Source organism: Chiloscyllium plagiosum, unplaced genomic scaffold, assembly GCF_037043375.1.
Source record: "Chiloscyllium plagiosum isolate Xiang-an unplaced genomic scaffold, Cpla_swu_hap1 HiC_scaffold_39, whole genome shotgun sequence".
NCBI classification, from domain to species: Eukaryota; Metazoa; Chordata; class Chondrichthyes; order Orectolobiformes; family Hemiscylliidae; genus Chiloscyllium; species Chiloscyllium plagiosum.
In genome coordinates this window covers 21,233,150-21,377,328 of record NW_028270177.1, presented here as the reverse complement: position 1 = coordinate 21,377,328, position 144,179 = coordinate 21,233,150, and the positions used below count along the sequence as shown (strand labels likewise).

Sequence of the window (144,179 nt, the reverse complement as noted above, 5' to 3'; positions counted from 1 at the left end):
GGAATGAATGAATGTCGCTGGCGGGGAGACGCGGGGTAACATGACGAAAGGACAAATCGGAGAATGTAACCTGGTAGGTTGGTCTCCTTACTTCCTCCTCTCGGTCGAAATGTATCACACAGCATCTTGGAGCCAGTAAAGTCTCAATCAGTAAACCGACAGCTCAATGCCCCCTCCCCCTTTCAGATATAAAACACCCAGTGTTTACAATTCACTGCATCGCCTACACCCACACCGCGCCCCATTCCCTAACTGAGGGAGTTTGGGATCTAACAGTGACCAGAAATGCCCCGAATGTGTCTTGTTGCTGCCTTCTAACTCTTGCCTCCTCTTCCCCCCGCCTCAGGTCATTCAGGATTTGAACATTCAGGTCGCTCTCTTCAGGGAACTGGTCATCTCCATCGGCAATGGTTCCTGTGATAGCCCGGCCGTCCGCAAGGAGATCCGGGATGTCAGGGCCACGTGCAAAGCTCTGGCCAAGCAATCCCATCAGGTCTGCTCCCCCCTGTACAGGTAAGCCCAACCCAACACAAATCCTACATCCCACCCAGGGGCGTTAGTGGAGCCAGGGGCTGTTTCTGTTCTGTAATCAGGTCAGCCAGGAGGACCTCATGGAATGAGTCCCCTGATTGGGACAGTTAATCAGAGAGCCCTGGCTGACACATAAGAACAGGAGTTTTGAGCCAAAATAGCTCAGTGTCAATAAAGGGTGACTTGGTGATGGGATACCAGCCTCTGTGGAGTTATTTCAGTGGCTATGAGAGGAAGGCATGCTCCTGAAGAACTTCGCTCACAACCATTGTCTGAGATGGGGTAAGCAATTCTGGCACCATGCTGTTATTTGGGAAGTTTGGCTCATTTGGTCCTGACTTTGAAGACTGGGCCCAGTATGTGGAAAGAATGTGTTCGTTTTGCTGGGCAGATGAAAAGCAAAGAGTAATTCCCCTGAGAGCTTGTGGATCCGCAGCTTTTTTTTCAGTTCTAAGGAGCCTAACTTTCTCTCCCTGAGGCACAAAATAATAAAACCTTTCGTGAGTTGATGGATTTAGTTAAGGAATATTTTGACCCCAAGCCTCTCCTGATTCTGAGATGCTATTGGTTTCACTTGGCAGTTCAAGAATCATGGGTATCTGTATTGGGATTTTTGACTAGGCTATGATAACATGTGACTTTGGTTTAACCCTTAATGAGATACTGAGAGAATCATTTAGTATGTGGGATTAATTATGTGACCTACTAGCAGAAGTCCAACCTGACTTCAAACAGGCACTACAACTGGCTTTATCATTGGAAAATGTAGCAAGTGGAGCATAAGAGTTGCAAAATATTCCAGTAGAAGTGAACACCCTCGCTAGCCTGATTGAGCTTGGGGAACAGCACTTGACTAAAGTGAATTGCATAGTCTCACTCAGGACATATCCTGAACAGAAGGACTCTAGGTCAGCCCACAGCAAAACCCCAAAACAAAGCCAAGCCTTGGTCAAACAGTTAACATTTTCTTCAGGATCCAGGCCAGCAAACCATTGCCATTACTGCCAGTATGTGAACTCAAGACAGCAAAAGAGTTCCACTAGATCCAAATTGAGTAAGAGAACTCATAGGCTGGTATCCAGGATAGTGCACACCCTGGAAAGTCCACTTACAGCTGGCTTGGAACAGTTAAATTGCTTAGCAACATCCAAATCAGAACAAAATCAAAAGAGATATCCGGTTAAATGGTCACCCAGTTCTAAAGGAGATCAGTACTGGCGCAGAACCAGTCTTTAACAAAATTCGCTCTGGATTTCAACCCTTCGGTTTGCACAAGACCTTGGCTAGACTGAGAACCTGTACTGAGGAATCTTTACAGATTAAGGGAGCAACTTCAGTTCCAATCTCTTTTGAAAAGCAGCTGGTTCAGTTACTACTGATTGTGCCCATGCTTGATGGGGAAAAATTGGTTGAGAAGGATTCCCTGAGATTGGCTTGACATTTTTTGGTTAGAAAATGATTTCCTGAGTGAAATCCTAATTAGATACCCAGAAGCACTTCAGGAAAGTCTTGGTGCTATCAAAGGAGCCAAGGCCACCTTACATGTTGACCAGGAAGCAATTCCATGACTCTGCAATTCCTTGATTCAACAATTGCATGATTCTGAAAGGCCTGCCCAGTGCCATTTGCCTTTCAGGCAAAAGTAGAGACAGAAATCAGGAGGCTGGAAAGTGAAGGAATCATCAAACCAGTCCCATTTGCGAAATGGGCAGCACTGATTGTATTGATTGTGAAGCCCGATGAGTCAGTTTGTCTTTGTGGGGATCTTAAACAAACAGTAAAATACTTTTGCAGCTGGATAAATAACCAATCTCTTGCCTAGAGGATTTATATGCAAAGCTGGCAGGGGGGCTGACATGAGCTATGCATGTCTGCAATTGCAGTTCGATGAGAATTCCCAGAAGTATATTACAATTAATACCCATAAGGATTTGTATGAATATGTGAGTCTGCCATTTGGAGTATCATCAGCCTGTGCAATTTTTCAACGGACGATGGAGAACATATTACAAGCTCTACGCCAGATCGGCATTTATCTAGATGATATGCTAATAACAGGGAAGACCAATAAGAAGCACTTAGAGAACCTGGACATAGTCCTTAGACATTTCTCCCTGGCAGGCGGATGCTTTAGAAGTGAAAATGTGCGTTCTAGGCACCTCAGGTGACCTACTTGGGCTTGACAAGAGTTGACAAGACTGGGTTACATAAGTTGGAAGATAAGGAGAGGGCAATCAAAGGTGCCTTGGCTCCCATGTCTGTATCAGAGCTTAGGTCTTTCCTTTGGCTGGTGAACTGTTATGGAAAGTTCAAACACAACCCGGCCTTCATCCTGGCAGCTCTCCATCAATGTTTTGAAAAGATTTGGAAATATTTGCGTAGCCAAGTCATAGATTTCAGGGAAGTGATGAAACAGCTATCATCCACTAAAATGTTGGCACACTATGATCCCAAGCGAGTTCTGGTGATGCCTCCCCATACGATATCAGGGCAGTTTTAGCTCATAGGTGGCCCAAAGGAGAGGAACATCCAATAGTGTATGCATTCAAGACTTTGGTTAATGACAACACAAAATGCCCAGATAGAGAAGAAATATTTGGCGGTCATATTTGGAGAAGGTGAGGATTGCAGATGCTGGAGATCAGAGTGAAAAAGTGTGGTGCTGGAAAAGCACAGCTGGTCAGGCAGCATCAGAGGAGCAGGGGAATTGACATTCCACCAATACCTTTACGGATGTAAATCTGTAATAATAATAGGTCACAAATCCTGCCAGGTCAACGTGAAGAGTTAAACATTACACAACACCAGGTTATAGTCCAACAGGTTTATTTGGAAGTACAACTTTTTGAAATACTGCTCCTCGAAAGTGAGTGCTTCCAATTAAACCTGTTGGACTATAACCTGGTGTTGTGTGATTTTTAACTTTGTCCACCCCAGTCCAATACCTCCCCATCATAACTTAAAGAGGACAAGGCAGTGCTTCAGGTCAAATTCAGGGATGGGCTCTGATTCTAAGTGCGTATAGAAGCTGGAACACCGTCCGGGAGGCCATGTAGCAAATGCGGATGCATTGAGCTGCCTTCCACTGGCAGATACACCACCGTTGGTTCTGTCATGGGGGAGTCCATAATGTTTTTAAATTTTGTGGACACACTTCCCGTCACAGCTGACAATATCAGACCTGGTTTAAGCAAAATTGAAACAGTTGATGGTGATAGGGGAAGCCAAAGGCCCATTACAACCAGAATTGAAATCTTTTTAAACCTGGAGAGACTAGATCACGGTAGAGCACGGCTTATTATTATGGAGAGCAAGAGTGATTGTCCTTAGCAAAGGTCACCACCAGATACTTGCTGAACTCCTCCAGGCATTTCCAACATGAAGATATTGATGAGAATTATACAAGTGGTTTGAGATGTGGCTCTTATTTGAGAGGTGTAATAGTTGTCAACAATGGAAAAATAAACTGTTTAATATTTTTAAAAAATAATGTATGTTCAGGTGAACTTTTCTTTGGTCATCTGAAGTTTTACTCAGTGCAAGTAGGACTTTTGTTTGGTAATTTTGGTGATCCAGTTTAAATGGTCATGATTTCCAAAGCACAGTCTAAGCAGTTTCCTTCAAAAGCTGTGTTTTACCTGCAGGTAAGGAAAAGTTACACAAATCAGATGGAAAAGGCCTCTGGGTTTTCAGTGTTTAACTGTTACATTCATGACATACCTCACTTTAGATCATAGAATCAAAATGTTATAGAGTCACATAGCACAGAAACAAGCCCTTTGGTCCAACCAGTCCATGCTGAACATAATCCCAAACTAAGCAAGTCTCATCTGCCTACTCCTGGCCATATCCTTCCAAACCTTTCCTATTCACATACGTATCTAAATATATTTTAAACCTTGTAATTGTATCCACGTCCACCACTTCTCCAGGAAGTTCATTCTAAACATGAACTTTGACATATGTAAAAAAATTGCCCCTCATGTCTTTTTAAAATCTTTCTCCTCTCACCTTAAAAATGTGGCCCCAGACTTGAAATACCCCCTCCTAGGGAAAGGACAACTACCATTAACTCTATCTATATCCCTCATTATTTTATATAAGGTCACCTCTCAACATCCTACACCCCATTGAAAAAGTCCCAACCTATCCAGCCTTTCTTTATAACTCAAACTTTCTATATGTGGCAACATCCTGGTAAATCTCTTCTGAACTCTTAGAGTTTTTGGTTTAAATATGCATTCATAGAATGTGGACAAACATTTCTTGCCCATTGTAGTTAAGAGTCAGTCCCAATGCTATGGATCTGGAGTCACATATAGGCCAGACCAGGTAAGAATGGCAGTTTCCTTCCTGAAAATGATATCAATGAGGCAGATGGAATTTTCCAACAATAGGCAATAGATTTACACACTCCATTATACTCTTAATACCAGATTTTTATTGAATTCACATTTCACCACTGACGTGATGGAATTTTGAACCTGCTCCCCAGAACATTACCTAGGTCTCTAGACTAACAGTTTAGTGATAATTTCATTATGCCATCGCCACCTCAATTTCATTTGATTTTCACAGAATCACAGAATTGTTACAGTACAGAAGGAGCCCATTCAGTCATCATGTCTCCATGGGCTTTTCTAATGAGCATTTCCGCTATGGCATTGTTGTATTTTGATATTTCGATTCTCCCAAATACAGAGATATCTTAATCCCGCCGTAATTTGTCTAAGTACAACAAAATTGTTTTTTTACTACCAAAGGTACATGCCATTGTGCATCTGTGCAGTACTAGGAATTGTTAATAATAATTTTTGACTTGAATTATCTGGCAGCTATCAGTTGTTTTGGGCAACATTTTTACTATGGCTCACCAGAAGCCTTATCTAAAGACCATTCTACTTGGAAGACTTTAAATGTTCTATCACAATCCTGGATTACAGACTTTTAAAAAAAATGTAATTGGGTAACTATAGTACCTCCTGGCAGGATTGTAATAGTGATACAGGTAAGTATTTCTGATAAATGCAAGAAATGAATCAGACCAAGTGCTGGAAAATGGATTTGAACAGATGAATGTTTAATAATGATGTGGACACAATAGGCTGAAGGCTCCTGCTTGTGCTGTAAATACTCTAAACTTACATTGATATAGCACCAATCGTATGTGGGTTATCACAAGTATTTAATTGTCTATGAAGTACCTTAAGTATAGTGACTGTTCTTTGACACTGGTAGTTTTCCAATTACCTCTACTCTTAGCTAAGCAAGGAGGGAAGAGTCTCAAATTTATGTCAGCCAGAGTGAGAACTGAACCTGCAATGTTGGCATTATCCTGGATCACCCATTAGGCAGCAACAAATAAGGTAAGTGACTAGATCATGTATATGATTGGCATTGGATAATTGAAGTGCAGAAATAGCTCAGAATCTTGTTTATTGACAGAGATAAATTAATTTGAAGTGAGTGTCTAGATTTCAGTGAAGTGGACTGTTAAAGTGGATTAATATAGGTATAATTCCTGACAGCAGCTCAATAAACTGCTGGGAGGAAAAATAGAGGAACAACAGAATCAATAGGACAGTGAAAGAAAATTTTGATTCCTGCAATGTTGAGGTTCAGTTATACAATCAATCATTTGTTGGCATTGTCAAATCCAACTAACACAACAGAATCTTTTTACCATTGGATTCTCTGCCACAGTATCTGGTCCTTGACATGCTTAAACAAATTCAGATTAGTTTAAATGCTCCACATAAAAGTTACACAAGAATGAAATATTGTGGATGCTGGAAGCCCAAAATAAAAACACAAGAACATTGTGAAATCATCAGAGGACGAGAGTGTTGAAGCTTCAGGATAATGGCTTTTCTGATTGAAGAAAGAAAGGTCATCAACCCAAAATATTGCCTTTGTTTCTCTCTCCATGGATGCTGCCTAATCATCTGAATAATGATTAGTTTGCAGTGCTTAAAAGGAATATTTGCTGATGTTCTTCCTATCCTGCTAGTAACATTGCTGCAGACATAACAGCAAATTGCTCTTCCCATCACGGAAACTGAGGTGATCTGTCTATACTGCAGATCTCACTGAAACCATCACCCACAATTATGCAATTACTATGTAATGTCTAACACTGGGTTCTGTAGGCAGGATGTAAAACAACTGAAAGGTTGCTTTTCTCCACCTTAACTCTAAGTCAGCAGGCTGGTTAGCTCAGTTGGCTAGTGTATAGTTCAGAATAGCACTGGTTTGATTCCTGTTCCAACTGAGATAGACCTATCACATTTCCAACGCCCCTCCTCCAAGTCCCTCCTCCCTACCTTTTATCTTCTCCTGCTGAACACTCTCTGCTCATTCCTGAAGAAGGGCCTGTGCCCGAAACGTCGAATCTCCTGTTCCCTGGATGCTGCCTGACCTGCTGTGCTGTTCCAGCAATAAAGTTTCAGCTTTGATCTCCAGCATCTGCAGACCTCACTTTCTCCCCGAGATAGACTTGGGACCCTGCCTCCTCAATTTGTTCCTGAGAGTGGAGGCAGTGGCAACCAGCAGTGAAGAAACTAGTTCAGGATGAAGCATCAGCAATGACTTGCTTTTATGTTGCTTGTCAAGTTTATTCTGGAGACAGCATGAGAATGAGTGGATTGGTGCTTTCATTAATAATAATTCCCCTGTTGTGGTATTTACATTAAAAGTCTGAATATTCTGTCTTTTTCTGGGTCCTACATGCAAATGTACCCAAATGATACATTTGAACAGCTTGTTTAAACTGTCAGAACACACATCTGGAGCAGGTTGGACTTAAACCCAAGCCTCTGGCTCAAAGGTAGGGACACTACCACTGGATCACATGAGCCCTCAAATACACACACAGAATGAGGGAGCTGGACCTTACTTTGGAACAGGAGTTAGTTATCCCTATTCTTTCTGAAATCCCAGAATTATTCCTGACATCCTCCCAGCTGGTTCCACCTCTTGCCTTGTGTGTTTCTGTTTAGCTTTAACCATCTTTCCACAGATGTATTTATTCTATTTGCACTAACAACCAGCCAGAGCCTAAAATAGCATGTACTTTCTTGTGCATCACGAGTGGAAACACAGTAATCAACACAGTTAATTTCAAAGTAAAACCTTCAGAAAATGAAGTTTAAAGTAGTGTAAAAAGTGGATAAGTTAACATGATTAAGTCTAAGCTGAAAATGTGTTGCTGGAAAAGCGCAGCAGGTCTGGCAGCATCCAAGGAACAGGAGAATTGACGTTTCAGGCATGAGCCCTTCTTCAGGAATGAAGAAATTGTGCCAAGCAGGCTAAGATAAAAGGTAGGGAGGAGGGACTTGGGGGAGGGGCGTTGGAAATGCGATAGGTGGAAGGAGGTAAAGGTGACGGTGATAGGCCGGAGTGGGGGTGGGGGCGGAGAGGTCAGGAAGAAGATTGCAGGTTAGGAAGGTGGTGCTGAGTTCAAGGGTTGGGACTGAGACAAGGTGGGGGGAGGGGAAATGAGGAAACTGGAGAAATCTGAGTTCATCTCTTGTGGTTGGAGGGTTCCTAGGCAGAAGATGAGGCGCTCTTCCTTCAGCCGTCGTGTTGCTATGGTCTGGCGATGGAGGAGTCCAAGGACCTGCATGTCCTTGGTGGAGTGGGAAGGGGAGTTGAAGTGTTGAGCCACTGGGTGGTTGGGTTGGTTGGTCCGGGTGTCCCAGACGTGTTCTCTGAAACGTTCTGAAAGTAGGCGGCCTGTCTCCCCAATATAGAGGAGCCCACATCGGGTGCAGCGGATGCAATAAATGATGTGTGTGGAGGTGCAGGTGAATTTGTGGCGGATATGGAAGGATCCCTTGGGGCCTTGGAGGGAAGTAAGGGGGGAGGTGTGGGCGCAAGTTTTGCATTTCTTGCGGTTGCAGGGGAAGGTGCCAGGAGTGGAGGTTGTGTTGGTGGGGGGTGTGGACCTGACGAGGGAGTCACGGAGTGAGTGGTCTTTTCGGAACGCTGATAGGGGAGGGGAGGGAAATATATCCCTGGTGGTGGGGTCCGTTTGGAGGTGGCGGAAATGACGACGGATGATACGATGTATATGGAGGTTGGTGGGGTGGTACGTGAGGACCAGTGGAGTTCTGTCCTGGTGGCGATTGGAGGGGCGGGGCTCAAGGGGGAGGAGCGGGAAGTGGAGGAGATGCGGTGGAGGGCATTGTCGATCACGTCTGGGGGGAAATTGCGGTCTTTGAAGAAGGAGGCCCCCTAGGTTGTACGGTATTGGAACTGGCCCTCCTGGGAGCAGATGCAGCGGAGATGAAGGAATTGGAAATATGTCTAAGTTTAAGTCTAAGTTTGGATTGTTTAAAAATTAGGGCAACTTATTTCAACAAAATATCAGATACAAATAAATATTTTGAGTAAATAAAATCAAATAAAATTGTAGCCAATATAGAATCATACAGTGTGGAAACAGGCCATTCAGCCCATCGAGTCCTCACAACCCTCTGAAGAACATCCCACCCACAACCATTCCCTGCCCTGTCCTTGTAACCTGACATTTTCCATGGCTAATCCATCTAACCTACACATCCTGGACACTATGGGCAATTAAGCATAACCAATCCACGTAACCTGCGCATCTTTGAACTGTGGGAGGAAACTGGGGCACATAGAGGAAACCCACAGAGAATGTGCACACTCCAGGCATAGACAGGCACTTGGGAGGTGGAATTGAACCTTGATCCCTGGCACTGAGACAGCAGTGCTATCCACTGAGCCACCATGCCGCCCCATTAATTAATTATTAATTGTGCAACACTATTTTGTTCCAATTATGACTTAAAGTAAGCTTCATATCTATTCATTAATTCTAGAATGTAAACTAGATTTTGCTTCTAATGGGAAGATCTGTTAGATTGTATGGAAATCAGGGCGAGCTAGCAAATCGGATACAAATTTGATACATTCCTGATGAAGCCATTTTGTCCGAAGCGCTGATTTTTCTGCTCCTCAGATGCTGCCTGACCTGCTGTGCTTTTCCCGCACCACTCTAAACTTGACTCTGATCTCCAGCATCTACATTCCTCACTTTCACCTAAATGGATACAAAATTGGCTTGATGGTAGGAAGCAGAGTGTGCTTTGCCTTTTCATATCAGGATGTTTATCAGACTGGAGGCCTGTGACTAGTGGAGAACATCAAGGGTTGGTGCTGGGTCCATTACTATTTGTTATCTGTATCAATGATTTGGATGATTAGTAAGTTTGCTTTTGACACTAAAATAGGCAGGATCATGGACAGTGAGGAAGGTTATCAGAAATTGCAGCAGGACCTTGATCAGCTGGGGAACTGGGCTGAGAAATGACAAATGAAGTTTAATATAGATAAGTGTGAGGTCTTGCGTTTTGGAAAGTCAAATCAAAGTAGGAGTTTCATGGTGAATGGTTGGATGTTAAGGAGTGTTGTAGAACAGAGAGATTTTGGAGTTTAGGTTCACAATGGTCTGAGTCAATGGGAGAGATTGGACAGGTTAGGACTTCTTTCTTTAGCGGATAGGAGCCTGATGGGGGATGTTATAGAACTGTAAAATGTCATGAGAGGCATAGATAGGGTTAATATACTCAGTCTTTTTCCCAGGGTTCGGAAATTGAGGACTAGAGGACATCAGTTTAAGGTTAGAGGGGAACAAATAAAAGGAAACCTGAGGGGCAATGTTTTTACACAGAGGATGGTACACATATGGAATGAGCTGCCAGCAGAAGTGATTGAGGTGGGTACATTAACAACATTTAAAAGGCTTTGGACAAATACATGGATAGGAAACGAGTAGAAGGATATAGGCCAAGTGCAGGGAAATGGGGCAAGTGTGGATGGATATTTTGGTCAACATGGAACAGTTTCCATGATGTAGGACTCTATGACTCATTATGACCTCCATAAACATTATACCTTCAAAATCTGGAAATTACACAAACTACAACCCCACGTCAGTTGGATAGTTGGGTAAGATTTACTGAATAAGAATACTAGAAAGAGAATTTGTTAAAACTAAGGGTTATTGCAAATAAAGACCTGATATAGGAATGTACAGAGGTGTTAACTTGTTAATGAGCTAATATGTTAGAATATGAAAAAGGCAAAGGGGTAATAATGAAAGCAGGCAAACTCAACAATATTAAAACCGTGTTTTCAAAATGAACAAAAGTGGTTTAAAAAATAATACATCTTAACTAAGACCCAAAATACTTCCTTTTGAAATCTTACATACAATTCCAGTTCACACCTAAGAATGTTCCTGAATACAAGGTGGAGAAATGGATATTGAGCAGCACCAATAGAATGGAGGTGGGATGCAGAAGCCTAATGCTTAGCCAATAAGACAGATATTGTGGAGCTGATCAATTCCACAAAAGCATCTTTTTTTAAACTTATGGATAAAGATTAGTTTTTATACTGTCAAATCAAGGCATGATTTTCTCATAATCTATGGTTAATATCATCCAGGAATAAAATAAATGATTGCTGAAGACCTCATTTGTTACTGCTGCTATTGTATTTCTGTTGTCACCAATTAACTTCAACATAATTGTACACTAAAACTCAGCTCTGGTGACATAATGAGGACACTATCCTATCTAGTTTCAATTTAAACTTTTAAAGTAATTGTGGATATTTAAAGACCCTATTCTAATCCATATTTAAATGTCTCTTGTGCTTTCTCACATTTAAGCCACATCGTAAATATCACAAGCGTCCATTTATGCAGTGCATAGAATATAAAATAATAGCATTACCTTTCAGATGATGCAGAAACCAAAATAATACTGAAATAATACATTAAAAAAGATGAATTATTCACCATCTATTTCTTGCCTGAAAAATGGGTAACTGATCAATAAACAAATTGATGCCTATTTCAATCATTAGAATGGCTTTGTGAATGGCCACAAGTTCCACCCAAATAGATAGGAGGCTATTTACATATACATACTGGGGTTATATGATTACATATTAAATGTACATTTGGGCAAAGCATTCATCAGTTCCTCTTGGATTGGCTTACAACATGTAGAAGGCAATTTTCATCTTATTGAAATCAATATTCAGCATTAATTTCCTGTCCAACCCTCCTGATTATGTCATTGGACTGATTCCATGTATGCCAACAATCCCTTTTGGCTCACAAGACAATCTCTTCCCCCTAACACTTGTGTTGTAGATCAAAAGGAAACAATTGTTGCCTGTGATATTTTGTACATTCGAAACCTTGCATGTGTAGAAAATGTAATTTCTGCATCTGTTTTACCAATTATCGATAAAATATATGTGTACATTATTTATTTGAAAAACATTTCAAAGAAAATAGCACGTCAAAGCCATACAAATAATGTATTTTTGATTGAATAGTTGCTCATTTTTGTGTTGCAATTTTTATAGCCTTGAAGATGAAGACTTGCAGCCTGGTATCTGCAGAATTCATATACTGTTTTATGGGTGTCTGGAGATGTTTATAACTGAAATGCTTAAATCGTTATACTTAATGGAATCTTTTCAAATTCGAAAAAAAGGTATTTTTGAATTTACTGATGTCCTTACATGTTAAATTAGAAATTGATATTAAGAAATGAATATAAATAGAAAAATATTCATCTATTTCCTTATATGCCAGGAAAAAAAAATATACCTTTAGCAAAGGTATACTACTAGCTGTAATCATTGCATTTGTGAATAAGCTGAATAAGGACACTATCGGTAATTATTCTGTTTTCTGTATCAGTATGGAGATCAAAGACAGCAAAAGCCTGATTTTGAAAGCAAGTGATTATGGAAAGCATTACTGAAGCTTTGGATTTTCTCAGTTAAATATTCCTATCATGGAACCATCCAAAAGAAGGAATTAGTTTCAATACAGATTGGATTTCATCAGATTGCAGTAGACTTGATCAATGACCAGTGCAGAGTCAGATATTGGATGCTACCATTTCCATTTGTGAAATGCACACAGCATCATAGTATAAACTAGAATATCTTAATAATGCTAGACATCTGGTAGCAAAGAGGGCTATTGCATAAATATCATCAAAGAATTTATTTGCATTCACAAAATCTATTCTGATTTGACTTGACAATTTATTGCAATATATGAAGAAAACTAATTTAAATTATTTTCAGTTAAAATACTAAACCCACATATTAAATAATATTTGATCTTAGAAACATAAGCCTGATACTTTATTTGAGAGTAAATTGAAATACATTTATACCTGGAACTTTGTATTTGCGTGGTCTTTATTTTGAATGTACAAAGCTGCATAATTGGAAAGAGAAAGGTGGACTTTGGGTGGGGGGGGAAGGAGGAGGAGGGTGGTGTGGGATCACTGATTTTGACCTTGGTGGTTGACAGGGGTAAAGGACAACTGAGAAATTTTTCTTAATACATTTGAACAAGCCAGAGAGTTTACAATTTGCTCCAATAACATTGCTTTGTTGTAATATTAAACAATCACTGACAAGCCTACAAGGAACAGTCATTTTCAGTACTGACATGGTATTGGAAAGAACTCCAGAGGCAAGAATAAAGCCTTACATTCTATATCATATGAACCGTTTAAATTTGTACAGAGCTGCGGTGCAGCTGTACTGTTTCTGACGTGACTCTTGTGCTTCTGCTGTTATCATAAGCCAACAGATAACTCTCAATGCAGCCACAACTTGCTAACATTCCATATACTGATATGGGTTGGAAGGCCATTTCTAAAATCCATGGTCTACATAATCTTGGTCTAAATCATGTCCAAAACATGCCAGTTTTTCTTTGCACCTTACTGTATAGAATATTAATCACTGGACAAATATGAACATGCTAATACTGTTTATGTTGACAAATTGAATTGAACCCATTCTACTACCAGCTGTTCCAAATATTTCCACTCTTTGTTAATTTTGGTGTTATTCAGACATGATTCTAATGACAAGGAACTGAATGTTTGTGACTGAAGAGACTTAAGCATAAATCTCAGAGAATAGTTCACATTAAAGAACCTTGTCCAACTTGATCATTATTAACTATTAACAATTAACCAGTGTAATTTGTTTCATCCTCCTCCATTTACCAACAATGATTTAATCACAGCCTACTTTAAAATGGAGTAGCAATCCATCTGCAAAGAATTTTGGTAAAATTCATTGCAGATGAATTACTTCCAATGCCATTCATAAAATCATTGATGAAGAGGAGAAATAGAATGAAGCTAATCAGTGGTCTCTAATGGCCTTCTACATTTTTTTCTTTATTCTTTCATGGAGTGTGGCATTGCTATTTGTTGCCCTTGAACTGAATGACTTGCTAAGCTACTTAGCAAGTAGCTACTAAGCTATGGATCTGGCACAATATGTAAGCCAGACCAAGTAAGGATGGCCGGTTTAACTTCCCCAAAAAATGACATTAGTGAACAAGATAGGCTTATACTTAATCAGTGACAATGCTCATCATCACCCTTAATTGCACTTGTTTTTTATTCCAAATTTGATTTAATTGAATTTAAATTCAATCAATTGCTTTGGTGGGTGAACAGCTGTGATAAAAATCACTCTTTACGATGTGGTCACCAGACCCAAAACATCTATTCACATTGGGAATTATACTCACCCAACTTTAAGTTATTTGAATAGCACCTTGCGTCTTCAGATTGTTGAAATGTAATTCCAGTGAATATTTGTTTAGTTGAGATGTTGCACTTTAAAGCACTGAAATAGATATTTATAGTGTCAACAGAAAGGGGCTTTCCCTCTAACTATTGCTGGGACACAACTTGCAGGCCATAACATTAAACTTAAGTACTACTAGGATTAATGATGTCATTTAGCCAATAACATTCTTTTCCAGATGCTAAGGTGTACATCACTTTTGCACCATTGAATATTATCTGTTGCAGCCATAAAGACAGATAGATGAGTGACAGTTCTCCTGCCATTTGGTCATTGCTTTTGGCCTCTGTTTTATCCATACCCTTTCTCACACCTTGTCCCCAGGTACTCCGATCAGCAGTGAAGATGTGCCACACATCGACTCTGAACCCAGTCAACATGAAATTGCACTTACAGATGTCCTTGTATTGCAGATGTTGATCTTGTGTTTAGAGCAAGCTCACCAAAGAACTTGCCTTGAGAATGTAGCTGTTGTCCATTCAGTTCACATGACCTAGCCAGAGTCACCAACTGGCTCACGAGGCCAAACATGCTGGAGTCCCTCCACCTTGGGTACTTCCATATTCAGCACTTTCTCCTACCGGGAGATGCACACTGTTTGACTGAGACAGCAGGGGTGAAACCTTATCAGCTGTCAGGCTTGTATTACTTATCCATGCTTTGCTGCTTTAAATGAGCTTGGCACCAACAGAGTACTTTCAGTTAGTTTGCTATTGGCCCACACTTAATTTTTCAACTTTGACACAACAGCTGCAATTTTCATGGAATCCCTGCAGTGTGGAAGCAGGCCATTTGGTTCCTTGAGTCCACGCCAGCCCTCCCAAAGAGCATCTCACCCTGTCCTTGTTACCCTGCAATTCCAATGGCTAATCCACCTATCCTGCACATCTTTGGACTATGGAGGAAACCAGACCACTTAGAGGATCCCATGTAATCACGGGGAGAATGTGTCAACTCTACACAGACAGTCGCCCGAGGGGGGAATCAAACCTGGGTCCCTGGCGTTGTGAGGCAGCCATGCTAATCGCTAAGCCCCTGTGCCACCGCTTTGGTGACTTTAGCATCAAAGACAATAAAATCTGCATGAAAACAATCTTTTATTATAGCTAACTATGCTTAATGGAGAAATCCAAACTGAAATGAATTTGGAGATCTTAATTGGAAATGATTTAAACATCAACTATCTTCATAATAATAAAACAAAATACTATTCCTTGACTTTTTTCTAAGCTGCTAACATTTAAAAGTGTCTTCCCCTTCAGAACAAATTATTTGTCCTACTCCTGGAATTCCTTATGAACGCGAAGAGGAACATTCCCAGGCGCCATTCCTAGAAGACATCACCTACTCATCATCTTCACAAGAGCTGGACATGTTGGCATGTCACTTAGACACAGCACTGGAAATGGAATGTACGGAAAGGTAAACTCTTTGGGCTTTAATGTGGCCAAGACATACTTTCACACAAGAACAGATCAGGTCAGTTAAGTAAAAAATGACCTTATCCATACCAACAGGAGACACCTAAGCAAAAAACAAATGGCACAGCAGCTCATTGGTTTGCACTGCTGCCTCACAGCATCAGGGGCCTGGATTTAATTCTAGCCTCGGGCGACTGTGTGGAGTTTGCATATTCTCCCCGTGTCTGGGTGGGTTTCTGCCGGGTGCCCTGGTTTCCTCCCACAATCCAAAATGTGCAGGTTTGGTGGATTGGCCATGCTAAATTGCCCATAGTGTCCAGGCTAGGTGGATTACCAATAGCTAATGTAGCGTTACAGGGTTATGGGGAGGGTCAATGCAGACACGATGGACCAAACAGCTACTATTTGCATTGTAGGGATTCTATGATTCAAACAATGCTGAAAATCTGGAATTAGTATCAGTTTTAACTTTTTTTGGATAAACCCATCATCAAAACTCTTCAGGATAGCATAAGAGTCCTTCTCTGGGTCGAAATGAAGCACAGGTGGGACAGTAGTAGGTTGAAATTAGGGATCAAATATGCTGTTTCACAAAGACTGAGTAAATTCATTCTTTTTTGAAATGCGTGGCCGAGTACTCAGCTCAGACCTATGAATAGGCATTTTTAAAAAATGAGTGAGTCAAATGACTCCCATCTGAAAGAGGGTGGAAAGGGATTGGGAGATTCCCTTAAACAATTCGATTTTGGGCACAATTCAGCTGGTAATGGCAGATAAGTGGGGTGGGGGCTTGAATTGTGGAGATGCAGGGAAGTTGGGAACATGCTGAGGTAGGTGATCCTGAATTCCGCAAATTCAAAACAACTGCAAAACAAAGATGCTTCATCTTCCTCCATCAATTTGTAGCCCTTTAATCTGAATACTGACTTCCAACAACTTCAGACCTTAGTGTCCCCCATAAATTTCCTGTGAGAATCTTCCAATTGAATGGGTAGTATATGTGTAATGCATACCCCTTCAGAAATGAATAGTTTGTCTTAAAAGCTGGTATCTGCCTTTACATTTTTTGTACTTTTATACTTGATTAATTTAGGGCATGAGCTTTATATTTGATTAACCTTACTTTTAACATTCAACTTGGGACACTTAAGCGACTGCTGGACATGCACATGGATAGCAGTGAATTGAGGGGTGCGTAGGTTGTTATTTTATTTTACATTAGGATTAACCCTCAGCACAACTTTGTGGGCCACAGGGCCTGTTCTGTGCTGTACTTTTCTATGTTCTGTGGTCAATATTTGAAGGTTTTTTCCATGCTAATTATTGTTTGAAAAAATTATAATTTGTTCTATGAATGGGACTACCTGAGTGAAAAGTAGGAAATGGTTCAAATAATGACAGTGGTTTCATCATTAGTTTGGTTGTTTGTTATGGATTTAATACAGATCAGAAGGGCATTGAAACACAGTAACAAGTTCATAAATTATCAGCATTGTATCAAAACGATCTTCAATTAAAAAGTATCTAAAAACTGCCTTACGTTTGCCATTTCAGTGATATTCAGGAAATGCGGTACCTTCTGAGAAATCTCAGGGACTCCATACCACACTATCTTAAAATACAGGGTATGTACTTAGTATATTTTCAAGTGTAAACTGTTTAAAAATGTTCCCTTGAGAAAATGTGTTTGATTTATATTTGCATACTATTTATACACACAACACAGAAGGAAAGGGTAATAAACATGTTAAGGTTTTAAGTGTCGTGCTTTTAAATAGTGATCAGACTATATTAGCAGCTTTATAAAGGCACAATATATGAGTTAGGTGGCAATGGGGTATAACACCACCTGCTCTGGGTTCAAATCTAATGATGATAAAGTTATAGTTTAAGATGAAAGATTATTAGGAATCTCAACCTGATTCATAGGCGTGCAAATCCAACCACAAAACATGATTGGTAAACAAAATGGGAAAATCACTTTCATTGATTATAGACTTTCAAACCGGATCCAAAGGATTCATGAAAGAATCTGGAGGCCATCAGAATCCTGCCCTTTTGCTGCATTTGTTAACTTACAAATGTTCTATTCATTGTGGTGCCTTACTAATAAAGCATATTTTTCACGAACAGGAACAAACATCTTCCACTGTTTTAGTAGTGAGAGGAATGTGGCTCTGGAGTGAGCCTAAGAATGGGAAAGAAAGAGAAATGGAGGAGTGAAGAGGGTTACCTCAGATTACAATGGGATAGTGATCAGATGGGCCAATGGGCTGAGGAGTGGCAGATGGAGTTTAATTCAGATAAATGCGAGGTACTGCATTTTGGAAAAGCAAATCTTAGCAGGACTTATACACTTAATGGTAAGGTCCTAGGGAGTATTGCTGAACAAAGAAACCTTGGAGTGCAGGTTCATAGCTCCTTGAAAGTGGAGTCGCAGGTAGATAGGATAGTGAAGGAGGCATTTGGTATGCTTTCCTTTATTGGTCAGAGTATTGAGTACAGGAGTTGGGAGGTCATGTTGTGGCTGTACAGGACATTGGTTAGTCCACTGTTGGAATACTGCGTGCAATTCTGATCTCCTTCCAATTGGAGGGTTGTTGTGAAACTTGAAAGGGTTCAGAAAAGATTTACAAGGATGTTGCCAGGGTTGGAGGATGTTGAATAGACTGGGGCTGTTTTCCCTGGAGTGTCAGAGGCAGAGGGGCGACCATATTGAGGTTTTTAAAATCATGAGGGGCATGGATAGGGTAAATAGACAAGATCTTTTCCCTGGGGTGGGCGATTCCAGAACTTGAGGGCATAAGTTTAGGGTGAGAGGGGAAAGAGACCTAAGGGGCAACTTTTTCACACAGAGGGTGGTACGTGTATGGAATGAGCTGCCAGAGGAAATGGTGGAGGCTGGTAGAATTGCAACATTGAAAAGGCATCTGGATGGGTATATGAAGAGGAAGGGTTTAGAGGGATATGGGCCAGGTGCTGGCTGTTGGGATTGGATTGCGTTGGGATATCTGATTGGCATGGACACATTGGACTGAAGGGTCTGTTTCTGTGCTGCACATCTTTATGACTATGTCTCTAAGTGAAATAAAAGTGGATACAGGGGATGAAAGAGGGAGAAGGAAAGAGAGAAACTGCAGGAAAGGAATTCTAAGTAGTGAATCAACATTTTATCTGGGGAGATAAATGGGGAGATGGTACTGCAGTGATCAGGATGCTGGACATTAATCCAGAGATTCAGGATTATGGCGTGGGTGGGAGCAGTTGCTGGTTTGCTTGTGGATGGAATTTAAATTTAATGATTGTCTAAAACTATCGTGGATTGTTGTAAAAACGCACCCGGTTCATTATATTTTTTTTTAACAATCCAAGTACAAAGTTTTATTGAATTAGTAAATCCAATAGATATTATCGTTTTTCTCCATATAGGGTTTATGCCCAATCATTTCTTACATAAATTAAAGAAAACCCAAAGATTACAAAAATCACACAAATTCTATAATTAACTAAATGTATTCATTTTAGCAATGCAAAAGCATAAATTACAGAAATTTTAATTTATCTCAACAGTCTAAAACAGAGTAAAATCAAGATAGCAAAACAGCAAGGAAAATTCTATCCAGAAATTCCCAAAGTGTAGTCACCGATATTAGACCATTTCTACTCCTTACAGTAGAACGTGTACATTGTGTCTTCCTACTTCTCCAATTACTTTCTCCATTTTCAGAGTATTTACTGACAGGAATTTTTACATTTATTGCAGTGGACAGAACTGCCGGTTCATTATACACTTAAACATAGGTGTCGTTGATTGGCCAGCATTTATTGCCTGTCCCTAATTGTCCTTGAAAAGGTGGTGGTGAGTTGTCTTCTTAAACCACTGCAGACCATGTGCTGTAGATTGACCCACAATTCTCTTAGGGAGGGAATTCCACAATTTTGACCCAGCAACAGTGAAGGAAAGGCAATATATTTCCAAGTCATGATGGTGAGTGGCTTGGAGGGCAACTTATGGTGATGGGGTTCCCATGTATTTGCTACCCATGCCCTTCTGGTTGGAACTATTCCCTGGAACATCGGTTTGGAAGGTACTATCTGACAATCTTTGGTGAATTTCTGCAGTGCATTTTGTAGATAATACACAGCTGCTACCAAGCATTAGTGGTGCAGGGAGTTAGTGTCTATGGATGTGGTGCCAATCAAATGGGTTGCTTTGTCCTGGATGGTGTCAAACTTCTTGAACACCCATCTAGGCAAGTAGGGAGTGTTCCATCACACTCCTGACTTGTGCCTTGTAGATGGTGGATAGAGTTTGGGGTGTCAAGAGCAGTATTTGAAGCCTCTGATCTGCTCTTGTAGCCACTGTATTTATATGGCAAGTCTGCTGATCAATCATAACCCCCACGATGTTGATACAAGGAAATTCAGAGATAGTAACACCATTGAATGTCAAAGGCTCGTGATTAGATTGTCTCTTATTGGAGATGGTCATTGCCTGGAATTTGTGAGGTTACAGGGATAAAGTGAGGGGGTGTGGGACTGGTTGGGATGCTGTTTGGAGGAGTGATACAGACTTGAAGGCCAAATGGTCGCTTTCTGCACTATAGGGTTTCTATGAGTCTATGACACCCATTAGCCCCTTTTGGTTAACAATAAAGTAATGGTAGGCATTGTCAATAATGCTATCAAGTGGCATTTTTACTGGAAATATGTGCATATTGTTGCTACATTTAGATTTTGCTGGGGCCAAACAGCCCCAGAACTCATGACAGCCTTGGTCCAAACATAGACAAAATAATTCCAGGGGTAAGGCAAGAGACACTGTGCGTATCACGCTGGGTCAAACGTTACCTCTGTGTTATCATGGAGACCTCTCAACATTGAAGGCAGTGGGAATCAGAGTAAAACCTCTCAATTCATTGAAGTCATACTTAGCAGAAGAGAAGATAGTTGTGATTTTTGGAGGCCAGTTATCTCAATCCCAGAATATTGTTGCAGAAGTTCTCAAGGCTGCCTAAGATCCATCTTCAGCCACGTCAACAATAACCTTCCCTCCATAAAGTCAGAAATTGAGATATTTTCTGATGATTGCACAACATTTAGTAACATTTACAACTTCTCAGATACTGAAGCAGTCCATATCCATATAGATAAATATTTGAACAATATTCAGGCTTCCACTGATAAATGACAACTGCCATTTGTGCCAGGCATTGACCATCTCCAAAAAGAAAGAACCTAAGCATGTCCATTGCCAAATCCCTCACTATCAATATTACCACTGACCTGAAACTGAACTGAACCAAACATATAAATACTATGGCTACTAGAACAGTTCAGAAGCTGGGAATCCTATGGTAGTTCACCTGCTGACTCCAAAGCCTTTGAAAAATCTACAAGGCACATATCAGCAGTGTTGTGTACTACTCTCCAATTGCCTGGAAGATAGTGGGCAAACAACACTCAAAGTCTGATACCATCCAAGACAAAGCAGTCCGCTTGATCAGCACCCCATCCACTGATGCTCAGTGACAGCAGTGTGAACTATAGAAGATGTACTGTAGCAAACTACCAAGCCTTCCTCAATAGTACCTTCTCAACCTGTGACTTCTACCATCTAAAAGGACAAGGGCAGCAGATGTACGGGAACAGCACCACCTGCCAATTCCTTTCCAAGTCTCTCATCATCTTGACATGGAACAATATCACTGTCATAGAGTCACAGAGCTGTACAGCATGGAAACACACCTTCAGTCCAACTCATTCATGCTGACCAGATATCCTAGATAAATCTAGTCACATTTGCCAGCATTTTGCCCCATCCCAATAGACCCTTCAATGCATATACTCATCCAGATGCATTTTAAATATTGTAATTGTACCAGCCTCCACCACTTCCTCTGGCAGCTCATTCCATACACCCTTTGCTATTTCTGAATCAAAGTTCTGGAACTATTCTGTTAACAGCGTTCAGTGTAACTACACCACATGGAATGCAGTAGCTTATATTGGAGTCTCACCCCTGTATTCTCAGGGACAATTAAAATGGGCAATAAAAACAGACCTTGGCAGCAGGCCCCATATCAAATGAATGAATTAGAAACAACTCTTCACTATTTCTCAGTACACAAAAGCTTCCTCCTCATTTGTAGCAATAGCTTAAAACAAAAATGTCTGATGCAATAACTATGGTTTTTGTTCTTTTTTTTGTACATTTCACTCCCCTCTACATATGTCTGACTTGTTTCACTTTCTTCCAGTTTTTCATGTTTACCACTCACCATCAGAGCTATTCTGTGTTAAAATTGCAGGAAGCTGCCTGGGAATGATAGAATGGGAGAGAGACCCCAAATATCCAATGATAGGATTTTGAAGGATGTGGAGGAATTGTCTGTGAAAACAAAAACTGGCAAGATGGCTTCTGCTAGATGCAATTAGTCTTTACTGACCAACCCAGGAATGTAAATTCATAGTGAAATAGGAGCTATACTCTGTGTCTGGCTGTTTTAATGACCTATTTGGGTGAAATTATTCTATGTTCAGAATACATATCACCTTAGTGAGCATTAACTCTGTCCCCCAACTTAATACAGTTCCACTAAAAGGCAAATTTTACTGCACTTCCATTGACATAGAGTGATCTGACTGAAATAACTCCTCAGAGACTGAGAACCATCACCAAGACACCTTTTTATTTACACATGGGGAGTCTTTAACAATGGTCCAGCCACCTCAGCCAACTCTCAGAGTGAGCAAAACCTCTGACATTCCTGTTTGTATTTTTTTTAAACAAGAAGTGCAGAAAACTTTATTCATATTCCACCACCAGGAAGAGAGGAAGTACCCAAGTGGCCAGTGACAAGCAGTGCCCTTCTCAACAAAGAACAATGCTAAGTGATCAAAAAAGTGAGGGGGAGGGCAGGGAATAAATCAAAATAGAGTTGGACCAGGCAAATAATATACTCCACTCCCTGCAGTGCCCACCTCTCCCTGAACAGCACCCGGTCTCGAACGTAACCATGGAAGAGGGGCATGCAATAACAGCCCCCACCACGGCCCACTGCCTGGACCTGTTAATAGCCAGTTTGGCCAGGCCCAGGAGCAGACCCACAAGGAATTCTGTCACTCTTGTTTATGTTTTTTTGACATTCTTGCTCTTTTTTTTTCCTTTTTTTCTCCCCACACTATCGCCTAACTACCGCATATCCATGTTGTGTGTTTGTGTGCAGGTGTGAGACACAGTGAAAGACACAAGGTGCACAAATCTTTATTCAATTTCCACCACCAGGAAGGAAAGAAACACCTGAGTGGCCAGTGACAAGCAATGCCCTTCACATCAAAGGGCAATGCTGTGTGATCAAACAGTGAAGCGGGGGGGCAGGGACTAAATCGAAATAGAGTTGGAGGGGGAAATAATGCACTCCACTCCCTGCGGTGCCCAGCTCTCCCTGAACAACTCCAGGGTGTTGGTGGACACCGCGTGCTCCTTCTCCAGAGACACCCGGGCCCTAACGTAACTGCGGAAGAGGGGCAGGCAGTTGGCCGTAATGACCCCCTCCACGGCCCGCTGCCTGGACCTGTTTATGGGAGTTTGGCCAGGCCCAGGAGCAGACCCACGAGGAGGTCAGCCACTCTTGTTTATAAACAGGAGTCTCTGACATTCCTGTTTATTTATTTTTTTTAATGACCAGGTGCTTGACATTCCTGTTTTTTTTTCTTTTTTTTCTTTTACCCCCACACTCCCACCTAACTGTGGTAGTGCTTATGTTTTCCCCCAGCACCCATGTTGTGTGTGTGCAGGTGTGAGACACAGTGAGAGACACAAGGTGCATGAATCTTTATTCAATTTCCACCACCAGGAAGAAAGGAAACACCTGAGTGGCCAGTGACAAGCAGTGCCCTTCACATCAAAGGGTAATGCTGTGTGATCAAACCGTGAAGGGGGGGGGCAGGGATTAAATCAAATAGAGTTGGAGGGGGAAATAATGCACTCCACTCCCTGCGGCACCCACCTCTCCCTGAACGACTCCAGGGTGTTGGTGGAGACCGCGTGCTCCTTCTCCAAGGACACCCGGGCTCTAACGTAACCGCGGAAGAGGGGGAGACTAGGAAGATAGGAAAACACCCAGGTGGCCAATGACAAGCAGTGCCCCAATGCTGTGTGATCAAACAGTGAAGGGGAAGACTCCAGTTTATTTTTTTTTCAATTTTCCTGTTTTTTTTTTATTTTATTAAACAAATTACAAAAACAGTTTACAACAAACAGTTACATTTACAGCTGCATACAAGAGACAGCAATTTTACAAGGGAGAGAAGCAAAGCCAGGCCCCAAACCCTACCGTTCAAACAATTTACAGGGACATGAGGACAAACCTCAAATCCCAGTTTCACATATAAAAATATAAAGAGACGACAACAATGACATTTGTACATTAGACAATACTGTTACATACAAAAGTGCAAAGATTCCAGTTTAATTTTTATCTTATTAAACAAATTACAAAACAGTTTACAAATAACATTTACAGCTGTACAAGAGATAGCAATTTTACAAGGGGGAGGAGCAGCAAAGACTCCAGTTTATTTTTTTTTGCGAGCTAGTACTTTAACCAACTAAGCCAGAACATCATGTTGACACTCCTGTTTATTTATTTTTTTGGGGGGGCAGCTAGTCCAGGGACAGTCCCCTTCAAGGAGGAGAGTCCTTGCACGTGTGCACACTCACTCACACTGATCCAACTCTCAATAGGGGAAGAACACCTGAGTGGCCAGTGACAAGCACTGCCCTTCACACACTCCTGTTTATTTATTTTTTCTTTCTTTTTTTTAACCCCTCCCCCCACACTACCGCCTAACCGCGGTAGTGCTTATTTTATCCCCAGCACCCATGGTGTGTGTGTGTGCAGGTGTGAGACACAGTGAAAGACACAAAGTGCACGAATCTTTATTCAATTTCCACCACCAGGAAGATAGGAAAACAAAGGCTCCAGTTTACTTTTTTAAAATTTTTTTTTAAACCTACCGCCTAACTGCGGTAGTGCTTATTTTTTCCCCAGCACTCATGGAGTGTGTGTGCAGGTGTGAGACACAGCGAAAGACACAAAGTGCACGAATCTTTATTCAGTTTCCACCACCAGGAAGATAGGAAAACAAAGACTCCAGTTTATTATTTTTTTTTCTTTTTTGATCCCCTGTTTATTTTTTTTTTTTATTTTTTAAAAAATATATTAACCCCTACACTACCACCTAAGTGCGGTAGTGCTTATTTTTTCCCCAGCACCCATGGTGTGTGTGTGCAGGTGTGAGACACAGCAAAAGACACAAAGTGCACGAATCTTTATTCAGTTTCCACCACCAGGAAGATAGGAAAACAAAGACTCCAGTTTTTTTTTCCCTTTTTTTTCTCTTCCCACACTACCACCTAAGTGCGGTAGTGCTTATTTTTTCCCCAGCACCCATGGTGTGTGTGTGCAGGTGTGAGACACAGTGAAAGACACAAAGTGCACAAATCTTTATTCAGTTTCCACCACCAGGAAGATAGGAAAACAAAGACTCCAGTTTATATCTGCCGCTCCCTGATTCGACCAGATTAACAGCCCCAATCAAAGAATTCCAATCACCTGGCTGACTTTGTTACAATCACTGCCCTCTAGGTCTGGGGACATAGGTCTATTCTTTTTCTTGTAGCCTCTCAGGTCATTTTCCCAGCAGCTCCAATTCTCCTGACTCAGCCTCAGATACAGGCTTTTATATCTTTCCCCTCTCACCCTAAACCTATGCCGTCTAGTTCTGGACTCCCCAAGCCCAGGGAAAAGACTTTGCCTATTTACCCTATCCATGCCCCTCATAATTTTGTAAACCTCTATAAGGTCACCCTTCAGCCTCCGACGCTACAGGGAAAACAGCCCCAGCCTGTTCAGCCTCTCCCTATTGCTCAAATCCTCTAACCCTGGCGACATCCTTGTAAAATTTTTCTGAACCCTTTCACGTTTCACAACATCTTTCCAATAGAAAAGAGACCAGAATTACAGGCAATATTCCAACAGTGGCCTAACCAATGTCCTATACAGCCGCAACATGACTTTCCAACTCCTGTTTTCAATACTCTGACCAATAAAGGAAAACGTACCAAACGCCTTCTTCACTATCCTATCTACCTGCGACTCCACTTTCAAGTAGCTATGAACCTGCACTCCAAGGTCTCTTTGTTCAGCAACACTCCCTAGGACCTTACCATTAAGTGTATAAGTCCTGCTAACATTTGCTATCCCAAAATGCAGCATCTCGCGTTTATCTGAATGAAACTCCATCTTCCAATTCTCAGCCCATTGGCCCATCTGGTCAGATCCTGTTGTAATCTGAGGTAACCCACTTCGCTGTCCACTACACCTCCAATTTTAGTGTCATCTGCAAACTTACTAACTGTACCTCTTATGCTCGCATCCAAATCATTTATGTAAATGACAAAAAGTAGAGGACCCAGCACCGATCCTTGTGGCACTCCACTGATCACAGGCCTCCAGTCTGAAAAAGAGCCCTCCACCACAACCTTTCCCTTTGAGCCAGTTCTGTATCCAATTGGCTAGTTCTCCCTGTATTACATGAGATCTAACCTTGCTAATCAGTCTCCCATGGGGAACCTTGTCGAACGCCTTACTGAAGTCCATATAGATCACATCTACTGCTCTGCCCTCATCAATCCTCTTTGTCACTTCCTCAAAAAACTCAATCAAGTTTGTGAGACATGATTTCCCACGCACAAAGCCATGTTGACTATCCTTATGTTTTGCTCTTGCTCCATTTGAGAGTTTGCAGCTTTCATACATGTTTATTTGGGACCACCCTGCCTACCTGAACTTTGTACATCAGGCCACCTGATCTCGCATCAACCATGCCTGACCCAAGCAGGGCCATTTCCGTGGTTTCAGCACCAAACTTTGTTCCCTGAGGTAAAGAGCCTCTTTTGCTTAGAGGAGTCTTGTGTCTGGCATTGGAGTTCCTGATGCCATTTCACCCTTTTCCCCGGTCCAGGAGAATCAGATTTAACCTGCTGTGGAGTCTTCTCCCCATTAGGAAGTCTGCTGGACCAATCCCTGTAGTTGCATGAGGGATGGTCTGATAATCAAATAGGAATTGGGACAGTTTGGTATCAAGTGAAGCTGTAAGCTGTTTTGTTAAGCGTGCCTTCAAAGTTTGGATTGCTCTTTCCACCAGACCATTGGACAATGGATGGTATGGAGCTATCCTTTATGCACATCCAGTCACTTTGTGGGCATCTACAATGACTAAAAATGTTGAACCCATGAAAGGACTAGAATAGTTGATGTGTAACCAAGTGTTGGGTTTACATGGCCATTTCCATGAAAGCAGGGGAGCTGCTGGAGGTAATGTTTGTCCTTGTTGGCACTGTGGTCACTGCCCCACTGATGTGGCTATGTCTGCATCCAATCTAGGCCACCAGATATAATCTCTTGCCAACATCTTCATCTTGAAAGCCCTGGATGACACTGTGGAGTTCAGCCAGTATCTGATGGTGACCTTTGCTTGGGACAATCACTCTTGGTCCCCGTAATGAAATGCCCGTTCTCTACGGTGATCTGGTCTCGCCGGGTCCAGCAAGGTTTCAGTTCTGGTCGCGATGGGTCTTTCGTGTCCCCCATCAACACCAGCTGATTCAGTTTTGCCACGGCCAGATTGTTCTGCATCCAAAGTCTGATATTGGTAGCAGTGATTGGAAGGGCATCCAGAAAGTTTAAAACCAGAATGGACTCTTCAGGTGGCACCATTGGCAGTAAATCTGCCAGCGGGAGGAAGCTCAAGGCATCCACATTTGCTACTTGGTCTCCTGGATGGTGATCCAACTCACAATTGTATTCACTTAAAATGAAAGCCCAAAGCTGAATTTGACCTAAAGCTATGGGCGGCATGACGCTGTCCTCTGAGTAGCCCGAGCAGGGATTTGTGGTCTGTTGATATTACAAAGTTATTGGTGGAAACTCCTCATACCAAAGGCGACCACTAAACCTTCCTTATCTATCTGCGCATATTTACGTTTTGCATCAGCCAAAGTCCAGGAAGCATATGCTATTGGGCGTCCCTGTCCATTGAACCATCTGTGAGCCAACACTACCCCGGTACTGTACAGGGAGGCATGACATGTCAACACGAGATTTCGCTTGAGATCATAGTATGCCAACCACCTTAGATGACAATAGCTGCTTCTTCACTTCCCTAAAGGTTATGTCTTGGCTACGTAATCATTTCCGAGGCTGACCCATTCTTTATAGCAAATATAATGATGCCAAGATGGAGGCTATATTATAAATGAATCTTCCATAATAATTCACCAATCCGAGGGAAGACCTAACATCCAGTACAAAAGTGGAAGGCGGAGCACCTGTGATCACCCTCCAGTGGGTGTAACCCAGTCTTGTCAACTCTGTAGCCCAGGTAGGTCACTTGGGCTGCCTGGAACACACACTTTTCCCTTCTACAGTGTACTCACACCTTGGATAGATGTCTAAGAACTATGTCCAGGTTCTCTAAGTGCTCTTTATTGGTCTTCCCTGTTATTAGCATGTCATCTAGATAAATGGCAACCTGGGGTAGACCTTGTCAAATGCTCTCCATCGTCTGCTGGAAAAAGGCTGATGATTCTCCAAATGGCAGTCTTCTATATTGGTACAAACCCTTATGGATATAAATTGTTGCATACTTCTGGGAATCCTCAGCTAATTGCAAATGCAGGTACACATGGCTTATATCTAGCTTTGTGAAGGACAGCTTCCCCATCAGCCTTCACAAACTGGAATGACTGGTGTTGCCCAAATTGCAAACTGAACTGGTTGGATGATCCCTTCACTTTTCAGCTTCCTGATTTCTGCTTTTACTTTTGCACATAAGGCAAATGGCACTGAATGTATCTTGCAGAATCGGGGAGTGGCTTCTGATCAACAGGCAAGGTGGACTTGGCTCCTTTGATTGTCCCTAGACCTCCCTGAAAATCTTCCAGGTATTTAACTAGGACCTCACTCAGACATCGAGAGTGTGGTGCTGGAAAAGAATAGCAGGTCAGGCAGCATCCAAGGAGCAGGAGAGTTGACGTTTTGGGCATAAACCCTTCATCAGGTTGCTGTCTGACCTGCTGTGTTTTTTCCAGCACCACACTTTTCGACTCTGACCTCCAGCATCTGCAGTCCTCACCTTCTCTGAATCGAGAAATGACCCAGTCAAGGTGAATCTTTCTCAACCAATTTTGCTGTGTCAGTCTTGAGCCCCAGCTATTTACTACAATTAGTGATAACTGAACAAGCCGCTTTTCATAAGAGACTGGAATTGAAGTTGTCCCCTTAATCTGTAAAGGTTTGCTGGTGTAGGTTCTCAGTCTAGTCAAGGTCTTGCGCAAACCTAAGGGTTAGAATTCAGAGTGAATTTTGTTAAAGGCTGGTTCTGAAATCACTGCTACAGCTGCACCAGTATCAACCTCATTTAGAACCAGGTGATCATTTAACCAGGTGATTGATTGATTGATTCCGATTTGGATGTTGCTAAGCCCTTTAACAGTTCTAAACCAGGTGTGGGTGGACTTTCCAGGCTGTGCACTCTGCTGGATACTGGCCTATCAGTTCTCTTTCTTAATGTAGCCGAGTGGAACTCTTTTGCTGTCTTAAGTCCACATACCAGCAGCAAATAATGGCTTGCCAGCCCAGATCCTGAAGAAACTTTTAACTGTTTGACTGAGGCTTGACTTTGTTTTGGGGTTTTGCTGTGGGCTGACCTAGAGTCCCTCTGTTCAGGATATGTCATGCAATTGCTTTTACTCAAATGGTGTTCCCCAAACTCAGTCAGCCTGGTGTTCACTTCCATCGGCAAACCCTATAACTCATAATCTCCACTTGTCACATTTTCTAATGACAAGTCAGTTGTAGTGCATGTTTGAAGTCCAGTTCTTTGGATAGTAAGCACTTCTGCATGGTTACATCTTTATAATCCCACACAAAAAAACAGTCTCTCAGCATCTCATTAAGGGTTAAACAAAAGTCACATGCCTCTACCAGTTGTCTTAACCTTGTCAAAAATCCTAACATGGATTCCCCTGGTTCTCAAACTGAGTAAAACTGATAACATCTTAGAATTAGAGGTGATTTGAGTCTTAATATTCCTTAACTAAATCTGTCAAAAAGTTTTAGTGTCTGGTGCCTCAGAGAAGATTCGGCTCCTAATAACCAAAAAAGCTGTGAGTTCACAAACTGTCAGGAGAATTATTCATTGCCTTTCATCTGCCCCAATGTCATTTGCCTGGAAAAATATAATGAAAAAGTTTCCACATACTGGGCCCAGTCTTCAGAGGCAGGATCGAATGAGTTAAGGTTCCCAAATAGCAGCATGATGCCAGAATTGCTTCATCCAACTCAAAGACGACTATTGTGAGCGAATTTCTTCCAGAGAGTATTTTTATTGCCTCTTGTCGCCACTGAAATAACTCAACAGAGGCCTGTATCCCGTCACTAAGTCACCCTTTATTTACATGTGGAGAGTCCTTGACACTGATCCTGCTTCTGGGAGAAAGTGAGGACTGCAGATGCTAGAGATCAGAGTCAAAAACAGGGGTGCTGGAAAAGCACAGCCGGTCAGGCAGTATCCGAGGATCAGGAGAGTCGACATTTTGAGCATAAGTTCGTCATCAGAGTTTATGCTCAGCAACTCGGGTGCTGCCTGACCGGCTGTGCTTCTCCAGCACCACATTTTTGACACTGTTCCTGCTTCATCACAGCCAGCTCTCAGATTGAACATCACCTCTGACACTCCTGCCTATATGTCAGCAGGGGTCCCTGACTGGGACTGTTAATCCGGTCCAAACAAGTAACTCATTCTGAGGTCCACCTGGCTGACCTCGTTACAATCACTCCATTGACAAATACATCTGCTTAAAATGATAAGGTTAAGGAGATTTGAATGAGTAAGATAGAAATATATCAGTTCTATTAAATCGGTGTTGACTTTGTAGAAGATAGTTATGTATTTGAATCCTTGGCTCAGCAATACAGATATGCACTTTCATGCTTTAATATTATCTGGGTGATAAAGCAAGGAAGGGGAAAAACTGAACAAAGTAAATATATAAACATCATTCTGGTTGGAGCATAATTTAGTTTCTCAAAATGTTTTCAAAGATCAATTTTACATGTAAACATTATAATATAAGCATAGAAATGCTAATTACTATAATTGGTTAGACAACTTTCTTTTAAATAGAGATGTTAGAGAAGAGCGATGATATCCATTCACTTTCAAGACTGTCCTCTGCAATCTATTCCTGGTGTACAATGCAGGCATAATTACATGCATCCCCAGCACATTAAATTACAAGTACTGTGTGTTATGTGGAGCTGTTCCCTTTCTCACTTGTTACAGCACTATTCCTTTAAAACATCTGGAAACATTTTGTATGTAAATATTTTTTAATTACCCAAATTTAAAAGCTATAATAGGGCAGCAGAGGAGTTTCATCAAGATGATACTGTACCTGGGATGAAAGCCTTCTGTAATGGGGAGACTAAAGAATTGGTGATTTTTTTTTTAAGATTAGATTCCCTACATTGTGGAAACAGGCCCTTCGGCCCAACAAGTCCACATCGACCTTCGAAGAGTAATCTACCCAGACTCATTTCCCTACATTACCCCCTGACTAATGCACCTAACACTATGGGTAAATTAGCATGGCCAATTCACCTAATCTGCACATTTTTTTGGAATGTGGGAGGAAACTGGAGCACCCGGAGGAAACCCACGCAGACCTGGGGAGAATGTGCAAACTCCATACAGTCATCTTTTCTCCTTACAGAAGATTAAGGAGAGATTTGATAAAAGGTTTTGATGATTTAGAATGCATTTCTCAAAAAAAAGTGGTTGAGTAAATGCGATATTAACTTTCAAAGAGAATTGGATAAACAGGTATACTTAAAAAGGAACTGAAAATGTGTTGCTGGAAAAGCGCAGCAGGTCAGGCAGAATCCAAGGAGCAGGAGAATCGACGTTTCAGGCATGAGCCTTTCTTCAGGATCATTCTCCTGCTCCTTGGATGCTGCCTGACCTGCCACACTTTTCCAGCAACACATTTTCAGCTCTGATCTCCTGCCACACTTTTCCAGCAACACATTTTCAGCTCTGATCTCCAGCATCTGCAGTCCTCACTTTCTCCTACGTAAAAAGGAATATGATTTTAAATTGGGAAAACAGCATATGAGAATGTGACTATAAAGATTTAGCAGACATAAATAACCTCCTTCAGTGCTATGATTCTGTGGAGATTAAACCTAAACAAAGCTGTAATGCTGAAAAGTTGTAGCTTGTATTTAACACAGCCTACGCAGTGTTGTCCACTCATAAGATTATACCTTTAACTGGACTATCTTTATTAGTTGTCTTATGCAGCTCAAAAAACAGTAGCTCCAAAAAACAGCAGCTCCAAAATCCATCAGATGAGGATTGCTAAAGTAAATGTGTGAAATGGTTGACTATAGCATTGGAGCTGAACTCAAGGAGACAATGTCAACAAAGCAAATCATCATCCAGTTTCCAGTGCTCTGTCTCCAAATGGCACTATTATATTGGGTGAATGATACACTTCCATTAATAACTGTTGTTTCTTTTATTCACTTGTGAGATGTGGGCGTCACTGGCTGGCCAGCATTGGTTGCCCTTGAGAAGGTGGTGGCGAGCTGCCTTCTTTTAATATGCCTGAAATTTAGCAATTTAAAAAAAGGATTGAAATGTTAATTTCCCCATGATTTATGCAGCTTAACACTAAGTTAATTACTGTCCTTAAACAGGGGAAGAGCTGTCTTGATGGATTCCTTCGTGCTTATTGTTAGGTGAGAGTCAGTTTACCTGAGGGCTGCAATTCTTACTCAATTCACATGAAAATTCCAAATGAGTGTGATTGATTAGAGAAAGAACAGCACAATATCCATTTTACCCAATTTAAACATGGAGGCACTACAGCCAAATATCATATCATCACAATCTCCCCAAAAAGAAAAACGTAATTTTGACTCAAAAAGAGAATTATTTTTGTTATATAACAGCAAAACTGCAGTTACCACAGTGAAGGTAGAATTATGGAAAGAAATTAAATTAATAAACATTAGGTTGATAGCAATGAGACATCACATTAGTTCAGTTTCTGTACACTTCTTGCAATTGACATCAGGCGATGACCTGGTCCTATTATGACTCTGGAATGCTGTTGATACAAGACAATTGTTAGATAATGCACAGGAGTGACCAAAATCAGATTCTGAGATTTTAGTTAAACGACACAATATACCAAAATATCAAATTGATATTTCCATTGCAGTAATGTTATTCAATAAGGAAATACAATATTCCAGAATCTTTATATTATCCAAGTGGAGATTAAGAAGAAACGTAACAACAAATTACTGCAGATGCTGGAATCTGTACTGAAAACAATAAATGCTGAAAATCACAGTGGGTCAGGCAGCATCCATGAAGAGGGAGTAAACTAACTGATGAAGAGTCAGCTAGACTTGAAACATTAGCTTGCTGCCTGACCCACTAAGATTTCCTGCATTTGTTGTTTTCAGGAGGTTAAGAACTAATACTTTGAAAGGTATTTATTCTGGGTTTATATTCTGTTTAACCCTGTAGGCTGGCAACATGCTTATAAAACAGATGTGCACAAATCCACTCAGTTATATACCCTGGCTGGAAAATTTTAAACCTGAGTGGATTTGTGCATATCTGGTTCACTTAAAACCTTTGCCACTGCTGCCCAATTATTAAAACTTTGATAAAACCAAAATGTGTTATTTTTCATATATCTTTCCCCCCCACAGATGAAACCTGTTTGTTGACCCCATCTCCCACACATCTGAAAATTCGGAGGAGGAAGAGGAAGTGTGGATTATGTTGTATAAAGAAATGAAATCATTTACTGTGTCCTTCAATTTTTACCAATAAAATAATAGCTTGGGTTATTGGCATCATAGATGTTTAAATTTGTTTAAATATATTTGATTACAAAACACTCACTGGACCAAGTGCAATATCAAAGATACTGCTTTAGCCATTTTAATCTGTGGTGTAGTGTGATTACCAGTACACAATTGTGTTACATCTGAATAACACTCAGGCATTTTAGATTCTTAAAATGCCACGACACTGCTATTCAATGCTGTGCTGTCTTCTTTGTGCCTTGATGTTGGACTAAAACCCTCTTGCCTATGTTGACATCTGAAATATAAAAAGCATTCACTTTCTTGAGTGTTGATTAAAGTCCGATTGTTAACTTGCTGTAAAGACCAATATGATCAGTGAGGTGTGATTAAAATAAAGTCTATTTTGTGCGATAATGCTGCAGGAAGTATATTAATCTGTAAAAATAAATTGCATGCAGCAATAATTCTTAAATGTTTTTTGATGAATTAATAGTATACAGTACATTTAAATACAAATATAGTAAGTTTTAAATACAAAGAACAGAGGAAGTACTGTATTTTACAATTAGCTACTGAGCATAGGTTGAAATCTTATACCCTTTGAATTTCTTCCAATCTCATTCTGGTTCAAAGCTACTGACCAGCTTCTAATTATTTCTAATGGAGACCCTTTGTAGTGTAAACAGCAAGCAGCAAAGCAAAAACAGTTAAAATGATAAAATGCTCAAAGATTCTTCTTGATGTGAAATTTGGGACATGTTAAATTTCAATAGTGAGAAAGTAACAGACAAAATCTTTTCCCATTAGTTTAAATCATGTGATGAGTAAACCTGTTAACAGAAACGCCAAAGGACATTCCTGGTTTATATTATGGGAGACTTCAGTATTAATGCTCAACATTATTTAAACACCTACAAGGTTAAAAAATATAAAGAATACCTCTACTATATAAACAACATAATTTTTAAATTTCACACATAAGCTATTTTCATGTCTAAGTAACATATCCCATTTGAACCAAAACTTTGGACTAAGAGTCTGTTTTGTTAAAAGATCCTTATTTTCATAACATCTAGAAACCGACTTTGAATGAGCTGGATTTAAACCCATGTCACGAAAGTAAATTAATTAGCCCACCCAGTGCACAACTTAATCTATTTTTTCTTTTACCACCATTTAGGACAAATCCATTTAAAGATAATCAATGATGTGGTTACTTTATGGCATATTGAACCCCACCTTCAACATCCTAGAGCATCTGACCAATAACTAAAGCAGCCATCTAAACATTGTGGCTAAAAGATCTCAAAGGCTTGGTATTTAGCAGTGAGATACAACCCAGAAAGCATGCTTCATTGAATTGTTGCAGCACAAAAGCCCATAACACATAGGAGCAGAAGTAGCCTATTCAGCTCATCAAGTCTGGCTTTGCCATTCAATGAGATCATTGCTGATCTGATAATCCTCAACTCCACTCTCCTGCCTTTTTCCCATAGACGTTTATTCCATAAGGATTCAAGGGTTATCTTTTTTCAGTGCTGATTATACTTAATGACCCAGACTCCACAGCTGTTTATGGTAAGAAATTCCATAGTTCCCTATCCCAGAGAAGAAATTCCTCATCTCTGGTCTAATTGGAAAACTACTTGTTCTGAAATTTTGCCCTCTGCTCATAGACCTTCTCACAAAAGGAAACATTTTTTCCTCATCTACCCTGTCAAATCCTCTTAAATTGAAAGGCCATTCAACCAAATGTGTCATGCTGGCCCTCCTAAGGAGTAGCTGATGTATGACCCTTTCCTTGCCCTCTCTGCACTCTCCTCTTTAGGCATTTAGAATGTTTAGAAAATGTAGAAATACAGGTTTTTCTGCCCAAGTTTGTGCTGGCTGAAAAATGAACCATGCAGTCAAATCCCAATTTCCAGCACTTGGTCTGTTTTCCTCCAAGAGATTATGGGACTTCAGGTGCATATCCAGACACTGAGTTAATGGCCTCTACAACCCTTTGAGACAGTGAGTTCCAGATTCCCGCTATCTTCTGGTGAATGTTTTTTCATATTGCCTCTAATGTTTTGGCCACTTAGTCACTGACCTCTCTGCTAAGGCTAACAGTCCTTCACAACCACACTGTCCAGGCCCCTCACAAACATATATGTCTCAATCAAATTTCCTATGAACCTCTGTCCCAAAGGAAACAACTCCAGCCCATCCGATCTCTCGTACCTCCAATTTTCCTGGTAACATTCTTGCAAATCTCCTTTACGCCTTTTTGAGTGCAAGTAAAATCTTTCTGTAATGAAGTGACCAAGCCTGCATACATACCACCCAATGCTTGGAGGAAGAACATCTCATCTTCCGCCTTGGGACACTTCAACCACACAGGATCAATGTGGATTTCACCAGTTTCTCCATTTCCCCTCCCCCCACCTTATCCCAGTCCTAACCTCCCAACACAGCATTGCCCTCTTGAATGGTCCTACCTGTCCATTTCCTTCCCACCTATCTGCTCTGCCCTTCTCTGATCTATCACTTCCACCTGCACCTTCATCTACCTATTGCATTCTTAGCTATCTACCCCCCCCCAGCCCCCTCCCATTTATCTCACAGCTCCCTTGGCCCACAAGCCTCATTCCTGATAAAGGGCTTATGCCCAAAACGTCGATTCCCCTGCTCCTCAGATGCTGCCTGACTGGCTGTTCTTTTCCAGCACGTTCTTCGACTTTGATCTCCAGCATCTGCAGTCCTTACTTTCTCCTTGTGGCCTAACTAGTGTTTTATAAGCTCTATCATAGCCTCCTTGTTTTTATATGTAATATTCCCAACTTGCCTGAATGAATGCAGCTTTAGTTTAGGATAAAGCAATTCTTTTGACCAGTACCCTATCCATCACCTTAAGCGTTTACACCCTCTACCACATGGATTCAATTTACACCATTTACAAGGTGCATTATTGTAATTTGTCAAGGTTTCTTCAACAGCACTTCCCAAATGCACAATTACTGAGAAGGGCAGGGCAGCCAGGACATGGCATAGTGTAACATTATCTTTATGTTCCCCTTCCAATTCATTCATCAATCTGACTTGGAAATAGATCATTGCTCCATCATTTTGCTGAGGTGAAAATCCTGAAACTCCCTTACAAGCAGCACTGAGTGTATCTTAACCACATCCACTGCATCACTGAAAAATAACTCTCTGCATCTTTTGCAAGAATAGCTAAGGATTCGGAACAATCCCCATATTCCTTGAAAGGAGTTCTCAAAAATCTCAAGACCTATTGGGTACAGAAGATATTTGTAAATGCAACTACGTTTTTCAATATTAAGAATTTTGCTGCAATGTTTAATATATATTATGTGACATACATTTAAAAAAGCACTGATGTGGGGGATTCAAGATGGCGGTGATCCAGTAGGTCTGCCCTGCTGAACTCTGCACCAGAACCCAGACAAAATGGTGCACTCACCCTCCCTTTATTACCTATTGTAGTTGAAATTGTTTTTTTGACCCCCCACAATTGTTGTGTGTTAGTTTAAAATGACTAAAGGGAAAGGACTGTGAGGATTGCAACAAGCAGGGCACTCCCCTGCAGCAATGGACAGGTCTCCAACCGTGGTGTTGGCCTCTGTGAGCGTTCCCGGGGACTTACCTGTGGAGGAGGGCCTGATCTCAGAGAAGATCGATTCAGCAATGCAGGAGACCTGGACCAAGGTGGAACCTATCTCAGTCAGCTGCAGAAGCGTCTCGGGCAGTGTGTCGTGGAGACGAAGCAATGGACCGCGGCCTCCGAAACCGCGGCGGAATCCTTGGCGGGTCGGGTCCAGGCCTTGGAACGGGAGGTATGGGCCTTAGTTTAGCAGGTCAACGACCTCGAAAATCTAGGCCGTCAGAAGAACATCCGCCTGGTTGGGCTGCCGGAATGGGAGGAGGAGGGCCAGCGAGTCAACCTTTTGGAGCAATGTCTCCCACAGTTTTTGAAACTGGAAGTCGAGATAGGTGGGTGCGGGTTGAGTGGGCCTACCGGGTTACAATACACAAGCCCAGGTCAGACCAGTGCCCCTGCCCGGTCCTAGTGCAACTCCAGCTCTACAGAGATAAGCAAATGGTGCTGGAAGCCTCTAGAGCACTGGGAAAGGATCCACAGGCTCTGATATACAAAGGATCACGAATTATGCTTTTCCAAGACTTTTCTGCGGTCATGATCTGCAAGAGGAAGGCCTTTGATGAGGTAAAAAGGCAGCTGAGGGACTTGAATATCCAGTACTCTGTAAGATATCTGGCAATATTATGTCAGTATTTAATTTTGACTCACTGGAAAAGGCAAAGGACTTCCTGGAAACCTTAAAATAGACTGGTTGGTTTGAATAAAATGGACAATAATGTTTACTTTGTTTTCTCTGTAGTTTGCCTGGTTTACCTGGTTGTCGGGGTTTCTTTTTACATTTGGGGGTCCTAATTGTTTTTTCTTTTTCTTTCTCTTCTCCCTTCTCTCTCTCCTCCCGTTAACCTTTGTTTTTTTTTCTCATCATTTCCTTTTTGTTTCTCTCCCTTCGTGTGGGATGGGGGGTGGCAGTTGGGTGAGGAGGTTGGAGGGGGTTATATATTTTTTTCTATCAGGAGTGCCTAAGGTTACAGTATGAATGGGACGGGTTGAGTGCCCACTTTTAATTTTCTTGTTATGAGATGTGTGTAACATTTTTTTACTTTGTGTTGTCCGGTGCTGGGGCACGGCTTCAGCTAGTAGGAGCCATGGAGGGGTTAGTGGGTAGCATGAGCGCCCCCTGTGGGTAAGGGGGCAAGTCTCCTTTCATTTGTGCTCTATTGGCAGGGATTCTTAAATTTATATGAACTGTTTGCTGTTTTCACTTGGCGCACTATGAGCGGGGTTCTTCCTTCCGGGGAGGGGGGTAGTTTCACGGATTGTTTCAGACGGCTGTGACTAACCATTCATTTAAATGGTGCACTTGGAATGTTAAGGGGAGTCATTCACCAATTAAGAGAAAAAAGATATTTTCAAGCCTTAGAAAAAAAGAGGGTCGATGTAGCCTTGTTGCAAGAAACACATTTAACTGATAAGGAGCACTTGAATTTACAGCAGGGAGGGTTCAGACAGGTGTTTTTCTCATCCTTTAATTCGAAAAGTAGAGGAGTTGCTATATTCATCCAGAAGAATCTCCCATTTCAACTGTTAGATAAATTAAGGATGAAAATGGGCAGGTTATGATTCTTAAAGATTTAATACATGGAGAGGAGCATGGGATTTTGAGTGTATATTGTCCCCTGGCACATCCCCTCAAATTTTTAATGGATGCGCTTTCCAGATTGATGGCCCTTGGGGCGTGTCATACAATTATAGGGGGAGACTTTAACTGACTTATTGACCCCAAAGTGGATAGGCTGCCCAGGGGCCTTGTGGGTATGTCCCTGCAATCCAGGCAGTTGGTGGACCTGAACAGGGAGCTGGGGTTGGTGGATGTATGGAGATGTCTTCACTGAGGGTCGGAATTTCACCTTTTTCTCTTACCCACATAAGTGCTATACTAGGATTGACATGTTTCTTGCCCCATTGACCTTTCTGAATTTGGTGCTGTCCTGTAGAATTGGGAACATAGCCATTTCTGATCATGCGGCAGTGAACATGGAGGTAAAGGCCGGTGGTAGTGGACAGGCTCCCGGCACTGGCGCATGGATCCTTTCCTCCTGAAGGACAACAAATTTATTGAATATTTTTTGTGGGAATTTAAATTTTTTTGGGACATTAATTCAGATACGGCCAGTGATCCATCAGTGCTCTGGGAGACTGCCAAGGCCTATGCAAGGGATTTGATTATTTATTACTTGGCTACACGGAAGCAGCTGAGAGGAGGGCAGCAGCATACGTTTGAGGCTCGCTTGAAGGCAGCTGAGACAGCATTCTTTGACAGACTGTCTGGAACAAAGTTGCAGCGGATTACAGCCCTCAGGGCTACTTTGAATGTGATATTCACCCAGACAGCAAAGGGGGATATCTCCTTTGCGAAACAGAGATTATACACGATAAACCAGGTAGATATTTAGCCTAACTGGCCAGAAAGAAGAATGCCCCTCAATCTATCACATCCATTAGAGAGAGTGCTAATACTCTTAGGAAGTTCTACTCTGAGCTGTACTAGTCGGAGGGCTGTGAGGACAGATTGGCGAAGATGGAGTCCTTTTTTAAAACCCTGGACCTTGCCATCCTTTTTGAATGCCCCTCTGACAATCCAAGGGATACAGGAGGCGGTGAGGCAGCTCCAGAGTGGCAAAGCGCCCAGCCCAGACGGACTTCAAAGTGAGTTTTACAATGAGTTTATAGACACACTGGCCAGGCCACTGTTGGATATGTACAATTACTCGTGGTTGGAGTGCCAGGCCTCTAGGACATGCCAGAGAATTCCTAGAGGCCTGACACTCCAACCACAACGCCATAAACAAACACATAGATCTAGATGCCATCTATCAACCCCTCAGAAAACAAATAGGAAATGACATCACCACAAACCCCAGGAACCCCATCTAGGAGAAAGATATAAATAGAGAGCAGGAGACAACAGCTTCGCTTCACTTGGAGGTCGCCACTGATGATGTTACCTAGCCAGGTAATGAAACGTCTGGATATCAAACCTACAGCTCAGCGAGCAAACCTACACCCTAAACCTCAACCTGAGCTACAAACCTTCACAAACCTTGCGATATTAGAAGAGTATTAAACATGGTTCAGGTATGCCAGCAAGGGTAGATTCCGGGCTTGGTAGTCTCCCTGGCTGCAGAGAAAGCGTTTGACCAGGTGGAGTGGCCATACCTCTTTTATGTACTAGAGCGATTTGGTCTTGGAGGGGCTTTTGTCAGGTGGATGGCAGTGTTATATAGTGACCCGAGAGCAGCAGTTCTCACTAATGGTATAAGGTCTGACAATTTTGGTATCGGTAGAGGCAGCCGACAAGGGTACCGTCTCTCACTGCTATTGTTTAAATTGGTGATTGAGCCATTGGCAGGGGCCATCCAGAGGGAGCCCAATATTATTACTCCAGAGGTAGGATCAGGAAGGCATAAGATCACCCTTTATGCGGATGACATTCTTCTCTTTCTAACTGATCCTATGATATCTGTGCCCTGTTTAATACAAGTGATTAAACTATTTGGTTCTTTCTCAGGGTATAAAATCAATTTCATGAAGTCGGAGGCTCTACCTGTGGGGGGCTTTGTTAGAAAATCTGATCTTGGGGATGGTCTCCCTTTCAGGTGGTCATAGTGAGGTTACTTGTATTTAGGCATTTTTATCACCCCGGCCTTCGATCAATTATATACAGCTAACTTTGTGCAGTTGCTAGAGAACATAAGACAGGATCTTCAGCGCTGGGACGATCTTCCAATATCCTGGTTGGGTAGAATAGCTCTGGTCAAAATGAATGTTCTTCCTCGTTTGTTATATCCCATGCGAATGCTCCCTTGGATGCTGTCTAGGCAAGCACTACAGAGGCTTTACAATTGGCTTGGATCTTTCATCTGGCATCATAGGCAACCTCTTATTAAGCTTGCCAAATTTCAGCTTCTGCAGGGGATGGGAGGTGTGAACTTCCCAGATTTTAAGAATATCAATTGAGTTCCCTACTATTCTATGTGGCTGTTTGGGCTTGCCAGGACCCGCAGTCAATCTGCTGGACACCGAGGCCTTCCAGGCAAAATGCCCTCTCATCAATTTGTTCTTAATGGACAAGATGAGGACTGTTATGGACCATTGCAGAAATCCAATTGTCCTTAACACAGGTAAAGTATGGAGAATGATGCAACAAAGTGAGGACAATTTACAAAAAAACTTCCCCTTTCACTCCTATAGTAGGAATGTTAGGATTCCAGCCGGGGTCAATGGACTCTGGCTTTAGGCTCTGGGAGTGTAGAGGAATCTCCTGTTTGGGAGATTTATTTGACAGGGAGGTCATGATGTCTTTCGAGCAGCTAAGCCAGAAATATGAACTATCTAGGAGGGACCTCTTTCGTTACTTTCAGATTAGGGACTTCACAGAAAAAGACTACATTAATGGTTAGTCCCTATAAGTTGGATATGGAGAGGAGAGTGGTTCAGTCCATGGGTGCTCTCTCGGTCAGCACCCTCTATCATTTGTTAGGAGGTAGTGTCTTGAAGGACATTGAGCAGCTGTGCGAAATCTGGACTCAAGAATTGGGGGGATGAGATCTCTTCAAAGGCGGGGCAGGGTATTTGGGTGAACGGAAGGAAGATTTCAATTTGTAATAGGATGCAGGCTATGCAATTGAAGGTACTCCACAGGGCTCATTTGGCACCGGAGCGGCTTGTGAAATTTAAGACAGGAGCATCCCCAATGTGCCCCAAATGTAAAGCAGATGTTGGCACTCTTACTCATTGCTTGTGGTCATGCCACAAGCTTCGCAGGTATTAGGCACCATAGTGAGTGTTTTGGAAGGAGTCTTGGGAACGGAGGTCAAGGTGGATCTCGTGCCCCTCCTCTTGGGTTTGCCAAATCGCCCTTCTTTGGACACGCATGGGAAGAAACTATTTAATATTCTTTCATTCCATGCGAGGAAGAACATTCTAATAAACTGGGTGTTGAAGAATCCCCCAGGACTTTGGGGGTGGCATAGATTAGTTATGGAGCCCATCCCCCCCTGGACTTCCTTATGAATATGATGTACTAGAAACTGGAACTGTTTTATAGAACGCGGCAGCCCATTCTGAATTATATAGATGCAGACTTGTCGGCTATATTGGTCAGGGCCTTTGTGCAGTCATGAGGGCTATGTCTGGCAGGCCAGGTGCCCCTGGGAGGAAGAATTCCAAATATGAGCATGCCTACTGATGCTCCCGATGATGGGGAGCGTTGGTAGGATTGCCCTGAGTGCGGTAACTTAACTGAATGTAATTTGTTACCCTGGTTCAACTTGGTTTAGTTTAGTTTTTTTGTTATTTATTGAATTGTAGTCTTCGTAGGTTGTTTTTTCCATTCTCCTCAGTGGTTTGTAGAGTAGTAGTTTATTTCCTGTTATTGTTGTTATAAGATTGTTATATTGTTTTGTAGTGATTTTGTAAAAAATTACAAATCTTTTTCTCAATAAAAATATTTACAAAAAAAAAGCACTGAATTAAGCAATGCACAGAGCAACTCAAAACTCTGTGATGCAACATCTCAAAAGGCCAGGAGAGTGACCAAGTTATTAAAAAATTTTCAAAACGACAGAATCTTAATCTTGCTCGACAATTGTGATAGTATCAAGGATCAGATAAAATGTGGTTTTTTCTTACTACTTGATTTTAGAAAAGTTATTCAAACTTGGTTAAGAGACAGCAGGACAGACTCAACACATAAAAAGGCCTAATTCTGCTCTTCGAGCCTCACAACACAACTTGTGCAAATAAAACAAGACTTTGGGAGTACAATTTATGGTTACGAAGTAATCAGACACCAGAGACAAATCATTCAAATGTGAAAGCTGTACCCACCCATGGAAGATAGATATTTCTTTTAACAGACAACACATCATTATTCAGAAGGATTTCTCATGAGTTGCATAACTTGCAATTAGCTGCTACTGAAACCCTGAACATGCAACTGGTGAAAGCAATACACATATGCTAATATATCATATTTTGAGTGCACCATCTGATCTTATAATCTTCTCATTATAAATCCTGTTATAGAATCATGGAAATGCAGGAGACCATTAAGCCCATCATGTCCATTCCAGCTCTGCAACTCTACCTACTCCTGACCATGTGCCTTCTCACCAGAGTCCTGCAAATATTATATTTTTGTCCACATCAGATAATTCACAAATTCACTTTCAAAGATCTTGATTGAATCTGCCTTCACAATATTCTCAGGCAGAATCTTCTGACCTTAACCATGTGCTACATGAAGACATTTTATAGGTTAGTGATGATTCGTTTGCTAGTTACCTAAACCAGTGTCCTCCGGTTCCTTCTTCCAGTGGGAATAGTTCTTCCCTATCTACTTTGTCTATACCCCTCATGGTTTTGAAGGTCTTATGATTTCTTAAAGAGATAATTGAGATATTACAAAGTCGAATAGAATTGACTACAGATTTTATTTCAATTAACTAGAAATAGAAATGCTACAACTTGATAATTCACTGCTTTTGTAGTGTGTATTTATAAACTAAAAATCTGGGGATTAGTTATTAAAATGAAGCAAATAAAGAATTGCTGAACCAGTAACAATGAGCTGCTGATTTATGATATTTTAGTTATATCACAGGATTTTTGCATTAAGTATTTTGTTAATTAATTTTTGTTAGTTAGTTATGTTATTGGTTACTTCAATGCAATTTTGAAAAATATTGCAATGACAAATTGACACCATATGGGTGATAGCTGCTAGATTCTTTGATGGTAGACAAGCAAGAGGCTGGAAGAACACAGCAAGCCAGGCAGCATCAGGAGATGGAGAAGCTGACGTTTTGTGTGTAACGCTTCTTCAGGACTGGAGCTGGGTGTAAGGGGGTGTGGGATGCAGGATGGTGAGGTGGGAATAGGTGGAGACAGGTAGAGGGTACAACCCGATTGTTCGATGGAACGGACAAATCCAGTAGGTGGCTGAGAAGAATGGGAGGTTATTTGAAATTGGAGAACTCAATGTTGAGTCGTCTGGGCTGCCCAAAAAGATGAGGTGTTGTACCACCAATTTGCGGTTTGATTCATTGCAACAATGGAGGAGGCCAAGGATGGTCATGTCAGATAGGGAGTAGGAAAGGGAATTAAAATGGGTGGTGACTGGGAGGTCAGGTTGGCCCCTGCAGGCCTGGGTAAGATGCTCGGCGCAACGTTCCCTCAATTTGGTCTCCCCAGATTTTTTGATTGCTGTTTGCGTTATTATATTTGCATCTATTTAAATTGCTGAATTTGCCACTGTTGGAATATTGCGTGCAATTTTGGTCTCCTTCCTATCGGGAAGATGTGCAACTTGAAAGGGTTCAGAAAAGATTTACAAGGATGTTGCCAGGGTTGGAGGATTTGAGCTATAGTGAGAGGTTGAATAGGCTGGGGCTGATTTCCCTGGAGTGTTGGAGGCAGAGGAGTGACCTTCTAGAGGTTTATAAAACCATGAGGGGCATGGATAGGATAAATAGAGAAAGCTTTATCCCTGGGGTGGGGGAGTCCAAAACTAGAGGGCATAGGTTTAGGGTGAGAGGAGAAAGATATAAAAGAGGCAACGTTTTCATTCAGAGAGTGGTACTTGTATGAAATGAGCTGCCAGAGGAAGTGGCGGATGCTAGTACAATTGCAACATTTAAAAGGCATCTGGATGGATATATGAATAGGAAGGGTTTGGAGGGATATGGACCAGGTGCTGGCAGGTGGGACTAAATTGGGTTGGATATCTGGTCGGCATGGACAAGTTGGACCCAAGGGTCTGTTTCCATGCTGTACATCTCTATGACTCTAAATATAAACAACAGCATTTTTCATGTTTACCAGATGTAAAGAAACAGAAGTATCCAGACCATTAGTACTGCATGGCCCAGTAAACTTCCTGAAGAATAATCAATCAGTTTAGCTATACACAACAGGAAGGGCTGATGAAGAGCTTATGTCGGAAACGTCCACTCTCCTGTTCCCCCGATGCTGCATGACCTGCTGTGCTTTTCCAGCGTAACCCTTTTCGACTCAACTTCTACAGCATCTGCAGTCCTCACTTTCTCCTATACAAAACAGGTGCCAGATATGGTAGGACTGAAATAAGAACCCACCCTTTATACCCTTGTACTACTTCAGTCCAAATACCTGAGGGCTCAGGAATATTAATAGGCCAACTATTATCAGCTACAGCATTCAGGTGACTGTTTCAAAGCTCTGTAGGGGATTCCAACTCTAGATGGAAAAATGAAGACTAATTTGGTTGCAGAATCTAGTTTAAAGTAAAATCTTGTCAACTTCACACAAAGAATTAGTTTGGAATTAACTGTGATGGGTCTGTTGTCAGAAAATCTGAGAGACATCATTAAGGCTCACTATTGATAGGCTATTTGGGGAGCAACATAAAGCATACTTTTTCAGGAACCATACTCTTGCGTGGATTTGGGAGAGAAAAGTAACCCCTTGTTGGGAAAGGTCATTTATTTTGAAGCACGTCATTAATCAAATTAAAAACCACAGTACAAACCTTATGCAGCAGGGATATTGCTGCAACTTGAAACCTTTTAATCACAATGTTATCAAGAAAAGCTTCTGCAAAGTTTTTAGGCTTCTTAAAGATCATAGAGCAAGGAGACAAACAAAACGATAAAAGGAGTGAACATTTCAACTTAAATGAAAAATAAAACTGGCTCTTTAAATACTTGATTTTTGTTCTCAAACTGGTTTGTCATTTCACAGGTTCTAATTATGTTCGATTATGTTAAGATTCTGGATCTAAAAATTCAGATTTGTATGAGTAATGCTAACAATGAATGGCAGATCATACTAGAATTTTGATTTACTGAAAGGCACAATACAATACAGATGTTACACATAAAAGGAGGGCTTTATATAAAAATATACTAGATACAAGTATAGAACTATATTATTATTCACCCATGATTCTTCAGAATGACTCTACAATTCTCCAGCATAACTACAAATTTGTTTACCTTCTACAACTATAAAAATAATTTGTACAACAGAGTAAAAGTTGTGGAAGCGAAGCAATCTTAGAGTTAACCTTTAAACCCCTCTTTCAATGCTGAGAGCATCAAATGAACTATGAATGAATTACACAATGCAAGAAAAACTTCAATAATCTGGATAATTTATTAGTTACAGAAGGGAAAATTAACTGATATTTACATAGTGCAAAGTATGCCTTTTTAATTACTGAATTATGTACAATGCAGTATGCTAGTCATTTAAAGCACAAAAAAAACAGATCACCCTTCATATAACTAATTTTCAAATCTTTACTTTGCACCTGTTTTTCTGTTTTGATTCATATTCTAAAAATAACTTATGTGACAATAAAATACAAAGATATTAACTATTTCTTATTTAAGAGACAATGAGAGGCACATGACTGAATGTTAACAATCTCAGTTTTTTCTGCCTCTGACAGAAACATAATGGCATGGCTTAACTTACAGGATTGGATTAAACAAATCTGGCTAATATTTCTAATCAATATAATTTATGGTCAGGTCACTCCTCTCAATTGTAATTGCTTTAGCATTGAGTATTCAAAATATAACAAATCCTGTACTCACTGGGATGCAAACTGGGGAATGTTTCCAAACAGAAATGTTTGTGTCGTACAATCTTTTGTTGTTCAAAAGTTGGGCAATGGAAAAAAAAATTGGTTCCTATTAACTGGGATACATGGAAGATCCACTGGATTACATACACTGTATTACTGTATAAGCTACAGATAACCCACTGCTCAAATTTCAAATTGTATAGCGTTTTTAGATTTATAACTATCAGCTTGATGGAATGTATCTTCTTCCATTTGAAGTAATAAGTGTAGAATTTAAACTTGTTCAGGTCATTTGCCCACATTAGAAAGGAGCCAAATTGTTGGACAAGGTAACCAAATCATTTTAAAAGTTGCTTTGCTTAATATATTAGTCGTTTATTAAGAATTAAATACTGGAGATTGTTCAAAAAGTCCCCACCGTAGTGTATACTAATGTTTCTATTTTAGATATAAATTTACAAATGCAGTTAACCATATCAAACAAATGATAAAGGAAGTCTCTTTACAAAGGTTAGAAATATTTTCTAAAAGTTTTAAAAGCACCAGGTGTTGCTATAGATCAAGGTCTACACCACCTGCTGGTGCTACCAGGAACTATAAACTTCCAAGCACATCTAAATGCATCATTGTGGAATCAGAAAACACCATTTGTAAAACATTGCCATACACCAGTAGTTTTCTCCCATCATTTCTATAAAGCAACAAACTTTTCATAGTGAAAACATGTTCTTCTTTAGATAAATGAATGGCTGAAAGATCCACCAATCAGGATTTCCATGCCATCTTGAATATGATGCAAATTTAATCTGATTTGGTTTCATCAAAAGCCATATAAAAATTTAGCTTAGGTAGATGTGCAACATAGTGCTGCCCATTTTTAACATAACACTTGTAGGAGTCAGTTTATGTTAGTTGAGAAACGCCAAAGAAATTCTACAATTGGTTAATACACACTTCATTTAAGCCCTACAATTCATACTCGTAAAAGCATAATTTATTTACATTCGATTGCAACTAGCAAACATTTTTATTAGTAAATAGTCAAGCAGAACTGAAGATCTGATAATTAACTTTTCATGACAAAAATATGCTGCCCCTTTCTCTCCTGTGTATTTTCCGATACAATACATCCTGTGGATTTACAAAAATGACTGCCATCAATTCAATGTAAAATAAATTTGCAGGAGGGTCATGATGCAAGTGAAGTCACAGGTTATGATTTGCCCAAATGCATATGAACTCTGCTAAATATTTTTCAATGTAAAAGAATCTAAGCTACTCAGATTTTACCTTTCAATGTAGGTTCAATTTTCAAATGCTATTAAAAATATTACCTCAGTAACGAAATTCACAAAGATGTTCAAATGAGTATATAACTCAGTTACTACTGTCAGCATTACTTAAGTGACAGCATCACAGGTACAATTGTAACTATACAAGAGGCCCAAAATTGAAATTTTGTAGAAAAACACACTCAACCTGCATTCTCAGAAATTGCAAGCCTGATCAGGTACAAAGGAACCATTAGTTGATCAACAAGATAATTACAATTGTCATCGTTCACGTTTATGTAAACATATGCAGCACAATGCTGTTAATGAAAGTTTTACAAAGAAATTTGCTTGTTCATCTCAGTTAAAATTATAGTATTTCTAGGTATCATCCCATACACACAAGGACATACTTATATAGTTTATAAATATAAACGTTTCACATTGTTTCAGGTTAAACCCAAATATTTCTTTGGGCAAATGGATAGAAGGAAGAAATAGGAATTTAGAATTTGGGAATTAGGAAGCTTAACATTTAATCAACTTTCTGAATACAAGTCAGCTCTATACTTATCTAAAGTTTGCTTATAGCAGGATTAGATAATATCCATCACATCCCAGTAATGCTCTTTTTACAGCCAATAGGATCAATCATTTTATTATAAGCAAATGTGGTTACATGCAACTCTATCAGTTTCAAGTTATTGCACATAACTGGACACCACTGGACTCTGAAGATGAAAAGAAGTATTTTGTACAAGGAGAAGATTTCTTAAAAACACCATCATTGCTATTCCAAACAGACAAAACTTTTACAGTGAGTTAAATCAAATTCTATGAAATTACTACCACTTCAGAGTCTGAATTTCTTGTAAACAAAACTACTGGCTTTTCTCCATTTTTTTTACATTTTCTCCAGAGATTCTGAAAGTATTTCCATAAACCATCCAGAAAGCAATCCATTTATTTTGCAATTTAAGTTACACAAAACAACTTAATGTGGGACAGGTTGTGAGATGAGACAAACTTGCTAACAAAATTTTACGATTTCTGTACAATTGCTAATTCAGATCATATATCGGTGAGATTGAAATGACAAGGTTATAAACAGCAAGTTCTTAAATTAACTGTTCCTATGTGTGTTTATGTGTTCCTGAGGTTGTTGATATATTGTTTTGCTTACAGTAATCCTTAAGTAGACTCGAATGATTGCTCACAAAAATGTTTCGTATAGTTAGCTATGAAATTTGATTAAAGCAGCTACTGAGGCTTAATTAATTACATTTTAAAGTAAAATTTCAATATAACTTCGATCAGAAGGCCAAAGTAAGTTGACCTGCAAGAGGGGAAACCAATTAAACAAAGGATGTTAAATATATAAAGAAAAAAATCTAAATATTTTGTGGCTTGTAACTATGACTTTCAGATATGCACACATATTTTACAGAACTGAATTGGAAAAATTCTATACTAAACCAAATATTAACCTGTTCCAAATAAAATGTAAATGGGCGCAAAATGTTTTTAACAGTAGCTTATGTTTCAATGCAAAAATTGACAAAACGATTTTCGTAATCCCATGAGTCTACCTAAAAAAATAAATTGTGCTCTGTGCAAGAGCTGCTGGTCCAGGATCTAAAATTATTAGCAGGTTTGACTTTCTGGTTCTGCAAGTTGAGAGCTTTCACTATCTGTAGTTACATCTATCTGTTCCACTGCATCTAGTTCTTCTATGTCACTTTGCCCATTGTGATCTTCCTCTGTACTATCAATATTTTTGCTGAGCTGCAATGTTTCCAGTGTTTTTTGTGCTTCTGATACCCAATCATCAATTCTGCTGCTAAATGTGACCACTATGGTAACAGGTTCAGCAGCATTGTCATCTTCTTCCTCCTCTTCATCATCTTCCTCCTCCTCAAGCATGTCGGGTACAAGAGTGCTGGTGGTGCTGATCATGGAAGAATTAAGAATATCCCTGCAGCTACCATCAAGTGATCCTGTCTCAGTGCTCTGCTGAGAGGCCCATTCTAATATATCATCTGTTTTCCCTTCTTCCTTGTCTGTAGCGCGAGTTGCCTGACCCACAGAAGAACTAGTGGTTATTCCCAGGATTGGTTTGTTGGCTTTGCCTACAGCTGCTGGTAAACTTGAAGACTTATCCAGGCCAGTGGTCACACTTGATATGGGTTTCTCATTCTCGCAACATTCAGGTGCGTCAGTGGCTTCTACCATGTTTCGCCAGTTGGTTTCTAAGTTTAAAAAAAATGCATTTTAAAATTATGAATGGACAATTCAAAGGTACTTTTTAAAAAATGCAAGAAATGATCAAATCCTTGAGAAGGGCAATGTTTTCAGCTCAATTTTCAAATATTCTGCATTTTAAGATGATATAACATAGATTAATAAAGATGATAACAAAGGATGTACACAGAACACAAATTCTTTACAAATATTACAAACCCCACAAAAAAAAACAAGCACAATTTTTAGCTTTAGTGAAACCATAAGGCTATTTTTTGAGAGAAGATTTCATGACCTCAAAAGATAGAAATAAACCTTATATACACACGTTATTTTCAGAAGTCATCCACTACCTATTGTAAAAGAAATGGAACTGAAACAAAAAGTGCATGGAAGTGTTTGTAAATGACCCTACAAATTTTACCACAATCAGAAATTTGACCGCACACATCGTATTTGGGAAAACCACCTGTAATACAAACAAAGATTTACAAAGATTTTGCCAGGGTTGGAGGGTTTGCACTCTATGGAGGGGATGAATTGGCTGGGTCTGTTTTCCCTGGAATGTTGGAGGCTGAGGGGAGACCATATAGAGGTTTATAAAATCATGAGGGGCATGGATAGGATAAATAGGCAGGATCTTTTTCCTGGGGTGGGAGTGTCCAGAAGATATAGGTTTAGAGCGAGAGGGGAAAAGGTTCAAAAGGAACCTAAAGGGCAACATTTTCCACATAAAGGATGGTGCGTGTATGGAATGAGCTGCCAGAAGAAGTGGTGGAGGTTGGTGTAATTACAACATTTAAAAAGGCACCTGGATGGGTACAGAGGAATCTCAATTATCCAAAAGGACATGGGCAGGGCGTATTTTGCTTGGTTAATCAAATTTCGCATAATTGAATGCCGGATAACATTGTTTGGCCAAATATTGGGACCTTGCAATCTTGCCAGATAATCAGATATTCAGATAATTTGAATGCCAGATAATCGAGATTCCTCTGTATATGAATAGGAAAGGTTTAGAGGGATATGGGCCAAGTGCTAGCAAATGGGACTAGATGTATTTAGGATATCTGATTGGCGTGGACAAGTTGGACCAAAGGTTTTCCCATGCTGTACATCTCAATGGCTCTGAAACTAAACAAAATGCTAGAAATATCCAGCAGGTCAAGTAGCATCTGTGAAGAGAAAGGGTTAATGTTTCATTACTTTTCAACTACCCTTCATCAGACTCATTTTTAATTCAGATCTCCAGCATCAGCATTATTAGCTTTTGTTACTGCAGTATATATCTGTTCCAAAAAACCCCAAGAATAATGTATTTGTCCTTTTTAAATATAAAATAAAATTCAAAACAACTTTTTAAAATTTAAGACAAATCACAAATTAATTAGTGAAGACATTTGGCACTTTGCAGTATTGTTAACAATGCCACGTTAATCCCAAATTTTAACAAGCAATCCAATGCATCTGCCGATTACATAAATCTATTACTATTTTGAAGCGCAGTGCATTGCAATAGACTTCACAAATTTGCTCAAGCAAATGCTACCCTGCTGATAATATGGACCTAAAAAATTGATTGCTTACCATATTCCTTTTCATTCACTTCAGAAATGGGTTCAGATATAACGCTGCAGAATGAAATTGCGCTTGCTGCAGAAGGGTTACGAGAATGGCCCATGTGTGGTACCTTTCTGGTGTGCTTTAAGGCTTCTTCAGCTTGTTCTTGTTCCAAAGCTGTCACCATGTCACGGTATGCCTTACGGGCCTCCTCAGTTAATGCCACCAGTTTATTAAACAAGCTCTAAAGAAGGAAATTCAACAATTGTCCATTTGAAGTTATGTCACCTATCATAAAGGACTCTTCATGTACTGCATTAGGCCAGGGTGACAGAGAGAAAAGCACGAAGACTGCATCCACTTGACCTACCAATAATCCTTCCATTTTATGACTTGAAAAGCTAATTTCCATAGTTTATGTAACAGAAAGCAGAAGAATAATTTAGTAAAGGGATTACAAAATTTGGAGCCTGGGACCGAACATGAACACATGATATTCCAATCTCAAATGGGAATCAGACTGGGAGGAATAAGCTTAGAGTCATACAGCACAGAAACAGACCCTTCAGTCCAACTCATCTGTGCCAACCAGACATCTCAATCTGACCTGGTGCCATTTGCCAGCATTTGGACTTTATCTCTCTAAACACATCCTATTCATATACTGTAAGAGTGACCTTCACGGAGACAGTAACAACTCAGAGGTGGAGGAGTTTGTTCAAGTGAATAGAGTGGTTTATTACAAGCTGTTACCAGTAAATACAGGGAGAGGAGCTCCAAGTTATCACACAGAAATACTGGATTCACTCTGATTAATGAATGCAAGTTACAGCATTTTATACATTTCTTTGTGCAGAGGAATGCAAAACTTTGCAAACGGACATAATTTAAGTGAATGGGCCAGGGTCTGGCAGATGGAATACAATGCTAATAAATGTGAAGTCATCCATTGTGATAGGAATAACAGTATAAACGACTATTACTTGAATGCTAAGAAATTACAACACGCTGCTATGCAAAGGGACCTGGGTACACTTGTGCATGAATCATAGAAGGCTGGTCTGCAGGTACAAGAAGTAATTAGGAAGGCAAATGGAATTTTGTCCTTCACTGCTAAAGGGACCGAGTTTAAAAGCAGGGAGGTTATGTTGCAGCTGTATAGGATGTTGGTGAGGTCACACCTGGAGCAGTGCATGCAGTTTTGGTCTCCTCACTTGAGAAAGGATGCACTAACACTGGATGGGGTGCAGAGGAGGTTCACGAGGTTGATTCTGGAGTTGAGGGAGTTGACTTATGAGGAGAGACTGAGTAGACTGGATTATATTCATTGGAGTTCAGAAGAATGAGGGGGGGGGGGGTATCTTATAAAAACATGTAAAGTTATGAAGGGAATAGATAAAATAGAAGTAGAATGGATGTTTCCATTGGCAGGTAAAACTAAGACAAGAGGATATAGCCTCAAAATTAGGGAGAGCAGATTTAGGACTGAATTGAGAAGGAACTTCTTTACCCAGAGGGTTGTAAATCTATGAAATTCCTTGCTCAGTGAAGTAATTGACACTAGATTAGATTCCCTTCAGTGTGGAAACAGGCCATTCGGCCTAACAAGTCCACACCGACCCTTTGAAGAGTAACCCTCCCAGACCCATTTCCCTCTGACTAATGCTACTAACGTTATGGACAATTTAGCATGGCCAATTCACCTAACCTACATATGTTTGGACTGCGGGAGGAAACCGCAGCACCTGGAGGAAACCCACGCAAACACAGCGAGAATGTGCAAATTCCGAGTGCAAACAGTCACCCGAGGCTTGAATTGAACCTGGGACCCTAGAGTTGTGAGGCAGCAGTGCTAACCACTGAGCCACCGTGCTGCCAGTAAACTTAAATAAACATTTTTAAAATCAAGACAGATTTTTTTTTAACAATAAAAGGAATTAAGGAATATGGTGAGAGTGAGGGTAAGTGGTGCTGAGTCCATGAAAAGATCACAATGATCTTACTGAATGGCAAAGCAAGCTCAAAGGGCCAGACGGCCTACTCCTGCTCCTAGTTATGTTCTTATTGTTAGCTACTATCAGTCCTCATTAACAGCTATTCACCCTCCCAGCCAGATCATTATCCCTTTGTCTGTCCAACTGTTCTTCTCTCTCTTTGGGCTCTATCCCCACCTATCATTACTCCTTAGTCCCTCCCCCATCCTATCTTCAGCACATAAACCAACATTTTTCTAGCTACCATCAGTTCTGAGAAAGGGTCACTGGACCGAAAAGTTAACTTTGATTTTTCTTCACAAATGCTGCTAGACCTGCTGAGCTTTTCCAGCAACTTCTGTTTTTGTTTCTGATCTACAGCATCCCAAGAACTTTTGGTTTTTATCAAATCTTGACCATTTAATTGATCAGTCTAAACCCAAACATGATGGTAAAGAGATGGATTTTCGCACGGACAGTTTGCTGGACACGAGTCATTAGACATGAATACTTTTGAAAATATCTTTAATTAATAGCTAATTTGTTTATCTTGTATTTAGTTTCTGTAGCGTATGACTTACTTCTTCCCAGTAAATATATTGTTTTCAACTGTCTGATTAGCAAAAAATCCATGTATAACAATTGGGTGTAAGCAACTTTCAAGCAAAGAGCTAAGTCAATCAACAGAAATGAATTCCACTGCATAGGTTCTGTGCTAATGTTAAAATAAGTGGCACAACTGAAAATCTGAAAACATACCTCAGCACCACTGTAGTTGAAGATCCCCACAACACTTACAGGAACAAGTTTATTCACACATCGACCAAGAGCTTTACGGCCAAGAGCAAAAACAAAAGGAATTTCTTGTTCCCGAGCCATGGCAATCACATTGTACAAAGCTTCATCTAGTCCACCTGAGGGAAGAGCAGAACAATAAGGATTTAGATTACTTAGATTTACTTACAGTGTGGAAACAGGCCCTTCAGCCCAGCAAGTCCACACCGACCCACCGAACAGCAACCCACCCAGACCCATTCCCCTACATTTACCCCTTCACCTAACACTACGGGCAATTTAACATGGCCAATTCACCTAATCTGCACATTTTTGGACTGTGGGAGGAAACCAGAGCACCCGGAGGAAATACATGCAGACACGGGGAGAATGTGCAAACTCCACACAGACAGTTGCCTGAGGCGGGAATTGAACCCGGGTCTCTGGCGCTGTGAGGCAGCAGTGCTAACTACTGTGCCGCCCACAGCATCATTTCAGCACTTCATGCCTGCAAGAACGTATTGGCTACTGTACCTTTTGACTGAATTTTCTCACAGTTTGGAGAGATGATCACACATTTAATTTTTTTTAGTTTCATGTGCTTTGTCACTTCACGTAAACCCATAACAAGCCTTCTCTTCATTTTGGCTTTGATTGGATCTTTCTGGTAAATTCGTTCTTGAAAACGGACAAGTTCTTGCAACAACAAAGTCACACATTCATCAATGTCTTTACTAAGCACTTGGTTGCAGTATCTGGCATGGGGAAAGAATTAAAATGAAAATAAAATTATTTCCAAACTTTTTTTAAAGTGTCAGGGACCGCAGTACTAATATATGATTAAGAAAGGTGGAAATTGTTTTAATGACTTAAAATTTTAACTTTAGCATTGCTGAATGAAATGAGGTATTTCAATTTGTTGGCATACAAAAACAACTTAACATCTAGGAATCTGTATCAATACACATTTTTGTAAATTGGTTGTTAACTTAGCTATGCTGACAAGTTATGCTCTCCAACATAAATTAAACAAAAAATTGTTTCTTGATGAAATAAAATTTTTTAAAATATTTACTCCATTCTACTGTACTTGCCATGGAAATATTTCCAACAAAAGGCAAAAATATTTAATCTATTTAATCATTTCTATTAAGCAAACACTGCACAAAGTATTTGAAAAGGAACCTTTTCCAGTCTAAATATTCTCAAATGATTTTTTCCCATTAGTCAAGCATAGTGATAACTGTACAGTGTGCAGTTTTGATCTCCTTATTTGAGAAAGGACAAACTGGCACTGGAGGGTGTGCAGAGGATCTTCACTAGGTTGATTCCGGAGTTGAGGGGGGTTGGTTTCTGATGAAAGACTGAGTAGACTGGGATTACATTCTTTGGAATTTAGAAGAATTGGAGAGGGGATCTTATAAAAACATGGAAAATTATGAAGGGAATAGATAAGGTAGAAGTAGGGAGGATATTTCCACTGGTGATGAAACTAGTGGCAGGCTTGGCCTCAAAATTAGGGGAAGCATATTTTGGACCAAATTAAGAAGGAACTTTACCAAAGGCTTGTGAATCTGTGGAATTCCATGCCCAGTGAAGTAGTTGAGGCTTCCTCATTGAATGTTTTTAAAGCTAAGATGGAATTTTTTTTTGAACAGTAAAGGAATGAAGGGTTATGGTGAGAGGGGTTACACTCAAAATGTTGACTTCTTCACCTCCTGATGGTGCCTGGCTTGCTGAGTTCTTCCAGCCTCCTGCTGGTCTACCTTGGATTCCACCATCTGCAGTTTTTTTTTGTCTCTAGCCACAAATAGATCAGCCATTTTCTTATTGTTTGTCAGAGCTGACCCAGAGGGCCAGGTGGCCCACTCTTGCTCCGATTTCTTATGTTTTTATGTTAACAAAACAATGCTGAACATTAATTGCCAATCCAATCAATCCATGGTCCCAGTGAAAAAGCATGTTGCTACTTACACATGCATGAGCTCTGTTCAATATACGAATGTCAGTGAACTTTTCATAATTAGTACTTTTCTAATTTGGAAATTTAAGGCTGGTTCATCTGAAAATCTAAACGTTTGCCAGCATGCTACTTTACGTTTTACTGCAACGCAAGTGCAGAGTTGGGTGATCTCAGGACTGATACTAACCAGTTTATTTTTAAGAAATTAGAAGTGTTATCTCTAACATTTTGCACAAGCAGGATCTAATTAATTACTACATACATCTGATATGCTATGCTTCTTCTTTTGGAAAGATATATCAATGAAAACAAATGGCTTTAAAAATGCCCATTTTATAATGGATCCTGTTATTTGACAAAACATCACTGATTTGATTCCTCTCTATTTTGGAAGTTATTTCTTTATTTACTCAAAACTTAATATTAATTGATACTAATGTGCACTGGAATTAAAAGTACCCCATTAGAAGTTTCTATTCCTTATTAAAAACAGGGGCAACTTGTCAAGCTGTACATTGACAAAATCAGTGATAAACAGAACATGTTGTATCAAAATATTTCCTCTCCTACTCTAACACAGTGGGAAATGAAAACCAGGAGCCATCATTCATTGAGAAATATAGCAAAGGCTCTTTACTCAGTCCTTACTCCAGTTATTTAAATAGCAGCACTTAGCTGAAAATGCTACTAATCTAGTTTACAATCAATCAGCAAAAGGCAGATTCAAATTGGAATCAAACACCTTTTGTAAATACACATAATATTTACATTAAAACTTTGAAAATCAAATACACCATTCCTAGAATACCTTTTTCACTGTTGTTATTAAATTATCTTATAATGAGCATATTGAAACTTGGAACTCAAGATTTAGATGGTGACGGATTAAATTAGATTAGATTAGATTACTTAGTGTGGAAACAGGCCTTTCAGCCCAACAAGTCCACACCGACCCGCTGAAGCGCAACCCACCCATACCCCTACATTTACCCCTTCACCTATCACTACGGGCAATTTAGTATGGCCAATTCACCTGACCTGCACATCATTGGACTGTGGGAGGAAACCGGAGCACCCGGAGGAAACCCACGCAGACATGGGGAGAATGTGCAAACCCCACACAGTCAGTCGCCTGGCAGGAAATGAACCCGGGTCTCTGGCGCTGTGAGGCAGCAGTGCTAACCACTGTGCGACCGTGCCGATGGGGGGTATAAAAATTCTTTAACCTACTATCCAAATTCAAAACAATTCAGTCCTACATATAACACTAGCTTTCTAGTACATCACTCCAAAGAACGTGCAGTGCATGTAACATCTTTTTAGAAACTGTTTTCCGGAGGCCAATTTGGTCAGCTAATCTGTATTCAAAATTTAAGAGATCGTATTAATTGTTCATGATTTGGAGATGCCGGTGTTGGACTGGGGTGTACAAAGTTAAAAACCACACAACAACAGGTTATAGTCCAACAGGTTTAATTGGAAGCACACTAGCTTTCGGAGCGTCGCTCCTTCATCAGGTGATAGTGGAGGACTCAATCCTAAAACACAGAATTTATAGCAAAAATTTACAGTGTGATGTAACTGAAATTATACATTGAAAAATACCTTGATTGTCTGTTGAGTCTTTTATCTGTTTGAATACCATGATAGTTTCACTTCTTTCATGTGTAAATCACAAACCTTTTTTTAGCTTAAAAAGTTGCATTCTCAGGTTTGCTGTAACAATGGGTGATAGCTAGACAATATGCTGAAGGTGTTAGTCCCCTGGGTTCTCTGTCTATGCCAAGATGTTTAGATTGATTCTAATCTAAAAAGTGAGATAACGGAGTTTTACATGAATTCATGCAGTTTTTGAGCAAAGTACAATGTAACTCTGCAAGTACAAATTCACCCCACAAAATGTGTGTGTGCATGTGAGTCTTTGTCTGTGTGTGCGCGTGTGCGTTTGTCTGGGTTGGGGGTTGTGAGTGTGAGAGAAAGTGTATGTGTGCGTGCAGTGAGTGTAGAGTGTCTTAAGTGTTCTGATAACTCCATACAACCCTGTCACAGTAGGTGCTGCAAGACGCGTCAGAGTGTGGACATAGATACCACCATTACACGTGGGGTCACCTCCCACCTTGTGCATGGCAGGTACTCATGTGACTCAAAGGAGAAAGTGAGGTCTGCAGATGCTGGAGATCAGAGCTGAAAATGTGTTGCTGGAAAAGCGCAGATCAGGCAGCATCCAGGGAACAGGAGAATCGACGTTTCGGGCATAAGCCCTTCTTCAGGAAGCCCTTCCTGAAGAAGGGCTTATGCCCGAAACGTCGATTCTCCTGTTCCCTGGATGCTGCCTGATCTGCTGCGCTTTTCCAGCAACACATTTTCAACTCATGTGACTCAGCCAACGTTGCCTATCTTATATGTTGCAGGCAAGGATGCCCTGGGGCATGGTACATTGGGGAAACCGAGCAAAGGTTACGACAATGAATGGATGGGCACCGCACAACAATCAACAGACAGGAGTGTTCCCTCCCAGTTGGGGAACACTTCGGTCGTCCAGGACATTCGACCTCGGACCTTCGGGTGACCATCCTCCAAAGGTGGACTTCGGGACAGGCAGCAGCGAAAAGTGGCCGAGCAGAGGCAGATAGCTAAGTTCGGTACCCATAGGGAGGGCCTCAACCGGGACCTTGGGTTCATGTCACATTACAGGTGACCACCATTGCACTGTACACACACACAGACACAGGCACTCCTATATACACATACACATGGGCACACACCCTTACAGACACACACACTCCCACAGGCATCCTATCAGAGACTTAGACCACTCTACACTCATGCACACACATACACTCTCTCCCCCCCTCAACCCAGACATGCGCACACAGTCCCACACGCACCCCCTCACAGACTTAAGACACACGACACTCACAACACACACACATTTTGTGGGGTGAATTTGTACTTGCAGAGTTACATTGTACTTTGCTCAAAAACTGCATGAATTCATGTAAAACTCTTATCTCACTTTTTAGATTAGAATCAATCTAAACATCTTGACATAGACAGAGAACACAGGGGGCTAACACCTTCAACATATTGTCTAGCTATCGCCCATTGTTACAGCTAACCTGAGAATGCAATTTTTAAAAAAAAGGTTTTGTGATTTACACATGAAAGAAGTGAAACTATCATGGTATTCAAACAGATAAAAGACTCAACAGACAATCAAGGTATTTTTCAATGTATAATTTCAGTTACATCACACTGTAAATTTTTGCTATAAATTCTGTGTTTTAGGATTGAGTCCTCCACTATCACCTGATGAAGGAGCGACACTCCGAAAGCTAGTGTGCTTCCAATTAAACCTGTTGGACTATAACCTGGTGTTGTGTGGTTTTTAACTTTGTATTAATTTTCAGCTTACATCAATTTCTCCAACTTTGTATGATTACGTTTCAAGACTTCTGAATAAATGTTTGGTATAGTATATGCTACTGATTGTATATGCTTATGAATAGTTCCATCATTCGTCAATATCAAACACCTATACAAAACATCCATACAAAACAGAGAAACATTTTATCTAGCAATTATCCCAATTTACACAGTATTACAAGTTGCAAGCAGCTTCCACTCAGGAGATTGAATGGAAATCCATTTACATCGATAAATTAACATAGCTGGAGATTGCACAAATCACACTTCAAACGCAAAGGAAACCGGTAAATATCAGCAATATAGATGTTCTAGCAATGTAGGAATGTAGCAAATAGGCACAGGAGTACGCCATTTGGTCCCTCAAAACTGCTCTGCTATTCAACTGAATTAAAACTGATCATTTACTTTGTTCTATACTTTATCTCTTGATTTCTTTAATATCTAGACATCTATCAATTTCTGATTTGAATATACTCAATGACTAAGCTTTCACTGTGACAGACAATTCCAGAGTTACACAGCTTCAGCAACGAAAATCTTCTTCTCTAAATGACCTATTGCTTATTCTGAAATGAGTCATCTGGTCCAGACAATCAACCCCTCATTCACCACCCACCCAAAACAAGAGAACAACCCTGTATCTACTCTGTTAAGCCACGTAAGAATTTTATGAATTTCAACATGATCATCTATCATTCTTCCACACTTGAAAGGAGACGTGCCCCATCTCCTTGATCTTTCCTCATAGGAAAATCTCAATTTCCCAAATATCATGTGGTGAACCTCTGTTTCACTTGATTACTCCTGCAGTCAAATCAAAGATGAATAGATCATTTGTATTTAAGAACTCTTGGGCCACGAAGTCTGGGTTGAAGACCCATCTGCCTCAGACGTGTCAAAATGTGCCCAGAGAGATTGATTTCAAGTGGCCATAATTTGCCTTTCTAATTGCTTGCTGAAACTGCATATTTGTTTTTAGTGACTCCCTAACAAGGACAGCTAGGTCACTTTGAACAACAACACTTCCTAATCTCTCACCATTCAAGAAATCCTGCGCATTTGTTTTTCCTATTGAAGTTGATCACTTCACTTTTTCACATTATATTCCATAGACTCAGACTCTTACAGCGCAGGAGGCCATTAAGCCAATGTGCCCATGCCAAATAAAGATCGAACTACACAAATCCTATTTTCTAGTTCTTGGCCACAGCCAACTGAGATATTCTGTCATGTTCTTGCCCATTGACTTAGCCTGTCTAAAGAGAAAATGAGGTCTGCAGATGCTGGAGATCAGAGATGGAAATGTGTTGCTGGAGAAGCGCAGCAGGTCAGGCAGCATCTAGGGAACAGGAGAATCGACGTTTCGGGCATTAGCCCTTCTTCAGGAATCAGCCCTTCTTTAGCCTGTCTAAATCCCATCGAAGCTTCCTCTCACCCTCCTCATAGCTCACATTCCAACTTTTTTTGATCAACAGCAACTTGGAAGTACTACATTTGGTCCCCACATCCACATCATTGATAGAGGATGCAAATATCTGAGGTCAAGCACTGATCAACTAGTCACAGCTTGCCCACTTGAAAATGACTTGTTTATTCCTACTGTTTTCTACCCATTAACTAATCCTCAAACCCAAACCCATGTGCTCTAATTCTGCCTACTAATCTCACCCCTCCAGAACATCTAGTATTACAAGACAGTTCTGTGGAACAAGCTACTCCTTTAAAATTTGGGGGTGTAAAGTCTAAACTTAAAAATATTTAAACCGCCATTAGCTGCCACTTTGACTGAAAGACTTCCAACTAAACTTTATTTAGAAATAAAGAAATTCACTTTTTTTCTTCACAAAAAAGTACTGTCACAGAAGTTCAATCGAGGAAGTGACAGCTTTATATAAATGTTCCTAAAATGCTTACTCTCTGAAACGTCTGCTGTGAATTTTCGTGATCGTCGAAGAAGCCATTGGACTGCCAACTCCTGAGCTGACTGGAGACCCTTGTGAAACTGGTGTCATACTATATGGAGAGTTCTGGCTTGCAGGAGACAGAGATGTGTCACTGGGAACGCTCAATCCAATATCTGAAATTAAGAAAACTTATGAATCAGACCAAACCCCCTCAAAACATATTAAGAAGATAGACTAGAACCTAACATTTTTCATTTTTAAAGTGTAGGGCGTTGCATTCCAGATGCAATTTGGTAGCTGAAACTACTTGACTTAAAGCAAAACATTTTATTTTTGCATTACAATTAAAATACAAACAAAATAAAAACAAAAGAATTGGCTCAATGGTAACTCGAGCAAAATGCTTGAAATAATATGTATCAATTACTACTAATTAATTGTTCCAATGTAGCAACATCCCAGAAATATACCATCGGCAAAAACAAAGTCTGTAAAATGGATCGCCTCACGTGCAATTCTGCAGCAGGCAGAGAACCCCAGCTTTTAGTTGTAACAGAGAGAGAAATAAGAGACTCCACACACTCAGGTTCAAGACCCCAACAACTACATTTAAGTTAAAACTAAAATAATCTGGTTCTATGGGAGCGTGACTCCACCCATTCAAGGGTGCTTCCATGATACCAACTTTTAAAAAACCCAAGGTCTCACAAGCTATTTACTTTATTTGCTTTGACCAGACCACTTTTTATCTATGGCTCAACCTTTATTCATAAAAAAAAGAACAAAATACACCTCTTAAAGCCATTGTATCGTCACAAAACGAACTAAATTAGTTTGCTCTTTTTTTCAAAATTAAAGCTACAATACTTCAACAAATGTTAACATCTGCTCATTTCACCACCATCTGCAGTGATGTTAAAATTATTTACTGAATGCATGGTCTTCTATCTATAAAGATAGTCAGTTTCCATATACATCCCACCTCTGAGCATGGAAGTGATAGAACAAAACAGACATTCAACTAAAAGCACATTGCAGTTATTTAGTTGGTTACCTTCCTCACATCATTACACTCAGCCTCCTTCTGAATTATACCATCGGTTAGTTAAACACGAAGTCAGTAGATGACTCAAAATGCTAAAATAAGCAATGCAACATAAAAAGTTTCAAAATAATAGCTCAAGCAGGATGAAATGAAATGGGAGACTGAAAGACGAGCTTAGCTAAAGTTCAACGTGCAAACTTGTAGTTGATGCTTGAGAAGCACGCTGTCTCTTTGGTGCAGGGTTTGGACATTAGACCAAAGCAGTTTATAAACTGGAAGGGAACGCTGAATACTTAAAAACAGACTTAACTTATCACAATGCATTTCCAAACCAACTACCTTCCTCAGCTGCCAGATTAAGACACCATACTTGACAGAAGTTAGACTTGCAGATGCATCTACCAGCCGTAAAGTAATCATAACACATGTCAAAAAACTGTAATCTTGCCAAACTCTTAATTCACAGCTGGACAGAATTTGTTACTCTGAATGTAGTCACAGATTTGTCATGGGTTCATTATTTCCCCCAACTGACTGGAGCTTCTACACAGCTAAGCTTTCAAATTTAGTTATGGCACTTTTGACCATAACTATGGGGTAAAGGCAAAAAAAAAGTCTTTTGTTATTAGAATAACTAGGATTTCTTGAGCAATTGTTAGAAATAATTTAATTCTGGGTAGAGAGTGGCCTTATAGTCAGCGTTACAGTAAAGCAGGGCTGACTACATGCTATAGTAAAGCAGTCTGGGCAGGGTGTGCAGCTGGTTGGGAAGAAACAGAGTGACATTGTAGGAAAACCAAGGTAATCTTACCCTCCTGCAGGAGTAGAGACTCCAATGGGGAAGGCTGATTTATAAGTAGTTAGGGCAGGTCTTTTTCTGGTTTATTGTTTCCAAGGACTGGATTGTGTAGTAGCAAGCAACAGAGAGGACCCTAAAGAAATTGACATTATTTGATATTATGCAACTTTCAAAAGGCTTAATTTAGAGGGGTATGTCACGGCAGGTGAGCTGAAAGCAGTGCTGTGCTCCTCCTGACCTATTTGGGAAAATGGGAATATTTCCATTGCCTGAGACCAGTGCATGTGGGCGGCACGGTGGCACAGTGGTTAGCACTGCTGCCTCACAGCACCAGAGACCCGGGTTCAATTCCCGCCTCAGGCGACTCGGTGTGTGGAGTTTGCACATTCTCCCAGTGTCTGCGTGGGTTTCCTCCGGGTGCTCCGGTTTCTTCCCACAATCCAAAAATTGCCCGTAGTGTTAGGTGTAGGGGAATGGGTCTGGGTGGGTACACTTCAGCGGGTCGGTCTGGACTTGTTGGGCCAAAGGGCCTGTTTCCACACTGTAAGTAATCTAATCTAAAGTGTCTTCAGTAAGCCTGGGTTAAGGAGTGGGAGCAATGGATGGCGACACCGTGGAGCATCTGCAAAGCTGAGAGAACTGTGGATAGCATGTATAGAGAGCTGTCCACACTACGGGCTAAGACTCCATATGTATAACAGGAATAAAATAATGACGAAAGTAAGATTAGGGCCAATCTAGGACAGTAGTGGGACGTTGTGCATGGAGTCCGAGGAGATAAGGGAAGCACTAAATGAATATTTTTCTTCAGTATTCACACTGGAAAAAGACAGTGTTGTCAAGGAGAATACTTGGAGAAAGTGAGGACTGCAGATGCTGGAGACCAGAGTTGAAAAATGTGGTGCTGGAAAAACACAGCAGGCCAGGCAGCCTCCGAGGAGCAGGAGAATCGACATTTCGGGCATCAGCCCTTCTTCAGGAATGAGGCTGGTGTGCCAAGCAGGCTGAGATAAAAGGTAGGGGGGAGGGAATTTGGGGGAGGGGCGCTGGGAATACGATAGGTGGAAGAAGGTGAGGAAGAGGGTGATAGGCCGGAGAGGGGGCAGGGGTGGAGAGGTCGGGAAGAAGATTGCAGGTCAAGAGGGCGGTGCTGAATCCGGGGGTTGGGACTGAGATAAGGTGGGGGGAGGGGAAATGAGGAAGCTGGAGAAATCTACATTCACCCCGTGTGGTTGGAGGGTTCCTAGGCGGAAGATGAGGCACTCTTCCTCCAGGTGTCATGTGGTCAGGGTCTGACGAGAATACTTTGGCTACTAGACTAAACGGGATTGAGGTTCATAAAGAGGTTTTTGCAATTCTGTAAATAGATTTCTGTGAAAATAGGTAAGTCCTCTGGGTAAAATAGGATTTATCCAGGGATTCTCTGGGAAGCTAGGGAGGAGATTGCAGAACCTTTGGCTTTGATCTTTATGTTGTCATTGTCTACAGGAACAGTCCAGAAGACTGGAGGATAGCAAATGTTGTTCTCTTGTTCAAGAAGGGGAGTAGAGACAATCCTGGTAATTATAGACTAGTGAGCCTTGCTTCGGTTGTGGATAAAGTGTGAGAAAAGGTCGTAAGAGATTGGATTTATAATCATCTAGAAGGGAATATGTTGATTAAGGATCGTCAACATGGTTTCATGAAGGGTAGGTCGTGCCTCACAAACCTTATTGAGTTCTTTGAGAAGGTGACCAAATGATGGTAAAGCGATTGATGTGGTGTATATGGATTTCAGTAAGACATTTGATAAGGTTCCCCATGGTGGGCTATGGAACAAAACATGGAGGCATGGGATTGAGGGTGATTTAGTGTTTTGGATCAGAATTGGCTAGCTGAAAGAAGGCAGAGGGTGGTGGTTGATGGGAAATGTTCATCCTGGAGTTCAGTCACTAGTGGTGTACTAGAAGATCTGTTTGTTTTAGGGCCACTGTTGTTTGTAATTTTTATAAATGACGTGGGATGAGGGTGTAGAAGGATGGGTTAGTAAAGTTGCGGATGACACTAAGGTTGGTAGAGTTGTGGACCGTGCCGAAGGATGTTGCAGGTTACAGAGGGACAGAGATAGGGAGAGCTGGGCTGAGGTGACAAATGGCATTTATTGTAGAAAAGTGTGAGATGATTCACTTTGGAAAGAGCAACAGTAATAGAGAGTACTGGGCTAGTGGTAAAATTCTTGGTAGTGTAGATGAGCAGAGAGATCTCAGTGTCCGTGTACATAGATCCCTCAAAGTTGCCACTCAGGGTTTGATAGGGTTGTTAAGGAGGAATACGGCATGTCAGCTTTTATTGGTAGAGGTATTGAGTTTCAGAGCCACGAAGACACGTTGCAGCTGTACAAAACTCTGATGCGGCCGCACTTGGAGTATAGTGTACAGTTCTGGTCACTGCATTATAGGAAGAATGTGGAAGTGTTGGAAGATTTACTAGGATGTTGCCTGGTATGGAGGGAAGGTCTTATGAGGAAAGGCTGAGGGACTTGAGGCTGTTTTTGTTCGAGAGAAGAAGGCTGAGAGGTGACTTAATTGAGACATATGTAAAAAAAAAAGATTATATAGGGTGGACAATGAGAGCCTTTTTCCTCAGATAGTGATGGCTAGCACAAGGGGACATAGCTTTAAATTGAGGGGTGATAGTTATAGGACAGATGTCAGAGGTAGTTTCTTCACTCAGTAGTAGGGATGTGGAACACCCTGCCTGCGACAGTAGTAGACTTGCCAACTTTAAGGGCATTTAAATGGTCATTGGATGAAAATGGAAGAGTGTAGATTAGATGGGCTTCAGATTGGTTTCACAGGTCGGCACAACATTGAGGGCTGAAGGACCTGTACTGCGCTGTTATGTTCTGTTCTAATGTTCTATGCTCCAGAGGCAGAAAGGGAATGGGTGAATACCAGGCAGAGTAAAAGGACTAGCGAGGCAGTGAACAAATCTCCTGTGGCCATTCTCGTAAAAACAGACATGCTACTGTGAATAGAGTTGAGGGGAATAGCCTTTAAAGGGAAAAGAGCAACAGCCATGGCACGATAGTTGGCTTTGCTGCACAAGGGAAGAGTAAAATGTGTGGAAATGTGATAATCATATGGGATTCAATTGTAAGGGAAATAGGCAGACATTTCCGTGGCCACAAATTAGATTCCAGGATGGTATGTTGCCTCCCAGGTGCTAGGATCCAGGATATCTCAGAGCAGCTACAGGACATCCTGAAGAGGAAGGGCGAGTACCCAGTGGTCATCGTACACATTGGTACCAATAACATGGGATAAATGCAAGGTATTACATTTTGGTAAAACAAACAAGGGCAGGAATTATACTATTAATGGCAGGGTCCTGGGTAGTGTTGTAGGACAGATGGATCTAGGGGTTCAGGTACATAATTCTTTGAAATTTGCATGACAGATTGACAGGGTGGCTAAGAAGACGTTTAGCATGCTTGCCTTAATTGCTCGGGCCATTGAATATAAGAGTTGGCATGTCATGTTGCGGCTGTACAGGACATTGGTGAGGCCTCTTCTGGAGTACTGTGTACAGTTCTGGTCGCCCTGCCAAAGGAAGAATATTAAATTGGAGAGGGCTCAGAAGAGATTTATCAGGACGTTGCTGGGAATGGGGTTTGAGTTACAACAATAGGCTGCAACTTATTTTCACTGGACCATAGGAGGTTGAGGGGTGATCTTATAGAAGTTCATAAAATCATGAGGGGCATAGACAAGGTGAATAGCAAAGGTGTTTTCCCTAGGTTGGGGGAGTTCAAAACTAGGGGCATACTCTTAAGGTGGCCAGAGAAAGTTTTAAAGAGGACATGAGGGGGAGCTTTTTTTAAAATAACCTGTAGAATTCATGTGGAATGAACTGTCACAGGAAGTGGTAGATGCAGGTACAGTTACAAACATTTAAAAGACATTTGGGAAGTATATGAACAGGAAAAATTTGGAGGGATATGGACCAAATGCAGGCAGGTAGGACTAGTTTAGTTTGGGAACATGGTCAGCATGGGCTAAGGTCTGTTTCCATGCTCTATGACATTAGGCTTAAAACAAAAAGGAACATGGGAGTTAGAGAACAAGCTGAAAAGAGCAACCTCAAAAAAGTAGTGATCTCCAGATTGGATTAGATTACTTACAGTATGGAAACAGGCCCTTCGGCCCAAAAGTCCACACCGACCCTCCGAAGAGCAACCCACCCAGACCCATTCCCCTACATTTACCCCTTCACCTAACACTATGGGCAATTTAGCATGGCCAATTCACCTAACCTGCACATCTTTGGATTGTGGGAGGAAACCGGAGCACCCGGAGGAAGCACACGCAGACATGGGGAGAATGTACAAACTTTACACAGACAGTTACCTGAGGCAGGAATTGAACCTGGGTCTCTGGCGCGGTGAGGCAGCAGAGCTAACCACTGTGCCACCGTGCCGCCCTAAGTCAGAATAGAAAGAGCAGGATGTATCAGATGAACACGTGGCTAAACAGATGGTGAAGGGGAGGATTTCAGATTCTTGGAGCATTGGGACTGGTTCTGGGGGATGCTGGACCAAAATTAACTGGACAGGTCACATCTGGGCAGGACTAGGGCTGATACCATAGAGGGAGTATTTGCTAGAGTGGTTGGAAGGGCTGAAACTAAATTGACTGGACAACTTATTCAAGGAGTCAGAGGAAAGGGAAATCAAGGACAAGAACAAATGACAGAAGAGGGGAATAAGAGAAGTGATAAGCAGAGGAATTAAAGGCCAGAATTAAACAGGCCACAGTAAATAACTATGAGAATGGGACCAGAAATGTCAAAAAGACAAGCATTATGGCTTTGCGTGTGAACACACACAGTGTTCTAAATAAAGTGGATGAATTAATCAAGCAAGTAGATTCAAATAGAAACAGGTATGACATAGTTGGAATTATTGAGATTTGGCTACAGAGTGACCCCATTTACCAACCACGGAGAAAAAGAACCGGAAATTATATCACTCATCGTAACAGATCAAAACACAAATAGAAAGTGGGACAGAACACCAGCGTTTCAACTGAGGCTCACTGATGATGTTGCCTAGCATGGTCTACAGCTCTAAGACTCAATACTGGAATTCCTCAAGGATGAAATTAGTAGATTTGATCAGGGGAGCCAGTGGATGTGATGTATTTGGACTTTCAGAAGGCATTTGACGAAATCCACATAAGAGATTAATGTATAAAATTGAAGCACATGATGTAGACAAGATATCTGTTAGCAGACAGGAAACAAAGGGTAGGAATAAATGGGTCTTTTTCTGAATTGTAAGTGAGGTTCCATAGGGATCTGTATTAAGACTCTAGATATTCACATGTGTTAAATATAGAGTTGAGAGAACTAAACTTAACATCTCAATTGGCAAATGACACAAAGCTGGGTGGAAGGGCGAGCTGTGCAGAGGAAGCAGAGATATTGCAGAGTAATTTGGACATGCCAAGTGATCGGGCAAATGCATGGCAGATGCAGTATAATATGGATAAATGCACGGTTATCCACTTCGGTAGCAAAATAGGAAGGCCAATTATTATTTGAATTATTATTTTTTTTTGTGGAACTGAAAGGAGTTAAAAATAGTGGTTTTAATGCTGTAGTCAGGATAGGAGGAGAAAGTGAACAGATTGAGAGCATCCAGAGCAAAACACAAAAGTAGTGATAATGGTGGTAAAGACAAGATGGATATGCAAAATAACTAAGTGTTAGCAGTGAAAAGGAGAAAAAGGATCTGCTCTGCCGTAAGCAATGTGAAAAATCACAAATCTGACATGGCTGGGGGAGGTGCCGTTGTAAGAATAATAGAGTGCAGAGGTCATATTCTGAAGTTGTGGAACCAAACCTTGCATTTCTGTAAGCTGTAAAAGTACCTGAGCAAGCTTAACTATCTAGACCTTACTAGGCCTTACTAACTGATTGCAAACTTGTTTTTTTAAGTTGCCTAAAAAAGCTACCTGCAACTTAAACTGATTCATATGTGGTTCGTTAGGCCCCTTACCCTAAAGATAAAAAGCATTAACCATTAAGAGGTTACTAAGCCTCAAGCTACAATCTGGGTAGGATATTTGTTTGTTTAGATTGCCACCCAAAGTTAGATGTCTATCACGTACTTGGTCAGCACTAAGGCAAGATCTTTCCATTGCATTCCTAAATATAAGTTTTTGCGGAGGGTCTTTGGGCTCTCCCCATTTTGTTCTTGTAGTCATTCAACAAGTGAGTAACAATGTCACACATTTAAAAGGTCTGAGGCACTACAGCTGAACCCTATTCCTTGCCTAGGTCCATGGACAAATATATTCAGCTTGATAGCAAATGAACAAAGTCCATCAGGAAGTGGTCAGCACGTAGTGTCCTTGAGACCCTTCAGGTAAAGGAGAGGGCGGATCCTGCAGAGCGGTTCCCTGGGCAGACTGTCAAAGTCATTTGGCAGAATGCCCCATCACCAGAACCATCCAACAAGCACCAAGACATGGCTTGGCTGGTGGTGAGAAGGGCTCTGCTTGTGAAATCCTTTATGCATGCCCGGACTCTCTGCCGCACCGCACGCTGCCCTCGAAACGACTGTGGAGGAGACGAGACTATCACACGCCTCCTTCTGGAATATGCCTATGCAAAGGAAGTCTGGAGAGGAATGCAGTGGTGTTTGTCATCCAGAGCAGCTCCGTGACGGGGGACTCCGTGCTCTATGGTCTGTTTTCTGGGACGCACACCGAGACGAACATCAACTGTGCCTGGAGGATCATCAACTCGGTCAAAGATGCTTTTTGGTCTGTCCGAAACCTGTTGATCTTCTAGCTGAAGGAGTTGACCCCGACTGAGTGTTGCAGACTGGCACATTCCAAGGTCCAGGATTACGTGTCGAGGGATGCACTGAAGCTTGGGGCAGCTGCCGCCAAGGCGCGGTGGGGAAAGACCACAGTGTAAGGTCTGCCTGCCTAAGAAGAACAGGTGGCCCACTCAATAATCAGGCCCCGCTGACGGTTCAGCAAAATACCTGGAAGGTCAATGTACAGACTTGTATATACGAATGATTAATTCCGATCTCTGTATGTAAAGAAATGGAATGTATCCATATGTATGGCATCACCAATTGTATAGATATCAAAATAATTTTATGAATAAAGTATATTTTTGAAATAAAAAAAATTCTCTCTCTCCAACTCAAAGGCTGGCATCAACTGTAGTGATGTTTGCCCCATTTGATGCAAGTTAACTTATTACAGACCACAGTCTCAACCTAGTACTTTTCTGGTTTAAGGAAACAAGAACAGAGCCTCATAGGAGAAATGTGACCTTTGGAAATGGTTGTATATTCCAGTGATATAAGGTATTTGACAACATGAATTAAGCTAATTCACAAAGGAGTGAAAGAGAGGAAGAGCAATGTAGACGGCTTAAGATCAGAAAACTTATGTCTAGCTTTTAAGACCAGATGAATAAGTGTGCTTTTTTGTTTTGAAACAGAAATCCTTACTTTCACCCTCAGTTTAAAACCCAACACTTTACTAACTCAAAACTTTAGGAAAGCTATAACTTTAATAGTATGGGAGCAATTAGAACAAAATTTGCCTGCCTCTCACACTGGTCTTGAAGTAGTCACAAATAATGTATCATTTAATGAAGTCCAGCAGCACTTCCAAATAAGATTTTCATTGTATATGTTCTGCCGAGCTGACAAAATAAGGGGTTTATTTTCAGGGCTTTTGCATTAAAAATGGTATTTAACCACCTAATTTCTTATTGGTTAGAAACAAAAATCCTTCATTGACAGCTGCCATTATGCCACTCAGTCCAGTTCCATTTTTAAGAAAGCTAGTCAACTATCATCAGCTACACACACATTTGCAGAAGGCATTCAAACAGTAGTCAAATGTCAGTAAGCATGCCAATTTCATTCATAAGCTAGAATGATAAAAAAAATGTAGACTATCCAAATGCTGTTGCACAGAAAATCTCCTTTCTAACAGTCAAGGTAATTTACCTTCCTGCGAAACCACTTCCTGGGTTATAGACTGCTCCTCCGAAAAGTTCATTTGTTCATCACCCGGTTCCTCTGATCCTACAACTGTTGATTCTATTGAAAATCTATTTTTCTTTTCTTCTCTTTCCTTCAGGATAATCTGTCACGAAGAGGAAAAACTTTAATGTACCCACTGGAATGCTAGCTAGGATACAGCATCAATGTAAGAGAACTGGATCTGTTAGGACATATTTACTAGAGATTAGAAGAACGTGAGGCATCTCAAAACCTATAAAATTCTAAAGAGGACTGGATGGGATAAACACAGGGATGATGCTCCCGATGTCTGTGGCAGGCAGAATCAGAGGCAATAATATCTAAGGATCGAGGTTGACCATTTAAGACTGAAAATTTCTTTGCCAGAGAGAGGGGAGCCTGGGAAATCTTCACATTTCCACAGAGTGCAGCTGAATGTTTTCAAGAAGGAATTAGATCCATTCTTTGGGTTAAAGTAATCAATGGCTATGGGAAGAAAGTGGAAACAGCCATGATCATATTGAACAGAGAATGACATACTGTTGCTTCCATTTTCTGACTTTCTATAACTTAAAGGCAAAGTTGCCATATTCCCAGTGAACCATAAGTCTGCTCTCTTATTACAGAGGGACGACTAGTGGCAAATTTAACCTGAGGGTTACCATGCCTCAAGAGACAGAGGTGAGGTTGAGAAGGTATGGTGATCTCAGCTGGTACGTGAATTGAACCTGTGTTGTTGACATCACTCTATTTCAAATCAGCCAACCAGACAGCTGAAGGCTTCTAATAATTAGCTTCCATGCAAAAAATCAATTCAATGTATTCTTTAGGACAGCCTAAAACAAAATTTACATGCAACTTACAAAAATCTTCATGCTGTTCATCTTTCAAATCCCACCATCAATAATCTTCTCTACTTCAGTTAGCTAGATGAACAGGGATGACCAGTGGTTTGCTGAAAGCTACAGCTCACAGCTGAAGACTAGAATTCATGTGATATTCTCCCTATGAAAATGGGTCACTTATTTACTACATCCCAACAAATTCATGAATTAGAAATATTCAGGTTTCCGTATCACTCAAGGAAAGCATATGGTTGGTCAGTATACATGTCATGGAACGAACTTCCACTTCGACTACTCTTCACAAATACAACAAACCTTTTGTTAACTATTGGACATGGAGGGTGCCAGTTGATCAAATAATCCGGATAATCAAAGGTCTACACGAACAATATAAAAACCTATTCTAAGCAAAAGGAATGTAAATTAGGGAGTATTCACGTTACTGTTAGACTTTATTTACAGCATAAATCACTTAAATAATGCAACTTTGCCTAAATAAGACTTGCCAGCATTGAGCCTTCTCACTCTCAACTGACTGCTGGGACATTGTGGAATTTGAGAAGAAATAGTCTTGAAACTGAATCAACTGTGTGGCCATTTGATTGAATAAGTCTCTTAACACGGTAGTAAATAAATTTAAAAGAACTATAATAGGACAGAATAATACAGTAAACTTCATGGTATTTGAGGAATATAATTTTTGCCGGTTTATTGAGTTCGTCAGTTCATCAGATGCTGATTAAAATGAAGTTTGCTGTATGTTTGTTTATTTACAACTAAATTTAATGAAAAGCAAGCAATTTTGCTAGAACTGAATTGCTTAGGAATTTATAAACTCACTTTTTATCCTCAAAAACATAGTATCTAACATGGGAAGAGTGAAAATTTGCTTTTGATTATTGTTACCTCCTACTAACTGAAAAAACAAATGCTTCGGGTTTTCTTTTCTTCTTAATGTGCAGCAGCTACTCAACTATGGTTTTACCTTTTTAAGTGCAGTTGGACGTTTTGCTTTTGGAATCTCCCTCTCCTTCCCTCGCTTTATCTTGGGGGCACCAGAATCCAACGGATTATGAAATCCAATAAACTGCTGATTTTTATGTAAAGTTTTCATGTTCCCACAGTCTTTGATGGAAAGAGGTGTACTTGTACCAACTGAAAAAGAAGAAAATGTTGATTTGTGAAATATTTGTAAAGTATTCTTTTGACAATATGGTGGGCTGACCAATGTGATTTAAAGAATAATTCTAGAAAAGCAATGAGATAGTATCAAGAAAACAGGACTTTAAACTGAGGAACGTGGGATACTTGTTGATGCAATCAATTAGCACATGGTCCTTATTTGTCTCAGGGACCTTGGCTTAAACCCATCACTATTAATCTGGACTGCTTCAAGACGACCACCATCATCTTGGGGCCAAAGGAAAATCATGCGGAGTGCCTCAATGACTACCACCTGGTGGCTCTGACATCCACCATTATGAAGTGCTTCAAGAGATTAGTAATGGCACACAACTCCAGCCTCCCAGATTGCCTGAGCCACTATAATTCACCTACTGTCACAATAGGTTGACAGCAGATACCAACACCCCAGCCCTACATTATCCAGATATTCCAGGGATGAATAAGGACACCCCCTCCCCACACTGCCATGTCAGACTCCTATTTATTGACTTTAGCTCCACCTTCAACACCACAATTCCAACCAAACACATCTGAGCTCCTACACCTAGGACTCTGCTCCTCAGTCTGCGACTGGATCCTTGACTTCCTGGTCACAGACAGAAATCAGTATGGATAAGCGACAACACCTCCTCTATCACAGCCCTGAGCACTGGTGCCCCACAAGGCTGCACGCTCAGCCTCTTACACACTCACAACTATGGCCAAATTCAGCTGTAACTCTATTTACAAATTCACTGATTACGGGAGAGGGAAAAACCACTTTGCCTGCAGACCACTTGCTTAGAGATATTATGGCTGTCTTTAGCCAGAGAGGGGCTACCCATAATGCCACTGCTACCTCAACTTGGCCACACTCAGGAAGAGCCATTACCAAAGCCTTTGCTGACTGAAGGAACATTTTATTTAGATGACCTGCTGATGAGATTCACTGCCTCACAATGGCACTGCAGCTCCTGAAGCCCCAAGGGCGCTCAGTCTACCTAGGAAACAAGTCACCACAATTTCCATGCAGACTAAATGACACCAGGATGCTGGATATGAATGCTCACTGCCCTATGAAACTATTGCTGCCAGGACGCTGAATATTAGCACCCATTTCTGTAGATTAACCAACCTCCTGTTGCCATTGTTAACTAACCGATACTGCTGGACTAGCAAAATTGTTCCTATCAACTGTGATTGAAATTGCATTGTCTTGTAATTAACATCGATGTTTTATAACCTTATAAGAACTGACTGTACCTGAAGCTCAGGGAAGAGGGCTTTTGACTCAGTGTGCAAAGTGCCCGTTTTGCTTATGTGTGGTCAATCTCCCTTCCCATGACATCGTGAAATAAACCAGTACCTGTCAATTTCACAAGATGCGTGTACACACTTTATTTATAATTGGACAATTCTCCGACATTGATGACAACATCATAGTTGGTTGGAGCTCAAACAACGAAGATACAGAGTACAGGAAAGCGTTATAAAGCTTAGTGGCATGGTGTAAGGACATCAATCTCTCCTTTAATGTCAACAAGAAAGAAAGAAGTGGTCATTGACTTCAGGAAGTGGAATGGAGGACACACCCCTGACTGTATCAATAGTGCTAAGGTGGAGGTAGCGAGAGCTTCATGCTCCTAGGAGTAAATATCAGGAGCGATCTGTCCTGACCCACCCATGTCAATGCTACAGTAAATAAAGCACAATAATGCCTCCACTTCCTCAGAAGGCTAAGGAAATTTGGCATGTCTACAATCACTCTTACCATTTTTACAGCTACACCATTGAAAGCATCACAGCAACTACTCTGCCCAAGATCATAAGAAATTACAGAGTTGTGAATGCAGCCCAGTCCATCACTAAAACCAGCTTTTTCATTGACTCAGTCAAGATTTCCTGTTGCCTCGGGAAAGTAGCCAACATATTCAAAGGCCCCTCCCACCCCAGTTATACTATCTTCCATCAGGCAGAAGATACAGAAGTTTGAAAACATGCATAACAATACTTTTCACTGTATCTTGGTATGTGAGACAATAATAAATCAAATCAAAAATTGGAATGGTCTTATGTAAATTCATCTGAGTTGTCAATTCAGTTCTATTCAAAGAAAGTACACAATTCAGCACATACAGACATTAACGCAGTGTAGCACAGAAACTAAAAAGAATTCATCACATACAGATATAATTTTAAAGGACCAGCATGGTATTTCTCAGTGTGCATTCAATTTGCATACACGCAATTTGCAAATCCTTTTCGAAATAAAGGAACACTATAGGGATAGAATTGCTTGAGAAAGCAAAATTAAACAAGCTAAGCTGTAAAATTTACCATACCAGAGTAGGATAGAGGTTTTGTGTTAGTCAGTTGCTTTGCCTTCATGGCTTGTTGTTGTTTCTCTAGTGCAGCTAACATATCACCAAGATCCAGTTGTACAGGGGCTTTACTCTTCCTCCCTGCTGCCTTATTCAGAGCCTCCTTGGAAAAATATATAACATAACAAGACCAGGTACAAAGAGCAAAAGCTGTTGTACAGAACTGTATATAAACAACCACATCTCCCAAGATATTTCAATTAACAGCAGAAAAAGTAGTCTTGCAGCATTCTTCATAACATTTATAATATCTTGAACTAACTCCTGTAATAGTATACTGATAGATTAGATCTACAAAAGCATTACATGGACTTGAAAGTTATTTGGGATCAGAGGCATTTTTTGTTTTGGAAGGAGAAATATAAGCAGACACTAGTACGAAAAGCATCACATTCTTAACATTTAAGTACAGAACAGTCAAAATTTCCTGACCTGCCATTGACCCTACATGTAGCAAACCACGCATTAAATGGCGCAAGAAATTTGCAGATATCAAAATTCACCCAAAATTACTCAAAAGTATATTCATGCTAATAATTTAAATTCATCACATATTCTGACTTGATATCATTGAAAATAATATCCAAAACAGGAAGGAAAGTTACATATACCTCTTAAGAATTAAACATGAAATACTCACCTGGAGTTTTTTCTGTTCCATGCTAATCTCGGAATACTCCTGAGCAGTAGCAAGGGCTGCAGCCAATGCTTTTTTCCTTTGACTTTTAGCACGCTTTGGAATAGCTGTAGTTATTGGAATAGGTGTCTGCACTATGTTGATTGGAGAAGTTTCTGGAAGATCGCCCAGCTAAAAAAAAACAGAAGAATATTATTGATGAAAATAATTAACATACAAATTTCTTTTTCAACTATCTGATCAAGTACAATTTTTTCAACAGCAAACATATGAAAAGGTAAAACCAGATAACATTTCAGTTGTCTTTTTCAAAATGATGTACTTTTCTATCCTAAATTTTGCCTCAGTGAAAATAAAGAATTTTAAAACATTAACATTTTGCTAAAGGCATGCATATAAATGAAGGTGGATACAACACTCACCCCGAGTTGCTTTTTAGAAAGTTGACAAATGGGAGAATTTTTATTCTGAGTATTATCATGGGCTTTGCTCTTGGAAACACCAGCTCCAATGATCAATTCTGGAAACTCACTGTCATCCTGCATAAAACAGAGATTTATACACTTGCAAATTTTTATACAAGTATTTACAGGTAAATGGTAAACAACAGTGATCAGCTATTACAATGGGTGCTGTTTTGACAGGCATTGATTTATCATTTGCTACTGTATAATGTAAAGCCTTCACAGTGACTCACATGATAGTACTTGTAAAAAAACCGGAAGACAAGCTTTTGAAGATGGGAATTTAATGTAATCATCCCATAGCGATTCTTTGATTTCAATGACACATGAGCATAAAATATGCCAAAAAATAATAGGAAGTAGGAGTTGGTCCATTTCTTTACATCATTTCAGGAGTGTTGCTGGCTTTTATTCAACATCTCTCTTGCTTTTATCAGCCAACTTGGCATAAGCAAAATATTTGCCTCAAGAGCTTCCTGATCTGCATGGCACAAAACCAGATTTCATGTGGCACTAACTCGAGTGAGGCATCAGATAGCAACAACCTAGGATTCAACTAACATGATTACACATTTTACAGTGTGACTAAATTAAATCTTCAATACCTCAAAACATAAAGAATCAGGTTTTTGATCAGTTCCAGTCATATGCCCACTGACAAACTGTTGCGCTTCAGGCGACTGTCCTGCAGTCCAATCTCGATTCTTTTGATGGTTTGACATTCTTTGTGAAGACAAACTTTGCACCTTTCCTCTGGAGTTATCCTGCATATCAACAAAGCCATGGAAGAAAAACTGCATCACTGTAACACTATTTATAGTGTGCCGTTATTCAAGTGCACATTTTCCTTCAAATTGATGCAATTTGTACCATTACATGCTGCACCAAAGTTTTCAGGAACAATTGTACATCTTTATTATTACCATCACCAAACTGAATTGCACCTTATTTTCAAAGCTTCACCCCTATTAAAATACTATGGTCAGTTTCCTAATGGACTTAGTGTATTTGTGCCTCTGCTACTTGGGTTTGGCTGTAATGTACTAACATCAGCTGATATTCAGAGAACTGTTTCCTCCAAAGTGAGAAAGAAAATGGAGAACCATTCACTTAAAGTCGTGTATTTTTTCAACTATTACAAGTTACTTGAAGTTTTGTTGCCTGTGTGGTTACCATTTTCTGTACATGAAGTATACAAAGACACTTTTGAAGTCGATCTCTCAAATTAAAAGTAAAACTTTTAACTACTCCCAGAAATAGTCAAATTGTGACCGAAATACCATTATCACATACCTGTAAAAGGCAGACAGGCAAATAGAAGATTAATGTTTTTAATATTTTCCTTTAAAACAAGCCTGTGTGTTGTTTTAAGTAGTCAATGAATTGTGTACATAAGGCTAATCAGACATTACTCATGTTAACCAATAAACTGTTGTGATTGTAAGTTATCTAGTTAGTTGGACATTTACATGGAGTCTGAAAGGTGCTCAACATGGCAGTTAACCTCCAAGTTGGAATTTATGAAACAAAATAATATAGCATAATGCAATGACAGTAACTCTTGCTAGTTTCATCATATAATATTTTCTAGTTTACTGTTTCAATTTTTTTGTATGGGTGCTTAAAATTCTTTTAACGTGGTTCAAAATGCAGATCAAAAGGGAGAAGTGGGAAAACCTCGATTTGGTCAGAGATTAGGATAAGTTAATTGTCTAAATGAAGGAACTAAAGGCATTCTGGTTAAGTTTGCAGATAAAACAATAGGTGGGAGGGCTAGTAGTATTGAAGAGTTGGGGAAGCTGTAGAAAGATTTTAACAGGCTAGGAGAGTGGGCAAAGAAGTGGCAGATGAAATGTGAGGTCATGCACTTTGGTAGGAAGAATACAGGCATGGACCATTTTCTAAACAGGGAGGGAATTCATAAGTTTGAAGTTCAAAGAGACTTGGGAGTCCCAGTCCAGGTTTCTGTTAAGGTAAACTTGCAGATTGAGTCGGTAATTAGGAAGGCAAAGCAAATGCTGCCATTCATCTCGAGAGGACGAGAATATAAAAGCAGGGATGTATTTCTGAGGCTTTATAAGGCTTCAGTCAGACCACACAGAGTATTGTGAGCAATTTTGGGCCCCATACCTCAGGAAAGATGTACTGGCCCTGGAGCGGGTCCAAAGGAGGTTCACAAGAATGATCCCAGGAATGAAATGCTAAACATGAGGGATGTTCAAGGACTCTGGGACTATACTAAAGGAGTTTAGAAGGATGAGGGGGATCTGATTGAAATTTTCAGAATACTGAATGGACTGGACAGAATGGACGTTGGGAAGGTGTTTCTGTTGGCAGAAGAGATAACGACCTGAGGGCACAGCCTTAGAGTAAGGGGAGGACTTTTCAGAATGGAGATAAGGAGAAACTTCTTGAGCTGGAGAGTAGAAAATCTGTGGAATTCATTGCCACAGAAAGCTGTGGAGGCCAGGTCATTAAAACAGAGATAGATAAGTTCTTCATTGACAAGGGGATCAAAGGTTACAGGGAGAAAGCAGGAAAATGGGGTTGAAAAACCCTATCAGCCATGATTGAATGGAAAAGCAGACTTGGTGGGCCAAGTGTCCTAATTTCTGCTCCTATGTCTTCTGGTCTTAAGGAGTTAGTATAGGTACTGACTTAAATGCCAGGATATTAGTCAAAAGCAAAATATTGAGATGTCAGAAGAAATATTGAAATTCTCAGGTCAAACTGCATCTGTAGATAGGGAAAAAGTTCATGTTTCAGGTTGAGATGGCCTTACATCAAGCATAGAGTCAGAGTCACACAGTATGGAAATAGACCCTTCAGTCCACCTCAATCAGACATCCCAATGTGACCTAGTCCCATTTGCCAGCACATGGGCTCATATCCCTCTAAACTCTTCCTATTCATATATCCATCCAGACACCATTTATATATTGTAATTGCACCCACCTCCACCACTTCCTCTGGCAGTTCATTCCAATCATGCACCACCGCCTGGCAGCTCATACCATACACCTTCTGTGTGGAAAGGTTATCCCTTACGGCACTGTGGCTCAGTGGTTTTCACTGCTGACTCATGGTGCCAGGGATCCAGGTTTGACTTCAACCTCGGGTTACACTCTACTGTCTGTGTGGAGAATTCTCCCTGTGTCTGCTTGGATTCCCCCAGGTTCTCTAGTTTACATCTACAGTCTAAAGATTTACATGGCTAGGTGGATTGGCCACGCTAAATTGCCTGCAGTGTTCACCAATTTGCAGGCTAGGTGGATTAGCCTGGGAAATGCAGGGTTACAGGGATAGGCTACAGGGTGGGTTTGGGCAGTTTGCTCTTCAGAGGGTCGGTGCAGACTTGATAGGCCTAATGGTCTGCTTCCACACTGCAAGGATTCTAGCTTCAGGTCCTTTTTAAATCGTTCCCCTTTCACCTTGAACCTAATGCCCTCTAGTTCTGGACTCCCTCACCCTATGAAAAAGACCTTGCCTATTCACTCTGTCCATTCCCCATATAATTTTACAAACCTCTATAAGGTCACCCCCCCAGCTTCCAATGTTCCAGGGAAAAAAGCCCCGGCTTATTCAACCATTCCCTGCAAACTCAAACTCTCCAGTCCTGGCAACATCCTTCCTATAGAAAGGCAACCAGAATCATATGCAGTATTCTAAAAGTGGCCTCAGCAATGTCTGCAGAGCTGCAATATGACATTTCAACTCTTGAACTCTGACCAACGAAGGCAAATGTGCAAAACGCCTTCTTCACCACCCTGTATACCTGGGACTCCACTTTCAAGTAACTATGCACCTGCACCCTATGGTCTCTTTGTTTGGCAACACACCCCAGGGTGCTACCATTAACTTACAAGACCTGCCCTGGTTTGCCTTACCAAAATGCAACACCTCATATCCGTCTAAATTAAACTCCATTTGCCACACCTTGGCCTATCTGATCAAGATCCCATTGTACTCTGAGATAATCATCTTCACTATCCACTATACCATTTATTTTGGTGTCATCTGCAAAAGTATTAACCATATCTCCTACATTAACAACCAGATCACTTATATAAATGACTACAGACAGCAGACCCAGCATCAATCCTTGTGGCACTCTGCTGGCCACAGGCCTCCAGTCTGAAAAGCAACCCTCTACCACCACCCTGTCTCCTACTTTCAAGCCAATTTTGTATCCTATTGGCTGCCTCCACCATGATCCTATGTGATCTAACCTTTCTAATCAGTCTACCATGCAGAACCTTGTCAAACACTTTGCTGAAGTCCAGATAGACATCTACCATTCTGCTTTCGTCAACCGTATGGGCGGCACGGTGGCACAGTGGTTAGCACTGCTGCCTCACAGCGCCAGAGATCCGGGTTCAATTCCCGACTCAGGCGACTGACTGTTGGAGTTTGCACATTCTCCCTATGTCTGCGTGGGTTTCCTCCGGGTGCTCCGGTTTCCTCCCACAGTCCAAAGATGTGCAGATCAGGTGAATTGGCCATGCTAAATTGCCTGTAGTGTTAGGTAAAAAGGGGTAAATGTAGGGGTATGGGTGGGTTGCGCTTCAGGGGGTCGGTGTGGACTTGTTGGGCCGAAGGGCCTGTTTCCCCACTAAGTAATCTAATCTAAACCTTCTTCATCTCCTCTTCAAATAAAACGCAATAAAGTTAGCAAGACACTACTTCCCATTCCCAGATCCATGATGACTTTTCCTAATCAGTCCTTGCCTTTCCAAATGCATGTAAATCCTGTCCCTCAGAATCTCCTCCAACAACTTACCCACCACAGACATAAGGTGTGTATATAGTTCCCTAGCTTTTCCTTACAGCCTTTCATAAATAATGGCAAAACATTAGGCAACCCCCTAGTCTTCTGATACCTCACCTGTGACTGTCGATGACAGAAATATCTCAGCAAGGGGCACAAAAATCACTTCCCTAGCGTCCCACAAAGTTCTGGGAAACACATGATTAGGTCCTGAGGATCCATCTACCCTTCTGCGTTAAGACCTCCAGTACCACCGTGTCTGTAATATGAACTCTTTTCAAGATATTACAATTTATCTCCTCAAGTACGCTAGCTTCCGTATCTTTTGCTATGATAAATATTGACGCAAAGTATTAGTTTAGTACTTCACTCATCTCTTGTGGTTCCTCACAGATGGTTGCGTTGATCTTTAAGGGGCCCTATTCACTTCTGAGTTACTCTTTTGCCCTTAATGTAGTTAGAGAATCCCTTTGGATTCTCCTTTACCCTAATTCTCAAAGCCACGTCCTCTTTTTGCCATCCTGATTTCCCTCAAGTATACTCCTGCTGTCCATACATATATGCTCCTACTTTTGTTTGACCAGACTCTCAATTTCTCTAGTCATCCCTACACCTACCAGCCTTGCCCTTCACATTAAACAGAAGCACACTGTCTCTGAACTCTTGTTATCTCCTTTTTAAAGGCCTCCCACTTCCCAACCATTCCTTGACCTGCAAATAGCTTCTGCCAAACAACTTTTCAAAGTTCCTGTCCAATACTGTCAAAACTGGCCTCGCTGCAAATTAGAACTTTAACTCTTTGATCAGTTCTATGCTTTTTCTTAAATATTTTAAAATTAATCAAATTACAATCACATGCCCAAAGTACTCCCCAACTGACACCTCAGTCACTTGCCCTGTCTTATTTTCTAACAGAAGGTCAAATATTGCTCCCTCTCTAGTAGATACATCCATATATTGAATAAGAGTTTTCTTGTACACACTTAAATTCCTCCCTATCCAAGCCCTTAACACTCTGACAGCCCCAATCTATGTTTGGAGAGTTAAAATCCCGACCATTGCAACCTTATTATTCCTACACATATTGGAGATCTCCTTACATATTTGTTTCTCAATTTCCGCTTGCTATTGGAGGGCCTATAGCACAATCCCAACAAGGTGGTCATCCCTTTCGTGTTTCTCAGCTCCACCCATATAACTTCGCCGGATGATCAATTGGCTGAAGTTCCGATGAAAGGTCATATCAAAATGAAATCTCAACTGTTTCTCTTTACAGCTGCTGCTTGACCTACTTAGTATTTCCAATTTATGTTGCAATATTAGTAATCAGCTGTGAGGCTTCCAACTCAATTATGAACAAAATTATTGATGGCGAGATCATCAAATTAGACTATTAATTTGCTCAGTATTTCACCGATTGCACAGTCACTGAAAAATGTGGCCAATATAGACACCGATTTGTACAGAAATATAATAGAAAACCAACTGGAAGGCAAGGAATTTTCTATCTTAAAACAAATAATAACACGAATGTTCCAAATTCTGAATGATGGTAACAAGTCTACACACATACCTGAGAGTTTCGCAGATCTGCCGGCCTGCCAACTCGACCACAAGAAAATGTCTGGATTCTGTCCATCCCAAACCTTTGTGGTGCTTGGGAAGCGACATTCGCCCAACTGGGGCCTCCTGGGTGTAAAAGAAAACTCCACCTCATTAATAGCTACAAGATAATAACTCAAAGATGAACTTATATAATTTCTACATTACACATACTAAGTGTAGCAGCACATTATGCAAGCTTTCATAAATATCAGCAGTTAAATCATCCATTTTCATGATTATGTAATGAATGTTTACTCATTTACACATATATACATAAAAGACATTTTAGGCTATAAAATTTAAGACTTCTAACGTCATTCATATTTAAAACATTATAAAATTCAAACAAATTCTTGGATGATGACAGATTTGTCTCCCAAAAACCATAAGTGTTAAATCTAACCATACTAAATTGTAACTTCTGTCCAAATATTTCTTATATTACAAATATAATTTTATATGAATGAAATTAAGGGAGGCTATGATGTAGCTGTACAGGAGATTGGTTAGGCCACAATTGGAATACTGTGTGCAATTCAGATCTCCCTCCTATAGGAAGGATGTTGTGAAACTTGAAAGAGTTCAGATTGGATTTACAAGGATGTTGCAGGGTTGGAGGATTTGAGCTTTAGGGAGAGGCTGAATTGACTGGGGCTATTTTCTCTGGAGTGTCAGAAGTTGAGAAGTGACCTTATAGAGGTTTAAAAACATCACGAGGGACATGGATTGGGTGAATTGACAAGGTTTTTTTTCCCTTGCATGTGGAAGTCCAAACCAGATGGCAAAGGTTTAAGGTGAAAAGGGAAAGATTTAAAAGGAACATAAGGGGCAACTTTTTCACACAAAGGGTGGCATGTGTATGGAATCAGCTGCCAGAAGTAGTGGTGGAGGCTGGTACAATTACAATATATACCTATCCAAGTGGCTTTTAATTAAATAGGAAGGGTTTGGAGGGATATGGGCCAAATGCTGGCAAATGGGACTCGGTTTATTAGAGATATCTGGTCATCATGGAGGAGTTGGACCGAAGGGTCTGTTTCCATCCTGTATATCTTTATGACTGTATAGAAAGAGAAAAGATATGTCAGTGTGAAATGCACTTTATGAATAATATTGAAATGATTAAGAACAAAGTTCAACATTCAACAAATGCAATCTAAGCAGAACAGTGATCAAAGAGCCTTTTATCAAATCAGCTGGTTAAAGGTGGCAAACCACAATCACCTGCTCAGAACTGCTCAGGAGGAGTGATAAATGCAGCCTTCCCAGTGTCATTTAAAAAATGGGAAAACATGATCCAGTTTCAACCACACCCTACCTAATTTGCTCAGTTCTGGTCCGCATAAAAATAAAGCGAGACTGTGTGGTTTAAATAATCAATGTTAATAGTTAGCATCAGGAAACTGAGAAATGATAGCAGAAGCTCAGTGGTAGCACTTCTGTTTTGGGGCCAGAAGTGGCAGATATAATTGCCATTCCAGAGCTGACTACAAAGTTAGTTGACACATTTTACAGTGCCTTGCTCACCAAGTATTATACTGAAGATGTTGTTGTTCTGGCTACATTAAAGAGGCCCTGACAGCATCCTTAGGTGGACTATTCTATCAGCAGAAGTGTTCCCCTTGGGCTTAATAAATATTTATTCTTCAAACAAAACACAAAGAAATTATATGGTCAGTGATTTATTGAAGCTTCTGCAGTGTATATTTGCCAAAGACAATATTCCAAAAAATAAATCATTGTCTGCAAGCTTTTTTAAAATATGCTTAGATTGTGAAAGATGCCATATGAATATGCAAGTTTTTTCTTCCCTATTTGAGAGAACAAATAGAATTTTCTTCGAAAAATCTTAAAAAAAAAACCTGAAAGAAACATGGAAGGTGAAGGATAACCTTACAAAGAGAGAGGAACAAGACAATAAGCAGCACTGATAAGGTGAATTAGAAAATTAAATAAAACTAAACTGGAGAAATACCAAGAGTAGACTGATGGAGCAGTAACTGGCTGGATCGGATTTGTCCTACTGTTTGTAAATGGTGAATTTTGCACAAAAACGAATGGCCCTATATTTTGAAGAATGTTCTATTTTTGTATGACTGACAATATAATTTACATCTAACAGTAGGAGATCGAAGATCAGAGTCATACAGATGTACAGCAGGGAAACAGACCCTTTGGGCCAACTTGTCTGTGGCGACCAGATATCCCAACCCAATCTAGTCCCAACTGCCAGCACCCAGCCCATATCCCTCCAAACCTTTCCTATTCACATACCCATCCAAATGCCTCTTAAATGTTGCAATTGTACCAGCCACCACCACTTCCTCTGGCAGCTCATTCCATAAACGTACCACCCTCTGTGTGAAAAAGTTGCCCCTTAGGTCCCTTTTATATCTTTCCCCTCTCACCCTAATCCTATGCCCTCTAGTTCTGGACTCCCCACTCCAGGGAAAAGACCTTGTCTATTTATCCTATCCGTGCCCCTCATGATTTTATAAATCTCTATAAGGTCACCCCTCCGACTCTGACACTCCAGGGAGGACAGCCCCAGCCTATCCAACCTCTCCCTATAGATCAAATTCTTCAACCCTGGCAACATACTTGTAAATCTTTTCTGAACCCTTTCAGGTTTCATGACATCCTTCCAATAGAAAGGAGACCAGAATTGCATGCAATATTCCAATAGTGGCCTACTTTCAAGGAGCTATGAACCTACACTCCAAGGTCTCTTTCTTCAGCAACACTCCCTAGGACCTTACCATTAAGTGTATAAGTCCTGCTAAGATTTGCTTTCCCAAAATGCAGCACTCACATTTATCCAAATTAAACTCCATCTGTCACTCCTCAGCCCATTGGCCCATCTGATCAAGATCCTTTTGTAATCTGAGGTAACCCTCTTCGCTGTCCACTACACCTGCAATGTTGGCGTCATCTGCAAACTTACTAACTATACCCCTTATGCTCACATCCAAATAATTTATATAATGATGAACAGTCAATGCTTCAGCACCGATCCTGGTGACACTCCACTGATCACAGGTCTCCTGTGTGAGAAACAACCCTCCACCACCACTCTGTTTTCTACCTTTGAGCCAGTTCTGTATCCAAATGGCTAGTTCTCCCTCTCTTCCATGAGATCTAACCTTGCTAAACAGTCTCCCATGGGGAACCTTGTCGAATGCCTTACTGAAGCCCTTATAAATCACATCTACCGCTCTGCCCTCATCAATCCTCTTTGTTACTTCTTCAAATAAACACAATCAAAGTTTGTGAGACATGATTTCTCACACACAAAGCAATGTTGACTAACCCTAATCAGTCCTTGCCTTTCCAAATACGTGTACACCCTGTCCCTCAGGATTCCCTCCAACAACCTGCCCATCACCGGCGTCAGGCTCACTGGTCTATAGTTCCCTGGCTTGTCCTTACCACCTTTCTTAAACAATGGCACCATGTTAGCCAACCTTGAGTCTTCCGGCATCTCACCTGTGACTATTGATGATACAAATATCTCAGCAAGAGGCCCAGCAATCACTTCCCACAGAGTTCTAGGGTACACCTGGTCAGGTGCTGGGGATTAATCCATTTCTATGCATTTCAACACATCCAGCACTTCCACCTCTGTAACATGGACTTTTTCAAGATGTCACCATCTATTTCCCCAACATCTATATCTTCCATGCCCTTTTCCACAGTAAATACTGATGCAAAATACTCGTTTAGTGTCTCCCCATTTCCTGCAGCTCCACACAAAGGCCACCTTGCTGATCTTTGAGGGGCCCTATTCTCTCCCTAGTTACCCTTTTCTCCTTAAATGTATTTGTAAAAACCCTTTGGATTCTCCTTAACTCTATTTGCCAAAGCAATCTCATGTCCCCTTTTGCTCTCCTGATTTCCCTCTTAAATATACTCTTACTGCCTTTATACTCTTCTAACGATTCACTCGATCTATCCTGTCTATACCTGACATATGCTTCCTTCTTTTTTTTAAACCAAACCCTCAATGTCTTTAGTTATCCAGCATTCCCTATACCTACTAGCCTTTCCTTTCATCCTAACAGGTATATACTGGCTCTGGACTCTCGTTATCTCATTTTTGAAGGCTTCCCATTTTCCAGCCATCCTTTACTTGCGTACATCTGCTTCCCAATCAGCTTTTGAAAGTTCTTGCCTAATACTATCAAAATTAGCCTTCCTCCAATTTAGAACTTCAACTTCTAGATCTGGTCTATCCTTTTCTATCACGATTTTAAAACAAATAAAATTATGGTCGCTGACTCCAAAGTGCTCACCCACTGACACCTCAGTCACCTGCCCTGCCTTATTTCCCAAGAGTAGGTCAAGCTTTGCACCTTCTCTAGTAGGTAAATCCACATACTGAATCAGAAAATTTTTTTGTACACACTTAACAAATTCCTCTCCATCTAAATCCTTAACACGATGGCAGTCCCAGTCTATGCTTGGAAAGTTAAAATCGTCTAACTTACCATAACTACCCTGTTATTCTTAAAAGATAACGGAGATCTCCTTACAAATTTGTTTCTCAATTTCTCTCTGACTATTAGGGGATCTATAATACATTCCCAATAAGGTGATCATCCCTTTCTTATTTCTCAGTTCCACCCAAATAACCTCCCTGGATGTATTTCCAGGCTTATCCTCCCTCAGTTCAGATGTAGTGCTATCCCTGGTCAAAAATTCTACTCCCCCTCCTCTCTTGCCTCCCTTCCTGTAGTATTTGTATCCTGGAACATTAAGCTGCCAGTCCTGTCCATCCACGAGCCATGTTTCTGTAATTGCTATGATATCCCAGTCCCATGTTCCTAACCATGCCCTGCGTTCATCTGCCTTCCCTGTTAGGCCCCTTGCATTGAAATCAATGCAGCTTAATTTATCAGTCCTACCTTGCTCTCTTCTTTGTTCCTAACTGCCCTAACTGTTTGACTCACTTCTTTTCTCAACTGTACCAGCCTCAGAAGGCTCAAGAAAGTTGTATTTTAACTTTGCAGAACTAATGAAGATACTGGCTCAATAGGCCATGTGCCTTTCCTGTGTTGAAACCATTCTACGAGTCTAATTTATTCTAACTTATACAAGTTGAAATATTTGAACATGCAGAATGGAAACAAATTATTTGGTCCAAGAGGCATTGCCAAATATTTATAGTGTACATGAATATCCTTCCCATGCGGTCTGTCCTCTCCCCACCTCTCCATCCCAACAGACAGATACAGACACACACGCTCCATTTCCTTCTGTTGCATTTATCCACGAAGACAATGACTTTTGCTTCAATAATTTTAATGAGGCAGTGACTTACCTATTCTCACCACTACTGTGAAACTTTTACAGCACAAATATTTAAATTAATTACCTGCAATCCCTGTTAAATCGGCGACCTGAAATAAAACAAAAAACAGTTTCATCCAACTCCGTATATGCACATTCACCATATTCCAGTAAAAGCAAAAATCATAATTTCAAATGGAATATAATTTGACAATTGCCACAAAATATTTATTTCAGAATAGAACCCTTACCAGGTTTTACTAGCTGGACTTGTATCTGCTTTATTTAGACTGTTTTAACACAAAAGGTGTCTTCTGAATGCAATAAGTTTAGATTTCAATAATTGGATAAATATGCTGTTTTTGCACTAGTAAATTTAAAATGAACATGTTTGCAGTTTTAAAGTTTAAACTTGGATTAATATACTAATTGTTTTGAGGTGGGTTTCAGTTTTAAGTTTTTTGGGTTTATGTGCAACAAATTGGTCCATATTTGTAATCCTTTATGTAGAAGAGACCACACCATCAGCAGTGAATACAGTGGACTAGATTAAGAGAAGTACAAACACATTGCCTCATTTGGCAGGAATATTTCAGGTTTTGGCTAAATAGAAGGGAGATAAAAAGGAAAGTGTTGCTCCTCTCTTCAAGTGAATGGGAAGGTGTCATGGAATGCTGATAATCCAGCAATACAGAAATGGGCCAAGATATTGTGAAGAAATGGTACCTTCAGAACACTTAGAGGAGGAGAGGAGAAAATGTATTTGGTGGTGATATCATGCTGGAAGAGGCAGAAAATGGTGAAGAATGACTAAACTGAAGGCTACTGGGGTGGATCATGTGAAGAGGGGAACCTGTCATGGCTCTGGGATGGAGGGGGAAAGGGTTAAACTGTGCAGAAGTATGGGAAATGCTTCAGACTCTGCTAACAGTCCTAAACCTCCATCATTCACAGAACATTTTAATATCACAGTTTATTTTGGTTATATGAACTATGTATATTTACGTACTTTGCATTCTGTACTCCTTGTAGTAGCTGATGTGGTCTGACTGTGGCAATGCTTGGGACTGCAGTAGCCACTATCACTGTCAATGTCAGCTTCACTAGCTCCTTGTTCGCTTGAAGATTCAGCAGCAGGGTGAGATGCTCTTCTTCTCCTGACTTTTGATTTCCAAATCAAGGGGCTGGCCCTCTCGGTGTGTGTTTTATTGGCTACATCCCCAGGAAAATCTTTTAATAATAAAGACAATCACATTTACAATTGAAGATACAGATTATAACAAATCTTTCAAATAATTGCAGAGTTTGATTTAGCACCATCCATTTAGTGCATCAGTTTTGAACTACCAAAACAAAGCCATATTTTAAAGGTAGAGAACATTGCCATAAAGCAGCATCAACAACCATGTCTGTTCAACATAATCAAAATATTTCTATTAAGCCTTGCAGAACAAAGCATTAAAATACTTCCTCACAACTGTCTCAAACAAAAGAAGATTGTACTCATTAAGTTTTCATGACTAGATGTGCAAAACTGCAAGCAGACAGGTTGGACCGAAGGGTCTGTTTCCATGTTGTACATCTCTATGACTATGACTTGAAATTTAGATAGCAGAATGAAGCTCTGGTATTACATATGAAAACTGTTTTCCACACACTACAATAATTTGCTAATAGGATGTGCTTAAAGCAGGTATAAGGAAAGAAGTGTGGCACATTCTGCTTCTGGATTTGGGATTATCAATCAACAGCGAATTTTCAAAGAATAATTTCATAAATGCACAACTATGTTCATCATACTGTGGCCATTTTAAAATTATAAAATAATATTCCTCATTTCAGTAACTCAGTCACTATTATGAGCTTGAGAGCAGTACAGTCCAGTGAGGGCCTCAGGACTTTCCTCCCCCCATTTCTGTTGGAGTTGCTAACTTCTGCAGCAGTTCGATTGCCAACAGCACAGGGTTGCACTGAAGCTCAAAGCAGAAAAGGACCCTGAAAATGCATCCACTTTCTGACATTCTAAAAGATACTCACATACTATGTGACTTAACATTTCTGTAGTACCTCTAAATTCAATTTTGTTCTTTTCCTTCTCACTCCTTTCAGTCTGCTACAGAAAATATTCTTGTATCACATGTTCCAACTGAACTTCAATGTCAGTTTTAAACCATAGTAATAATAAATTGCTAGCTTTGAATTTATTATTGCCAAATGCTCACTATTATTAACACAAAGATGTTTTCACACTGGCAAGATAAATTAAGAAATAAAATATTTGTCACTTCGTTTCTAAATAAAATTGCTCATGGGATGTTCTCTTGATTTCAGGATTTTCACTCAGTAGTACTGGAGGAACAGTGGTATTATTCCAAGTTATCAAGGCGAACTTACAGGTGGCGTTCCTGTGTATGTGCTGTTATTATCCTTCTAGGTGGTAGAAATCTCAGGCTTGAGGGATGCTATCAAAGGAGCCTTTGGTATGTTACTGCAGTGCATCTTGTACCTGCTAGACACTGCAGCTGAAGATGGCAAATGGGATGCCAGTCAGGTAGGATGCTTTGCTCTGAATGGTGTCAAGCTTCTTGAGTGATCTCAAAGCTGCATTCATTTAGGCAAGTGGACAGTATTGCACACACTCGGGTTGTGTTTTGTAGATAGTGGACAATGGGTGAATTATTTGCTGCAGATTTCCTAGGTTCTAGCCTACTCTTGAAATCACATTATTTACATGGCTTTGCCAGTTCAGTTCCTGATCAAAGAGTCACCAGAATATTGATAGTGTGGGGTTCAGCAATTATAGTACCTTTGAATGTCAAGGAGTAATGGTTAGATTCTCTTGCTCACTAATCTGACTGCAACCCAAATCCACACTCCCACCTACTGATAAACAAGGGTGAAAGTGATTAACATGAATACATCTACTTCTGCCTTAAAAATATTCAAGGGCTCTGATTCCATCACCTTTTCAGGAAGCAACTTCCAAAGACTCTCACTCTTCACAGAAAAAATTGCTCCATCCTTGTTTTAAATGGGCAACTCCTGATTTTGAACCAATGACTCTGGTTCTACCCACACCAACCCAAGGAAACCTAAACACAAATAGAAAGCGGGCCATACCACCAGTGCTTCATCTGGAGGCTGACTAATGACGTTACCTAGCATGGTGACAAAATGTTTGAAAACAAATCCTCCAGCTCAGCAAGCAAACCTACATCCAGGTTGTACCTTCTACCCATGAAGAAACATACTCTATCAACTATCCTATTAACAATCCTCAGGATCTTGTATGTTTCATTTGTTGTATGTCCCATATTAATTTTAATGTATCATATTATAGGTATCATCAGTGAACAATCTTACTTCTGACCTCATGATGGAGGGAAGTAACTGACAAAGCAGCTGAAGTTGGGTTTGCATTCAATACTACCTCAAGGAACTCATGCAGCAGGTTCTCAGGATTGAGTTAATCAACCAAAAATCAGAATGTCCTCCCTCTGTGTGAGGTATGACTAACTAGTGAAGAGTTTTCCCCAATTCCCATTGACTCTAGCAAAGCTCAGGTCTATGATACTGTACTTGGTCAAATGTCACCTTGGATGTACTCTCACATGGCCTGTGATGTTCAGCTCCTTTGTCCATGTTTGGAAAAGCGCAGCAGGTCAGGCAGCATCCAGGGAACAGGGCTTATGCCCGAAACGTCGATTCTCCTGTTCCCTGGATGCTGCCTGACCTGCTGCGCTTTTCCAGCAACACATTTTCAGCTCTGATCTCCAGCATCTGCAGTCCTCACTTTCTCCTGTCCATGTTTGGCCCAGGCGAGAACAAAGTCAGAAGCAAAAGATCAAACTTCTGCATGTGCTGTTTGACAGACTGAAAATAATCCATTCCATCACTTTGCTGATTATCAACAGTTGGCTGATAAAAGGAAATCAAATTTAGCCTACTCCTTGTGCACTGGACGTAACTCGATAAGCTGTATTGAAACACCATGGCTGGAGTCTTGGCTAGTTCTATAGTAGGAGTCTTCAATATGATTATTGAAATGCTGTCAGACCCCAAAAAAATGTAGTACCATTGTCTTTAGCCTTTTTTTTTGATATTATGGATTAAAGTGAACTGGCTGAAAACTGTAATCTGTGATATTGGGATGGTCTCAGGAGGTGGCAGAGATGGATCCCTGGCTATTGATGGATATAAAGATTTCTGTCTTGTCTTTTGTACTGGGCTCTCCCGTTATTGAGAGTTGTAATATTTGTGGAGCTGCCAGTTCCTAAGAGCTGTTTAATTGCCTGGCACCATTTATACCTGCTTGTGACAAGACTTTCCATAAGACCACAAGATTTCAGAGCTTTGATCCATTACACTAGTTGGGGGCATTTCTTAGACAGCTACTTGCATTATTTCATTATTGAGTTTAGGGTAACTATATCAGAATTAAGTTTCTTGGTTTGGTTAAGTTTGACCAAGTTCTGGTAAGCTGGGAAATTAAGGTTCCTTACCTGTTTGCTGACTGGCATCCACCAGCAACACAATCTTCGATCTATTTTCAGGACCCGAGGCACTGTTTTCCTTTTGAACAGCTACGTTTCTCACCAGAGGCTTGGTCGTTTTCAAAACCTGCACAAATAAGAAATGCAATTCCTAACTCAAAATGAAAACAGAGAAATTGCTGTTATTTGTCCTAACAGTTAGCTACTCCAACAGCTTAGCAAGCTAACTTGTATTCGTACAGTCTGTTTTACACAGCAAAATATCTTCACAGATGGATTCCGACAAATAAGGAAATATTAGATGTTATGATCAAAACAGAGGGGTTGGGTTTAAGCAGCAGTTTAAAAGGAGAAATGGGAGATGGAGAGGTGGAAGGGGAAATAAAATACTGGGAATGCAAATCATGACTAAGCAAGAATAGTTAGAGAACAAAGTGAAACATCAAGTTTGGACAGGTTCAGACATGGCTAACCAAAGGTTACACATGATTAGAGTGTGTTGGGAAGGCATTGGCAGGTGCCTAAAATTATAGTAAACACATAGCAGCAAGGTTTCTATAGATTAAGAGGGAAAGAGAGAGAAAATTGTTTGGATTTTGTTTAATACAAAGTATTCACAAAATCAGTAAAGATTCTGCCACATTAATATTTCGCAAAATTAGCTGACAACCACCTTGAGTTAACATGCAAGACAATTGATTTTACTAACAATCTTTATGTCCACCTCTTCCAATATCTTTGCATATCATTACAAAATTGACATTCGTGGTTTTTATATCAAACCATCATGAGGCGTTAGCTACAAGCAAGAGGACAAATGCTGTCTTTTTTTTCCATTCAAGGTTAAATTTTCTAAACCTAGATTCTAAATAGGTAAGTAAATGGCATGAGTTAGATACTATGTTCCATGAGATTTTTTTAAAAAATGCACACAGCTGGCATAACTTCACCCCTTTAAAAAAGCACGAGTCAGAATTCTGACTCTTATAAGGTCAGCACAACCACACTAAATCAATAATGTCAAACTATCAGAAAATCAGATTTGGCACCAACAGTCCATGATAGTAAAGGGAGAACAAAAACCCCATAAAAATCAGTTCCTTTGTTATCCAGTGACTTGAGCTGAAAAATGCCACAGGCAACTTGCTGACTTCCCCATAGAATTTAACAGCTTGTTGATCATACCTAATTTTATTCACAAGTAATGGTCATCTGGGTAAGGTATGAGTGAACACAACTCCATTTGTTGGTATTCAACACTTCTAAATGTGTATTGCTCAAGTAGTATGGAAAGGGGGAGAATGTATTTATATATAATTACGATCTTTATTTATCTAACCGAAATCATGCTTAGCATTCTAAAGGAAATGTTTTCACTCCCACAGGTTCAGATGAAATTGAAAGGCTAACTTTCAATTGGAGCAAGGTGAAACAGGGTCATTCAATTCTGTAAAGCATAAACAGCAAATACAGCTGGAAATCCTTACCTTCGGCACTGGACCTCTGCTGGTTCTGCTTCTCTGAGTGCTAGCTTGGCAGGCTTGTCCGGCAGTAACAGGTCTTTCACTGCAGTCAGACAATGCATTCACCACATTGGCTGGCTGGAAAGGTGCAGTGTATGGTGGAGGAAAGGGAGAATAAAAACCCACCATTGGTGTGCATGGTGCTGGCATGAGCTGGTAGTAAGCATAATCTGTAGAAACAGGAGGCTGTGGTGTTGGCAATATGGGATAGGCAAGGTATGGTCCTGATGAATTTGGATTCACTTGCTGCCACCGAATATCACCATTATACACAGGCAATTGCCTGCAATATAATACAAAAGGAAAGCATGAAAATAGTTTGAATTTATAAAACTATATTTATTAACATATATTCACAATAACACATCTGGTCAGACTTTTTTCAAATATTACTCAATCTCCATTGAATTGTTGCAATGAATTGGAAGGCGAGCAGTTTTCTTTTAAAAGCATGAGGCCATTAAGCACAGGCATCAAATCCTGTCTCCCACCATTTGCAGAAATAAAGATTCATTTAGGCAGTTTTTCTCTCTTGCCTTGCTTTTTTCTTTTCACTTGCCCAAGAACAGGACAAATAGCTCAGCTAGAATTTTGCATTTCACTCCTCACAGTCAATTTTGTATGCCAGGCTGCATGAATTGAATGCATTACCAGCATAAGCAACAATGTCCATTAAACATTTTATCAACTCCAATTTCATTCATCTCCAACAGTTCTTTACTAACTGCGCCATCAGCAGTTGTTGCTCTTCCAGAATCAAATCATATTAAATTGTGCGCTAGTTGGACTCCACAGCTATTTTCAGTAGCTTTTATCACTAAGAAGGTGCACTAACCTGCACTACAGAAACTGCTACAAGATTGACAAACCTACCTGTAATCCAAAACCTGTTTCTCTTCCAGAACAGCACCATGTTCCTCATGCCAACAGTCAGACAGTACTTGACAGTGCTGAACTATAAATATTTTGTTAACACTAAAGCACAGCCAGCATGAGGCTAGTAGAGGCTAGTACAATTGCAACATTTAAAAGGCATCTGGACGGATATATAAATAGGAGGGGTTGGGAGGGATATGGGCCGACTGCTGGCAGGTGGGATTAGATTGGGTTGGGATTTCTGGTCAGCATGTACGAGTTGGACCGAAGAGTCTGTTTCCATGCTGTACATCTCTATGACTGTATGAGACAAGGACTGGCTCATGCCCATAGGGCTAAATGTAATTTGGTACCTTCTGTCACTTGGTACCAGCCTTTCTTTTCCTAGGCTTTGTTTTCATTGTTTCATGAGATGTAGCCATTACAGCATTTGTCACTCATTCCTAATAGCCTCAAAGTGCAGGTGGTAAGTCACTTTCTTGGACCACTGCAGTCCCATTTGCACAGGTACACCCACAGTGCTGTGAGAAAAGGAGGTCCAAGATACTTGATTTTGTTAAAGTGAGGCAGCAGCAATATAATTCAGATTCAGAAGTTCGGAGGATTGAGGGGAAATTTTTAGGTGGTGGTCCCACCTGCTGCATGGTCCTTAGAGGTGGCAGCTTGCATGCTTGGATGGTGTTGTCAAAGGAGGGTGGTTCAGCTGCTGCAGTATGCCTTGTACATGCTACACACTGCGGCTACTTTGCATTGGGTATATGGCTGCAGCATGGCAAAGACGGTTTTTGTTTTGTTCACTCCTGATATGTGGGCATCACTGGCTGGCTCGCATTTATTGCTCACTCCTAGCTGCTTAGCTGCCCTTGAACTGAGTGAAATCACCTAGCAAGTGAGACACTTAAAGTCAACCAGATTATGGATCTGAAACCTGTAGGTCTAGCATCACATGTAGGCCAGACCAGGTTAGGATGGCAGATTTCATTCTTTGAAGGCCAGTGAGACGGATTTTAAAAAAAAAAAATAGGAGGCAATGGTTTTGTGGTCATCAGAAGAGTGTCAATTCCAGAGTTTCTTTATACTGAATTCAAATTCCAACATTTGTCATGGCAGGACTCAAACTCAGGTTCCCAGAACATGAGTTGAGCTTCTCGATTAATTGTCTCGCAATCATATGACTAGGCCATCACTTCCCCTAAAATTGGAAATTAATATTTTCCCAACAATCAGTTTTCAGAGATGCCACCAAAACTTATTTACAACGAAATGTCTCCTTGAAAAGGCTTTCACAGAAACATAAGGATGTCAACGGCTCCAGGTGCAAAATCATCAAAAGTTAAGACTATCACTATAACCAAGGTTTAACAATAATACACAATAAATACATTGAGACATACTTTTTTGTTTGTGATGAGTCTGTTGTACTGCATTTAAAAGATGATTTTACCGACAAAATAGAATTAAATTCTATCTAGAAAATTTAACATTTGAGCCCTAAGATCTGACCCAATGTTCCAAAAGATTCTGTACTACAAGTTTATACTGACCCATTTTCTAGCAGAGGAAGAATGCCTCAAGGACATTGTTAATTTGATCAAATTCAAAACTCAACTACTTTCACATCATTTTGGGGTCTGGAGATATTTAACTGACTGTATTAGAAGACTTGCCAATCTTCACTTGAATTCAGTATGAATATCGCTGACTCTACTTTGACACTGAGAAATAGTAATTGATAATGGTTATTTTAAAGTCTACTAGTAAGCCTGTTACAAGATAATAATATGTCCCAACAAACTATCCCACTGGAATCCTTGGACCATCCTGCTTTTGACATGTTTGCAACTGTAAACTGCAAGACTTTCTAAATCCTCAATCTCAAAAACCAATCTTAGCTTCTAACTGATATTCAATCTTTCCCTTCACCCCCCAACCATACATACATACATACATACATACACACACGAAAGGAAGGCTGGGAAGTTTTCCAAAATTTGTTGTGCAATTTTATATTTTGGGAGGATCAGTGCAGAAAAATGATTTATGGCGGCACAGTGGCTCAGTGGTTAGCACTGTTGCCTCACAGCACCAGGGACCCAGTTCGACTCCTGCCTTGGATGACTGACTGTGTGGAGTTTGCACATTCTCCCAGTGTCTGCGTGAGTTTCCTCCGGGTGCTCCGGTTTCCTCCCACAATCCAAAGATGTGCAGGTTAGGTGAATTGATCATGCTAAATTCCCCATAGTCAAGGGTAAATATGTAGTATAGGTCTGGGTGGGTGTGTATTTGCATGAATTTAAGACATTTCAGTGTTCAGGAGTTTCTTCCTGAAACCAATTCAATTCAACTATCCAGATTTATAACAAAGTTTACCAAATGACATTCCATAATAACCAATCACGTGTGATGCTAAAAGAAAAATTGACTTTAAAACTTCACCATATAATTAACAAATCTGAATAAAAATTATGCAAAGGTACAATTGATTTGTGCACCTCTACTCACCTATTAGATTGATTTTCTTGCACAAAGGGATAACAGGTTATCAAGTAGCTTGGTATAGGAGGAGCTTCGACACCAGTACCATTTCCATCATTAGGAAGAGCCATAGGAACAAGAATATCAGTTCCCTTCTTCTGGGGTATAAATGGTTCTACTTCTGCAGAGAGCTGAATATCCTGAATAAAGTGATGAAAAAATTCATTACTCAAAATGAAATTAGAGGTGACACACGCACTCAAACAAATGGAATTTATTCCACAAAATGTATGCTTGAACATCTGACTAATGGCAGCTTTTACAAGATCAACAGTACAAAGTACAAAAGGATAGTACTCAACCTGATTTTTATTCTATATAGGCATAGAGTCAGAAACATACAGCACAGAAACAAACCCTTTTGTCCAACTCGTCCATGCCGACCAAACTTCCCAAACTAAACTAGCCCCACTTGCCTGTGTTTGGCCCATATCCCTCTAAACCTTTCCTATTCATATACCTGTCCAAATATATTTGAAATGTTCTAACTGTATCTGCATCTATCACTTCCTCAGCAGTTTATTCCACAAAAGAAACCACTGCGTATGGAAAAGGTTGCCTCTCAGGTCCCTTTTAAATCTTTCTCTTGTCACTTTAAAACTTGCCCCCTGGTTTTGAACTATGTTAATGACATTAGTATGTAATTAGTACAGCTAAAACAAAACTTTGAATATTCATTACTCAGTTTAATTAAAAGATGTACTTAATACTGTTAAAAGAAAATGCAACATCAGGATACAGGCTTGCAAAAAGGAAAACATTTGAGCAAATAACCCCAATTTATTTATTCATACCTGTCATCTGACTTCCATTCTATTAAGCAAATCAAGTTCCAATGAATCAGGATCATTAAGGATAAAATAAGCTAAAGTAATATAAGTTGCAATATTTTCTTTAAGTTCTGACTTTTTAAATAATTGGACATGTATTTTAGAAAGTCAAGAGGTCCGACACCATGCTGCAAAGTTTACTTATCACTACCTGCTTAATCTAGGCTTGTGAACCTGATTTCCCCCTCCAAGATAGTGATAAGCCAGAATTCTTTCTCTCTGCAACACTTCCCCTGTTGCTACACAGCCACCTCACAGATTGATCCTAATCCCACATTTGTTCTTTATTCCTGCCACATTACCCCACTAAGAGCAGAGACCAATCTATCAAGGATGTAAAAGCATTATCAGTTCAATTTCTGTGATGGCATAAATATATTACTTCAGCGTCACTCCTTCACACCATAGAACTACTGGGCCTCTCTAAAGTTAGACCCAAAAAAGGCTCAGAGGACATTAGCTGAAAGGATTGCCACTTTTCATTTCCAAATGTATATATTATCTTTCACATTAATAATGTTTGAAAAGTAAGCAAAACAAATACATATAGAAAAACTGAGGTATATCAATTTAACAATCTTCACACATTTTATTTGCTTTCATTATGCAGTAATTCAAATGGATTAAGTCAATAGATACTCGAGTTAAGTACAGCTGTCATGTACTGCACAGTGCAAGTCAATTTTGAGACCGAAGCTACTTGTGGTCAAAATTACATGTTTGTTGCAACATAATTCAGTCCTCATCATCTCAAAATATTGGTGTTCAATTAAGAAGTTATGACTTAGAACAAGCCGCTTTCCTCCTCAGTGGGGAGATCTCAATTTCAGTTACTCCATGCTGCAAAGCAAGTAGAGAGGGATGAAAATATTGTTTTAAGTATCAGAAACAATCCTGACTCTGTAGATCCTAGCATATGGTCTCATCTGTCTGTTCATCCACTGTTGATGCTTCTTTCTGTTTTAAGATCTCTCACTTTCCTTCTTTTAGTTTATGCAAAGCTATTTTGTTCAATTGTGGGATGCAAACATTGCTGGCAAGATCAGTATTGGCTGACAATCTCTAATTGGCTGTGAACTGGTGGAGGTGAGCACCTTCATAAATCAACACAATCCATGTATTGGAAGTACACCTGCAGCAGTGTTATGGAGTTCCAGATTTTCCATCCTATGACAGAAAAGGAATGATAATATATTTCCAAGTCAGGAACTGGTGGTTCCAGTGATGGCGCGACCAAGCATCCACTGCTCTTGTTTTTCTAGGTTGGACAGACCACAGGTTTGGAAGGTGCTATTTAAGGAGCCTTAGTAAATTATTGCCATATATCTTGTAGATAGCTATTGTGCACCAATGGTGGAAAGTGAGAGCGCCCAGATTGGTGATAAGGTGCCATCAGGAGGCTTGTTTTGTACTGGATAGTGTTGAGCTGCTTCAACTGCAGTCATTTGGTCAAGTGAAGAGCATTTCATTACATGTCCAACTTGTGGCTTATGGATGAAGAACAGCCTTTGGGGAGTCCAAAGAAAAGCTACTCATTGCAGAACAGCATTCCCAACCTTTGATCTTTTATCAGATATGGTCCAGTTAAGTTTCTAGTTAACGTGAACCCTCAGGATGTTGACAATGGGATATTTAGCACCGGTTATACCTTTGAATATCAAAGAAAATGTCTTATTGGTGATGGTCTTTCCTGGCACTTGTGCATCACAAATGCTGAGGCAGAGTGGAATGTGATCTGCTCTTTTGTTACACCTCACTGTAGCAGCAAGTTGGAAATCAGGGCCCACTATTCTTGGAATCATCAGAAACATTAAAACATTTATCAAAGAATACAAAGTCCCCAAATTTACCTGGCTGATAGTTTAACAGAAAATGTAAATAATAATTGTTAAGTACAGAAATCTGATGTATGATAAATAAATAAATAAATTCAAACCATGGGTAAACAACTATGGACTGTTAACATATAGCTTTACTAGCTAATTCTCCAACCAACATCCCCACCCCCATCAAAACACACCCACACACAGAAACAGACAGAGAAGAAACCTTGGTGGCATGCGTGCAGGGTAGCCAAAATACTGTGGAAACATTTCAAACCACTAGCCCTTAGGATTCATGGCATGTCCATTTGTTTCCCAAATCCTTCAGGTGTCAGACCTTTTCCTTCAAGTTCTTTCACTTCTCAAAAGGAGGTAGAGTGAACGGTTCACAAATTATTAAAACTCTTTACTGACTGGTTGAAAACAACAGCTAACAGCAACTGGTTGGAGAAAATAACTTGCTTTCTTTAGTTAGATGTACTTTCACTGGAGAGAGAAAGGGACACCACTTCCCTTTCAGCAGTCCTAAATCTTCTGATAATTTTATTCATACTCAAAAGCTGTTCAGTTACCCAGGAATCAGACAGCTGTAGTCAAGCTGATGACTTTTGACATCCACACTGGTCACAATTCCACAAAACAATCATCAACCTGTTGTCAGGTACATTTCACTTTGTATATACACTTCAGTGATGTGCTGCCTATTTAGACCTTGCCAAGCAACAATGAGTTTTAGTAACTTGTTTTTTTTTAAGGAAGTACAGCAACTTGTTCCACAGTGCTTTGTTGTCAAACAGTCTTTTATCAAATTCAGTCCTTGCTTAAAAGTGAAATAAAAATAAAAGATGCAATCTTGACAGTATCTTGCCTAGGTGTGTGGAATGTTCAATCTTAAATATTTGGAAGACTGCTACGTGAACATCTCACATTAGATTTAGTGACATCGGTCAACGTTAAAAGCAGTGATATCAACTGCTTGATGTCACAACCGATTGATGATTGATTCAATTAAATATGCACGCTAATAGAAACTATTTATAAAAATTTAATCTGAGGTATAGCTGATTCTCTAGATAAAGAATAATTGAGGTTAATTGTACAGTAATACAAATCTGATGTTGAGAATCCTAGTACAAATCAGCTCCAGCAACAAATAGTAAAATTGTCTAAGTTAGAATTAAATATTTATAGCTGCAATACTGATCAATGCATGGTCTGAACTAGGTTACTCAACTGGCATAAAAATATAGATATTTGGCCAAACCATTCATTGCATAAAACTGTCACGCATCAAGGCATGACTGCAACACAAACGTGACACGACAGAGGGCAGCAATTTGCCCCATTTTATCTGTGCTCATTTTTTAGTACAGCTAGGCAAAACAAATTACCCCCCCCAAAGTCTTGTCTCTTCCGGTTTCAGTTGTTTGTCTTCTTTTTCAATAAGAGATTGAATTATCTCTGCCTAAATTGTTCTCTGTGGCACAAATATTTAGTGTTCATTGTCACAGAGTCATAAGCTTAGAAATAAGCCCTTCAGATTTAGATTTTACTGTCATGTGTACTCAAATGCAGGAAAACAGGCGTACAGTGAAAAGTGTACAAATATCATTTTTAAGCACACAAAAGACAGGATTAAAAATAGAAGCATAAATAAAAGAAATAGCCAAAAGAAAAGGAAATGACCAGATCACTTCTCCGCCTCCAGAAAAACAAAGCCTCAAAGTTTATCCTTCAGATGCTCAGAGTCCTCACACAGCAGCCAGAATGGCAGCACACCACTGCATCCACTTGTAGGTACCGGGGCCAGAGATACCAAACTATACATGCTCCATTGTCTATGTCATAGCATTTTAAGTGCTCACACCCAGATGCTTCTTAAATGTTGCAAGAGTACCTGCCTCCACCAGCCCCTAAAGCACCGTGTTTCACTTTTCTACCACCCTTTGGGTGAAAAATCTTTTCCTCAGATCCCTTCTAAACCACTTATTCTTCACCTTAAACTTATGACCGTCTGCCATGGGATCAAAGATTCTCCTAGTCTAACCCATCTGTGTGCCTCAATTTTGCATACCTCAAATCAGATCTCCCCCTCAGCCTCCACTGATCCACTGAAAACAAACTCAGCCTATCCAATCTCTCCTAGGAGCTAGGACATATCAAATCTAAGAATTTCCATTCTCGTGAATCTCCTCAGCACCCTCTCCACCTTCTACATTCTTCCAATAGCATGGTGACCAGAAGTATACACAACATTCCACATGAGGCGTAACAAATGCTCTTTAAAAAGTTACAAGACCTCCCTGCTCCGATATTCTACACCCTGGCTAATGAATGCAAGCATCCAACATGCCTTCTTCACCATCTTGCCCATCTGGGCAGACAGCTTCAGGGATCTATAGACTTGTACACCAAATTCTCTTTGTTCCACAGTATTCCCTGGGGACATACCATTCACTTTGTAAATCCTTCCCTTATTAGTTAAAAATCACACAACACCAGGTTATAGTCCAGCTGGTTTAACTGGAAGCACACTAGCTTTCGGAGCGTTGCTCCTTCATCAGGTGTTGTGTGATTTTTAACTTTGTACACCCCAGTCCAGCACCTGCATCTCCAATCATGCCTTCCCTTATTAGGCCTCCCAAAATGTATCACCTCACACTTATCAGGATTAAATTTCATCTGCCATTGTAATGTTAAAAGATTAACTTGTACACTGTCTCTGGACATTAATGTAATGTTAAAGGGTTAACTGTACTGTCTTTCTCAAAGAAGCTGAACATTCTCGAAGTGGGAGGGGGGGGCGACATTCTGTCTCACAGACAGCATGCAGGAATTTGGATGACTATCCCTTGTAATCCACACATCATTTGGGCAGCCAGTTATTTCTATTTTCAAATTAAACTCTCATTTAATCCCTTCCATTCAGAAATGCTTTCACAGCCATCCCCCAGCCAATCAAATTTGTTTGTGTGATCATCCCCTGATACTGCAGTATATCACACCTATGTTGTCTGGGGAAGTAACAGAGCCAGAACCCATTTGCAGGGCCGCCCTGAAACTAGGACATATCACACCTACATTGTCTTGGGGAATCATGGAGTCAGGAAATCATTTGCATAATGATTCCCCAGGATTAAGGCATTTACATTATCTCAGAGGATGACCTCATCCTACCATTGTACCTGGGGTAACATGTGGTTAATGCAGGCAGGGCATCTGGCAAACTGGCCTATATAAAGGAAATGTATTTCATTTGTTTAGGGCCTCTTTTGACTCAACTTTGCATGCCTGCAAAATGTCACCTAGTTTGTACAGAGTTTAGTAAACTTTAACTGTTTGCAGAAGTTGGCATATGCGAATTTCATCTCGAGTGTGAAATCTCAGGAAAAGAGCTTCAAACCATTGCTTTACCCTATTTATCAACTGATCAATATCAGACTGTAGCCTGAGACAATCTTCCTCACTATCATCACCAACTTTCATGACACATGCAAAACTACTAAATATATCTTCTACACTGACATCCAAGTCATTAATGCACATTAACAGCAGTGCTCCCAGCAGCAACCCATGTGGTGCGCCACTGGTCACAAGCTTCCAATTACAAAAACAACCCTCCACGATCACCCTTTGCCTCCTATTTGCAAGCCAACTTTGGATCCAGTTTGCCTTTAATCCCACTAGCTCTTATTTTCAGACCAGCCTTCCATGTGGGACTTTGTCAAAGACCTTTCTGAAGTCCATGTAAACCACACCAACTGCATCACCCACACCAACAGAGTTTTTTGAGAAGGTTATTACTTTCAGACAGAAACTCACTCCAATAAGTCCATGTTGACATCCTTGATCAATCCAGCCTTTCCAAGTGCTCATTCATCCTGTTCCTTGGAATTTTTTTCCCAATAATTTCCCTACTATTGACATCAGACTAACTGGCCTGTAATTACCTGGCCTATTCGTGCTACCATTCTTGAACAAAGGATCCACATTAGCTAACCTCCAGTCATCTGGCACTATATCTGTGGCCAGCAAAGTATTAACTCTATCTGCCAGGGCCGCAACAATCTCCCCCCTTACCTTGCATAGCAGATTAGGACACATTTTTTTAAGATTAGATTATCTACAGTGTGTAAACAGGCCATACCGACCCTCTGAAGAGTAACCTACTCAGACCCATTTCTCTCTGACTAAAGCACCTAACACCATGGGCAATTTAACATGGCCAATTCACCTGACCTGCACATCTTTGGATTGTAGGAGGAAACCGGACCACCTGGGGGGAATATCTCACAGACACAGGGAAAATGTGCAAACATTTCATCAGGCCATTGAGATTTATACATTTTTTTACCGATTAAAGCATCTAATATTTCCTTATGAATCTTAACATGCTCAAGAACCTCACCATCCAAATTACAATGTCTTTCTCCTGTGTGAATAAGGATGAGAAATATTTAAGACCTCACACATCTTGTCTCCACACACTGTTTGGTCCCTTTTGGTCTCTTCTTGCTCTTAACATACTTAGAAAATACCTTTGGGTTTTCCTTAATCCTATCTGCCAGATATTTCATGAACTCTCTTTGATTTGCTGGAGCAAGAAATTAGAAGAGCAATGTAAATTTCTCTTAAATCACCTCTTTTTGATCTATTTCTAAAATTGATCACAATCTGCCACTTATTTCTCAACCAGAAAGAGGAGCAACTGTTTATTTATTTAATCAAAATCTTTCAGAATGTTAAAAACTGTACAGAAAAATGAGATGATCTGCTTATTAGGTTTCCGTATTTGCAGGCAAGATGGTAAAGAAAAATTGTCTCCTTGTTAAAAGCAAAGATTAGATCAGAATCAACAAATGAGAAATATGAAGCTTTTCTTTAGCACAACTCAAATTAAATGGTATTTCATGTTACTGAACTAACTCAAATTAACAAGGTAAACAGTGGGGTCCTGCCACTGGGGTATGAAACAGCAAATGAAATGGAGCGAATTCCACAAAATGGCAAATGCTTTCAGGTCACATTGCACGAGGTGATCTTTCATTAAAAAGTTGCATTGGGTGCAAGTTTAAGGGTAATTTTGATTATGGTATTGGTTTAACAAACCAGAGATAGGAATTACCATCATCATGTAAGTTGTGAACATGATTTCAAGTTCACAATTCAACTGAAGCAAATAATAAAAACTGCCAGACTGTCATCAAGAAACCAAATGGAAGTGAACTTCCATGCTTGAGTGAACTGGCTTTGATGTGACTTCAGTCCTACTAAACATGGTTGACTCCACGTCCTCTGAACTGACGTAATAAATCTACAAAGTACTGCAATGATTTGAGAAGGTTCAGCAGCTTTTTAGAATAACCAGTCATAGGTAACAATGCAGGTCTGCCAATGTTGCCCTTCTCCCAAGACCAGATTTAACTAGTTGATTGCAAGATGGAGAAGACATGTCGGCAAAAGTCTTACTTGAATGGAACAGCAACAATTAGTTTTGATCACATCACTGTATTGTCTGTAGTAAGGGTGCATTTGGAGACAATACCAATTTGTGGGCTAAAGTTTAGTGGATCACAATCAAATACAAAAAGAAAACAAGTATCACTTACAGGGATCATTTAACAATGGGTTAAAATAGCCATTAAATTTGGGAAATATTATGGCGAGTGCAGATTATAAATGGGTTAAAATTGCACTATGTAAAATAGTTGCCAAGATCATTTAATCTTGTGGTCTATCATCTGCTCAACTTGGAGCATCACCTAGATTCTGCTCAGTAATGTACTCTAACCATCTTATATTTCTACTCCTTGTGGAAATGGAATTTAAGCTTCTGAAAATTTTTCATTTCAGATTTTATAACACTAAATAGTAATCTACTACACAAACATTGAAGCTTCAGTGGAATTTTTTTTAATGCATTAGTATATTTCAAATGAATAAATTTCCACAAATGCTCATTTTCTCTTCAATCTTTCAAATTAGCCAAAAAAAAAAGCTTGCATTTGAAAAAATACTGCTCCTGAGCAAAGCCGTCTGAAATCCTGCTGATCTCTGATTTGGTAAAGATATTACACTGTTGTGGTTCTGTTCGGCGAGCTGGGAATTTGTGTTGCAGACGTTTCGTCCCCTGTCTAGGTGACATCCTCAGTGCTTGGGAGCCTCTTGTGAAGCGCTTCTGTGAACTTTCCTCTGGCATTTGTAGTGGTTTGAATCTGCCGCTTCTGGTTGTGAGTTCCAGCTGTCCACTGCAGTGGTCGGTATATTGGGTCCAGGTCGATGTGCTTATTGATTGAATCTGTGGATGAGTGCCATGCCTCTAGGAATTCCCTGGCTGTCCTCTGTTTGGCTTGTCCTATAATAGTAGTGTTGGCCCAGTCGAATTCATGTTGCTTGTCATCTGCGTGTGTGGCTACTAAGGATAGCTGGTCCACGATCAGCTATCCTTAGTAGCCACACACACGCAGATGACAAGCAACATGAATTCGACTGGGCCAACACTACCATTATAGGGCAAGCCAAACAGAGGACAGCCAGGGAATTCCTAGAGGCATGGCACTCATCCACAGATTCAATCAATAAGCACATCGACCTGGACCCAATATACCGACCACTGCAGTGGACAGCTGGAACTCACAACCAGAAGCGGCAGATTCAAACCACTACAAATGCCAGAGGAAAGTTCACAGAAGCGCTTCACAAGAGGCTCCCAAGCACTGAGGATGTCACCTAGACAGGGACGAAACGTCTGCAACACAAATTCCCAGCTCGCCGAACAGAACCACAACAATGAGCACCTGAGCTACAAATCTTCTCACAAACTTTGAAAGATATTACACATTTAAAAGTTTAAAGAAGCTGCAGAAGTTGATATTTGATAACATTCCGCCACAAACCATCACAACAAATGAAATTTTGAAACAGAAAAAGTTCAAATTTGCAATGTAAAAAGTCTAATACCACACCATGCAGCATATATAATTCAGATAAATGACTTCGAGGTGCCAGTTTTGGTCTGGAGTGGTCAAAATTAAAAACCACACAATGCCAGATTACAGTCAAACTGGTTTATTTGGAAGCACTAGCTTTCAGAGCGCTGCTCCTTCATCAGATGGTTTAATTTTATTTGTTCATTACAGCAGGAACCTATAATGGTCTCTTCAATTATTTTAAAGTGTTTAAGGTAGAGTTAACTCATGAAAACCCATGCAGCTCAAGCCACAAAATTAGAGCCAGAATTTCTGCAGCAAAAATTTACAAAGAACAACCATCAATGACAGATTTTTATAGCAAATGTGTTCATCTAACAAATGATACTACAGATAAAAACGTGATATTGGAAATGCTCAGGAAGTCAGACAACATCTGTGGAAAGAGGTTATATATCCATCAGAACTGGTGTGAAAAGGTTTTTGATCTGAAACTTTAACTTTCTTTCTTTCCCCGCTACACAGAATCTGCCCAAGTCAAAAAGTATTAACAGTAGTTTTTAATTTTATTTCAGCTTTCCAGCAACTTTAGTACTTTAGATTAGTATTAGATAATTATTAGTATAGAACACAAACAATACAAAAATACCTGCAGCTAAACTATCATGCAGTTTTTAAACTCACAACATAAAACTACAACTGATTACATTAGGGTGACTGACAATGACAGCACGTAATGAACAAACTATACACTTTCCAGCTAATGTGATATCCACATATCCACTGTACTTCATTCATACACATCTACTGCTTGGCAACAAACCAAATGCAAGGAAAGAGATCAGTGGCACAGTCGAGGGGAACTGAATCATCTTTTACCTGTAATTTACAAAACAATCCTTCCAGCTTGCTATTATCAAGTTGGCTAATTCACTATATATTAGCACATGTTGGCACACTGGATTACTAGTTTCTGCAAATAAAAACAAAAACAAAATATTAGTTTTTTTTCTGATACTAGAGTTTTGCATTGTAATGAAGTAATCTGCAATTAAACGTTTCTTTAAAACTGCACTTTTTTTTGGCTTCCCGAAGACACCATTAAACCTTGTTACCCTTTTATGAATATAATGAATATTTAAATAGTACTGTCATTTGGAAAAAGTTTTACAGTTCAACAATATGCCACACACAATGCAGTATGGTAACCTGCACCAACATTTTAACACATTAATTTTTGTACCCAACTTGAAGGTAGAATTGTTCTAAAAGCGCATGGAATAGTGTTGCATCGGTTAGGGATTAACAGGAATGACAAACTGGAGAATCAACGAGTGATTCCACATTCCTCACTCTTATAATAACACTTTGCATTGATTAACTCTCGAAAATGATATTTCAATTGTTGTATCCAAATGAAGATTTTCTGCAATGCTGGTAGTTTTCTTCTGGATTGCTAACAACCTCTTTAAAAAAATTGGTTATAAGTAGCCCTTGGGAATGAGCCAGTATTTCCAAGGATTCTTTAAAAAAAAGTTAAAATATAAGTTCCAAAAGCAGAAATCTGGACACCTTGGAGTCCTCTGGAGCACCATAAATTAATGTCATTCTCCAAATAAGAACAGATGAGTTTTATGGGTGCAGAACGACTATCCCTCAAACAACCTGAAAATAAACAAATTAATTGCATTTATTTCACTTTTTTTGCTCGATGAAAATTTGCTGTCCTATTTGCCTTACCCTAATGAGGGTCTGGGAAATAATGCAGACCCATTCTTTTTCCTTGCCGGGTTAGCTTTGGCTTTGTGTTAGCAATATCATCATGGAGTCAGAAGTCACAGGTTCAAGCCAACAATGCATTTGTCAATCATCTCGCTCTGCTGAAAAGCGATGTGGAGGTTCCGGTGTTGGACTGGGGTGGACAGAGTTAAAAATCACAACACCAGGTTATAGACCAACAGGTTTATTTGGAAGCACTAGCTTTCTGAGCACTGCTCCTTCATCAGATGGCACTCTGAAAGCTAGTACTTGCAAATAAACCTGTTGGACTATAACCTGGAGCTGTGGTGTGATTTTTAACATCATTGAGAAGTCTTAAACTAAATGAAGTACTGGAATACAGATGTGATATTTCACAGGGAGTTTGTCTGTTATTATATAAATAAATTTATTACTATAAATGACAAGATAATCCATTTCAGTTATCTCAGTGCTTTTTGTGTGACCTTACTGTGTATAAATTGGTTATTTTACTTCTCTACAATATAAAAGTGGCTCTACTTCAATGGCTAAAACATGCTTTGAGACATCCCAATATCATATAGGCAGTTCTTCTATTAACGTGATGGTTGCATTCATGTGCAACCCCCACATTATAGAAAAATCACACCTTAGAAACAGCACTTAAAATGTTGACGCATTACAATCTACACACATTTTAAAAGTTTCCACTTTAGAAACAATGTTCCCAATTTGTCAATTGCATTACAGCAAATTAGTGTTAACAAAACACACGTTATAGTGGAATGACATGTACTAGGAGACATGACACCAAGTTCTTTACATTCTTTATTTGGTGATCAACAATTCATGCTTTTCTTGTATTTGGTGTTTGAATTTCATGCCATATCAGTTTCTTTCCCACTCTCATTTCTCACTTATGCACAAGGATCCCAAGAATTTTCACCAACATCAGCAATATTTGCACATTCTAAAGGTTTCCATTAAATTTTACTTAAAACAACAAGTGCTGGAGCTCACAGCCATTAGTAAGTATCCACAGAGAGAGGGAGCAAAGTAATGTTTTGAGTCTGGATAATTCTCTCCCCATGGATACTGCCTGACTTGTTGTGATCTCCAGCATTTGTTGTTTTCAGTAGAGATTTCAACATCCGCAGTAATTAGCTCCTCCATTAAATTTTAGGATATTTCTTATTTTAGAGTTTGAAGATCATTTCACAGATACTCTTCACAAAGTGAGTTAATTAGTTGCTTCTCCCAACACTTACTTCTTTGTTTTTCTCACTTTAAGTATTCATTTACCACTGGGAACTCAGTCTTGCAGGGAATAGAGTATGAACTACAGTAAGTTTCTTTCCCCTCTATTTTTCCATATTGACTGATCATTGTATATTCAGTATTATTAATTTTAATTCCAGATTTCCAGAATTTACAAGAGCTCTGTTTTATTTACAGGTATAAACACTTAATAAATAAGCACTCTGGTGGTCAAGTACTCTAGATTGTATTTATAACTTCCAGAAAACTATGAATAAGATAATGTTAGTTATTTATATATGATTCAAACAAGGTAGAGTGAAGAAATAAAACAGGAATGGTAACGCACAGATTAGTCAGCATATGAATTCGAGGTTGGGGGTGGTTTTCCTGGAGTGTCAGAGATTGTGGAGTGACATTATAGAGGTTTATAAAATCAAATCATGAGGGGCATGGATAAGATAAACAGACAAGGTCTTTTTCTTGGGTGGGAAAGTCCAAAACTAGGAAATTTAAGATGAGATGGGAAAGAGATTTAAGGGGCAACTTTTTCACAAAAAGGGTGGTGCATGTATGGAATGAGCTGCCAGAGGAAGTGGAGGAGGCTGATACAATGACAACATTTAAAAGGCATCTGGATGTTTAAGAATAGGAAAGGTTTAGAAGAATATGGGCCAAAGGCTGGCAAATAGGACTAGATTAACTTAGGATATCTGGTCAGCATGGACATTTTGGACTAAAGGCTCCGTTTTGTATTGTACACCTCTATGACTTTAGGTGAGGAGGTTTAGAAATGGCTTGTCAAGAGTTGGAAAGCCCTATTAGAACATGATTTGGAGATGCTGGTGTTGGACTGGGGTGGACAAAGTTAAAAATCACAACACCAGGTTATAGTCCAACAGGTTTATTTGGGAGCACTAGCTTTCGGAGCGCTGGTCCTTCATCAACCACCAGTTAGCTGTTGAAAAGAAAGAAAAAAAAAGTACAAATAAAAAAAATCAAGACATGCCAATAACTAATATACTGATGCAGCATGATTGTATTTCAGAGATGTAGATACTAAGTAGGGTTTCATACAGACTTTCAGAGTGCCAAAACCCTTTTAAACCCAGAATTGCTGCATTCTCAAAAGGTTGCACTTCAAAAGGAGGCAGTAAATTGAGGTCCCCTCAGCCTGATTTGGTGGTTCAAAAAGATAATAAAGGTTTCACTGCACTTTCCAAAGAAGCAAAACACAGTGTGCTGACAAATAGTTCTCCTTCAATCACAGCAGCAACATATTAATTGATCATTCATTTCACTACTAATGGGGTTTTGCTGTGCATAAAACTAGAGTGCTAACCTTCCTAAATTACACCATTGTGCACATTTGGGCCAATTCTGGTTGGAATAAAAAAAGGCACTACATAACTGCAAATTCCATATGACTTTACTACCTTGAACAATTGCAAAATGTTTTATGTAGAAAAATAATGAGAATCTGCTAAAATCTACCACACAACAAGCTATTCAACTGTATGAGAAATAAGCTGTAAAACTTCACAAAATGTTTTAGAAAGAACTAAAAACAATAAGTATGTTAATGGTATTCTAATCCAGAAAGTCAGTGGTGACGTACAGATATGGCACAAATATGTACGTGTACTTATGTATTTAGTGTAGAGTTTAATATTACAAACATATATTTCCTAGCTCCACAGCCACAGTTACAAGGCTGAGACCCTTTATAAAAGGCTCAAATAGATCACCAGTTAATGCTCATGACCCAAATATAATTAAAAATTGGTGCCTCAATAATTGCCCCTCAGAATGTATTCATAAAAACCTTTTTTTTTTAATTTTGGTCAAACTTAAGAGGTTTATGCTGACTCAAGAAGCAAGTGTGTTGCCAATTGAGCTAAGTGACTGCTCTGTACTAACCAAGGTAGTATTCTAAAAATATTTTTGCATATTACAGAACTCATCTGCTTTAGCAATTCTTGGATCTAACTGATTGGGGTATATGTCAGTAATATTTGACAATTTTAAATTAACATGCATTAACATGCATTAATAAATAATTTTATTTTGCTCAAACATGTCAAAAAGACAGGCCAACAATTTGGTCATATATCTTTTGCCAAGTGTTTCAGCAACTATAAAATAGCAGGCATAAATTGATTCTTTTACATCAATCAAAACCATTTTTGGAAGATCTAAAATGTCTTCCAAACTAACAGAACTTAAAGCCTATAACAAAATATATAATTTTACCATATTTACAACAGAACAATGAATTTACTAAAATCCAGTGAATGCATACTCAGCCCACTCACAAGCACAGCCTACACAACTCTATTGCCATGTGCTCTTTTGCTCGTACTCAACATGGAATAAATTCCAGGTTTAATGGACTACAATTTTCATCCCACATGTTGTAACTTGAAAAAATTTCAGACATTTGGATTCTTTGAAATAAATGAATGCAATTTCTATCAACACTTACATTTGTGATACAGAAATAAAAATGGTGGAAGACACTTAAATAAATTTCCACTCATCCTTAGAAGTTGAGAAGTAGGGTTTAAGTTGTGCAAAGATCCAGTTTTAAAATTAAAGAATCTAACATCTAACTATAGAATGCTTTTGATTGAACATAATGTCTTTTTTCATTAAAAATGTCTAAAACAGTAAATTCTAAGATGAGAAAACTATTGTACTTAGCATATTGCAATCTTACCTAGCAACTGATGAAACCATTTCAGGAATCATACTATTTATTACCTGTACATGTTGACCTTTAAATAAGATGATCAAGCATTCAGTTTACTGCACCTGTTTTGATGCCAAAACAACAAACTTAAAAGGCACCATTGTACTGGAAAATGTAAAAAGAGTGAAGTCATTGGCAGATGCAGAGACTAACAAAAATACATAAAAGAAAAGCAACACAATTGGTGAAGACAGGCCTGTTCATTCCAAGGGAATTCCGTTAAGTAATGCTTCTTAATGGGCACATTGTTAAAGAAAGGCATGCTTGTGCAATACTGAAATAGTCAGTCATTGTTGGACCTATAGGGATGGCAGGACAAATCAGATATGGGGGAGAAAAGTGTAACGATAGCTCAAGAACCATCACAGAACAACAGTGCATTTGGTTCTCTGTAACTGACAGAACTAAGCAGGGGGAAAAAATGCTCTACCAGCAGAGGGAGCGTGACACAATGTTGGACCTTGGTTATTTAATAATGTAAAGGAATTTATTCAAAGACGTAGTTAATCAAACTGGCCTGCTGCCAAGGTAAATAGCTGTCGGTTCATTGGAAAGCTTGTGACAAACAGCATCAATAACCATAGCCAAGCATATAGTTGCAAGTCTCACTGCCAAGGGAACGTTTGAACATCAGATCACAGGAGTTAGAGGAGTAAAATTGGAGGTGTAGTGGACAGCGAAGAGGGTTACCTCAGATTACAACAAAATCTGGACCAGATGGGCCAATGGGCTGAGAAGTGGCAGATGGAGTTTAATTCAGATAAATGCGAGGTGCTGCATTTTGGGAAAGCAAATCTTAGCAGGACTGAAACACTTAATGGTAAGGTCCTAGGGAGTGTTGCTGAACAAAGAGACCTTGGAGTGCAGCTTCATCGCTCCTTGAGAGTGGAGTCGCAGGTAGATAGGATAGTGAAGAAGGCAGCGTTTAGTATGTTTTCCTTTATTGGTCAGAGTATTGAGTACAGGAGTTGGGAGGTCACGTTGTGGCTGTAGAGGACATTGGTTAGGCCACTGTTGGAATATTGCATGCAATTTTGGTCTCCTTCCTATCGGAAAGATGTTGTGAAACTTGAAAGAGTTCAGAAAAGATTTACAAGGATGTTGCCAGGGTTGGAGGACTTGAGCTATAGGGAGAGGCTGAACAGGCTGGGGCTGTTTTCCCTGGAGCATCGGAAGGTGAGGGATTATAGAGGTTTACAAAATTATGAGGGGCATGGATAGAATAAATAGACAAAGTCTTTTCCCTGGGGTCAGGGAGTCCAGAACTAGAGGACATAGGTTTAGGATGAGAGGGGAAAGATATAAAAGAGACCTAAGGGGCAACATTTTCATGCAGAGGGTGGTACATGTATGGAATGAGCTGCCAGAGGGTGTGGTAGAGGCTGGTACAATTGCAACATTTAAGAGGCATTTGGATGGGTATATGAATAGGAAGGGTTTGGAGGGACATGGGCCGGGTGCTGGCAGGTGGGACTAGATTGGGTTGGGATATCTGGTTGGCATGGACGGGTTGGACCGAAGGGTCTGTTTCCATGCTGTACATCTCTATGAGTAGGTCATTTGGTCCGTTCAGCCTGTTCTGCTATTTAATAAAATTATTTGATTGTAGCTTCAACGACACATTTCTGCCTAGCTTCAATAACACCAACTATAAATGTGGCAATATGTATTTTCTGTAAAATAAATAAATCAATAAATCAGCAATCCAAAAAGAATTTGGCACATAAAACAATTTCACTATCACCATCCTTGGTTTTCATCAGACAAAGATGAAATTGCAAAGTGTTAAAACTATAAAACTTACAAGTCCCTTTCTAAAAAAAGTCTGCTGTCATACAGCTTCATATAAGAGTTCAAAAAGCTTCAAATAAGAATTCAAAATGCTCAATAGAGTCATGTAGGATAAATAAATCTCCAAAAAACAGAGTTGGTCTTCTGGACAACTGAGCAAGGTCCTTAATATTAACAAAAAAAATTTTAAATGACATTTTCTAGCTTTTCAATTTTGGCAAACAATTCAGCTACAACAGAAATACAAAATGGAACTAAGTGTTGTAAACAAATAATAAAATATGCTCAGAATTGAGATATCCATAACAGAAATACCATTAATTTTATCTTGTGCTGATAAAATATCATTGGTGCAGTCCTGAATTCCTTGAACTGTTTGACGTCACAATCCTCTTGCCCAATCCAAATTTTATGTTCTTCCTCATGTTTGGGTGCTCTTTATCATCTTTCTTCTTGTAAAGTGGTCAAACATTTTTCTATATAGCAAGGTCATTACAAAATCTAAAGCTCGTGTACTATTTACACTTGCAACTTAAAAGGGCAAAACTCAAGCGCTTTGTACATCTGACAAATATAAAAAATTGGGTACAAGTGATTTTACAGTAGGAGAGTCAGGGGAATTATCTATCTGCAGGCATATGACCAGTTTTAAACCCAGTAGGTTTTACATACATCCAATACTTGATGATGAAGGTTGTGTTAACCTTGAAAGGGAACAGCAATTTTTAATGTTTATGCATCAAAACTCTGCCAGTGAAGTCATCACACCTTTTAAAAAGTCACTACATAGAATGCTCTCATTTACAAAGCAGCTCTTATTTTACAATGCAACACTACCTTGACCATAGAAAATAAAATATCTTTGCACAGTAGAAATTAAAATTTGAGACCGCCACAACAAAAAAAATGAGACATACTTGAGGAAATGTGACGGCCCAACGATAACCTTAAGATTTCAATTAGGAACGTGGGTTTGATTTCCCAGTACTGTACTTGGTTTGTACTTCACAAACAAGGAAGAAGCTGTAACATATTCCTGGAGTCAGGGAAGTTTGGGAAAATGTGGACAAGGAATATTATGATCCACAGTCTATAAAGAGTATGTACAACAGATTGCCAAGATTATGTACCGATTTTGCAGCAAAGCTGAGCAACACAACAGTACATGGGGAGTTACCAAAGGATGGATGTTATTCATTAGATGACATGGCAGGAAAGTCGATGTTTTCAGTCGGGACTCTTCATCAGGTTTGGGTAGGGGGAAGGGAACTGAGAAATAAATAGGGGTTTGGGGATAGGTGAATGCAGGTAGGGGTTATTGTGATTGGTCAGTGGGAAGGGTGGAGCAGATAGTTGAGAATCAAGATGGACAGTTTAGGTCTGGTCAAGGAGGCAGGATGGAGAGGGATGGCTATACACAGAATGAGGTTGAGGGGAGGGGAGATTTTGAAGCTGGTGAACTCTATATCAAGGCCATTGGGCTAAGGTAGAATGTAAGGTGTTCCTCCCATTTGCCTTATTTTGGCAATAGGGGCCCAGAATGGACATGCTGCCAGGAGAGAGGGAGGAGGAATTGAAATAGCTGGCAACCACCAGGTGGTGTCAATTGGAGCATACAGAATGCAGATGCTCCGTGAACCAGTCCCCAAGTCTACGCTTTGTCTCTCCAATGTAGAGGAGACCACATTGGGGGCAACGAATGCAGTAGACCAGGTGGAAGAGATGAGAAGTGTGGTGCTGGATAAACACAGCAGGCCAGGCAGCATCCAAGGAGCAGTAGAATCGACGTTTCGGGCATAAGCCCTTCTTCAGAAGAAGGGCTTATGCCCGAAACATCGATTCTCCTGCTCCTCGGATGCTGCCTGGCCTGCTGTTTTTCCAGCACCACACTTCTCAACTCTGGTCTCCAGCATCTGCAGTCCTCACTTTCTCCCAGGTGGAAGAGATGTAGATGAAACTCTGCCAGATTTGGAATGATTGTTTGGGGCCTTGGATGGAGGTGTGGAGAGAGGTGTAGGGGCAGGTGTACGCCCATGTTCAGCTTCCCAGCTCCTTGACTGGACCTAACCTGTTCATCTTCATTCTCACCTTTCCGCTCCACCCTTTCCACTGACCAATCATAACAACCCCTCCCTACATCTACCTATCACACCCCAGCTACCTTTCCCACTGCCCCACCCCTCACCCTCTATTTATTTCTTAGTTCCCTTCCCCCTCCCCAGTCTTGATGAAGGGTCCTGACTTGAAACGTTGACTTTCCTGCTCCTCTGATCCTGCCTGACCTGCTGTGTCTTTCCAGCTCCACATTTTATCGACACTGACCTCCAGCATTTGCAGACCTTACTATCTCCAATTCATTAGATGATGTATCCTTTCAACAACATTCATCGATATCAATGGACAAAAATGTTCACTTTAACCTATATGCCAAAAATCTCATTTATCTTTCAAGTACAACTCCAAATATTTGAGGATTCCTTTGCTGTAAAAGCAAGTCTATCCTGGAGTTCTGTATACTTGCATTTCCATCACATGTGTATAGATTTCAAACATGAAATGCTTCAAAATTGATTTTCCCAACATCTCACAGATTAACAATTAAGGCAGCTGCCTCAATAATTAAAGTTGTAAACATACTTGAACTGAATGGCTTGTGAGCCCATTTCAGAAGCCTTCAAGAGTTAACCATATTGCTGTGGAATGAAATCACATGTAGACCAGGTAAGGATAGCAGGCTTCCCCCTCAGAATGGCACTTGATAGCCAGATGGGTTTTATAGCAATTGATGATGGTTGTCATGGTCACCATTCTGAGACCAGTTTTCTTTTAAATTTCAGATTTTATTAAATGAATTTAAATTCTACTGGCTGCCAAGTTTGGATTTGGACCTTTGTTCCCAATGCACTAGCCTGGGGCTTTGGATTTCTCATCCAGTGAAATTATCACATTTATCATCTCTCCACCAATGTGTGAAGCAGAGCCAGAGATCAAGCAATTCTGATTTCACTCTTGCTCTGTGCCAAGGTAGCTCAATGGAAAGAGTTGTAATTAATTAGTTTATGATTAGGCAACTAGTTTGCACACTGGAAATAACCACGTTATTGCCTTGATGGCCATCTCTTATTTTCCAAGTTTTATTGAGGGAAGGGTTGAATAAGAAAATAAACCAAGAAGCATTTGCAGATTACACTTTCTTTAAAAAAGAATCTGTTCAGCTAACCTTTCTTCAAAGTTATAGTACTAAGGCCAGAAAGCGGTCATATATCACAAATTGAGTTGAACGTTATGTTGCCTGAACTTCCCACCTGCATCCTCATTTAAGCACTTCATATGCACATTGATATTCATGCATTTAACAAGGAAGGTCATCTAAAATTACAATACAGTTAAAATGAAAATAAATCCACTGAAGGCATCACGCTCAGTGGAATATCATAGTTTTTGGGTAGTTCATACCAAAGAATATTTACCCTAAAAAAAATGACAGTTGCTTGACTCATTTACAGCACAAAAGAGGCCATTTCATTGAGTCTATGCTGCTGTCTGCATTGCAATCCAGTCAGTTCCATTCTCCACTTGATGCCTACAACTTCACAAGTGTATTTTATTCAAGTGTCAATTAAATTTATTTTCAAAATCATTAACTTTCTGTTTCCAGTCTTGTGGGCAAGCTCCAAGTCACGACTACTTTTGTGTAAAAACGCTTGTATATTAATTAGTACATTAGAAGTATTCCTGATATTTCTCCTGTAACTCTTGTTCAAGACCTTACATTTAATGTTTTTGTATCAGGAGTTAATGAGAAAATTTCTCCTCTTTACAAAACTTATCACTTAAACTATGGTAATGCTAAGTAATTTAATTAAACTGCTTTTTAAATACATTTCATTTCGATCCTTGCAAATTATGCATCGCTAAATCCATCCATGTTGCTTGTTCAATTTTCCAGAAATTGAAGTATAGCATACAGATCTCCACCCAAGAGGGTCCCAGCCTCATTCCTGATGAAGGGCTTTTGCCCGAAACTTGGATTTTCCTGCTCCTCAGGTGCTGCCTTTTCCAGCACTACTCTAATCTTGACTCTAACCTCCAGCATCTGCAGTATCCACTTTCGCCTATAGCATATGGCTACCAGGTTATGCCAATAGAAACGTAAGGATTAGACTGGTCATTTTTGGAGCAGAGATTACACTGAGAATATTATTAATAGGCAGTCACAAATTTAATTGGGATCATCATTAATGTCTCAACAACCCAAACTAAGCAAACACCACAGGTAGACAGGGTGGTCAAGGTAGCATTTAGCAGGTTTTCCATCATTGCACAGAGCACTGAATACAGGAGTTTGGATGTCATATTACGGCTGTACAAGACATTGGTAAGGCCACACTTTGAGTACTGTATAATTCCGGTTGTCCTGCTCCATGATGAAGGATATTATTAAACTGAAATTGACTCAAAAATGATTCACAAAGATGTTACCAAGGTGAGAGGGCTTGAGTTATAAGGAAACCCTGGATGTCCTCGAAGTTTTTTCCCTGGAACGTAGGAGGCTGAGGAGTGACAATATAAAGGTTTTTAAAATCATGAGAGGCATATATAAGGTGAATGACCAAGGTCTTTTCTCCAGGATAAGACATTCTGCTCCTTTAACAAGGTTACAGAGAGGTTGTAAAAGACACAGGTTCCGAAAAGTTTGGCATTGAAGGGTTTCAGGGCCAATTTGTTTATAGCTAACAGATACTGCCTCAGGCAGAAGGCTTTTAAGTTTTAAAACGAACACATACACTGAAGGGAAAGTGGCCAGTTCTCCCAGCTCCACTTTTCTCTGGTTTGGTTTAGTATTTAGCAGTAGTGTGAAAAAAGTGGCTCCAGGCTGGTATTCTCTCTGACTTTGCTCCTGTAAGAATCTGTTTGATTTTATCTTTTGTGCCATGAGGTGTTTTTGGGGATTGTTGCAAATATTTGGAACAGCATCATTAAGTTGGGATGACCTGATGTTTGGATAGATTAGGTTATTCGGTATTCTGTTCTGTTTTGTTGGTGTTTCATATGGTAATCTTATAAATAAATTCTGTTTTGTTTAAAACCAAGGGGTTTGACCAGCTGCATCGCTCCTGGAATATCCATGTTATACGGTAATTACAACATTTAAAAGGCATTTGGACAGGCAAGAGAGAGAGAGAGAGAGAGAGCGTGCGAGAGAGAGAGAGAGGAGTTGATCATGTAGCTATAGGGGTGATGCAGGAGGGAGGGTTTCAGATACCTGGATAATTGGGCCTCATTCAGGGGTAGGTGGGACCTCTACAAACAGGATGGTCTACAACTGAACCAGAGGGATACCAATATCCTGAGAGTGAAATTGGCTAATGCTCTTCAGGAGGTTTTAAACTAATTCAGCAGGGGAATTTGAACCTAAATTGTAGTTCCAGTGTCCAGGAGGTTGAGAGTAGTGAGGTCAGAAATATGGTTTGGAGAAAGTGAGGACTGCAGGTGTTGGAGATCAGAGTAGACAGTGTGGTGTTGGAAAAGCATAGAAGGTCAGGCAGCATCCGAGGAGCAGAAGAATCGACGTTTGAGGCATAAGCCCTTCTTCAAAAGGAAACGTCAATTCTCCTGCTCCTTGGATGCTGCCTGACTGCTTTGCTTTTCCAGCAGCACACTCTCTACTCAGAAATATGATTTCAAGGTCACGAGTGCACCAGCAAACTGGATGGTGGTTTGAAGTGTTTCCACTTCAATGCCAGGAGCATCCGGAATAAGGTGGGTGAACTTGCAGAATGGATTGGTACTTGGGACTTCGATGTTGCGGCCATTTTGGAGACATGGATAGAGCAGGGATAGGAATGGTTACTGCAGGTTTCGGGATTTAGATGCTTGTTAGTCAAGGACAGTATTACAGTGGTAGAAAGGACATTTGAGGACTCTTCTACTGAGATAGTATGAGCCGAGGTTAGAAACAGGAAAGGAGAGGTCACCCATTGGGAGTTTTCTATAGGCCTCCGAATAGTTCTAGAGATTTAGAGGTAAGAATAGCAAAGATGATTCTGGACAGAATGGAACGTAACGTAGTTGTTATGGGGGACTTTAACTTTCCAAATATTAACTGGAAATACTATAGTTTGAGTACTTTAGATGGGTCAGTTTTTGTCCAATGCTTGCAGGAAGGTTTTCTGACACAGTATGTAGACAGGCCAACAAGGGGCCATGCCACATTGGATTTGGTACTGGGTAATGAACCCGGCCAAGTGTTAGCTTTGGTGATGGGTGAACACTTTGGTGATAGTGACCCCAATTTGGTTATGTTTACTTTAGTGATGGAAAGGGATAGGTATATACCGCAGGGCAAGAGTTATAAACGGGGGAAAGGCAATTATGATGAGATTAGGCAAGATTTAGGATGCATAGGATGGGGAAGGAAACTGTAAGGGCTGGGCACAGTTGAGATGTGGAGCTTATTCAAGGACCAGCTACTGTGTGTCCGTGATAAGTATGTACCTGTCAGACAGGGAGGAAGTGGTCAAGTGAGGGAACCGTGGTTCTACTAAAGAAGTTGAATCACTTATCAAGAGGATGAAGATGGCTTATGTTAGGATGAGACATGAAGGCTCAGTTAGGGCGCTTGAGGGTGACAAGCTGGCCAGGAAAAACCTAAAGAGAGAACTTGGAAGAGCCAGGTGGGGACATGAGAAGTCATTGGCAGATAGGATCATGGAAAACTCTCAAAGCTTTCTATAGTAAGTCAGGAATAAAAGAATGAGTAGAGTAAGATTAGGGCCAATCAAGGACTGTAGTGGGAAGGTGTGCGTGGAGTCTGAGGAAATAAGAAAAACGTTAAATGAATATTTTTGGTTGGTATTCACACTGGAAAAAGACAATATTGTTGAGGAGAATACCAAGATACAGGCTACGCGACTAGACGGGATTGAGGTTCACAAGGTGAAGGTGTTAGCAATCCTGAAAAGTGTGAAAATATATAAGACCCCAGTCTAGGTGATTGATTTATCTGACGATTCTTTGGGAAGCCAGGGAGGACATTGCAGAGCCTTTGGCTTTGATCTTTATGTCATCATTGTCTACAGGAATAGTTCTAGAAGACTGAGGATAGCAAATGTTGTTCCCCTGTTCAAGAAGGAGATTCTGGGTAATCCAAAATGGAGGACGGGTAAAATTTCTGGCTGAAACAGCTGCTCCTTTGAGGTATTTTAGGTGTTGGAGGTGATTTCCTCGAATTTCAGGAGCAGCAATAACTATTTTATATCCTGTTGCATTGGTTTGGAACTTTGGAAAAAAAAGTCAAAACAACAGCAGTTTTAAAAGAGAAGGACAGACAAAGGAAGCACATAATGAGGTCAGTGCAGGGGAGAGAGAGAAAGAAACTGACACAGCAGTGAACCTGCACAGTTACTGCCTTTGCTTTGTGAATTCATGTATCGGTGGACATTGGAGTGTGTCTGGGAAAATTGACAAAAAGTGAAATTCACAACTGATCTTGGAGTAATGGGCGAAGTTCACACCACAGAAGTAGATAAGTGTACTGTTTTAAGAGTGACCTACAGAAAGTCTGCAGTAGTGAGTAGAGTAGGTTCTTTCTTCATATGTTTTTTGAGATACGTCTCTTGGTTAAACTTAAAATATAAGCCATAACTATTCACTTAACCTGGGGCAGTGTTTTGTAGAGGAATAAGAAGGTGTTATCTTCTGGGTCTGTAGATTGTGAAGGAGCAAAAATGGCCTTTAGTAGAGTGATATGCGCTTCTTGTCAGATGTGGGAGTTTAAAGAGAGTTTAAGGGTTACTGCGGATTATACCTGCAATAAATGCTGTTGGTTGCGAATCTTATCAGATTGAATGGATTGGTTGGAGAGACAGTTAGAAACAATGAGGAATTTGCAACAGTAACAGTATGCGATGGATGGCAGTCATAGGAAAGGGGGGGGGGAAAAAAAAGTCTCAGATACAGTCACACAGATGGATTAACTCTAGGCACGGGAAGAGAGGTAGGCAGCTAGTGCAGGAGCCTTCTGTGGCTATCCCCATTTCAAACAAGTACGCCGTTTTGGAAAATGTAGGGGGTGATGGATTCTCAGGGGAGCGTAGCACGAACAGCCAAGTTTCTGGTAGTGAGACTGGCTCTAATGCGATGAGGGGTACGTTGAGTTCCAAGAGATCAATTGTGTTAGGGAACTCTCTAGTCTGAGACCAGCAGTGAAAAATCAGAATGGTGGGTTGCTTCCCTGGTGTCAGGATCAAGGATGTCTCGGAGAGGATGCAGAATGTTCTCAAGGGGGAGAGGGGCCAGCAAGAGGTCATTGTCTACATTGGAACCAATGATATAAGAAGGGAAAAGGTTGAGATTCTGAAGGGAGATTACAGATAGTTCGGCAGAAATTTAAAAAGGAGATCTCGAGAGTAGTAATATCAGGATTACTCCCAGTGCTACGAGCTAGTGAGGGCAGGAATAGGAAGATACAGCAGATGAATGCATTGCTGAGGAGCTGGTGTATGGGAGAAGGATTCACATTTGTGGACCACTGGAATCTCTTTTGGGGTAGAAGTGACCTGAACAAGAAGGTTGGATTGCACCTAAATTGGAAGGGGACTAATACTATGACAGGGAGATTTGCTAGAGCTGCTTGGGAGGATTTAAACTAGTAAGGTTTGGGTAGGGCGGGGGGGGGGGGGGGGGGAATCCAAGGGAGATAGTGAGGAAAGAGATCAATTGGACACTGGTACAGTTGAGAACAGAAGCGAGTCAAACCAACAGTCAGGGCAGGCAGGGACACGGTAGGACTAATAAATTAAACTGCATTTATTTCAATGCTAGGGAGAGAATAAGGCCCCTCAAAGATCAGAGCTGAAAATGTGTTGCTGGAAAAGCGCAGGTCAGGCAGCATCCAGGGAACAGGAGAATCGACGTTTCGGGCATAAGCCCTTCTTCGGGCTTATGCCCGAAACGTCGATTCTCCTGTTCCCTGGATGCTGCCTGACCTGCTGCGCTTTTCCAGCAACACATTTTCAGCTCTGATCTCCAGCATCTGCAGTCCTCACTTTCTCCCCTCAAAGATCAGCAAGGCGGCCTTTGTGTGGAGCCGCAGAAAACGGGGGAGATATATAAGATCTTGGCCTTATTGTAATTGAGACATATAAGATAATCAAAGGGTTAGATAGGGTGGACAGTGAGAGCCTTTTTCCTCTTATGATAATGGCTAGCACAAGGGGAAATAGTTTAAATTGAGGGGTGACAGATGTAGGACAGATGTCAGAGGTAGTTTCTTTACTCAGAGTAGTAGAGGCAAGAAGTGCCCTGCCTGCAACTATAGCAGACTTGCCAGCTTTAAGGGCATTTAAATGGTCATTGGCAAACATATAGATGAAAATGGAATAGTGTAGGATAGATAGGCTTCAGATTGGTTCCACAGGTCGGCGCAACACAGAGGGCTGAAGGGCCTGTACTGCGTTGTAATGTTCGAGGTACATTGATAGGAAAGACAGGGATATGGGCCAAATGCAGGCAAACAGGACAAGTTCAGTTTAGGAATGCAGGTATGTATAGACAGGTTGACATGGAAGATCTGTTTCTGTGCTGGATGGCTCTATGATTGATAGCCACCACAAATAAAAAAACATTTATTTTGGGAGATGAAGGGGATGGGGACAGGGACAGGGATGGGGCATGAGGGGAGGGTAAGGGGGCAAGGAGGAGGGGGACGAAGGAAAGAGTAGGAGGCAGCAGAGGAGCGGGGACGTAAGGGGATGAGAAGGAGGGAGAAGAGGAGATGGAGGAGGACTTGGGGGAGAAGGTGGAGGAAATCGACGAAGAGGAGGAGGAGGAGGAAATCAACAAAGAGGAGGAGGAGGAGGACAAGGACATGACAATGGGGGAGAAGAGGAGGAGCAGGAGGTTGAGAAGAAGAGGGCCAGATTTTGGGGAGGGCGGGGAGGAGAATGCGGAACAGTTGATGGGAAAAGAAAGCAGAGTCAGACAGTGTGTATTGTTATACAACTACTGTAGTACATGACATTTTCTAATGACATCATGTATCAAACTTTCCAGCTCAACTTTAGTTTAATATAGACCGAGAGGAAATACAGTTTAAAAGGTGGCAACTTTACATTATATAATTATGTTTAAACTATAATTCCAATTAAACCCAAGAAACAGTTAACAGTTAGGGATTTCAGATTCAAGGTAATGCTTGAAATTATGTATTTAATTTGTGACTGATTTTATAGTTATCTTCAATGCAGCAGTTTTAAAACAAAACAAATAATAAAACATCTTTTAAATAAAAGAACAACCTACAACAGAAGTAGGCCATACCAACCTTTATGCCTGTTCTGCCATTAAGCATTATATCTGTTGATCTTTCTACTCAATTACAATTTTATTTTAAAACACAAATCCTATTCTGTTGCAAAGAAGGTTGCATCAGAGTACAACAGGATCTTGAGCAGGTGGGCCAATGGGCTGAGGAGTGGCAGCTGGAGTTTAATTAAGATAAATGCAAGGTACTGCATTTTGGAAAAGCAAATCAGAGCAGGACTTATCCACTTAATGGTAAGGTCCTTGGGAGTGTTGCTGAACAAAGAGGCCTTGGAGTGCAGGTTCATAGCTCCTTGAAAGTAGAGTCATAGGTAGATAGGATAGTGAAGGCAGCATTTGGTATGCTTTCCTTTAATGGTCAGAGTATTGAGTATACGAGTTGGGAGGTCATGTTGCGGCTGCACAGGACATTGGTTAGGCCACTGTTGGAATATTGCATGCAGTTCTGGTCTCTCTCCTATTGGAAGGATGTTGTCAAACTTGAAAGGGTAAAGAAAGGTTTAGGAGGATGTTGCCAGGGTTTGAGCAATAAGGAGAGGCTGAACAGGCTGGGGGTGTTTTTGCTGGAGCGTCGGAGACTGAGGGGTGACATTATAGAGGTTTATAAAATCATGAGGGGCACGGATTGGGTAAATAGACAAGGTCTTTTCCCTGGGTAGGGGAGTCCAGAACTACAGGGCATAAGTTTGGGGTGAGAGGGGAAAGATATAAAAGGGACCTGAGGGGCAACCTTTTCATGCAAAGGGTGGTGCATGCATGGAATGAGCTGTCAGAGGAAGTGGTGGAAGGTGGTACAATTATAATATTTAAAAGGCATCTGGATATGTAAATGAATAGAAAGGGTTTAGAGGGATATGGGCCAAGTGCTGGCAAATGGGACTAGATTAATTTAGGATATCTGGTTGGCATGGATGAATTGGATTGAAGGGTCTGTTTCTGTGCTGTAAATCACTATGACTCTATTATAGAGGGGATCTGAACCGAAGCAACCTTGGAAGTGTTGCTTTTGAATCAGTTCAAGGTATATTGGATCATTTGAACCAAGAATCACCAGGATCAGGTTGCAAGTTTGCTCACTGAGCTGGTAGATTTGTTCTCAGACCATGCTAGGAGGAGGAGGAGAACGTTACCATGCTAGTCAACATCATCAGCGAGCATTTGGAGACTCACTGATGATGTTACCTAGCATGGTGACGAAACAAATCTACCAGCTCAGTGAGCAAATTTACAACGTGATCCACAACCTGAGCTACAAATCTTCTCCAAAATCACAAAGGACTAGAATATTAAGGTATATCAAGGATTGATACGAAACTCCAGTTGAGGAACATTAGCCCCCTAGTCAATCAGTCATCGCTTGATACAGAGTTATTATTTGAACAAGCTACTTGTAAAGACAAAGCTCAGTGAGACAAGAATAATACAAATTATGTAGGGGACAAATACTGCAGAATATCCTAACTTCATGTGCAGCTCAAAAGAACCCCTCATACCACAAAAATTAAACAAATTTCAAGGTCTGTTATTTTTAAACCAGAAAAGCAATACCTCAAAACCTATTAGGATTAATGGAACAAGAGAAATAAATATAAAGTGTCTGAACACTCTCTATCCTGAGAAACTGAATATCAGTAACAGAACTTTAACGCTGTGCGGGATGTACTGGAGATATATCGACAGTCCAACATAACGCCCAGAGGGCAGGTAGAGAGAATTTTATAAAATCAAACTTGTTTAATTCTTTTGTTTTTAAACAGATCCTTGCCAAGTCTTAAAATAGCTGCTGCCGAAAACAGAATGAACAAACTGACTTCTTTCAGAAGTGTCCAGCACGTTTCAGGACAAATTCAAACATCAGCTCTTATAATGTGACCCTCCTTGCACTGGATGGACATTCCAGCAAAGCCAACAAAGGATTAATAGACAAGCTGTCGACTTTAGCTAGTTCTGAACAAAGCCATTATAGGTGTAGTTGGTGCAAATTATTCTATTTAGCCACCACAAATACACAATGGGTACGGATAAGGAATCAAGATTAGAGTGGTGATGGAAAAGCACAGGTCAAGCAGTATCCGAGGAGCAGGAAAATCGATGTTTCGGGCAGGAATATGATGAGGGAATGTCAACCTTCTTAGTTGAGTCATCTTTGATTACCAATCTGCTTGAAACACTACATTAAGGACAAAAGGGTAACTAGGGAGCGAAAAGGGCCCCTCAAGGATCAGCAAGGCAGCCTTTGTATGCGAGTATTTTGCATCAGTATTTACTGTGGAAAAGGACATGGAAGATATAGAATGTAGGGAAATAGATGGTGACATCTTCAAAAATGTCCATATCACAGAGGAAGAAATGCTGGATGTCTTGAAATGCATAAAAAGGGGATTTATCCCCAAGACCTGATCAGGTGTACCCGAGAACCCTGTGGAGAGCTCAGGAAGTGATTGCTGGGCCTCTTGCTGAGATATTTGTATCATCGATAGTCACAGGTGAGGTGTCGCAAGACTGGGGGTTGGCTAATGTGGTGCCACTGTTTAAGAAAGGTGGTAAGGACAAGCCAGGGAACTATAGACCAGTGAGCCTGACGCTGGTGGTGGGCAAGTTGTTGGAGGGAATCCTGAGGGACAGATGTACATGTATTTGGAAAGGTAAGGACTGATTAGGGATAGTCAACATGACTTCATGCGTGGGAAATCATGTCTCACAAAGTTGATTGAGTTTTTTGAAGAAGTAACAAAGAGGATTGATGAGGACAGAGCGGTAGACGTGACTTATATGGACTTCAGTAAGGCATTTGACAAAGTTCCCATGGGAGTATGGTTAGCAAGGTTAGATCTCATGGAATAGAGGGAGAGCTAGCTATTTGAATACAGAACTGGCTCATAGGTAGAAGACAGGGTGATGGTGGAGGGTTGTTCTTCAGACTGGAGGCCTGTGACCAGTGGAATGAAACAAGGATAGTGCTGGGTCCACTACTTTTCATCATTTATATAAATAATTTGGATGTGAACATAAGAGATATAGTTAGTAAGTTTGCAGAAGACACCAAAATTGGAGGTGTAGTGGACAGCAAAGAAAGTTACCTCAGATTACAACGGGATCTTGATCAGATGGGCCAATGGGCTGAGAAGTGGCAGATGGAGTTTAATTCAGATAAATGAGAGGTGCTGCATTTTGGGAAAGCAAATCTTAGCAGGACTTATACACTTAATGGTAAGGTCCTTGGGAGTGTTCCTGAACAAAGAGACCTTGGAGTGCAGGTTCATAGTTCCTTGAAAGTGAAGTCGCAAGTAGATAGGATAGGGAAGCCAATGTTTGGTATGCTTTCCTTTATTGGTCAGAGTATTGAGTAAAGGAGTTGGGAGATCATGTTAAGGCTGTACAGGACTTTGGTTAGGCCACTGTTGGAATATTGCGTGCAATTCTGGTCTCCTTCCTATTGGAAAGATGTTGTGAAACTTGTGAGGGTTCAGAAAGGATTTACAAGAATGTTGCCAGGGTTGGAGAATTTGAGCTATAGGGAGAGGTTGAATGGGCTAGGGCTGTTTTCCCTGCAGCGTTGAAGGCTGAGGGGTGACCTTATAGAGGTTTACAAAATCATGAGGGGCATAGATAGGAAAAATAGACAAAGTCTTTTCCCTGGGGTGGGAGAGTCCAGAACTAGAGGGCATAGGTTTAGGGTGAGATGGGAAAGATCTAAAAAAAACCTAAGGGGCAACCTTTTCACGCAGAGGGTGGTACGTGTATGAAATGAGCTGCTCCAGGAAGTGGTGGAGGCTAGTACAATTGCAACATTTAAAAGGCATCTGGATGGGTTTATGAATAGGCAAGGTTTGGAGGGATATGGGCTGGGTGCTGGCAGGTGGGTCTAGATTGGGTTGGGATAATACTCTCTGTGGCGAAATCGGTTAGCACGTTTGGCTATTGACTGAAGGGTTGGTGGTTCGAGCCTACCCAGGGACGCTCATGCATTTAATTAGTGGGCGGCACGGTGGCACAGTGGTTAGCACTGCTGCCTCACAGCGCCAGAGACCCGGGTTCAATTCCTGCCTCAGGCGACTGACTGTGTGGAGTTTGCACATTCTCCCCGTGTCTGCGTGGGTTTCCTCCGGGTGCTCCGGTTTCCTCCCACAGTCCAATAATGTGCAGGTTAGGTGAATTGACCATGCTAAATTGACCGTAGTGTTAGGTGAAGGGGTAAATGTAGGGGAATGGGTCTGGGTGGGTTGTGCTTCGGCAGGTCGGTGTGGACTTGTTGGGCTGAAGGGCCTGTTTCCACACTGTAAGTAACCTGATCTAATCTAAATATCTGGTTGGCTTGGCGGGTTGGCCAAAGGGTCTGTTTCTGTGCTGTACATCTCTATGACTCGGAGCCAAAAAGTAAGCAGCTCCAGGCTTAGCTAAAAGCATGTTTCTGATGTCAATATCTCTCAAAAAAAGTGTGATTTATAAAGAGAAACTGATGTTATGCCTACACTTTCAGCTTACAATTACAGTACGACTGCATTTGAACTCTTGCAAGAGAACGTCGATCAACTGAAAGAAACTCAATGTACATTGACTTGCTGGACACTAATTCATGGGAATTTATTCTGAAGTCTTTTGATTTTAAATAATCCTTCATGACTTCTCTCCCTTGCTTTTTCTCGTTTCTCTTTTCTCTCTTTCTTATATGCACGTGCTAATGTATTGCAAACCATTCCTAAAAGTTTTGAAAGCAGTAATAAATCCTACTTTGTTTAAATGCTAAAGAATTCACTGTGGATCATCTTAGGTTGGACTTCACAAACAGAGTTTGAGGAAACACACCACTGCCTATTTATTAAAAGGAAAAGGAAGAATTGTTAGCGAAAAAACTCTGAAGGCAAAAAGAGGAAGACAGTAAAATCGTTCAATGAATTTCACCCTGTTCTCAAACACCGGTTTTTCTGCATGTAGTTTACCAATTCCTTTGTCAATATAAACACCTCAATTAGATCATCCCAGAACTTTCCAAACAAATGGGAATACAAAGCAAGTTTACATAGTCTTTCCTCATTATTTAACCCATTAAGCACCATGACGATTGTACTGAAAAGTTTTTTTTAAATCATTTCCAAGGACAACAGACCTTTCCTTTGATTCAGTGCCTTAAAATGAACATAGTATTTCCAAATGACTAACCAAGGCTCAGTAAAAATGTAACATCACATTCTGCAACAAGTTTTTTGTGCATATCTAAATCCTTTAGCTCCTCCACAGTGCCTAGTCTTTTGAGACTAAGAAAATATTTCAATTCATCTATGTGAACAAAGGATTTGATGTAAAACTTCACTACATTGAGGCACCATGTCCTGTTGTTTTGCACACTAACTCTGTAACTTCCTACTGCCATCCATATAGCTCACCTCCGAATTGCACATCATCTGCAAACTTTGATATACAGCTTTATTCCTTTAAAACATGATTTGCAGTAAGCCCCCTGAACAGATCTGCAGAAGACCATTTGCCCTAATCTGATACCTCTCAGTTAACTACCAAGCAATACAATTAAATGCTATTTACAATTTTGTGTGCTCTTATGATTTCCATGCAACCTTTGCAAATATCTTCAGAAGTTAATTTAACTTTGAATGCTCATATAGACACTATTACCACCAAGGTTAGTGACTCCTTCAAAAAAAAATCAGTCAGGCACAATCATCTTTCTCAAATCCTTGCTGACTCTAATCAACTGATACTCATTTAAACGTTCTGTCTGATATTTTCCCATCAAACTTCCTCCCAAAGGACCTTCTATTGGTAATTCACGTGCTACCCACAGCACCTCCTTAACCCACTGGTAATACAACGTGATGAACTTCTGCCAATTTCTTAACAAAACTGGGTTTTGAGGAAGGGTCACTTGATCCAAAATGTTCATTTTTGACTTCTCTCCACAGATGCTGCCAGACCTGCTGAGCTTTGAGCAATTTCTATTTTTGCCTGATTTACAATATCCGCAATTCTTTTGGTTTTTATCAAGTGGCCTTGATGAGCCTGCATCTGGAACACTGTATATAGTTTTGGTCTCCTTATCTAAAGGAAAGATATATCTGCCATAGATGGCATGCAAAAGGAGAATCATCATACTCTTTTTCAGGGATGACAGGATTGTTTCAGGAGGATGGACTGCAGCGAATGGGTTTCAAATAATGGGAGGTGATTTCACTAAAATTTACAAACATTCTTACAGGATATGACAAGGTGGTTATAGATAGGATGCTTCACCTGACTGGTGAGAGTAGAACCAGGAGAGAAAGCCCCAGAGTAAGGCTGAGGCCATTTTAGATTGAGATGAGGAGGAATGTCTTCACATGGAGGGTGGTGAATATTTAGAATTTTCTAATCCAGAAAAATGAGGAAGCTCAATCACAGTGCACATTCAAGACAGAAGTCGATGGATTTCTGGATACCAAGGACATCAAGGGATATGGAGGTAGCATGGAAAAGTGGCGCTGAGGTAAAAAACAGTCACGATTTGTATGATGAACAAATTCAACACCCATTTCTGCTCCTATATTTTGTGTTTTTAAGATGTTTCTGCTGAGCATAGATGCACTGTGCAAAAGCACTAAAGGCAAGAATATTGTCTCAGATAATGGATGAATGGAATGTGTAAAATTCACTCAGCTATGTCTGAGGGGGCTTGGAATCCATTAGCCTGGCCAATTGTGAATATGCAGCATGGAAAGGGTCTGTGCAATCTACATAAGCATGGTAATACAGGGACAGGAAGAGAAGATAAAGTCAATATAATTATGCTAACAAAATAAATAGAAGGGATAGAAAATGGTTCAGTGTATTTTGTTGGACCCAAGTTTGTTATTTTGATGTAACCTATGTGGATCTTTGTTTTATTAACTGGAACACGAAAGATAGAGATCAAAAGTAGACGTGCAATATAAAATGTGGATTAGATTTCTAAAGGAATTCCAGAATCAGTGAAGAAAAGTATAAAGACCGATAAAAACTTGATCCTACTTTGATACAACTTTGATGTTTAACAACACATTCGAGGAAAGATCCCAGCTTGCCCAGCACATCAGCATAAAAGGCAAGGTTGAAGCACCTGCAACCATCCATTTTGTGTGGATGATAGTAGTGGCTTCAAGAGGAAACCAAAATCTTTCAGAGGTCAATCTCCAGCCAATTCACTCCACGTAACATTAAGCACCACCAAGTGCACAGACTCAAGGGATCGAAAGGCCTACTCTGCTTCTATTTCTTATGGTCTTATGGGGATCAGCAACGGAATGTTGTCTGGAGAGCAGGGTGTGTGGTAACATAGCATTACCATCAGCATCAAACACCTTGGACAGTTTGTTTCTCCGTGTCCTATTTAATGTATATAGTCACAAAGGATATCAATGCTATGTTTTTGGAGCAGACTCTGTCAGAAATGCAACTAATTAAATTTCTCAGATCATTTATGAAATCTAACCAGAGGTGCAATCACTCAATAAAACATTTTGCCTATGGCACCAGCATTCAAATGCACACAGATGAGATTCATCTGCAACGCTCTAAAAGATCAGTAATCTCTCAATCCCTGTTGCAATATTGCAACATACATCTTGAAAAATTAATCCAGGAACAATATGGCAACACCTATTACATAACATTTAACTTTTATAAAGAGTCATAGACTCTTTTGTCAAAGATTTATTGTATTACCAAATTTAGTATCTAATTTTCTGCCACTCTCTACATTAAATGATCTATGTAATCCCCGTTGTTCTGACATAAATAACAACAGTACCATTTCAGTTTTGTTTGTGAAACATAGTGCTATTTGTGCTCTTGTATAATAATAAATTAAACAAGTTTACAATATCACATGACGACTTTATAATATCTTGCATATTATTTCATTATATAACTTATTTCATTATACAATCTTTAATGCAGTGAAACGTCCCATGGCATATCACAGAAGCATACAAAAATAAGATACTCTATCCCACAGGTAAACATTTTTAAAGGGGTAAATTTTAAGAAATGTCTTCAAGCAGGAAAGCAATGTAGAGAGGCAGAGAGATCTGGGTGTAGGGAGAAAATTATAGAGATCGAGGCCTTGGCACAATCACCAATGATGGAGCAACTATGAATGGGAACAAAGAGGCGATCAGGTATCTCAAAGCACTGAGGTTCATGGAGATTGGAAACAGAGGGACAGGCAAGATCACGGGGGAATTTGAAAACAGAAAAGCGAATTTTGAAATAAAGATATTGCTTGACCAGGAACTAATAAATGTCAGCATGCTTAGGTGTGACAGAGGAACAGGACAACAGAACTTGCTGCGAGTTAAGACACAGATAGCAAGGTTCTGAACTACCTCAAAGTTGCAAAAGGGTACAATGTCAGAGACCAGCCAGGAATGGGCTGTATTCAGTTTTAAGATTAATCACATTTTATTTGAGATGTTCTCTGTTTATTTACATATTTTCTCCATATACTTTTATGCACAAGAACCAATGTAAAAAAATGAATGGTGTCATGAATATCAGGGTATTAATACAAACTAAACACTGATTTAATTCTATAAATAATATAAATATATCATTAAATCATAGTAATTGTTAAACAAATTATTAACACCCAAGAATTATACTGATGATTTGTAGCAGCCTGTTTTTAGGTTTCAATTTCAAACAAGAGTGTTTGCAGAAATACTGAATTTAAAACACTTTTCCTTCAAAGGGCAACTGATTTAGTACATATATTCAATGTGCATTAACTTCCATATAGGTGTAGTACTTACTCAAGAATAACTTCAACTTTAGCTAATTCCATATTTACTTGTTAAAAATAAAACAACTCCAAAAGATAAAGTAAAGAACTAAAATCTATCAATGCTAACATGAAACAGTGCATTTTAACATTTTAAACCAGAACAGCGAATTACACAGGCAGTTCTTCTATAGTACTGAGTAACAAAGTGATTGAATAAACTGACGTTAGTTGACTCAACTAAAATAGTTTAAAATTAAATCTAAAGTGTAATTGTTGATGTTTTCAAGTTGTATACAATAGTTGAAAATTTAGATTTTCTACAAACAACCAAATAATAAAAACTGGAATTGAACTTTAGTAAGTGACATTTGTCTCACTACAAAAGATCTTTGCTGTATATCGGTCTCCACCACAATAGAATGTAAAAAATTTTCATTCTTCAGTCAAACATTTCCTGTGATTCTCACCGCTGCAGCACCAGTTGGGCCACATTCCTAGAAGAATACTTAAGATAACGCTTTAATTGTAGGGTAGCTTATCATTTGTAACAGGTACATGGGATCAGATACATGTTGCAACGTAAAATTACTGTAGCTCAACTGCAAGTGATCAAATAATTTATAAAAAGTGTTTTATTTTTGTTGTATCTAGAATTGTTCCAAGTGACTTTCCTGATTGTTTCACGGGGCAAGTGTTTAAACTCAATTTATTACTAGGCCAAGTGTCCAAATTGGAAATGCGTTAATTCTTATGAATTGCAGCCTACTGTGGTGATTAAAACCCAAGGGTAAAAATTAAGTCATGTTTTTAAATGTTACTTCAATGTTATGCTTGTCAAATCGAAAGCAATTAAAATTCCCTGATGAGAAACAAAAGGGTGGATTTTTAGAAGTGGAGGGATCGAAATGTCAGATTAGCAAACTCCGATTAAAACCCAAAACAAACAATATTATCAGCCACAAACATCATATAAATCTGAAGGCTATGGCGAGTTGGACTCGATTGCTTTACAAGCCCAGATCCGGAGGAAATTTTCCACTCAGGGCCGCTTCAAGGCCTGTCCTCCTCAACACAAACAAGCCAGTGCCATACACACAAACACCCGGTGCTTGATCGGTTTACCTTCGCAGCCGCCGCCTCCTTCTTCCTTCTCTCCATCCTCGTTCCGCCGCAAGACGTTGCTTTCCACCCTCCCCCTCGTGCTCAGTACTCAGCCGCTGTCAAATGGAGCCCCTCGCCAACACTGCCTCTCGGACTCCAGGCTTCATGCTGTCGGCCAGGGTAGGGCTGTTGTCGCCGTCACGTAAACACGTCGCCACTCGGATTTGGCTCCGCCCCCCCGCCGCTCGGAGTCGCGCGCCCGGGGCCTCCGGCACCGTGGCCCCGCCCCTGCCTGCTCGGCCACGCCCACAACCGTCCGCACCCCCCCCCCCCGCCGCCGCCCCACGTCTAACCCCGCCCTCCAGCGCACGACCCGCCCGCCGGCGCAATCCCCGCCCACCACCAATCATGGCCCCGCCCCCTGCTCTGTCCCTTATGCCACGCAGCTTGACCCCCACCTGCTTGGTCAGCCCCGCCCAAGACCGAGCCTGGTCACGTCATCCAACATACTAGCCTATGTCAAGCCAAGCCAAGCCCATCAAACGCCCAAACCACTGTCGAAACAAAAGTTGAACAGTAGGTGAATCCCGGAAGGGCATTTTAAAAAATTTAACGTATTTTTCTAATCAACGTGTTGAGAGATGTCATTACCATCTCTCGATCAGGTGGGACTTGGATTTGGGCCTCCTGATTCAGGGGTAGGGACACTATCCCTGCGCCACAAGAGGGCCTAAACTTGAACCTGACTTTCCTGGTTCAGATACTCCCATTGTGCTACAAGTGTCTCTTCATGTTATAAAACATCCCTCTGTAGATATTTGTAATCAGCCTGGCCAGTGATGTTCATACAGACTCCTGCAATAAGTTGGACTTAAACCATGCCTCCTGGTTCAGTGGTAGGGACACTACCACTACCACAAAAACCTTCAACAGCCCTTTCTATACTTTCACCATAAGCAATTAGACAACACATTTGAGGTGCAACACAAACTTCTTTTAAACTGCATTAGTATTTAAATAATTGACTATTTCTTAAATATTAAGTAGCATACATTTAAAACTAAAATATAATTGTAGAGTCCAATTCATACAGCACAGAAACAGACCCTTCAGTCCAGCTGACCACACTTCCTAAACTAAACTAGTCCCACTTGCTTGTGTGTTGGCACATATCCCTCTAAACCTTTTCTATTTATGTACCTCTCCAAACATCTTTTAAATGTTGTAACTGTACCAGCATCTACAACTTCCTCTGGCAGTTCATTTCATATATGGCAAAAGTGAGGACTGCAGATGCTGGAAACCAGAGTTTAGATCAGAGTAGTGCTGGAAAAGCGGAGCAGGAAAATCCTGTACCACCCTCTGTGTGAAAAGGTTGTCCCTCAGGTTGCTTTTAAATCTTTCTCCTCTCACCTTAAAAACACACCTTTTGAACTCCTCTATCCTTGGGAAAAAATCTTTGCTATTCACCTTATCTATGCCCCTTCTGATTTTATAACTCTCAACTGTGGGGCATGATGCCTCAGTGGTTAGCTACCTCACAGTGCCAGTGACCCACGATTCCAGCCTCAGGCTACTGTCTGTGTAGAGTTTGCACATTCTCATGTGTCTGCATGGATTTCCTTTGGGTACCCCAGTTTCTTCCCACAATCCAAAAAAGATGTGCACATTAGGTGAATTGGCCATAGTGTTCAGGGATAGGTAGGTTAGGTGTATTAGGGGAAAGTGAGGACTGCAGATGCTGGAGATCAGAGCTGAAAAATGTGTTGCTGGAAAAGCGCAGCAGGTCAGGCAGCATCCAAGGAGCAGGAGAATCGGCGTTTCAGGTATAAGCCCTTCTTCAGGAATGAGGGCCCTTCCTGAAGAAGGGCTTATGCCCGAAACATCAATTCTCCTGCTCCTTAGGTGTATTAGGGCAAAATGTAGAGTAATAGGGTTGGGAGGGGTCACTCTTCGGAGGGTCGGTGTGGACTTATTGGGTCAAATGGCCTGTTTCCACACTGTAGGGACTCTAAAATTCAACCTCCTACCCTCAGTGAAAAAAGTTCCAGCCTACGTAACCTCTTCTTATAACACAAACCCTCCACTCCTGATAATAACATTGTAACTTTTTTCTGAACCCATTCCAATTTAGTTACATCCTTCCAAAAGCAGGGTGAACATAATAACTGTGCACAGTACTCCAAAAGTAGATTCATCAATGTCCGATACAACCATAACATGATGTCTCAACTCTTATACCCAATACTTTGAGCAATGAAGGCAAGTGTGCTAAATGCCTTCTTAGGAGGAGAAAGTGAGGTCTGCAGACGCTGGAGATCAAAGCTGAAACTTTATTGCTGGAACAGCAATAAAGTTTCAGCTAAATGCCTTCTTAACCATTCTGTCTACCTGTGACACAACTTCCAAAGAACCAAGAACCTGCTCCCCTAGGACTCTGTGTTTGACAACACTATCCTGACATTAATTGTATAAGCCCCTTGTTTATCTTACCAAAATGCAATACCTGTCCCCTCACCTCCATCCAAGGCCTCACATTTGGCAGAGATTTTCTTGCACATCCACCCACCTCATCAACTGCATCTGTTGCTCTGAATGTGGTCTCCTCTATATTGGGGAGACAGAATGCCAACTCGCAGAGTGTTTCAGGGAACATGTCTGTGACACATGCACTAAACAACCCCACCACCCTGTGGCCCACCATTTCAACTCCCTCTCCCACTCTGCTAAGGACATGCAAGTCTTGGGCCTCCTCCACTGCCAAATCAAATCCATCCACTAACTGGAGGAAGAACGCCTCAACTTTTAGCTTGGGACCCTTCAAGTATATGGCATCAACATTGACTTCACTAGTTTCCAAATCTCCTCTCCCCCTACCTCATTGCAGATGTAAACCTCCAATTTGTCACCACTTCTTGACCTCTCCTACCTGTCTATCTTCCTTCCTACCTATCCAATCCACCCTCCCACCCCCATCACAATTATCCCCCACGTGCACACACCTATCACCTTTCCACCTACCTTACCCCCATCTCCAACGGCTAATTGTCTCTTATCCCTCTTCCCCCTCCACATTCCTGATGAAGGGCTTATGCCAGAAATGTTGACCCTCTTGCCCCTCGGATGCTGTCTGACCTGCTATGCTTTTCCAGCTGCACCCTTTTCGACTCTGACTCTCCAATGTCTGCAGTCCTCACTTTCTCTTACCTTGCATTTATCCAAATTAAAGTCCATCTGCTTTTCCTCAGCCCATTGGCCGAATTGACTAAGATCAGCTTATACTCTTCCAACAAATTCATTTGATCCCGGTTGTGTATACCTAACATATCCTTCTTCCTTATTCTTGATCAGAGCATCAATATCTTTATTCATCCATTTTCCCTTCTCCTACCAAGCTTATCCTTCACTCTAAGAGGAACATACTGCCTTTCACTTTTGAAAGCCTCCCACCTGCCAGTCGTCCTTTACCTGCCAACAGTCTACTCTAATCAACTTTTGTAAGTTCTTGTCTCATACCATTAAAATTGGCCTTACTCCAATTAAGAACTTTAATTTTTATGTAAGGCTTATCCTTTTCCATAACTATTTTAAAACTAATAGAATTATCATCACTGGACTCAAAGTGATCTCCAGTCATTTGCCCTTCCTTATTTCCCAAGAGAAGGTCAAATTTTGCTCCTTCTCAAGTATGTACATCTACATATTGATAAAGAAAATTTTCTTGAACACTCTTAACAAATTCCTCCCCATCCAGCCCTTAGCACTAAGGCAATCCCAGTCTATGTTTGGAAAGTTAAAATCATCTACTATTATAAACCTATTATGCTTACACATATCTGAGATTTCTCTACATACTTGCTCTTCAGTTTCCTACTGACTATTGAGGGGCCTGTAGTACAATCCCATCAAGGTGATCATCCCCATCTTATTGCTGAGTTTCACTCATATAGCTGCATTGGATAATCCCTCAGGAATATCCTTTCTAAATACAGCAGTAATGTTTTCCTTTATCAAAAATGCCCCTCCTCCCTTGCCTCCAATTTGATCCTTCCTATAGCATAAACGACTGTGATTTAATAGGCCAGATATTGGTATCTACTTGGCAATGTGAAATTGTCCAGGTATGTCCTGTGTGCAAAACATTAGAGCAAGTCCAGCCCAACTAATTACTCTTCATCACTCTACTCTCAATTATCAGCATCATCCAAGTGCAGATAGAAAGTCAACAATAATCAAAGGGAAATCTCTGTTGGTCAGAGGCAAACTTAGCACAAAGGAAGGTCATCTCAGCCATAGGATATCATTTGGGGTTCTCAGTGTAACGTCCTAGGCCCAATCAAGTTCAGATACTTCCTCATAAATTCAAAAGATGTGCACTGATGATGATACAATGTTCATAAGCTCTTCAAATCCAGAAGAGTCTTGCGTCCATATGCATCAAGACTTTGACAATATCCATGTTTGAAAATTGGCAAGTACCATTTGTGCTCATTCGTATCTCCAAAAAGGGACTATTTAACCACTTTCCCTCAACTTCAATTGCACGGCTATCATTATGAACATCCGGGGGATACTATTGCCTAAATGCTGAAGTGGTACAGCTATATAAATACAGTGGTTGCAAAAGCAGGTCAAGGGCTAGGAATTCTGAGGTGAGTAACTCACCTCCTGATTCCTTAAAGCCTGTTCACCATCTACAAGGCACTAGCCAGGAGTGTGATGGAATAACCTCTACTTACCTCGATGAGTGAAGCTCCAGCCACACTCAAGAAGTTCAATATCATTCAGGATAAAACATGCCACTTGATTAGCACCTTATCCACCCCATCAACATTACTTCCCTATACCCCTGAGGTACAGTGGTATCATTATTTACTATCTACACAATACACTGCAGTAATTCACTCTGGTACCATAACATCTACCAACTTGAAGGATGGGGCAGCAGATGTCTGGAAAATCTCCCTCATGCGACTTCTTCTCCAAACCACTCACCATTCTGACTTGGAAATATATTGCTTTTCCTCCACTGTCACTGGTTCCAAATCCTAGAACATCCCTCATAATAACACTGTCCATGCACCTTTCTGTTGTGAACTGCAATAGTTCAGGAAAGTGGTTTACCATATCTTCTCAAGGCCAATTAGGAATGGACAAAAAATACTTGTCCAGCCAGTAATGCCCACCTCCCATGAATGAATTGAAAAAAGACAATATCTGGCATATTAATTTAGCAAATATAATTTACCAATAACATTTTTTTCTTGTCTAATTGAAAACTTATCCAGAAGTATAGCAATAGCTGTTGAGACAAACCAAATTTCTGGTCTTTCACTTGAACTAGGAATATAGAAACATAAGACGTTATTAACTTGCTAACATTTACCAATTTGAAAGATGATTCAGCCCAAACCTTTAACCCTGTTTCTTTCTCCATCAGCACTACCAAACATGTTAATATTACCAGCATTATCTGTTTTGATTTCTGATTCCCAGCATCTGCAACATTTTACTATTATCTACTTCCCTTTTAAAAGCTATTGTGAATCTTCTCCCATTACTATACTATTATCCAAAAAGAAAAATAAGAGTGCCTTGGCCAACCAGGGAAGTTGCAATAGTATTAGATCAAAGGAAAAGGCTCATAAAGTTGCCAAACAATGTTGTAAGCCTGAAGATTGAGAGAATTTTAATATTCAACAAAGAAGAACCAAGAAATTGATAAAGAAATAGAGCAAAACTACAAAATCATAAAAATTGGATTGCTATAGCTTTGAAAGACATAGAGTCATAGAGATATACAGCATGGAAACAGACCCTTCGGTCCAACCCGTCCATGCCGACCAGATATCCTAACCCAATCTAGTCCCACCTGCCAGCACCCAGCCCATATCCCTCCAAACCCTTCCTATTCATATACCCATCCAAATGCCTCTTAAATGTTGTAATTGTACCAGTCTCCACCACTTCCTCTGGCAGCTCATTCCATACACGTACCACTCTCTGTGTGAAAAAGTTGCCCCTTAGGTCTCTTTTAAATCTTTCCCCTCTCACCCTAAACCTATGCCCTCTAGTTCTGGACTCCCCGATCCCAGGGAAAAGACTTTGTCTATTTATTCTATCCATGCCCCTCATAATTTTGTAAATCTCTATATGTTAAAAGAAAGAATTAGCAAAAAACAAAATTGGGTAGATTACAGATGTTTTGGTGTCCATAGAAGTGGATGCAGAATAGTACATTGCTGCCAGGGCAAGGATTTAACTGAGCAGTTGTAAATCACTGAATACAGATAGTGAATAGTCAGTGCTCGTGGTCCACAAATGAATGTGTACCAACAACAGATTCATCCAAAGAACTGGGAGACAGCTAGCATAGGAGTAAGAAATAATAAGTTATTAAGTGGGTTTAGAGTAATAGGGAATGCATTCAGATCTAAACTGGATTTATTGTGCACATATAAAGCAGGAAATAAGATTGATGAGCTGTAGAGTCAGGAGATCATGTAGGACTAAAGGACAAAGATAAAGTTGCTGTAGTCCTATTGGACCACAGTGGATTATCATTGGAGAGAAATGACTTGTGGTGATTTAATCTGAGGGCCAGCATGTTGAGAGGGAGAGATTGAGAAGGAGAGTCCTTCTTGGTAATGTCAGTTCGTCTGGGAATCGAATCTATGCTGTTGGGTGTCACTCTACATCACAAACCAGCTTTCCAGCCAACTGAGCTAGCCAACTAAATTGGAATTAAATTGAACAACATGTTTATGAAGGAGATAACGTGGAATGAGTGGGTTGTCTTATGAGAATTTGTTGGATCGACTGAGCTTTTTTTCCATTGGAGTTCAGAAGAGTGACTTAGTTAAAGTGTATAAGATCCTGAACGGTATTGACGAAGTGGATGTAGAAAGGAAACAAAAACAGATATTGCTGGAGAAACCCAGCAGGTCTGGCAGCAACTGTGGAGAGAGAAAAACAGAATTAATGTTTCAAGTTCAGTGACCCTTCTTCAGAACTTGTTTCCTCTTTTGGACCAATCCAGGAAAGGGGGGCACAATTTTACTATTAGAAGGTCACCCTTTCAGAACAGAGATGGGGATTTCATTTTCTCTTAGCGGTTTGGAACGTCCTGCCTCAGGGTTGGGTGGAGTTGGGGCCATTGACTACTTTTGAGACAGAGGTGAATGGATTCTTGTTAGGCAGGGGTATCGTGGATGAATGGAAATGTAGAATTAAAACACAGACAGATCAGCTTCATTCTTACTGAATGATGGAGTAGGCATGAGTGGCACAAAGGTCTATTTGTGGTCCTATTTCATTTGTTTAGGTTAATTTTGTTCACTATCCTTTAACTAATCCCAAGTGCGTGGCAGCCCACGCACTTAGTGAAAAATTGTTATCAGTGTTTCTAATCACTGTGACGCCAGTTGAGGACACAATAAAATTTGGTTGTGATGACTCCAATCCTTGCACAAATGGCCGTCACCATCTGGACTCACATATGACAAATATACTCGTGAGTAAAATGCTCAATTGCCCGTGGAACTTCAGCAGGAAAGAAAAGGATAAAATAGTGTCTTGGCAAAAAATGCGTAGATTCCTTTTAATATGTATAGCCCGGCCTCCAAAGAATCTAAACTGAAATACAATGGGCACTTTTGTCCTAACCATTTAGATAAGATCATAACAGAGCTGGTGCTAATGTTTAATTCCATAGGACACAACAAGCTTTGTTTCAAATAAGAACACACACCCAAATGTTCACAATAAATTTAAATTGGAACACATGATTGTTCATAATAGATACACTTTAAAAATAGCTTCAATGTTTTTCTGCTTATTCATGGGGGAATATTCACTTGTAAATATCAATCTGAGTAACACTTTTAATCACCTTTTGATATTTAATAGTGTAAGAATTAAGGACAAACTATAGTTTTTATTGTGAAAATGTTAGTATACTCTAAAATGTTAATTCTGAACTCTTTTTTTCTCTATGTATGCTACTGTAGATGAACTGTACGATTACTTTCTTTTCATACTGTTCTTACTGATTGCCAACATTTATGATTTTTGAGTTTTTATCTTTGCCATTTTATTCACAACATCTTTTTCCTCCAGCAATGAGGGGCATGGATAGGTTAAATAGACAAGGTCTTTCTCCTGGGTTGGGGGAGTCCAGAACTAGAGGGCATAAGTTTGGAGTGAGAGGTGAAAGATTTAAAAGGGACCTAATGGGCAGCTTTTTCACACAAAGGTAGGTGTGGGTATGGAATGAGCTGCCAGAGGAAGCGTGGAGGCTGGTACAATTACAACATTTAAAAAGGCATCTGGATGGGTATATGAATAGGAAGGGATTAGTGGGATATGGGCCAAGTGCAGGTAAATGGAATTATCAGTGTTTCTAATCACTGTGACGCCAGTTGAGGACACAATAAAATTTAGGATGTCTGGTTGGCATGGACGAGTTGGTC

The 144,179-nt window shown here is 40.4% G+C and overlaps 2 protein-coding genes across 4 annotated transcripts in view; one reads left to right on the top strand and one right to left on the bottom strand.

Annotated features, from left to right (window-relative positions):
* The window catches only part of LOC122541004 (regulator of G protein signaling 7-binding protein-like), a 34,314-nt gene extending 305 nt beyond the window's left edge, over positions 1 to 34,009 (top strand). The window contains exons 1-6 of the mRNA XM_043677427.2: positions 1 to 73; positions 347 to 513; positions 11,941 to 12,071; positions 15,474 to 15,633; positions 17,187 to 17,257; positions 33,494 to 34,009. The exon at positions 1 to 73 is cut by the window's left edge and continues 305 nt beyond it. Coding sequence (XP_043533362.1) covers positions 8 to 73; positions 347 to 513; positions 11,941 to 12,071; positions 15,474 to 15,633; positions 17,187 to 17,257; positions 33,494 to 33,582 — 684 coding nt within the window. The 5' untranslated portion in view covers positions 1 to 7 and the 3' untranslated portion in view covers positions 33,583 to 34,009. The remainder of the gene's footprint in view (positions 74 to 346; positions 514 to 11,940; positions 12,072 to 15,473; positions 15,634 to 17,186; positions 17,258 to 33,493) is intronic.
* A 12,366-nt stretch (positions 34,010 to 46,375) lies between these two features.
* On the bottom strand, positions 46,376 to 135,883 carry secisbp2l (SECIS binding protein 2-like). 3 transcript variants are annotated; one of them, XM_043677426.2, is made up of 19 exons: positions 135,730 to 135,883; positions 108,869 to 108,962; positions 98,375 to 98,547; positions 94,961 to 95,279; positions 93,483 to 93,600; positions 89,990 to 90,210; positions 89,066 to 89,090; positions 83,660 to 83,775; positions 77,924 to 78,082; positions 77,277 to 77,393; positions 76,858 to 77,025; positions 76,179 to 76,320; positions 73,658 to 73,827; positions 71,813 to 71,951; positions 61,956 to 62,118; positions 55,184 to 55,404; positions 54,635 to 54,789; positions 51,930 to 52,146; positions 47,550 to 50,350 (listed from the first exon to the last, which is right to left on the bottom strand). In XM_043677426.2, the coding sequence occupies exons 3-19, from the start codon at positions 98,476 to 98,478 to the stop codon at positions 49,746 to 49,748; spliced, it is 3,159 nt and encodes a 1,052-aa protein (XP_043533361.2). In that variant the 5' UTR covers positions 98,479 to 98,547; positions 108,869 to 108,962; positions 135,730 to 135,883; the 3' UTR covers positions 47,550 to 49,745. The 3 variants fall into 3 exon arrangements, with proteins under 3 accessions (XP_043533358.2, XP_043533359.2, XP_043533361.2); XM_043677423.2 differs by lacking the exon at positions 108,869 to 108,962 and having other exon boundaries at positions 46,376 to 50,350; positions 135,730 to 135,882; XM_043677424.2 differs by lacking the exon at positions 108,869 to 108,962 and having other exon boundaries at positions 46,376 to 50,350; positions 76,179 to 76,317; positions 135,730 to 135,882.
* Positions 135,884 to 144,179: the final 8,296 nt, after the last annotated feature.

Excerpts from the sequence above, each read along its gene's own strand:
- secisbp2l (XM_043677423.2), bottom strand. The coding sequence starts at position 135,765 with ATGGAGAGAAGGAAGAAGGAGGCGGCGGCTGCGAAG. Across the intron at positions 71,952-73,657 it reads GTCCAACTGCACTTAAAAAG|ATTATCCTGAAGGAAAGAGA; the intron begins GTAAAACCATAG and ends TCTTCGTGACAG. Across the intron at positions 54,790-55,183 it reads TGAGAAAATTCAGTCAAAAG|GTGGACTAGATGAAGCTTTG; the intron begins GTACAGTAGCCA and ends CTCTTCCCTCAG.